The sequence below is a fragment of the Mobula hypostoma genome, chromosome 6 (genome assembly GCF_963921235.1).
Source record: "Mobula hypostoma chromosome 6, sMobHyp1.1, whole genome shotgun sequence".
Classification (NCBI taxonomy): domain Eukaryota; kingdom Metazoa; phylum Chordata; class Chondrichthyes; order Myliobatiformes; family Myliobatidae; genus Mobula; species Mobula hypostoma.
In genome coordinates this window covers 176,510,796-176,632,691 of record NC_086102.1, presented here as the reverse complement: position 1 = coordinate 176,632,691, position 121,896 = coordinate 176,510,796, and the positions used below count along the sequence as shown (strand labels likewise).

The following is a 121,896-nucleotide window of genomic DNA, read 5'->3' as shown; positions in this document are numbered from 1 at the left end:
GCAGTAGACGTGATGTACATCGATTTTCAGAAAGCCTTTGACAAGGTGCCGCACATGAGGCTGCTTAAGATAAAAGCCCATAGAATTACAGGGAAGTTACAAGCGTGGATGGAGCATTGATCAGTCGGCAGAAAACAGCGAGTGGGAATAAAGGGATCCTATTCTGGCTGGCTGGCACTTACCTGTGCATTTCCACAGGGGTCAGTATTGGGACCGTTGCTTTTTACGATGTATGTCAGTGATTTGGACTGTGGGGTTAATGGATTTGTGGCTAAATTTGCCGATAATACAAAGATAGGTGAAGGAGTGGGTAGTGTTGAGGAAACAGAGAGCCTGCAGAGAGACTTAGATAGTTTAGGGGAATGGGCAAAGAAGTGGCAAATGAAATACAATATTGAAAAGTGTATGGTCATGCACTTTGTGGAAGAAATAAACAGGCAGACTATTATTTAGATGGGGAGAGAATTCAAAATGCAGAGATGCAAAGGGACTTGGGAGTCCTTGTGCAAGATATCCTAAAGGTTAACCTCCAGGTTGATTTGGTTGTGAAGAAGGCAAATGCAATGTTGGCATTCATTTCTAGAGGTATAGAATATAAGAGCAGGGATGTGATGTTGAGGCTCTTTCAAGCACTCGTGAGACCACACTTGGAGTATTGTGTGGCGTTCTGGGCTCCATAATTTAGAAAGGATATGCTGACAATGGAGAGGGTTCAGAGAAGATTCACGAGAATGATTCCAGAAATGAGAGGGTTACTGTATGAGGAGTGTCTGGCAGCTCTTGGGCTGTACTCCCTGGAGTTCAGGAGAATGAGGGGGGATCTCATAGACCTGAACAGATTAGATATGGCAAAGTTATTTCCCATGGTAGGGGAGTCTAGGACAAGAGGGCACGACTTCAGGATTGAAGGGTATCCATTTAGAACTGAGATGCGGAGAAATTACTTTGGGCAGAGGGTGGTAAATTTGTGGAATTGGTCAGAGGGTGGTAAATCTGTGGAATTTGTTGCCACGAGTGGCTGTGGAGGCCAAGTCATTGGGTGCATTTAAGGCAGAGATAGATAGGTTCGCGATTAGCCAGGGCACCAAAGGGTATGGGGAGAAGGTGGGGGAATAGGGATGACTGGAAGAATTGGATCAGCCCATGATTGAATGGTGGGGCAGACTCAGTGGGCCTAATGGCTCCTATATCTTATGGTTTTATGGGATTCTCAGAGTAGATAATTTCACACTGCAGTTTGGGGTGCTGGACCTAATAGATGGCTGGGAAATAGTCTTATGGTCTTAGGGGCATGGCTCCTACACCGTGACTGAGCATAAAGAAAGATGCAAGAGAAAAAAATACTTCTTTTAGACTGTATGTGAATAAACTGACTGCTGCCTAATTATTTATTATGCAGAAGCACTGGCTTAATTCATTTGATAATGATTCATTCAATTATGTTATGATAAATTGGCCAAATATATAAAGTTTAGACAGCTGGAACAAACTATATTATCTTTCTTCCTGTTACTACTACAACACAGAATAGAAACATTGAAAAATCTACAACACAGAATGAGGCTATTCAGCCTACTAAGTCTATACTAGTTGTAAAAAGCTACCAAACTGAAGCCCATCTTGCAAAATTACTTCAGTGATCCTGCAGTGTCAAGTACGCACCCAAGCACTACTTGGATGTAAAGAGTGTTTAGGCCTCTACTATGATGAAGACATTTTTTCCTCTCTCCTCCTCCTACCAGTTATTTTAAATCTAAGGTGGTTGATTTTTTCTTTTTGCTAAAAATATGATGCTGTCTGTTCACCTAGGACCCTCATAATTTTAGATTTATCTACAAACGTTGTATTACATCTTTTGCCGGCTTCCAATATTCCAAAAAAAAATTCCTAACTTATTTGTTCAGTTCTGCAGTCATCCAGTCCAGACAACTTTCTTCAGTGTAACCTATCTTTCCTGTCACATGACTGGAAGTGTGTGCAATGCTGAAACTGTAACATAAGTTGTATTTTATACAGTTGTAGCATTATTTGTGGAAAGACAAATCTCAGGGTTGTATACTGCATACATACTTTCATAATAAAAGTACTTCAAATTTTTGCATCTTTAATTTCTCTGCTCTTTTTCTATGTTCCTTGACAAATGAAGAACTACATCCCATATATAGATTAACCACCTGAAAGATCCTTCATTGCATCTTTGAAGACATGGATATAACTGAGACTTCGCACTTCCAGTATTGCTGGAAACCACTGTTTTTTTAAATAATACTTTTTATAAGATTTATATGTTTTAACAAACTGGTGTATTTTTCGCACTCACTGGCAGAAAGCGGTATAGCAGCTAAACTATCGGTTTATCACATTTCGCATTTTTCATTGGCTAAGTATGAGCACATGACTCACTTGAAGTAATTGTTTTAGTTATGTAGCCTATTAATTCGTTCATTATTTTCTATGTAATTTCTTTTATCTTAACTACAAAAGTGATAGATTTTTCAAAAGCTCCATCTTTATTCTTTTGTCTATACATTTCTTAGCATCATTTTGCAGCTCTTTCTTTAGTTTGCTTAATATTTCTATGTTTATACTCTAAAATAAACTGTACCCTTAGATGTAAGACTTCTCGCTATTCTGCACTCCTGGAAGAATCCTAAGGATCATAAATTAAACAGAGATCCAACAGTGTCTTGATGTATTTGCATATATTTTACCCTGCACTTCCAAATAATCAAACCATCCGCATTCTCCTGTAATCTAAAACTGTCTTCCTCGCTGTCAAGCACATGGCTAATTTGGTATCATCTGTAATTGGGTCTAACTCATTGATGGTAAAATCCCAAACCCTTCCGTTACAAGATCAGTCTTTGCTTCCTGCCATTCAGCCCAGTTTTAGATCCATTCACTTTGATCCAGTGGGAGATTATGTGGGGCATACAGTAGAATTCCAATAATTTGGCAGAATTAAGTGTTGCCAGGCTGGCTGGTTTTTCAGTCTGTTGTATATTACTACTATTAATACCCTAATGCATTTTAAATTCTCCTCTTTAGATGACACACAGTCGTTCAATGCATTTTACAGGGACCTTACTTGATTCCAAGAGATTGTGGAACAGAGAGCCCCCACAGTGAGTTTAAGAGGAACATGAGAAACCAGGCCCTAATGAAGTTAAAAGGAACATATAAAATGGGTTTAAAAGAAGCACAGAAAACAAGGCCCAAGTCTGTTTTAAAGGTGTGAGGAAAATATAACCTGGTATGCTTAAAAATGAACAGGAAACGGAGATCTGGTGAGTTTAAAGAGAGAACAGGAATTCGGGTGCCAGTGAGTAGCAAAATTGGTTCTATACATATTTATCCTGATTTGCATATTTTAGAACAAAGGGGAAACTTTCCCATCCTTTCTAGTAGATTTACATTTATTCCATCAGAAAGTCAATGGAATGGCATAGACTGTGGCTAGAACTCACTCAAACAAGGTACCAGTCTTCTCTTGAATTGAGATTATACTGTGGTATCAGTGGTCAGTGAAACTATGGGGAGAGAACACGGATGTGGATTTTTTGCACTGAAAGCTACTACTTCCCCAATCGTCATGGAAGCTGAAGTAAATTATGCTCAGAAGAAACTGATAAGAAAAGTACTACAAGAACATGTTGTTGCACAAGGAAGACTCCCTGACTTGCAAAACTAATGCACTCAGAGCTGAACACAGCTTAAAATATGCATGGCATTGTGATAATTGATCGATCTGACTTATGTTTTGAGTATTTTGGTGAACAATTGACAAAACTATTTTAAATATTCAGACTCATTTGGATTCAATTAAGAGGTGCAATTCTTAAGTCATGATAATAGGTTTGTTGGGGTTTGGGGAGTAGTTTAAAATTAAATAGGGTTCAATGTCAATTTATTTTCAATGTACATACTGTATATGTCACCATATACAACTCCAAGATTAATTTTCTTGCAGGCATACTAAATAAATCCAATATCCATTATAGAATCAATGAAAGACCGCACCAACAGGGAAAACAACCAGTGTGCAAATTCAAAAGAAAGAAATAATAATAATAAACGAGCAATAAGTATCAAGAACATGAGATGAAGAGTCCTTGAGAGCGAGTCCATAGGTTGTGGGAACAGTTCAGTAATTGGGCAAGACACGTTGTCCCCTCTGGTTCAGGAACCTGATGGTATGAGTCTTGGGGCTCCTGTACCTTCTTCCTGATGGCAGCAGCGAAAACAGAACATGACCTGGTTGGTGGGGATCCGTGAGGGCAAAATGTCGAAATTGATGGTAGGAAATGTTCAAGGTGAAGGCTCTGAGGATAGCTTTCTTCCCTCACATATCTGGGAAATGACCTGCCAGAGAGTTCAAGGAAAAAAAAGGAGGGAGATGGAAAATTATACAAATGCTATCTTCAGAGTGCAATGCTTAAAGAAATCCAATTACCTTACTTGGGATAGTGTAGCAATAGTGTTCAAATATCACTGATCCTGATGTGAAATATTGTCATTCTCTATTTTTTTTTTGCATTTTGACCATTTTCTTGCAAGTAGCTGTCAGCTCATGTCACTGAGACATGTTGTTGTTCCTCTGAATGTGCACACAGGGTGAAGATGCTCCTACAGTTGTCATACTCTTTACAACAAAACACACTCACTTTCCATTCTACCTGCAGGAAAGGTCTGCACGCAGCAGCCAGGACAGCCAAACAATGGTAAAATCATCCCTATCTTGTGTCTCTGCACGCATGGATTCAACAACAAAGATGATCAATTTTGTTGGCAGATAGATTGATTCAAAAGCGACTGAATGGAATTAATCATTTAGAAGACAGTTAAGAAAATGTAGCTGAAAGAACAGTCTAGAAAACAGTTTATTTTTTAACAAAGTTCTGTTGCAATGCACAGAGATATATACTGTATGTCAATAGTGTCTCCTTTAAAAAAAAATTCCACATGACCAACAATTATTGAAAGCATGGAGAAGCATGTTCCAGATTGTGTGATGTCCTAGAAGAAGGCATAAGCAAATTGGTATCTCCCATGGAGGAAACGGGCATCTCTTTATCTAGAACAGCTAATTCATCCAAGCATATTTATCTTCTTGACTTATAAAAAAAACAATACAGGACATGGTATTTAATTTAAATTAATCTTGATCCATATATCCTATGCTGTCCTTTCAAAGATCACCTCACATAACTTGCAATAAATACTGTTGAGGTGTTATCTCAAAACCGTTGACTGCTTTCCTTTACTTGACTGGCTCAATACATAAAAGTACATCATAGAGCCTCTCGAACATAGAACATAGAATACAGCAAAGGAACCAGCTATTCGGCCCATGATGTTCTGCACTGAACACAATTCCTGAATAAACTAAATCTCTTCTGCCTGTACATGATCTATATCCCTAGATTCTCCATATATCTGTATGTCTACCTAACAGCCACTTAAATGTCACTATTGTACCTGCTTCTACCTCTACCCCTGGCAGCCTGCTCCAGGCACGTATCACTCTCAGTGTTAACACCTTTGGCCCATACCTCTCTTTCTAACTTTGCATGCCCTCCAGTACTTTACATTACTACCATGGGAAAAGATACAAAGTCCACACCCATGCCCCTCAAAATTTTATGAACCTCGGATGTCCCCTCTGCCTCTGATAGTCCAAAGAAAGTAACCCAAGTTTGTCCATTCGCTCATTATAGCTCATACCCTCAAATCCAGGTAGCAACCCAGTAAACTTCTTCTGCATTCTTTACAAAACCTCCACATCTCTCCTGTGATATGGCAACCAGAATGGCAGACAATACTCCAAATACAGCCTAACCAAAATTTTAAATATCTGCAATGTGACTTCCTTACGCCTTCTTAACCACTCTATTTGTTGTGTGTCTACTTTTAGAAAACTACAGACTTCAGTGCCAAGATACATCTGTACATCAATGCTGTTAAGAATCATTAATTGTATAATTTTCCCCTTTCATTTGAGCTCCCAAAATGTAAACCTTCAATCTGACTGAGCTCTTTGAAGAGGTGACAAATATGATTAATGAGGGTAGGGCAGTGGCTGTTATCAACATGGACTTTAGTAAAACATTTTACAGTGTTCCTCATGGTAGACTGATCCAGATGATTAAGGCACATGTGATCCACAGTGACTTAGTAGATTGGATTCATAATTGGCTTGACCCTGGAAGTCTGTTGGTAGTGGTGGATAGGTGTTATTCTGACTATAGAGCCATAAACAATGGTGGGCACAAGGATCAGTGCTGGCACCTCATATATATATGTAATTAAGGTGAAAATGTGGATGGGCTGATGAGTGAGTTTGCAGATAACACAAGGATTGTCAGAGTGGTGGAAAGTGAGGAAGGTTGTCAAAGGATATAGCAAGACAAAGACCAGTTGGAAATATGGGCAGAGAATGGCAAGCAGATGTGTGTGAGGTGTTACATTGTGAGCAAGAGTCGTAAGTAAGAGGAAAGCATCCAGTAATGACAGGATGTTAAGAGCACCGATGTATGGAGGAAACTTGAGGTGCAAGTCTATGGCTCCCTGAACCACATGATCAGCAGGAGGTTGATGCTCCAGATGCAGCCTCCTCTACATTGCTGAGGCCCAACATTAATTGCTTTGATGAGCACCTCCACTCCATCTGCCACTCTCAGGGTGGAGGAGCAACACCTCATATTCCCTCTAGGTAACCTCTAATCTGATGGCATGAACATTAATTTCTCCTTCTGATATTTTTCATCCCCCTTCCCTCTTCTTCTATTCCCCAATCTGGCTTCTTACCTCTCCCTGGTGCCCCTCCTTCCCTTTCTCCTATGGTCCACTCTCCACTCCTATCAGGTTTCTTGTTCTCTAGCACATTACCTTTCCCAGCCACCTGGTTTCACCTATTACCTTCTAGCCAGCCTGCTTCCCCTCCCCCGACCTTTTTATTTTGCCATCGTCTCCCTTCCTTTCTAATCCTGAAGAAGAGTCTAGGCCCGAAACGTCGACTATTTATTCATTTCGACAGATGCTGCCCGACCTGCTGAGTTCCTCCACCATTTTGTGTGTGTTTCACCAAGATATTCTGTGGATTAGAGAGTTCTAGCAATAAGGAGAGTCTGTAGAAACACGAACACAAGAGACTCTGCAGGTGCTGGAAATCTTAAGCAACACACGTAAAGTGCTGGGGGAACTCAGTACATCAGGAAAATCTATGGAGGGGAAAACAGACCGAGACCCTTCATCATGACTGGAAAGCAAGAGTATAAAATGGCGGGTGATAGGTGAGACCAGGTGAAGGGGCGGGGGTGGAGTAAGAAGCTAGGAGGTGATGGGTAGAAGAGCAAAAGGACTAAAGAAGAAGGAATCTAGTGGGAGAGGACGGTGGACAATGGGAAAAAAGGGGAAGGAGGATGGGAAGGGGAATCAGGTGAGGAAGGAGAAGGGGTGAGAGTCTAACCAGGATGGGGAGTAGAGAGTAATTACTGAAAGTTGGGGAAACCAATGTTCATGTCATCAGGTTGGAGACCACCCAGATGGAGTATCAGGTGTTGCTCCTCCAACCTGAGTGTAACTGAGTGTGACCTCCACAAGTGCTGCTTAACTTGCTGAGTTGCTCCAGCACTTATAGTATGTTGAACAAACTTGGACTGTTTTCTCTGGAGCACTGAAAGCTGAAGGGCTGTCCAGATAGAAGCATTTAAAACTGTGGAAGACACAGAATCAGAGACGTTTACCCAGACCTAAAATGTCAAACACGAAAGAGCACGAGTTTAAAGTGAGAAGGGGTAAGTTTGAAAGAGATTCATCAGGCATTTTATTTACATGGAGAGCGGTAGATTCTGGAACACACTGTCAGGGGAGGTGGTGAAAGCAGATACAATAGCAAAATATCAGAGGCACGTGAACCAGCCAGAACAAAAGGATATATACTCAATCCATGCTCAAGGTTTTTAAAATTTATTTCCAGATTGTTGTTCTAGGTTTCTCCTTTTTGATCTCTATGCCCCTGGGATATTAGAAGTAAGTTAAATGGTGTACTAACCTGTTCAACCAAGCAGCTTTAGGTAGAACATTCCTTTCCAGTTTTGTAAGATTTTTGCTCAACTGCTACCAACTGGCCTATCTGAAACTTAAGAACAAAATTCTCCAAAGTATCAGCAATGTTCCTACTTACCCACATACCAGGCATTCCACATTACTGTACCTTTTCAACTCAAATTGTTAATTTTGGTTCAAGTAACAAACTTTCACAGTAAGCTGGACTACATAACATTTCAGACAACCATACTCTAGCCATTAACATATTGCTATACAGCAACTGAACTGATTTTCTGGCTATTATCAAAAACAGCAATCAAAGTACAATTTCAAAAAGATAAAACATACTTTAACTTTCTTACATTTAGCTTTTATTCACTGCTGTTATTACTTCTCACAAATACCTAGCAACTCTTAAACAATCTCAGTGACTGTAACCAATTAACTGGGTTCAGACCTGAATTATAAGATGTGGACTTTTTCATTGTTGTGTCTTATACATTAATTCTGTTCATGAATTCTACATCCTCAAAACTTTTTGTTGTAAACATTTTACATTTAATCCTGTATCTCTGGTCTATTTGATTTTTAAAATCACTGTTCTTTTCTGATCTGTTCTGTATTTTTAAACACCTTTGTCACCCCGCCACCCACGTTTCAATGGAAAATGAAAAGGTGTTCTAATAGAAAAGGTGAAATGATGTGATGGGAGTGAGAACGAGCCATCCACCATACTGGTCATGAACATGTAGGTACCATCGACACCCAGTTTTCCTGATCTCTTTTTATTACAACTGGCTGCCTTCATTCAGGTGGAGAGGTGTAAGGTGCCAGCCTACAGGTCACCCTTGGGCAAGGTGTATCAGCTGTTTCGCCACTGGATCAGGGTCACGTGAAGCCATGGAAGCAGGTGGTGGATGGTTGTATGAGCTGCTGGTGCACATCACAAGTCCTGGTTATGTGACCACTGATACCAGGCAGACAATCCCTGAGGAATATTGATAATGGTTGGGGTCACCTGTCTTGTAAAGACCCTGCCCAGAAGGCAGCAATGGCAAACCTCTTCTGTATAAAATTTGCCAAGAACAATCTTGGTCATGGGACCATGATCACCTACGTCAATATGATGTGGAACATAATGATGATGATGCCTTCGTTATTTTCTATGAACACATATATCACTGAACATGTATTATATCTGGTTCTCAACATACTGTAGGAAAACAGAACTGTAAAAAGAAGTGAAAAAGGGAACATCTCAGTAGCAATCCACTTACTTTGATCTGTAACAAGACAACTTCCTTTTTCAACATGGAGAACAGCCATAAAACAGATCTAGAGAATATTAATGCAAGAAACCAGGTGCAGCCTGAAATTATACTTTGCTCTCAGTTCTCTTTATTTTGCAGGGGATAGGAATTTTCTTCTGAAAATTTTACTGTCCTGTGGCTCAAAGTGGGCATTCTACAGTTCACTATTTTATGGGTGGCAGTAGAAGTGGTCTATGGTCTAGGTCAAAGAGTCTCAGAAAATAAGCTTATTTCACCACTTCCTAATTTGGTTTCAATCATTCTGTTTTCAATCACCTTTACTGCTTTGATTTTGTCTCTTTACAAAGCAAATGCTACAACATTGTTTAAATTCCAGCCTGGACTATCGATATAACTGAATTTAGATCCCACCGTGCCAACTGGAAAATCATAGTTCAAAGTACTAAGTATAAACATAATTCCAGATTAATAAAATTCTGGATTGTCACAAAACCCATTTGTTTTACCAACATCCTTCAAGGAAGGAAACTGCTATCCTTGTCCTCTCTTAGCTGAATGTAATTCCAGAAACACTACTGGGTTCAGGAGCAATCTGGTTGGACAAAGAATGCTAGTCTTGCCAGCAACCTCCACATCCCTGGAAAAACTTGGGTCTTCGGCAAGGTTTAATCGATGCATTTATGGTTCATGTTATGATGGATTTCTAGTTTCTGGTTGCTCCTTTCTTTGTTGCTATTTTGATCTGGGTAGACTAGCTCTGTGGCCTGCGGTCAATGAACGCAGTGCGAGGTTGAACTGAACTGAGTGCAAGCTAAACATTCCTGGACTGTTTCGATGACTTAGCAGTTTGATGTTTTATATTCTGTGTTTCTCACTCAATTTTTTTGTCGCTTGTGCAATTTGTTCTTTTCTTTGTGTTTTGAGGGTTTGATGATTTTCTTTGAAGGGGTCCCATGGTTTTCTTTGTCTCATGGCTGCCTGTGCGGAAGATGAATGCCTTCCTTCTATGCACACTTTGAAGGGGAGAGCACAGCTACAGCTGTGAAGATCCCTGCTGCACCTGATGACCCTGTGATCTCTGTCTCAGCGGCCAATGTTAGACTGTCTTTAAAGAGAGTGAACCCTCGCAAGGCAGAAGGTCCCGATGGAGTACCTGGTCTGGCTCTGAAAACCTGTGCCAACCAACTAGCAGGAGTACTCAAGGATATTTTCAACCTCTCACAGCTATGGGCAGAAGCTCCCACTTGCTTCAAAAAGGCAACAATTATACCAGTGCCAAGGAAGAATAATATGGGCTGCCTTAACGACTGGTAGCACTCACATCGACAGTGATGAAATGCTTTGAGAGGCTGGTTATGACTAGACTGAACTCCTGCCCCAGCAAGGACCTGGACCCATTGCAAATTGCCTATCGTCATAATAGGTGAATGGCAGACGCAATCTCCATGGCTCTTCGCACAGCTTTAGACCACCTAGAAACACAAACACCTATGTCAGGATGCTGTTCATCAACTATTGCTCAGCATTTAATACCATCATTTCCACAATCCTGATTGAGAAGTTGCAGAATCTGGGCCTCTGTACCTCCCCCTGTAATTGGATCCTCGACTTTCTAACCGGAAGACCACAGTCTGTGCAGATTGGTGATAACATATCCTCCTCGCTGACAATCAACACTGGCGCACCTCAGGGGTGTGCCCTTAGCCCACTGCTCTACTCTCTATATACACATGACTGTGTGGCTAGGCATAGCTTAAATACCATCTACAAATTTGCTGACGATACAACCATTGTTGGTAGAATCTCAGGTGGTGACGAGAGGGCGTATAGGAGTGAGATATGCCAACTATTGGAATGGTGCCACAGCAACAACCTGGCACTCAACGTCAATAAGACCAAAGAGCTGATTGTGGCTTCAGGAAGAGTAAGACGAAGGAACACATACCAATCCTCATAGAGGGATCAGAAGTGGAGAGAGTGAACAGCTTCAAGTTCCTGGGTGTCAAGAACTCTGAGGATTTAACCTGGTCCCAACATATTGATGTAGTCATAAAGAAGGCAAGACAGCATCTATACTTCGTTAGGAGTTTGAAGCGATTTGGCATGTCAACAAATACACTCAAAAACTTCTATAGTTGTAGTGTGGAGAGCATTCTGACAGGCTGCATCACTGTCTGGTATGGAGGGGTTACTGCACAGGACCGAAAGAAGTTGCAGAAGGTTGTAAATCTAGTCAGCTCCATCTTGGGTACTAACCTACAAAGTACCCAGGACATCTTTAGGGAGCGGTGTCTCAAAAAGGCAGTGTCCATTATTTAAGACCTCCAGCACCCAGGGCATGCCCTTTTCTCACTGTTACCATCAGGTAGGAGATACAGAAACCTGAAGGCACACACTCAGCGATTCAGAAACAGCTTTTTCCCCTCTGCCGTCTGATCCCTGAATGGACTTTGAAGCTTTGGACAGTACTTTACTTTTTTTAATATACAGTATTTCGGTTTTTGCACATTTTTAAATAATCTATTCAATATATGTAATTGATTTACTTGTTTACTTATTAAGTTTTATTTGATTTATTATTTTTTTTCTCTCTCTGCTAGATTATGAATTGAACAGCATTGAACTCTGTTGCTAAATTAACAAATTTCACGTCACATACCTAATTCTGATGAATCTCAAGGTTGTATACTGCATGCTTAATTTCATAATAAATGAACTTTGGATCTTTGAATTTAAAAAAATGAATCAGTTGGCATGGAGCATCTTGGCATGGGAAAGGATTGAGAGTGAATGGAATTTGAGGTTGGACTGGATGGGGTAAGAGAGCCAAAATAATGTCTTTATAAGCAGATGATATATGGTTTAAGGCTTCCATTAGTCTTGCGAGACCATGGATCTGCCCCTGGATAGTCTTCACTCTCCAGGGTGCAGGCCTGGGCAAGGTTGTATGGAAGACCAGCAAGTTGCCCATGCTGCAAGTCTCCCCTCTCCACGACACCGATTTTGTCCAAGGGAAGGGCAAGGGCCGATACAGCTTGGCACCAGTGTCGCCGCAGAGCAATGTGTGGCTATGTGCCTTGCTCAACACATTGCCTCAGCTGGGGCTCGAACTCACGACTTTCAGATCACTAGTCCAGTGCCTTAACCACTTGGCCATGTGCCCACGTGGATATATGGTTTAAACTAAAGCTCTCCAAGGAATGGGTACGTTCAGCTGAGAGAGGCAAAACAATATAGAAAGCTGAGTTTGGTGTGTGGAACCTACAATAACCAATATTTAAATTACATTCGACAATATTTTAACTGGTCGCCACAGGAAGGACAAATTAATGAAGATTTAAAAAGTAAAAATTAAGCTTACCTGATATTAAAATAAATGTGACCAATGGTTGCAGAGAGCCTGGGAAATGAATACTGGAGAAGCAACAATGTTTTTGACATTGGAACCCACGGAAGGGAACTATGATCCTATGAAAACAGAAGAAAAATCTTCAGAGGCTGGAAATTTGGATCAGAAAATGCAGGCAAATATTTAGCAGTTTAGACGGAATGGGTGGAAAGAAAAACAGAGTTATCAAGTCAAGTCAAGTCACTTTTTATTGTCATTTCGACCATAACTGCAGGTACAGTACACAGTAAAAACGAGACAATGTTTTTCAGGACCATGGTGCTACGTGAACAATACAAAAACTACACTGAACTACAGACCTACCCAGGACTGCATAAAGTGCACAAAACAGTGCAGGCATTACAATAGATAATAAACAAGACAATATGCACAGTAGAGGGCAGTAGGTCAATACCCAGAGAGGAAGGTTCTGGATTCACTGAAGAAGGATCTTCAATCCAAATCGTTAACAATGCTCCTACAATTCAGAAACAGATTCTTCACTTCTGTCTTCCGATTTCTAAGTATTCATTAAACCCATGCACACTACCCACTACTATTTTTTATTTCTTTCTTTATTTGCATGTTTAATATACATACTGTAATTCAGGATTTTTCTGTATTAATCATGAATTGCATTGTACTGCTGCCGCAAAGCTAACAAATTTCTGACAGTCACGAATAATTTGGATTGGGATGTTGGGGCGAGAACCCCAAAACGTGACAGCACGGGAGATGTCAACCAATCGGGAGGACAGTCTCGGAATACGCTGAGAGAAAACAGGTAGATTAAGGGAAGGAAAATAATCTGACATATTAGAATGCGTTGCGGAATAGAATCCATGGGGTTTTGATTTTTTTGTTTTGCAACTTCATCTTGCTGAAGTTGTTTTCCTACTTGCTGAAAGTGTTTTGCTGGACAAGCCTCCACTCGCTGAGACTCTGAGGAATGCCATCGACCAGGGCTACTTCAGAATCGGGTATGTTTGTTCAGACTTGTAAACTGTAAAGATAGCACGCAAATAACGAGAAGGACGTTTTATCTGCCACAGGCGCTTGTTACGATACGGATAATACTGTTTTTAAAACCATTATTTGGTGTTTGGTTTGCACGTAGCAATCGTTCAACAACTCTCGCAGAAATTCCGGAGCTGCAAGTTGAACCGATCTGAACACAAGTGTGACGGGGAAGTTTGTGAGCTGTCAGGTGTGCAGTACAACTGTATACTGATGTTGCTCAAGTGAATACAAGGTTACTCTGCAAATTGCCGGAAGCGGGTGGCCGCCTCTCCCGTACATTTCTTTGCAGATCTGCCTTTCGCAAAGGTTTTCTGCATACCTGCCTTTACCATAAAAGGAAGAAGGAAGTTGGCGAAGGACAGGGGCGAGGCGTCTACACCATGGCGACTATACCCCTCAGCGTCTCGGAGTGTGAGCCATCTGCTCCACCTCCGCAGGTGGAAGGTAGGCTGCACGCCCCATGCTCGCTGGTTGAGGCTCCTCCCTCACAAAACCTGAGGCCGCAGGTATCGGCAGCTTTTCGGGTAATTTCCTTGCTGCCTGGAACTTATCCCCCTTTTTTAACCTGTTTATTGTGCGTTCAGATCGAAAGATATGACAGTAGACCTGGTAACAATCGTGCTGCTTCTAGGAAGGACGTTAGGCAGTGTTGCAGGTGAGTTCATGGTCAGAGGAGTATTTACTTGCTTTAAGGACTGGCATTTAGGCAGCGTGAAAACGATTCCAATATATTCTGATTCGGTCTTGAGTATTTCTGGTAACGTGCGCTGAAGCTGATTGTGCAGCACGTGATATTGAAATTCCTTTTTATAATATAATGTAGCACAGCATGTGACGGTGCCATTCACATGTTATCAATCTACTATTTTGTAATCAACACACATGAAATGCCGGAGGAACTCCGAAGGCCAGGCAGCATCTATGGAAAAGAGTAAACAGTCGGCGTTTCGGGCTGAGACCCTTCACTGTATGCTTCAGCGATAATTCCGACTACAATGCCTCCGTTGTTTTCTCCGCAGGCTCTTGCTCTTCTGGAAATGCAGACACTTGTGAAGACTGTCTAAAACTCGGACATCAATGCGCTTGGTGTTTTCAAGAGGTAGGAACAACTCTTTAAAAGTACTTTTTATTTAGTACGCTGTTTAATAAGGCTTTGGAGCGATCCTCTGCATCTTCCTTTTCATTCTGGTTGTGGAGGGACCACGAGATTAATAATTAACCTACTAAAACCACGCCTTCTCCTGGAAACTTGGGCGTTGTGGTACAGTAATTGCGATTATATGTACGACAGAAGAAGTAAATGAATAACCCATTTTATGTGATTTTGAAAGACTCAACACGAACTGCTAGTTTTCCTCTTGGCCTCCTCTTCGCCCAAACACTCCCGAAGGCAAGAAATTATGAAAATAAATAATCTGCCCTAAAATAAGGCATTTCAGGGCGGAAATTTATACTGCCTCACTCGCATTCAATCACCGTGATCTAGATTAATTAGATAACTGCAAAAAAAAATCATTGATAAACCCTGGGGAAGAAAACGTTTGCAACACCTTACAGCAAAAAATAAATACAAAATCCAGTTCAAATTGTTTGCAGCAAAACGAATGCTTACATAAATTAAACTTAGGATAAATGGGAAAAATCGTTTGAAGAAATTTTACTGATATTACAAAATGAAGTCTATTGAAGAGCGTTTAAACGAACTTTTGAATAATGTGTTTCTAATCGCGGTAAAGTACAGCTATATTCAGTGAGGTACACCTATAAGAAGACATCGAGAAAGTAAATACAAAGTTTCAGAGTTTCAAACCGTTTCTTTACTCGGGTGACATTCCGTGACCTGTTTTAGTTTGGAAAATTTATCCTTTGCAATGCCGACATGTAATGCAAATTGTTTATTTTAGGACTTCAATGTTGATTTAAATTCCGGTGGAAGGTGCGGCGCTCTCGACGACCTTTTAGGACGAGGGTGTTCTCTGGAGTTTATCGAGTTCCCAGTTAGCCACGTTCATATTATAAGAAATGAGACTTTAAGCTTGAGTCGACAAAAGGGGGACGAGAAAAGGATACAAATGTCTCCCCAAAAACTCATACTTAATCTGCGACCAGGTAAACTCCATGGAGGGGTAGCACCGTGAATATGCCTGAAAGAGGAGCGGGCACAACCAAGGTTTCACTGTAATATTGATCCTTCGCCATTATACTTGCCCTTGTACCTGAAAATACTAGAGCCAGAATAGCTGGCAACAATGCTTTAAATTGCCGTAAAAGACTTCTGATCATTAATTTAAATAGGCAATTCGCTTGATATTGTGAATATTCCATTGACCTCGCATGAGCCGGCACAATCTCTTTTCAAAGTAAATATTATTATCATAGTGTCACCACAAAGAACACTGAAATTGACTTTTCTGCGGGCATACTCAGCAAAAGGAATAGTAACTATAGCAGGATCAATGAAGGACGACAAACTGCGCAATGCATAGATAAATACGTAATGAGAACACGAGATAACACGACAAAGGGTCCTTGGAGTGAGATTGGTTGTTGCTGCACCTCAATCGATGGGCAAGTCAGTGTAGTTATCCCCTCCTGTTCCAGAGCCTGATGATTGTGGGGTAGTAAATGTGGTGGTGCGAGTCCTGAGGTTTTTTTTTATGGTAGCTGTAGGAAAAGACCAAGACCTGGGTGGTGAGGATCTCGGATGATGGATGCTGCTTTCATGGCGATGCGCTCAATGGTTGAGAGCGATGTACTGGGCTGAGTTCACTAACTTTTGTAGAGTTTTCTACTCAAGTTGTACCATGCAGTCAAAAACACTGGGCTTGTGAGGTTTTTGTATCAGAAACTTAGGGGTTCCTTAGCCTAAAAACTTAGCCTAACACATGATGCACAGAATGAAGAAGAAGAGTAATAAAGTTACCAGTGATATGATGCAAGCAGACATCTTACACTTACAAATATTTAATATGTCAACTCTTATGATTATTTCTGGATTTAATCTATAATTTTCTGTCAGGCAATCAGGTGACATTTGGAGTGGATGTGCGCCAGGCTGAAGATTATCCAGTTGACCTCTATTATCTAATGGATCTTTCTGGCTCTATGGTTGATGATCTAGCCAGAATTAAAGAACTGGGATCTTCGTTATCCAAGGAGATGGCCAAATTAACCAGCAACTTTAAACTAGGCTTTGGTGCATTCGTAGAAAAGCCAGTGTCTCCTTATATCAAAACAACTCAGGTTGATTTAATTAATCCCTGCTGGTATGTAGTTCATTTTGTATTAATATCCATGTCGAGTTCTTGTCAGAAGCGTGGGGATTTAGAGCCAGGTGTTGTCAGGCAATATTGTACAACGTGCCTTTGATTAAGATCATCTAGGTTACTGTAGATGAAAATTGTTTTAAAATTCATTATGTGTTCTTTCGTCATTCAGCTCAATATAATCGCAGACAAAAGGACAGCGCACATGTTCAAGACCACAAGAAAACACTTTTAGAACTAGCATAAGTACAATACACAAAGGAAAAACAACTCTCTACAGCAGTAAATAGTAGCAGTACAGAAATCAAAAATAATACATATCATCGTCCGAATGAGCTGACAGACTTTCACACATCTGTCTCTCTCTCCATACTATCTTCCTAGCCATGACCTACCCCAGGAGAAAACTCTCTTTCCCCCTTGCACCAAAGAAGTGCCCTTTTACATCCATCAAAACCATTTACACTGGTACTTCTCCACCCCTTGATGGTAGCAGCTGTACCAGCCCTTTTCACCTTCAGCCCAGACAAACATGTTTTTTCACCACTTTCTACTATGCTGGCTGCAGACGAACTTCCTTGACTCTCTCAAAACATTGCTGTGGACTGTGTACTTTTTCAAAACGGTCACACGACAAGTATTTTGTCTTACAGACTTCCATTTCATTTTAGTATATGCCAAGGAGGAAACATTTTCCTTACAGTTTCTCCTGTTCACAAATGGGGCTGTTTTCCTGGTATCCTAGGACTTTAACATCAAATTAAAACAAAACTTATTGCTCAGCTAATTAAAACAGCAAATTCTGCTGATTGTTAAATAAGTCTTACTTGCTTTTAACCTTAAAATACATTATTTGTTCCCCAGTGCAGTTGTTCTAAACTTTATGGGGGAAGAGGTTTCTACCATTGAAACTAGTTTAGAATCAGCTTGTCAAATGCTTAGATTGTATTTTCGTAGATTTAAATTTATCAACCTGTAGTTTATTCTATTATGCATTCAGGTCATAAGCATTGCACCGTGCAGGATGGAGTTAAGGCTCATTTGGACACAAACAGAATGAATGACCTTTTCAACTGAAAGGATTTTCAATCTGTTTTCTACAGACGGGTTCAGCTTTGATGCAGCATTTGCCCTTTGCATAAAATAAACGTACAGATTTGAAATAGATAAAAGCTTTTGAAAAAGAGCCCATCATGTCATTTGTTCTCTCCCAATATTCTAAACCTCATCAGGCATGGATACGACACAGCAGAATGAAACAAGTCTTGTTAAAAGCCACAATAACACCATTGAGGTGTGGTCTGAAATTAGCACTAGTACAGTGTATAATCAAAGGCATTTTTTGAGGAATATGAAGTCATAACTAACTACATAGAACAATAACGGATCACATTGGTGTATCAAGATATTTAATTGTATTTGCTTTCTGTTGTCTTTAACATTTTTTTGGGCGGGGGGTCTGGTATTTGTTTCTTTAAAGAGAACAAACTCATAACAAATAGCATAGGAAATGGGAGATTGAGGACCTGAGTGAACTGGAAAACTAAAAGGGTTTGTCTTTAGGTAATCAGATAAAGATTGGGGAAATTAAAGCTGATGGTCTTGGAAGGAAGCATAAATTACAGTAAATTGATTAAATATTTTTTTGAAAAATCATGCATGAAGGAAATAAAGATGCTGAGAACTGTCATCCTATGAGTGCCATTTTTCAGCTCCATTTGATTTGAAAATTTGACTAGCCTGGATTAAAATAGATTTGCAAACTTGATTTGACCTCTTTACACCAATGAAAAATCACCCCTCTGGCCTTGAATTTTGAAGACTCTGTAATTTTGAGATCCAAAGAGATTTCAATAACTTAGAATATTGCCTTGTGAGGGTAATTTTCTGATATTAACACCTTTCAGTAGGGAATTTAGTTGTTATCTATTATATAAGTTTAACAGATTGACAAAATGAAAGACCTGTACATGGTGAGACTTTGAAATCTTATGCTAGCAGGGCTTGCAATACAAGATATAATTCAGACAGTAACTTCCCCAGACTGACATCTTACTACCTATCTGTCCCTTATCTGAAGTTACACAAAATTAATAATGAATGACTTTGGCCTCAGTTATTTTGACAGTAGGATCATTTTCAATAATGTTATCCATTCCACTCGTGTTTCTTCATTTATGGATCTACTGTAAATATCATTTCTGCATTCTAAAATAAGTTGTCTAATTAGCTGAGATCTATACAAGTGAATAATATACATTCAACTCAAGTAATGCAAGTGTTATTGCATTAGTCATGAACTGGAGTCATTGAATCATAGAGTTGTAGAGCATAGAAATAGACTTTTCAGCCCATCACATCAATGCTGATCATAAAGCCTACCTACAATGAATTGAATTAATTCCTCCTTCCTCTCTGCCCTATTCATTAAAGGACCTGTCAAGATATCTCTTAAATTTTGTTACAAGTATTTATAATACCGATATTGATACTGGAGTGCATTCATAAAATCTGTCTTAGCATTAACACAAAGGCATTTGCTCCTGACAGTGATATTAATCTTGTAATTATTAATCCTGGGAGCCTTATTTGACTATGAGCAAATAATGTCAGACTTTCTAAGGGGACTATCTCACTCCTAGTGTGCTTGGTCTCAAAACTGGTTTAAAATCAGAATCAGGTCTCTTATCACCTGAATATGCCATGAAATGTGTTGTCCTTGCGGCAACTGTACAATGCAATACCTAACGACGGGAAAAGGCTGTGAATTACATTAGGTGTGTATGTGTATATATAAAATAGTTAAATAAGTAGTGCAAAAATAGAAATAAAAGTAGTGTTCATGGGTTCAATGTCTGTTCACTTGCGTGCTCTGAATTTTGACTCTAAATGATGAAAATGCTGAAACTGTCCAGACTTTGCTATTCATGCCATTATATACAGCTGAGCACAAGAAGTGTAACCAAACCTAAATGCTACGACTTGTCCCACACAGGTTTCACAATATTAATGCAATGTGAAATTAATGTTATTTCACAAACTCATGAAACATCTTGTGCTTGCAAACAGAAATCTATGACGTGTATTTCTTTCAAATTAGGGTTGTGTATGATCAATGCTTGCCTGCATTCGGTTATAAGCACTTGCTCTCGCTGACTGAAGACACCATAAAATTTAATGAAGTTGTTCAAAATCAACAGATTTCTGCAAATGTAGATACACCCGAAGGAGGATTTGATGCCATATTACAAGCCACTGTGTGCAAGGTAAATTAGCTACCGAGCTGGGAGTTTGGTCTTTGTTTTGCAAAGTTGAAGAATGATTTTAAATGCCTTAAGATAACTTGAAGTATTACAAATCTATATTTTAGGAAAAAATCGGTTGGCGAAATGATTCCTTGCACTTATTGGTATTTGTGAGTGATGCTGATACGCACTTTGGAATGGACAGCAAGTTGGCTGGTATTGTTGTTCCTCATGATGGAAAATGCCATTTGGACAGCCAGAACATATACGCCAAGACAAGAACAATGGTAGTAGTAGTTTAATTTTTAATTCAGAAATATTTCTAAGACATCAGTAATGGAAGAAAACAAACTCAACGGCCTAAGTGTGTCTGGACTATGTGTCTGTGTATTGCAGTGTAGTTGTCAGGATGATATTTATTTGTTGTGGTACCCCACACAATAGGCCCTTCCAGCCCTTTGAGTCGTGCTACCCAGCAACCCCTGATTTAACCCTAGCCTAATCACGGGACAATGTACAATTACCAATTAACCTACTAACCAGTAGGTCTTTTGACTGTGGGTGGAAACTGGAGCACCCAAAGGAAACACACACGGTCACAGGGAGAATGTACAGACACTTTACAGGCAGGAACAGGAATTGAACCCAGGTCCCTGTTACTGTAAAGCATTACGCTAACTGCCATGCTGCTGTGCCACCATGTTGTGGCTACAGCTCTCGCCCCTTACTCCATTCCTGCTCTTACCTTTGGCTTCCTTCGCTTTGAGGCTAGATGCCACCTGTATCTGGTCCCTCAGCTTAAACTCCGTTTTCCTGAATGAAGTCACTGACTTAAAGTTCATGGTTAAAATTACCAGTTTAATGTGTGCTGAATAATATGGCCTTCTATATATTGGCGAGACCCGACACAGACTGGGAGACTGTTTCGCTGAACACCTATGCTCTGTCTGCCTGAGAAAGCAGGATCTCCCAGTGGCCACACATTTTAATTCCACGTCCCATTCCCATTCTGACATGTCTATCCACGGCCTCCTCTACTGTAAAGATGAAGCCACACTCAGGTTGCAGGTTATTCCGTCTGGGTAGCCTCCAACCTGACGGCATGAACATTGACTTCTCTAACTCCCGTTAATGTCCCTCCTCCCCTTCTTACCCATCCCTTATTTATTATTATTTTTTTCCCCCTTTCTTTCTCACTCCTTTTCTCCCTCTGTCCCTCTCACTATATCTTCCTCTGGTGCTCCCCTCCCCCTTCCTTTCTCCCTAGGCCTCCCATCCCATGGTCCTCTCCCTCTTCCAGCCTGGTATTCCTTTTGCCAATCAACTTTCCAGTTCTTAGCTCCATCCCTCCCCCTCCTGTCTTCCTCTATCATTTCAGATCTCCCCCTCCCCCTCCCACTTTCAAATCTCTTACTATCTCTTCTTTCAGTTAGTCCTGACGAAGGGTCTCGGCCTGAAATGTCGACTGCATCTCTTCCTATAGATGCTGCCTGGCCTGTTGCGTTCCACCAGCATTTTGTGTGTGATGTTATTTTAATGTTTATGTTTGGGATATTTTCTTAATCAGTTTAATCTTTTCCAACTATCTTTGATCATCAGTAATACTGAGACTGGTGAGAAAGCCTCCAAGCTGCATGTGCTGTCAGGAGGTCATCAGGATGCTCCTGTGGGGGTGGGGGAGCTCATTTCCCCTTCCAGTGGCCTTGGTGCTGTTCATGGCTTGCTCCCCCTGGTGGTAACAATGCTAGCAGCGGACGAGGACCGAGCGCAACCGACATGTCTGGGCTGGTTTGGGTACCATCTGGCCCAGTGGTTTAAAAATGGGAAGTTGTTGACGGTGGGGGAGCAGTCTGTGCGGAGGAGACTTGTGTAAATGTTTGACATGTCGACTTGACTGCAAATACTCCCACCGCTGAAAAATTCGCTGTTTACTCATCCAACAACACTTCAAATTGCATATGAAATATTGATGCATATTTTCAGTAAATGAAGTCTTTGAATGTGATTAGTTTTATTTCAGAATGGTTTGCTTAGACCAGAATCATCCAGTTTATGAAATTCCATAATTGTGTAAAAGGTTAATTACAATGCTACAGAGTTCAATTCCTGGTATTTCTCAGGGGACAGGGGAAGAGCTCATGGTGTAAGAACTGAAGATATATTGGGAGATTAAGCACCCATTCATATCGAAGGAGCATTTAGAGCGAAACTTCAATAATCCGCTCTCCAGTTGTTCAGTAATCTTGATAGTTCGGCAGTCATTACTCAAGGGTGTAAGCTGGGTGTCCTGGGTGAGTCCCAGCTGTGCATTTGAGGTCAGGAATACCCCTGGGAGGGGGAGGGGGAGGGAGTCGTGAACATGAGTAGCATTTGCAACTGGAGGTGATGGCTAAGTATTTTTATTTAAACAATGAACAATAATCATAAACGAGGAAATCTGCACATGCTGGAATTTCAAGCAATGCACATAAAAGTTGCTGGTGAATGCAGCAGGCCAGGCAGCATCTCTAGGAAGAGGTACAGTTGACGTTTCGGGCCGCGGCCCTTCGTCCTGACCAGCAACTTTTATGTGTGTAACTATAATCATAAACCTATATTCCTACACAAGTAGTACATGACTTTACATTGATAGGGTTGTCTGCTCTGTACGTTCTGCGTACAATGTACCATTGCCACCCATGTGGCCTTGTTGAAAAACACACATTTAATTTGAGAGGCCTCAGGGCTCAGCCCCTCATTGGTATATTGAGAACAGGAGTGTGGATACAGTTCTTCCCCAGAAGACCCCTGTGCTGGCTGCACCAAGCCGCAGGGCATCCCTCAGGATGTACTCCTGCAGCCTGAGCTGTGCAAACAGCAACATTTCCTCATGGACATGGTGATCTTTCAAAACAACAACATGTTTCAGGCAGACTGACCTTATGGACATGTGGTTGAGTTGGCAGATCAACACATTTCAGGCAGACTAAAGTGCACCTTTGATCTTCCAGCAACACTTGACGTGTGTCCCTATGCATTTGTGGGAACAGCCTGCAAATCAGAGTGCTAGGGGCGAAACACTGTGCAGGAATAATCTGAAGGGGTGAGCTCCTCTCACTGCCAACCAAGCAAGGTCTTGGTGCTTATCGGTGAGTTCTGATTTTTGACACATTCTGCCAAATGGTTTTAACATTCTGTTCAAGGATCCATCATGCCCGACTCCTGCAGCGATGGGTTGAATTTGTCCTACATTTCTGAACGGGATGTACCTGGGTAATTTTCTGCATTGTTGGTAACCAGTCATAATTGACTTTATTACTTACATCCTTCACACGAGGACTAAAATCTTTACGTTACATCTCTGTTCAATGTGCAATTATAGTACTCAGGTCTCCAATGATCATTCGGGCCTTTTTACATACCTTTCTTTGTAAATGTCCTGAATAGTGGGAAGTTCACATCTACAGATGCGCTGGGCTGTCTGCACCACTCTCTGCAGAGTCCTGCGATTGAGGGAGGTACAGTTTCCATACCACGCAGTAATGCAGCCAGTCAGGATGCTCTCACTCGTGCCCCTATAGAAAGTACTTAGAATTTTGGGGGCCATACCAAACTTCTTCAACCATCTGAGGTGAAAGAGGCGCTGTTGTGCCTTTTTCACCACAGAGCTGGTATGTACTGACCACGTGAGATCCTTGGTGATGTTTATGCTGAGGAATTTAAAGCTGTTCACCTTCTCAACCCCATTTCCATTGATGTCTATAGGGGTTAGCCTATCTCCATTCCTCCTGTAGACCACAACCACCTCCTTCGTTTTTGTGACATTGAGGGAGAGGTTGTTTTCTTGACACCACTGTGTCAGGGTGATGACTTCCTCTCTGTAGGCTGCCTCATTATTATTTGAGATTAGGCCTTGTCAGCAAATTTGATTAGCAGATTGGAGCTATGGATGGTGACACAGTCATGGGTATACTGAGAATAAAGGAGGGGGGCTTAGTACACAACCCTGAGGAGCACCTGTGTTGAGGGTCAGAGGGGTAGAGGTGAGGGAGCCCACTCTTACCACCTGCCGGTGATCTGACAGGAAGAACAGGATCCAGCTCCACAAGGCAAGGTGAAGGCCGAGGTCTCTGAGCTTCTTGTCGAGCCTGGAGGGAAATCTGGCGGGAGCAACAGATGTTGGGGAATGATGAGGGTGGAGCAGTGTGGGAGGGGCATGGGACAGGTAACAGAGTAGGAGTGCCAGGAACCGGGGTTGGCACAGGTGAAGACACACTCAGCCCTGAGAAATGACAGAGCAGACTTGATGTGTCCCATTGTGCCTCTATATCTTGTTGTTGTTGTTGAGTCCCCGTCGACTCATGGCGACCCTGTGGATAGTATAGTTGTCTATTGGGTGCACATTATGGATAGTCTAGTGTCCATAGGGACTGCACGATTGATAGTGTAGTTGTCCGTAGGGTTTTCTTGACAAGATACGGAAGTAGATTGCCAAGCCTTTCTGACCACTCAGAAACTGCTGCTGCCCAGGTTGGGAACTCAGGCCCAACACCCTCTAAGTCCTGTGCTGATGCCACTACACCACTGGCCAACTCCAGATCTTATGGTCTTTAAACTTGTCAGTCATCAACTGATTTTGTTATGAATCTCAAAACAGCAGCACAGTGGAAAAATTGAGGCAGCCCAGTAACGTCATAGCACAATGCTTTACAGTACAGGCAATGCAGGGTTAATTCCCGCCGCTGCCTGGTAAGGAGGTTGTACGTTCTCCCTGTGACCGTGGTGTTTTCCTCCCAGTGCTCGGGTTTCCTCCCACAATCCAAAGATGTACCTACCAGTTGATAGGTTGATTGGTTATTGTAAATTGTTCTGTGATTAGGCTGTGGGGGGTGGGGGAGGAGGTTGCTGGGCTGAAATATGAAGGAAAACATGCAATCCATATATTAATGTATAGGGTTTCCATAACTAGCAGAGACAAGAGGAATGAACAATATGCCGAAGGGCTACAAGATGAATAAGTTTTCGTGCGGTGCTGAATGGTGGCATGGAAGGGCAAGGTCTCCAGAAAAGAGAGGGTGTGAATTTTGAAAGCTACAATTACAGACAGGAGGGAGTACCGTTCCCTGTACAGATCTGGTCACCTCACTGTGGCAGTAAAGGTGAAAGTGTGGAAGAAGTCTGCGAAGAAATTACAAGGCCTGCTGAATTGGAGTATTGAGCTGAGATTCCCAACAATATTATGTAGATCAGGAATTCACTGCCTGGAAGGTGGGTTAGACAGAAACCTCATCACAGTCACAAGATAGCTGGGGACCACCTGATGGGCTGTTACATACAAGGACTGTCAGTTGGGAAGTCAGGGTAGCCTAAACAGCTAACATTTGGCCAGCATTGACACAATGGGCCAAATGGCCTCTTCCTGTGCCATAAATGTCTATGATTTTGTGCTTTTAAAAAAAAATTCAGCAGAATGTCTCGTAGTAATTCACAATTTCTGTTTGACACAAAAGTGTTAGACATCTCTCTTGCTTTTTAAAAATATGTATGGTTTCCTAAGGCAGCTTTCCCAAGCAGCTTTACTTGGTTTTACAGAATTCATGCATTAAAGCTTCCTAAAGCTATTCTGAAAGGTTAACTATTTTTAAGTTTAAGGCTTTTTATAAGTTGAATTTCAACATGAGCAAATATTATTGAAAACTTTGCTGGTTATATTTGATAAACACAAATTCTGTAGATGCTGGAAATCCAAATCAACACTCACAAGACGCTGGAGGAGCTCAGCAGGCCAGGCGGCACCTACGGAAATGAGTAAACTGTTGGTGCTTCGGGCCGAGACCCCTCTTCAGGAAGAGGGAAGGCGCCAAAATAAAAGGTGGAGAGGAGGGAAGGAGGATAGCTAGAAGTTGATAGGTGAAGCCAGGTAGGTACATCTGGCTTCATCTGTATTTCCGGAGCAAACATGCAGATATCTTGAGTGAATGCAGACACTGACTCATTCAGAAATTATGGTGCGTCACCTTGCACTGTTGATCTTGTCTTTTGTGACAGTGTTCCAGTCTATTTGGTTGTGACCCAAAGCATTTCTCTTCTGTCACAGGAAGTGAGAAGAAACATTGTAGAATGGAAAGACACTAAATGGCTTTTGCGTTTGATTTACAATTAGAGAAGTGAGTTATTCTGAGGCACTCTGTTGGTCAGGATCAACCATGGATGCGGCATCCCAGCTGACTACGTGATACGCAAGCCAGTACAGAAGACAGGGCAGTGCGATGTGGAGAGCAAGCTGTTGCCCATGAAGCATGCTGCCCCTCTCCACGCAGCTGATGAATCCAAAGGAACGGCAGAGACCCATACAGTTTGGTACCAGCAGCATCACAGAAGTTGCCAGACAGCATTAAACTCAACAAAGGACTGCGTTAGGGACTTTTCCTTGGGGTTTTCTCTCAAAGCCTTCCCCATCAGCGGGTACAGCCGCAAGGCAGTAGAGATTTGAGATCAGGGTTTTCCTTCTCCTGGATGAGCTGCCAACCATGGCTACACACCCAAAATGCTGTAGGAACTCAGCAGGCCAGGCAGCATCACCAGCCATGGCTGATGAGCCCCAGCTACCCGAAGTGACTGGTTTGAAGATGCCAGTAACCCACCTTTGCCCCTCCTTCTGTCAGTAGAAACGGTTCTGCTGGGTTTAGTAGCTAAGCCACATGTGAAGGCCAGGAGCATTGGTTGTCAGAGGCTATTTGAGATGCATGCCATTGGGAGCATTTAATAGATAGCAGTAGCCTATCCCCATTACCACCCCTGGCTATGACAAACTTAAGGAACCAGAGAGTTAATATTTTCCTAAAAACATTGCTGTCATATAGCTGGGTGGGACTGTACTCACAAACAATGGCTTCTTATTGCCATCAATTTTTCTGGCAAGTGTGTTGTGGATGTTGAGCCAAATAAGGAATCTTGGCACCCTAGCTGACTCATTGATGATCTAATCACACATCTGCACCTTTTCTGACCACATACTTTCACCATCTCAACATTTCCTGCCTCTGCACCTGTTTCAGCAGCTTAGCTGGTGAAAACCTCATCTGTAACTTTTTAACCTCCAGGTTTACCTATCCCATCTCCCTCACCGAAATGAAATGAAGTTATCGACTTCCGAATATCTTGGCTTGCTCATTCTACCATTCTTAACCTTACGATTATCCAGGATCTGATGTGCGTCAGTTCCCAGCTGGGCTTGTTGACTGTACCGTGTCACATCAGTTGTGAGAATGTGACAGGTGCACCTACAGCCGTGTGATCGCGCAGTGAATCGATTGGACCGCCCACGTGTGGAGCGCTCTCTCTTTTCACGTGGGCTTTCAAGTCTCAGCAGGCCAGGTTCATAGCTCCCACATTGTAAAGATGCCCAGCATATACCGTTACTAACATGACTCAGTCAAAATATTTCAGCTCACTGCTGCGTTGTTGTTCTTGCACGGCACGTGCATAACAATAATCCCTGTTCTCATATCATGCTCGATTTCATCTCATAACCTCTGCACTCTTCAGAAGTGGGACTCCCTGGCTCCTCTGTGTCTCCCATTTCTGATTCCTTGAGTGCCTCCGATCTTAAACTTACCACTAAAACATGATTCTCACATTTCCATTTCTTATTTGCATTATATCCGCTCTTACCACTGTAGTGTAATCATCCTTAAAGTGAGGTGGGATGGTAACCTGATGTTATTACAGTGCCGGTGACCCAGGCTCCACCACAATCGGTAAGGGATTTGTTCATTCTCCGTGTGACTGCATGTGTTTCCTCTGGGTGATCCACTTTTCTCCCACACTCCAGAGAAATATGGGTTCATAGGTTATTTGGGCAGCATGGGTTTGATACCCTGCTGTATCTCTAAATAAAAATAAATCTTCCCTGTCCACCTTACAGCTTGCTATAATTAATTCCAAGCCTTGTGGCCGTGACTGAGCAGTAACTAAAGTGACATTTCACCCAAGTTGAAGTGGTATCTGCAGTCCTTTCATATTCTTCCTTGTATGTTGGGCACACTTCTAAACCTGTTTTTTTTTCCATCAATGATTTACTTTTTAACGTTTCTGGATAATTACTTCGAGGGGGTAGGATAGCACAGTGGGGAAGTCCCAGGGCCAGCAGTCAGAATTCTGGAATTCTGATTCTGTGTTGCAAATTCCATTCCCACCAGTGCAGTGAGAGAATTTAAATTCAGGTAATTAAATACATCAGGAACTCAGCCAGTTTCAGTAACCTTGAAAACATCCAAAGCTACCAGAGTGGAAAACAGTTGTATTTGTTCACCTCCATCTGCCATTCTTGCCTGGCCTGTTCTGGACGTGATCCTTAGTTGACTCCGCAGATTATGGTCACTTAGGAATGAACAATAAATCACAGCATAGCCAACGATGGCCACATCTTATGATAAACACAGTACTGTGCAAATATCTTGGGCATCTAAGCTACATATATACAGTATGCGCCTAAGACGTTTGCACAGTGCTGCAGTAATTTTATGTATTGCACTGTACTGCTGCAAAACAAAAACATTCATGACATACGTGAGTGATGATAAACCTAAATCTGATATCGGTCTCTACTGGGGACTGGGAGTGGGAAGGGAATCATGGTTGGGAAAACAGGGAGGGAGAGGGAAGGGAACTAGTAGTACCAGAAAGACGTTCTATAATGATCAATAAACCAATTGTTTGTAATCAAATGACCTTGCCTGGTGTTTTGGGGATAGGTGTGTCTGTACCTGCACCATCCCCAACCCATTCTCTGTCAGCTGTCCCGTACCCCTTCCACAGTGCACCACCCTCGCCAGTCCCGACATCCTTTGCTTCTGCCAGATTTATAAACCTGCTCCCTGCTCCATGTTGACAAATACAGTGCCGTGCAAAAGTCTTAGGCACTATAGCGCTATATATATATACACACCTAAGACTCATGCACAATACTGTAAATATGGAATTAAGGAGTTAATTTTTTCTTTTACCTCTAGCTCAAAAAGCACAATTTCCAACTTCATTCTCTTCTTTTTCATGTATTTTTGGGCTCTTATTTATATCACCTTTTCAGCTCAGAGTTCTGTGATTTCAAGTCTAAGATCCTTTAATCCTTCCAATTTATCTTTCCTGCTTTACTGTTGATCACAGCTGGTTCAGTTTGAGACTAGCCTAATGTATGGTTTATACCTCTCCTAGTACTAGTGTCTGGGTGGCAGACACGTCCCTACTGAAGGAGGTGTAAGGCACTCCTTTCCACCAGCCAGCAGGTCACCCTTGGGCAAGGTGTAGCACTTGCTTAGTCCATTGATCAGGGTCACGTGAAGCCATGGAAGCAGATGGTGGATGGTCGTATGAGCAGCTGGTGCAGATCACAAGTCCTGGTTATGCAACCACTGACGCCAGGCAGACGATCTCTGAAGAATATTGATAATGGCTGGAGTCACCTGTTGTAAAGACACTGTTCAGAAGAAGGCAATGGCAAACCAGTTCTCTGGAAAAATTTGGCAAGAACAATCATGGTGACGGGACCATGATCACCCACATCATACAAGGTTCAGTATTCGTGCCAGAGGCCACTGAAGTGGAACTTCTCCTTCCCATACCAGTCCATCCCCAAATATTTACATCCCTTTTATGTTTACTAAATTAATATAATGTTAAGAGAGCAGACTGAGTAAAATAATTTCAAGGAATTGCTCTTTCATAGAAGAGTTTTTTGTGAAGAAACATATTATCAAACAGGTTTGTGAAGGAAAGATTGCCTCAAAAGAGGAGTTAGCATAGCAGAACTACTTCATGTCTTACTATTTGTCATACACTTTGTCATTTCTCTTTGTTTGGACACAATGAACTCATCTGTGTGGATGTTGGCACTATTCTTGGAAAAAGCATAAGTGTATTTTGTAGTTGTGACAATGCAGAGGGATCATGGTAGAATCATCGGGCCGTTTGGAAGTGCTCTTGTGCATTTAAACGAAGGTCAGAAAATTAGTTCCCAGTTTAAAATTAAAATTGTGTCTGGTGCTCCTGATGTGGCCTCCCCTACATTGGTGAGACCGGTCATAAACTGGGGGGACTGCTTCATCGAGCACTGCTGCACCATCGGCCTCAAGCAGGACTTCCCGGTTGCCAAGTGTTTTAATTCCGAATCTGTTTCCCATTCCTACGTGTCAGTCCATAGCCCCAACTTGTGCCAAGACCAGACCACTCTCAGTTTGGAGGAACAATACCTTATATTCTATCTGGGTAGCCTCTAACCTGATGGCATGAATATCGATTTCTCCTTCCAGTAAACAAATTCCCCCCCAGCCCCCCAGCCTTCTCTATTTCCAACTCTAACCTTTTACCTCTTCTCCCCGCCTATTACTTCCCCTGGGTTGCCACCTCCTTTTCTTTCCCCTATGGTCCACTCTCCTCTCCTATCAGATTCCTTCTTCTCAACCTTTCCCATCCACCTGGCTTCACCTATCATTTTCCAGCTAGCTTCCTTCTCCTCCCCCCACCTTTTTATTCTGGCATCTTCCCCCTTTCCTTCTCAACTCTGAAGAATAGTCTCGGCCTGAAACATTGACTATTGATTCATTTCCATAGATGCTGCCTGACTTGCTGAGTTCCTCTAGCATTTTGTGTGTGTTGCTTAAAATTTATTAGTTATTCTGATAGGACTTTGAAGAGAGTGATGTCAGTGTAGTTTAATAAAGGAAAGGAAAGTAATTAACTCCTTGTGCATTATTTCTACTCTATAAATTATGGAGATCCAGAAGTTACACTTGCATGTTATACGGGGTAGAATTTGGTAGGTTGAAAGTTAACTACTTTCTTGGGAAATACTAGACTTTATTTGGGGAATGCTGATATATTGCTTGAAGAGAGAATTGTAGCTATTTCAGGGACAAAGATAAATGTGCTAGAGAGAAACCTCCATTTATATTTTTCTAATTTTCTGGCATTTTATGAATTTAATTTTCACTTTTTCTCCAATGTTTCAAAGTGTCACTTAAAAGCAAAACAAATGCGTATGCTGGAATTACTCAATCGATTTGACCCCCTGAATCTTCCCAGCATTTTTTTTCAGTGTGGTATGTCTCCATCAACCTGTACAACTATGCAGAACAAGTGAATGGAACAGCATGTCTTCCCACATTGATTACTTGATGTACCAATATATTACTCAAGTGAACCATAAAATAATTTCATTCTGCCTTTCTTATTCTTTGTAGGAATATCCAACACTTGGACAGCTGATAGAAAAGCTCGTCGAAAATGATATCCTGTTAATATTTGCTGTGACGCATGAGCAGTTGAGTATATACAAGGTAATTCTCTTCTCCATTGTATCTGAAACAAATTCAACACCATCAGAATCAGGTTTAATATCACTGGCGTATGTTGTGAAATTTGTTAACTTTGTGGTAGCAGTACTATGCAATACATAATAATAGAGAAAAACACTGAATTACAATATGAATATATATATTAAATAGTTAAATTAAATGAGTAGTGCAAACAAAAGAAATTTTTAAAAAAGTTATGAGTTAGTGTTCATGGGTTCAATATCCATTCAGAAATCAGATGGCGGAGGGGTAGAAGCTGTTTCTGAATCATTGAGTGTGTGCCTTCAGGCTTCTGTACCTCCTTCGCAATGAGAAGAGGGCATGCCCCGGTTGGTGGGATCCGTACTGATGGACGCTGCCTTTTTGACACATCGCTCCTTGAAGAAGACTTGGATACAACAGGGGCTGGTGCCCACGATGGAGTTTACTAAGATTACAATTCTCTACATCTTACTTTGATCCTGTGCAGTAGCCCCCCTTCCCCCAATACCAGACGGCGATGCAGATAGAATGCTCCCCGTGGTATATCTGTTGAAGTTTTCGAGTGTTTTTGGTGATATACCAAATCTCCTCAAACTCCTAATGCAAAAAAGTGGCTGTCTTTTCATCTTTATAGTGGCATCGATGTGTTGGGGTCCAGGTTAGGTCCTCAGAGATATTGACACCCATGAACTTGAAATCGCTCATTCTTTCCTCTTCTGATCCCTCTATGAGGATTGGTATGTGTTCCCTTGTCTAACCCTTTCTGAAGTCTACAATTAGTTCTTTGGTCTTACTGACGTTGAGTGCAAGTTCCGTGATTGCTGCTATATTCAGAAATGGTTCCTTCCTGGTTGGGTCAAGAGCATGCCATTCTTAATCTGTCTGAGTATTTTGTGTCTGTGAATGTAAAGTGCTGAGTTTTCAGCATTATAGACATGAAATAATGAAGCCTATTATTGCAACTTCATCTATTCCCTTGCAGCTATTTGTTGTGGTAGCTCACTAGACTGATTCATCGCACTTTAAGCATGGACATACCATACTGCTCTCTGCCAGTTAGAGAGCATTTACTGAATGAGTCTCTGTGATAGTAAAGGGCTTTATTTAGTTTATCACATAACAAATGTTTTCTTCTTGACAACAAGCCAGAGGTTGCCTTTCAAACACAGGTCAAAGCAGTAGCATTTACAAGCTTTTGACTGAAATTAAAATCTCTGCTGAGCACCTCGAATTTTCCATCTGAAAATGTCTGCCCTTAATGAATGACTTGCAAGTTTCAACTTGTCAAATTCAACACAGCTTGCTTTTCATTTACTTGCTCCTTGGGAGGAAATTGACTAGCTTTTGACTTCTTTTCTCACCATTCACAGCTGCTGGAATGCCTCATGAAAGCTGAGCATTTAGTGTACTTTGTTGTCTGAATTTTACTCTGTCAAAAGGTTCTTTAAGAAACCAGCCTCTTTGTTAGGTGTGGGAAGAGCTGTGCATCTACTCCAAGCCTGTGAATTTTTTATAGGAATCGCTTGTCTGTTGCTGTCCAAGATGGAGCTACTTCCTTTTCCCAATGTCTGCCTAACACTCCTACTCCTGCAAGCACTTTATTCCTCTTCTCTACACATCACAGAAGTATTCTCAGAGCCTACAGTGACATTTCTTATAAAAATTGCATTTCTATGCTTCTCTCTATTGCAGCCCCCTGCCCATTGATGCCAAGGTGTGGATTGTAGTCCCCTTTGAGTTCACCAATACTTTTTATATAATTAGCATAAATTTTATCTTGAGGAAATTGAAAGACTTGTATGTTCCCACATCATTCCATATTACAAAAAAAATATGTGGCTGGGCATTTCATCACGGTTTATGGTGGGGCATTTCAATCTCACTAATTAATTTAGAAAAATAAATTTGTAACATAGACTTTATAAATGTTAAGGTACATTTTCCACAATCTGTACCCAAACAGGCTGAGTTGCTTGGATGCTGTGAAAATTTAATGGATGGAGCATCTTTCTGTAAAGCAACTGATCTATATTTTCAACATCCATTGTGTTTCCTTGTTATGACTTCATGTTCCTAAAGCAATGTTAATAAAATCGTGAACATGACTTCTGCATGTTCCATAAAACAATTTCTTAAGGTCGTCCAGCTATAAGAATATTCTTTGTTTTATGCTCCACTGGAATCAGTTAATCTAGTAGCAACCAGTCCTAAGGAGTGTTTCTGCATTAGACGGTACATTTGACTCATAAGACCAGAAATATTCAAATGTGAAATGTTATTCTTCATTAGGCAGGGGTTGGTTCCTAACCTGAGGTCCACGGACTCCGCCGTTGATGGTAAGGGTCCATGGCATAAAAGGGGCTAGAATCCCTGGTATAAGGTGTTATTGCTCACTAGAGTTATGTATGCCTTTGATTTATTGCACAATATTGGTGAGGCATTTTAATTAGAATCAAATTTAGTTTTTAATTCTTCAAAAACAAATAGCTGTGTTTTTGAGACTAAAAATGTGAAGGTAAAACGAGATGAATTATTTAGATGAAACAAAAGCTGATATAAAAATGTGTTGTTTATTGTTGAAATCTGAGGAACACATCTTTGTGAATGACTCCTTCTCTCTGGGAAAAATCCCTTTTGGACGGAGGATTTGCACACGAGTTCACTCTTTGTTCTCAGAAAGCTGTGACAAATTGTCACCATGATTGCGTATTTCATGTGACCTTCAGACTGCTCAAGCTGTCAGAAAGCTTTTTCAGGGTTTTCACGTGTCTCTGATGGCCAAAGCTATTTGGAGACAGTAAAAATTTAAATCTTTTTAAGTTATTTATTAAAAACATTACAAAACTTGAAACAAACACGAGAAAATCTGCAGATGCCGGAAATCCAAAGTATTACAAAATGCAGAGGAACTCAGCAGGCCAGGCAGCATCCATGGAAAGGAATAAACACTCGAAGTTTCGTGCCGAGACCCTCCATGTGGACACTTCAGTGCTGATGAAGAGTCTCGACCAGAGACATTGACTGTTCACTCTTTTCCGTGGATGCTGTCTGGCGTGCTGAGTTCCTCCCGCATTCTGTGGGCGTTGCATAAAACTTGAAAACACATTTAACAGGCACAAATTTGTTGAATTAATTAAAATAAAATTTGATAAAAGTCACATACTTACCTTCACTTGCTTTTTTTACGGAAGTTTAGTGACCCATTGAAGTGTACAGGACTGCGCTATTTGTTGACATAAAGCTTAGGCTAAATATGAAGTGTACCTGGCTCCTCATGTCACTGTGTTATGCGAATACACTGGGTACTGGTGAGGCCAGAAGCAGAGTGAGAGATCAGATGTGCCTGCATCTGACCTCTGACCTCTGCATTCCAGCATGTAGTCGTGGTAGTCTGGAATGTATGGAAATGTGGCTCGAATCTAATCAATAGTTTTGTACAGACCATCACGACAGTCTGAGCCATTGCTGCAGTTGGTATTTATATCTTTCATATGACACGTCCCATTTCAGTGCTTTATAATGCTTCGCTATTCACATTGCTTATATAAAACTAACCAATCATTTCCCCACAATTGTGCTGTAAACATCAGCCACATAATAATGCACACAGATATGTTAAGAGTTATATTCTCAGAATTGTTCAAATTAGAGTAATTTCTCCATGCTGTAAATCCATCGTTTTCAATGGAGAATCAATATGTAGTTTAACTTTGTAAATGTGTTCCCATTATATACTGTACTGTACAAAAGTCTTGGGAACATATATATATCTAGGGTGCCTAAGACTTTTTGCACAGTACTGTAGTAATTTTATTTATTGCACTGTACTGCTGCCGCAAAAAAAAATTCATGACATATGTGAGTGATGATAAATGTGATTCTGATATGGGTCTCAATTGTGGACTGAGCATGGGAAGGGGGCAGGGAGAGGGGAATCATGGTTGCGAAAAGGAGGGAGTGGGAGCGGGCAGCGCGAGAGAGACGTTCTGTAATGATCAATGAACCAGTGTTTGGAACCGGATAACCTGGCTTGGTGTCTCAGGGATGGGCGTGTCTATACCCATGCCACTCCCCTGCCCCTGGCATTCCTTCAGTGCCACCTGTCCCACACCCCTCCCACAGCACACAACCCTCACCATTCCCAACATCCTTAGCAAACTCTGTCTCTGCGCCACGTTGGTAAATGCAGTACTGTGCAAAATTCTTGGGCACCGTAGCTATATATATGTGCTGAAGACCTGCACAGTACTGTATTTTGTCTCCTTAACAATCAGAGGAAAGATAGGGAGTTTTTAAGCAATGTTTTACTGTAGATTTATTATGCAGTCTTGATAGTTAGCTTTTCACACTTACCAGTTCATTGTGTGCTGATTTAATTTAAGTGTTGTTTGGCTAACATTGCACTGCACCTGACCTTGAATTAATAGTGGAAGGTTAAAATTCAAAGTTTATTTTCAACGACATATATGTCACCATATACAGCCCCAACATTATTTTCTTGTGAGCATACTGCCGCGACACACACCCATCTGCGACAGCTTCCGAGGTTTAGGTGCTCTAACTCCCTGGAGTATGGATAGCTGGCGTGCCCCTTTTAAAGATTCAGGACAGTCCTGCTGATAGGCAATCATGTTTTGGGTGCCAAGGGCTGAGCATTTAAGGAGCACCCGAACTGAGGTTTGGTGCTCAATTGTAACCCTACTCGTGATTTCGTCTAGTGTTTGATTTATGCTCAGTTTCTTGATCCGGTTTGAAGCCATGTCTCAATCCCAGCCTTGGACACTCCAGCATTTGGGTCCAAACCATTTTCGTCAGGGACTGTCGTCACACATACTCAATAAATCTATAGAATAATAACCATAACAGAATCAATAAAGACTGCCTAACTAGGGTGTTCAACCAGAGTGTAGAAGACTCCAAACTGGCAAATACTAAAAGAATGAAATAACAACAAATATAGAGAACGTGAGATGAAGAGTCCTTGAAAGTGAGTCCATAGTTTGTGGGAACATTTCAATGATGGGGCAATTGCAGCTGAGTGAAGTTATCCCTTCTGGTTCAAGACCCTGATGGTTGAGGAGTAATAACTGTCCATGAAGCTGGTGGTGTGAGTCCTGAAGCTCCTATACCTTCTTCCTGATAGCAACACCAAGAAGCAAGCATTAACTGCTTCTTCCTGGTGATTTTCAAAGCAATGATAAGCTACTAACCATTTTAAGGCTGACAGGATTATGCTTCTCCAATTGCATAAATACAGTTTGGGAAATGATGCAACAATACATAAGTTTAATCACAACATTAAATCCTAATTAGTATGAACAGATGGAAAACACCTGCAAGATAGTAACACATTTCAAACCAAAGGAAATATCAAAGAACTCATCAATCTCACAGAGAAAAGAATTATTCTTTCCCCAATGGTGTCTGAAATTTTGTCATAATGATTACTTTTTTTTGAAGGTTTCTAGCTATTTTTGAAAATAAAGTCTTATTATTCAACAATGTATCTTACCAATGCACACTACTATTTAAAAAATAAACACACATTCTCATTATTTCCTCATAGAATTATGCCAAACTTATACCGGGTGCAACAGTGGAGACTCTCGCAAGTGATTCTAGAAATATCCTTCAGTTGATAATTAAAGCATATAAGGTAAGTGCTTGTATTTTCAGCAATTCCCATACAAGCCAAATGTCCATAGTGTTCAGTGAAAGCATTTATTTCTTAATGAAATTCTTCATAGATATTGAGGTTTGATGTTAAATCTGACATCAGCCTTGGAATACAGGTATGACTATTGACTACGTCCTCTGGGAAGTATGCCCAATGTCCATGGCAGCAGATGGATGATGTTTAGATTTTTATAACATGGTGGGAGTGAAGAGCTAATCAACTGGAAGGTGAAAAATTTTGATCAACGGGGAACTACTACAGATCAAGCAGGGAAATGATCCCTATCGTAAAATAATCATCAGAAGCATAGATAAGAGGAGCCTGAGATTGAAATGATTTGCTTATCACAGGGACAAGAGGGAGAGGAGGTGCAAGGTTTTTTTTGTGTATCCATTACTTGCTCACAATTAAATGTTACAATTGTTATCTGAACTTTCCCTTGCTGTTAGCTTTTGTTTGCAGCTCTGGCATTGGTCATCATTGGTTTAATTTTCAAAATCAGGTTTAAAATCATTGGCATATGTCGCAAAATTTGTTAACTTTGTGGCGACAGTACAACGCAATACATTATACGTTCTGGATGATGGGGGTCCTTAATGATGGATGCTGTCTTTTTGAGGCATGGCTCTTTAAGATGTTTCGGATACTATAGAGGATATGATGGAGCTGAGTAAGTTTACAAATCTCTGCAGTTTACTTAGCTCCTATGCAGTAGCCCACCCCCACCACCCCCATATCGGACGGTGATGTAGCCAGTTAGAATGCTCTCCACGGTACATCCCAGTGGCCACACATTTTAATTCCACATCCCATTCCCATTCTGACATGTCTATCCACAGCCTCCTCTACTGTAAAGATGAAGCTCAGGTTCGAGGAACAACACCTTATATTCCGTCTGGGTAGCCTCCAACCTGATGGCGTGAACATTGACTTCTCTAACTTCCGCTAATGCCCCTCCTCCCCCTTGTACCCCATCCGTTATTTATTTTTATACACACATTCTTTCTCTCACTCTCCTTTTTCTCCCTCTGTCCCTCTGACTACACCCCTTCCCCATCCTCTGGGTTCCCCCCCTCCCCTTTTTCTTTCTCCCTGGGCCTCCTGTCCCATGATCCCATGATCCTCTCATATCTCTTTTGCCAATCACCTGTCCAGCTCTTGGCTCCATCCCTCCCCCTCCTGTCTTCTCCTATCATTTTGCATCTCCCCCTCCCCCTCCCACTTTCAAATCTCTTACTAGCTCTTCCGTCAGTTAGTCCTGACGAAGGGTCTCGGCCTGAAACGTCGACTTCACCTCTTCCTAGAGATGCTGCCTGACCTGCTGCGTTCACCAGCAACTTTGATGTGTGTTGTAGAAGTTTGCAAGTGTTTTAGGTGACAGGTCAAATCTCCTCAACTTGCCAATGAAATAGGAAGTCGTGCCTTCTTCATAGTTGCATTGAAATGTTGCGTCCAGATTAGATCCTCAAAGATATTGACACCCAGGATTTGTTGTTGAGATTGCTCATGCTTTCCATTTCTGATCCCTCTTTGAGGATCTCTATGATGTGTGTTCCCTCATCTTACCCTTTCTGAAGTCCACATCGACCTTATTTGGTTATTATTGGACCTTAATATTTATAATTTGAGACACCAAGTCCTCAGGTGGTTACAGGGTGTGTGATTATTTAAAATGGGTGAATAAGCATAGTATTCTCCTGCCATTTTATCTAGCTTAAACACGAGGAATTCTGCATATGCTGGAAATTCAAGCAACACACATCAAATCTGCAGATGCTGGAAATTCAAGCAACAAATTCAAGAAACGTCGACTGTACCTCTTCCTAGAGATGCTGCCTGGCCTGCTGCATTCACCAGCAACTTTGATGTGTGTTGCTTGAATTTCCAGCATCTACAGAATTCCTCGTGTTTACCCCTTGCCCATCCTCTGGGTTTTTCCCCCCCTCCCCCTTTTCCTTCTCCCTGGGCCTCCTGTCCCATGATCCTCTCATATCCCTTTTGCCAATCAACTGTCCAGCTCTTGGCTCCATCCCTCCCCCTCCTGTCTTCTCCTATCATTTTGCATCTCCCCCTCCCCCTCCCACTTTCATATCTCTTACTAGCTCTTCCTTCAGTCAGTCCTGACGAAGGGTCTCGGCCCGAAACGTTGACTGTACCTCTTCCTAGAGATGCTTCCTGGCCTGCTGCGTTCACTAGCAACTTTGATGTGTGTTGCATTTTATCTAGCTGTTTGTTTAGTACCTGCTGGATGTACATGTTTAATATCAGTCCCCCTAGTTTCCATCTATAATAGCAAAACAGTTTGCATTTGCCTTGTCAATTTTTAAAAGAATTTTATACATTTCTATGAGCACACCTCAGTTTGTTCTCTTGGGAATTAATCTGTTAAGCATTGGTTGTACTCCTGTATCACAACTATATCCTTCCTTAGGCTGGTAGACCAAACATGTCCCTTGATGTTCCAGATGCTCTCTTATAAGAGTCCTCAACGGGACATCTTTACTCTTCTACTCAAATGCAAAGGTCAACAATATATTTGCTTTCCTAATTGTTTATCATATCTGTATGTTAACTTTCAGAGATTCATGTATAAGCTCAGGAAGTTTTTTTAAAATTTGTGGATGACACTTTTCTTACTGCCCTTGTCCTTAATGCTAGTGTTCACAAATTTAAGACACAAAATGTAGAATATTACAGCACAGTACAGCCCCTTCAGCCAACAATATGCCAATCTTTGAGATCAATCTAACCCTTCCCTCCCACACAGCCCTCTATTTTTCTGTTTACCATGTTGTAGAAGAAGCTGTAACGTGCTTCAGCAGTGCATTTTGCAGATACATGTTATAGCCCTACTGTGCCAAAAGGGACTGGATTCTAAGGCCATAAGACTATAAGACACAGGAGCAGAATTTGGCCAACCAGCCCATTGTGTCTGCTGGCTGATTCATTTCCTCTGAACCCCATTCTCCTGCCTTCTCCCCATAACCTTTCACACATTGACTGATCAAGAGCCTATCAACCTCCACTGTAAGTATACCCAGTATAAGATCATAAGGCATCGGAGCAGAATTACGCCGTTTAGCCCAAGGTAGGGATGAGAGATGAGGCATAGGTTTGACTTTGACCTGTGATGGCATCAGGTGTCCTCGTAGTGTTGCATCTGCACTTGTCGAGACAAATGGGGAATATTCACACATTCTTTACCTGATGATGTGGCTTTCAACAGCCTGGAGGTCAGTTAGTCACCACAGAATTCCCAGTCTCTGAATACTTCTGTAATATGTCTGACTAGTCTTCATCAGTTTCTGGTCAGTGGGGAGGGACTAGGTTAATTGTCACTGACATATGTCGACAGATTTGTTGCTTTGCAGCAGTAGTATGGTGTGGTACATTTAGCAATTACTATACCTTACAGAAGGAAATATACCGTAATGCAAAAAATTGGGACCAAACATTGAGCAACACACACAGAATGCTGGGGGAACTCAGCAGGCCAGGCAGCATCTATGGAAAAATATTTCAGTTGACGTTTCAGGCCGAAACCCTTCAGAAGGATAATTTTCCATAGATGTTGCCTGACCTCCTTGAGCTCCTCCGGCATTTTGTTTGTGTTGCTCGGATTTCCAGCATCTGCAGGTTTTCTCTTGTTTGCCAAAAAATTGAAGTTGTGTCCATTGGTTCATTTTCTGTTCAGAAATCTGATGGTGGAGGGGAAGAAGCTGTTTCTACAGTGTCAAGTGTATGTCTACAGGCTGGTACCTCCAGCCTGATGATGGTAATGGGGATCTTACATGTTACCATTGCTTTCATTAAACGTAAGCGTCATTTAAGTGCGTGGGGGATGATGTCATATAACAAATGGGGGAAAGGTTCTGCGATTCAATTCGGGAGTATTCTGGAAATTTCAGTGGCTATGCAAAAGCACGGACTGTGAGCTGCCAGCAGGAGAGTGAGCTGGATGGAGTTAGTCAAGGAGTCAACTACAGCAGTGGGCGATCCTAATATTTCTCCGTGTCCAGAGGACTATGAAAATTAACGGCACATAGTGCATATTGGATATGTGACTGTCACTTTGTATGATATATACATGGATTTCTGGAGAATTCTGTACCGACCACTTTTTGTTAATCCAAGAATAGATTTGGGTGTGTTATGTGGCGACCACAACTGTTAAAGAATATTCTGTGACTGTCACCTTGGGATATCTTTACGTGGATTTTGGAACTCAGACTTTACTTTGTTACTCCCGCATAGACTCCAGTTTTTAAGTGACGCCTACTCGACGTCTGGAACCTTCTGTGACTGTTGCCTTGCTTTCCCTGTGTTGTCCCAGTGTGAACGTGATGATCACTTGTCCCTGGAATTTTCCCGCGATCGACCTCTTTGTCAATTTAACATGGATTTTAGAACCCTTCCTCACAGACACCAGTACCTGCTGCCGTAGTTTCCAGAACCTTCTGGGTTGCCAACCTAAGACATGGGAAGAACTGTTTCTAAACCTCCACAATTTGTGAGCTAAGAGGCAGTAAACTGTTTCTGTTTTCTTTGTTTAGGGAAATAATCTGTTTAATCTGTTCAAATGTCTGTATTTCTGGGGTGGTATTGAAAATATATTCGTTTGGACCGGCTGGTGGTTCAATGACATCGGCGCCGGACCCGGGAGCGGAGGTTCCCGGGTTCAAAACCAGCCAGGTCCGCTCCCGAGTACGCTTTCCATCCGTGCCGGTTTGAGTGTCGAGATCGCAACTGGACCTCGTAAAATAAAGGGGAAAAATACTGCAGAAAATGTCTGCGTGAGGAGTGGCGCGCCACACAGTCTCTCTCTCGCTCTGCGCCTTGTAAAAGCCATGAAAAAGACATCATCATGGACGCACACACGGACGCATGCATGCAGATGGACATGCACTGACGCGCAGGCATGCACACACAGATGCACGCACGCAGGCACACACCAAAAAAAAAAGAAAATATATACGTTTAATATTAAAAGCTGAGTCTGTGGTCTATTGCTGCTGGTTCGTAACAGAAAGACGATGTGCTTCATGTGACAGAGCATTGAGCCGATCTTCTGCCCTTGGGATTGTGTGCTGCGCTCTGATGCGTATTATACTTGCTGTTTAACGTGAATGTGGATTTCTGGTTCAGCTTTGCCATGTTAAGAATTCATTTTTAGAAATGCCTAGAACTTACTGTAATGTACAAAAGGGAGTAATATATACTTCAGTTAGTTACTCCTTGGAGATTGAAAAATAAGCGGCAAATTTATCACGAAATTGTCACAAAGTTTGTTGTTGCTTCGAATGGCATAGCCCGGGAAGGGGGGGACATGAGTCTGTCCATTTGGGGACTGGGGTTGGATCAGTCTTCAAGCAGAGACCTTGCAACATGGGCGGCCCTGTGTTGGCATCACCTGATAGAGTCCTTGAAGCACACAAGCCTCCACGTAGTGTCAACGTGTTGATCTTGGTCGTGGAGGATTGTCACAGAATGAAAGGAGACCATTCAGTCTGTTGATTCTATTCTAGATCTGTGCAAGAGAAATTCATCCTCTGGCATTATCCCAAACTACTGTTATGTTTTGTAACTTCAAAACATTAAATTGCTTCAAAGGAAGATAAGGGAATCTGAAAATGCGGGTCCAACTTTGTGTTTACTGTAAACAAGGCACGCTCATACCATGTGGTACTGTGATGACATATGCAATTTCTGTATTTATACATATAACTCGTAATTAAGCATTTCAACAAACAAGAATGATTAATCAACCAATATGTATACAAGATTACTCACATATTACTTAAATATTAAATACTCAACTTGGTCTGAAAATTCTTTCCTTTCATTTACTAATCTAGCTACCTGTAGAATTCCATTATTGCATCTTCCTCGACTGCAGAACACACAAAACATTAAGCACTTACGATATTAAATGTTTTTCTCCATGTCACATTTGTTTCTTCTGTCATTCTTTGTCAACCAGTTTTTGACACCTTTACCAATTGGAACAATTTGTCAGTACTTTTGTATATACTTCCATATTTTTAAATGCCTGTCTCATATCCATGTGTCCAAGTTTGCTGCAAAGGCAGAACAACTGAGAGGTGAAATTCCAGATAGTTTTCCCGAAAGTTCTTTTGACAACAATGTTGCACCTTGCAGCCATTAGCTTCTTGTGGTAGTGGAGCTAATCTACAAATTGAGTGAGAAACAAACCAATTTATGTCATCTCTGTTCCACAGCCAAGGATCCTCCAACCTTAGCCACTGAACTGCAAGACACACTTTCAGAGAGCATCCTCCAAATTGTTAACCTGTTCACTGCAGCATATAGGCGAATGGGCTTTACGTGAAGCATCTACAATATCTTGGTCCTCAAATGCGTAGAATGAAAGTAATACCACCAATACCATTATTGAACATTTGGGATTACCCATCTCAAATATGTTTTTGATGCATCATAGTGTTTGTTAAGATACTGCGGATTTAAGAGTCAACCATAATGCCACATTTTGACCTCCTATACATAGTATTGAAATGTTAATCCAACTGACAATTAAATTAAAAGTTCAAAGTAAATTTTATTATCAAGTTATACATATGTCTTCATATACAACTCTGAGATTCATTTTCCGGTGGGCAAACCAATGAATCTATAGAATAGTAACCATAACAGAATCAATGAACACCCAACTAAAATGTTCAGAGTGCAGAAGATACTAAACTGCAAATACAAAAAGAAATAATAATAATAATAAGAAGAGATAAATACCAAGAACATGAAATGAAGATGACAAGTGTGGTGTTGTAAGTCTTTACATAATTCTTGCAGCTATCCTTTATTGCTTTGTATCATCCAAAGGATCTATGTAAAATTGGGGGAGCATTAAAGCTTTCCAAATTGATTCCTCTGCTTGTGGAATTCCCACCAAGGTAAAGCTGAAACTTTATCTTCTCCTTGTCATCAAAAGCCTGACTGCTTGATTAAGCCATCACTTGTTGAAACATGAATTAAGCAGCAGATTTGCTCTTTATTTTCCAACCCACTGTTGGCAGTATTCTTTTGTGCTCATACATCACGAGCAGTTTTGTAAAGACATCTGCCCTTGGTAAAATAGCTTCCAGGTGCAACTTCATGTTTTAGCACTTCGGCTGGTGGTGCTGCCAAGTAACATATGCTTAAAATCAAACAATTACTCTTCTGTGATGTTCCTTGAGGTGTCTTTCATGATCTGATTCACAGTCTGCAGGTAAGAAAAGCAGCAGGTTTGTACAGGCCTGTTTTTTATTTGGAATTAGCAGGTTTGGAGAATTATTCAATACAAACTTGCTTATAGCAACTACATATCAAAGATGTATTTACCAAAGATCCTGGTGCCAGGATCAGGGATGTCTCCGATCAGATCCATTACATTCTCAAGGGTGAGCAGCCAGTTTTGCTACATGTTGGCACCAAAGGCAGAAGATCCCGATGGAGTACCTGGTAAGGCTCTGAAAATCTGTGCCAACCAACTAGCAGGAGTACTCAAGGACATTATCAACCTCTCACTGCGACGGGCGGAAGTTCCCACTTGCTTCAAAAAGGCTACAATTATACCAGTGCCTAAGAAAAATAACGTGGGCTGAATTAATGACTATCGCCTGGTAGCACTCACATTAACATTGATGAAATGCTTTGAGAGGTTGGTCATGACCAGACTGAACTCCTGCCTCAGCAAGGACCTGGATCCATTGCAATTTGCCTATTGTCACAATAGGTCATCAGCAGACATAATTTCAATGGCTCTCCACAAGGCTTTAGACCACCTGGACAACACGAACACCTACGTCAGGACGCTGTTCATCAACTATTGCTCAGCATTTAATACCATCATTCCCACAATCCTGATTGAGAAGTTGCAGAATCTGAGCCTCTGTACCTCCCTCTGCAATTGGATCCTCGACTTCCCAACCGGAAGACCACAATCTGTGCAGATCGGTGATAACTCGCTGACTGTCAACACCAGCGCACCTCAGGGGTGTGTGCTTAGTCCACTGCTCTATATACACATGACTGTGTGGCTAGACATAGCTCAAATACCATCTATAAATTTGCTGATGATACAACCATTGTTGGTAGAATCTCAGGTGGTGACGGGAGGGCATACAGGGAGTGAGATATGCCAACTAGTGGAGTGGTGCCACAGCAACAACCTGGCACTCAATGTCAGTAAGACGAAAGAACTGATTGTGGACTTCAGGAAGAGTAAGACATAGAAACATGGAAAAACTACAGCACAATACAGGCCCTTCGGCCCACAAAGCTATGCTGAACATGTCCTTAACACGAGGAAATCTGCAGATGCTGGAATTTCAAGCAAGATTCATAAAAATTGTTGGTGAATGCAGCAGGCCAGGCAGCATCTCTAGGAAGAGGTACAGTTGACGTTTCGGGCCGAGACCCTTCGTCAGGACTAACTAAAAGAAGAGATAGTAAGAGATTTGAAAGTGGGAGGGGGAGGGGGAGATCCGAAATGATAGGAGACAGGAGGGGGAGAGATGGAGCTAGGAGCTGGAAAGTTGATTGGCAAAAGGGATATTAGAGGATCATGGGATGGGAGGCCTAGGGAGAAAGAAAAGGGGAGGGGGGGAGCCCAGAGGATGGGCAAAGAGTGTAGTGAGAGGGATAGAGGGAGGAAAAGGAGAGAGAGGAAAATAAATAAATAAATAATGGATGGAGTACAAAGGGGAAGTGGGGCATTAACGGAAGTTAGAGAAGTCAATGTTCATGCCATCAGGTTGGAGGCTACCCAGACGGAATATCAGGCATTGTTTCTCCAACCTGAGTGTGGCTTCATCTTGACCTGTGTTAATGCAGACTACCAAGATACACACTGTAACAGCGTCACTGAATAAATAACACAGAGCTGGGGGAGGCCATTCCACCTATTGAGTTTGTGCTGGTTCTTATAAAGACAATTTCATTTGGAGCATTTCCTTGCTCTCTCTGAAAGTCCCTGCAAGTTAATTTCCTTAAAGTATTTATGAATTTACTTTCAGAGGCTACTATTAACTTTATATTAAACCTGCACTTAAATGCTAGGTTCTCATTGTATAAACAAGATTTTTCTAACCTCAATTTGTCAATCATCTAGCAGCTATGCTTTCTGCTTATTGACCTTGCAGCTAAGAGGTGCTTTATCTGTCTCTGCCTTAAATACAGCCAACGACTTGGCCTCCACAGCCACTCGTGGCAAAAAATTCCACAGATTTACCACTCTCTGACTAAAGTAATTTCTCCGCACCTCTGTTCTAAATGGACATCCTTCAATCCTGAAGCCGTGCCCTCTTGTCCTAGACTCCCCTACCATGGGAAATAACACTGCCATATCTAATCTGTTCAGGCCTTTTAAGAGGAAGAAGTATTCTAAAGGCAAGTTGACACAACCCTTGGTAACAAGAGAAGTCAAAGCCAACATAAAAGCCAAAGAGAGGGCATATACTAGAGCAAAAATTAGTGGGAAGTTAGAGGATTGGGAAGCTTTTAAAAAAACAACAGAAGCATTAAAAAAGTCATTAAGAAGGTAAAGATGCAATATCAAAGTAAGCTAACCAATAATATTAAAGAGGATACCGAAAGATTCTTCGGATACATAAAGTGTAAAAGAGAGGCAAGAGTGGATATTGGACCAGTGGAAAATTATGCTGGAGAAATAGTAATGGGGGACAGGGAAATGATGGATGAACTGACTAAGCATTTTGCATCAGTCTTCACTGTGGAAGACACTAGCAGAATGGTGGAAGTTCCTGGTGTCAGGGGGCATGAAGTGTGTGAAGCTACCTTTGCTAGGGAGAAGTTTCTTGGGAAACTGAAAGGTCCAGAGGTAGATAAGTCACCTGGTCCCAATGGTGTACACCTGAGGGTTCTGAAAGAGGTAGATGAAGAGATTATGAAGGCATTATTAATGATCTTTCAAGAATTACTAGATTCTGGAATGATCCTGGAGGACAGGAAAATTGCAAATGTCACTCCACTGTTTAGTAAGGGAGAGAGGCAATAGAAAGGGAGCTATAGGCCAGCTAGTCTGACCTCAGTGGTTGAGAAGATGTTGGATTCGATTGTTAAGGATGTGGTTTCGGGGTTCTTGGGGGCACATGCTAAAATAGGCCTCGATCAGCATAGTTTCCTCAAGGGAAAACTTGCCTGGCAAATCTTTTGGAATTCTTTGAAGATATAACAAGCAGGATAGACAAAGGAGAATCAGTTGATGTTGTGTACTTAGATATTCAGAAGGCCTTTGAAAAGGTGCCACACATGAGGCTGCTTAACAAGCTGCAACCCCGTGGTATTACAGGAAATAATCTAACATGAATAAAACTGGTTGATTGGCAAGAGGTAAAGAGCCGGAATAAAGGGAGCCTTTTCCGGCAGACTGCTGGTAACTAGTGGAGTTCCACAGGCATCTTTGTTGGGACCGATTCTTTTTACGCTATATGTCAATAATTTGGGTGATAGAATTAATGGCTTTGTTGCAAAGTTTGCAGATGATATGAAGGTAAGTGGAGAGGCAGGTAGGTTTGAGGAAGTAGGGAGGCTACAGAAGGACTTAGATTAGGAGAGTTTATAAAGCACTGGTGAGGCCTCACTTCGAGTATTGTGGGCAATTTTGGGCCCCTTATCTTAGAAATGATGTGCTGAATCTGGAGAGGATTCAAAGAAGATTAACAAAAATGATTCTAGGATTGAATAGCTTGTCATATGAAGAGTGTTTGGTGTCTCTGGGCCTGTATTCACTGGAAATAACAAGAATGTGGAGTGACCTAATTGAAACCTATCGAATGGTGAAAGGCCTTGACAGAGTGGATGTTGAGAAGATGTTTCCTATGGTAGGAGAGTCTAAGACCAGAGGACATGGCCTCAGAATAGAGGGGCATCCTGTGAGAATGGAGATGAGGAGGAATCCTTAGCCAGAGAGTGGTGAATCTGTGGAATTCACTGCTACAGGCAGGTGTGGAGGTCAGGTCCTTATGTCTATTTAAGACAAAGTTTGATAGATTCTTGATTGGTCAGGGCAAGAAGGGAAATGGGGAGGGGGCAAGGCAGGAGATTAGGGCTGAGGGGAAAAATGGATCAGCCGTGATGAAATAGCGGAGCAGACTCAATGGGCCAAATGGCCGAATTCTGCTCCTATACCTTATGTTTTATGACACTGTGGTCTTCCCTGAAGAAATTGTTAATCTGCGAAGAATTGTTGCGTGACCCTGCAAATCCTCAGTTCCAAGTTGAACACAGGTGCACCAAAGTATTTTACAAGTATGATACATACAATTAATATTGTTATTTTCCTGTAAAGAAACTTGAAGAGGGTTAAATTTAATTTGTCCAGAATTTAAGTGGTATCGTTTGATTAAGCACAGTGTCTTGCTTGCATGAAAAATTGGAAACCTGACCAAATAAAGAATCCCATAGAAGGTGGCATTTACAGAAATGGAAAGTACTGATGCAGGTTCCACTTTGTTAATCTTAGTGTGCATGCGCCGGTCGTGCATGCAGCCTGGTATAGCCGTTCCGATCTATTCTTACTTTCTTCTTCTTACTTTTTAATTTACGTTATTTTGTGTATTTTTTTTCTCACGGTAACACGTCGAAGCTGCACCCTCTCTAACATGCTGGTACAGAGAGTTTTATTTGGGTTTTCTTTAGCGCTGGAAATGGTTACATCCCGACACGCGGGACAGAAGCAAGGTCGCATTGTGTATTCCACGGAACAGCAAATACCGGCCGGTTTAGCGAGCACAGCGGCGGACACCCCTGCTGAAATCCGGAGGAAAAGACACAGAGGATGCAGAGGGGGATCACAAAGCCAAGGACAGAGGACCGGGTCGAGACAACAGAGACTTTTTGGAGAAGAGGAATTCGGTGGGTAATAAAATGGACGATTTCATGGCGCTCGCCAGGTGTCAGAGAACATTTCGGGAGTGCAGTGTTATGTGTTTCACTGGAATGGGGCTGCACGAGGACATATCCGATCAATACTTCTCCATGGACGGCTTCCAGACCGTTTGGGCTGACCGGAAGTGCACTGAGAGCGGTAATCGTAAAGGAGTTGGGTGCTTACTGATCTGGTTAACAACGGATGGTGCAATCCGGGGCAAATTACGATCGAGGAACGTGTTTGCAGACCGGATATTGAACTTTTTACTGTTGGACTTCGGCCACATTCCACCATGATACAACACTTGGCGGCACGGGAGGTCGTTCCTGCCTGTGGCCATCGAACCTGCAGCTCCTCCCGTGGAGGGTCAGACACGCTGAGTCAATAGACTGGTCCTGGACTTATTTTCCATCTGGCATAGTTTGCATTTTGTTGTTCGATTGTTGGGGGGTTTTGTATTGCTATATTTACGCTCTATTCTTGGTTGGTGTGGCTGTAACGAATCCAAATTTCCCTCGGGATTAATAAAGTATATCTATCTATCTATCTATCTATTGATGACCTGTTTGTGGATTTTGAAATCTGTTTAACAATAGATTTCTGAGCAAAATTGAAACTGATCAGATTAAAAGGGAAGTTGCTCGGTGTTATGAAATTGGGAGAGGTGGAGAACACAGAGTAGTCATGTAGTGTTGCTTTCTAGACTATAGACCATAGGGATCAGAATCAGTTTTAATATCATGGGCATATAGCGTGAAATTTGTTGTCTTTGTGGCAGCGGTACAATGCAGTACATAATAATAGAAAAGAACAGTGAATTACAGTATGTCTTACAGTATATATGTTAAATAGTTTAATTAAATAAGTAGGGCAATAAAAAGACGTGAGGTTGTGTTACCAACATGAGACGAAGGGGCTCGGCGTGAAATGTCGACTGTTTACCCTCTTCCATGGATGGTACCCGGCCTGCTGATTTCACCAGCATTGTGTGATTGTGTGTGTGTGTGTGTGTGTGTGTGTGTTGCTGAGTGAGCTAGTGTTCATGGGTTCAATGTTCATTCAGAAATCTGATGGCAGAGGGGAAGAAGCCACTCCCGAATTGCTGAATGTGTGCCTTCAGACTCTTGTACCTCCTTCCTGATGGTAGCAGTGAGAAGAGGGCACGCTGTGGGTGATGGGAATTTTTAATGCTGAATGCCACCTTTTTGAGGAAATGTATCGTTTTGTCATTTGAAATCTTTATTAGATCTATTATTAATTTTGACATTTGCAGATGATACAGAACTTGTAAATATGGTAAACTAGATCTCAATAATATGAACCAGCTGGGCATAAATTAGTGAAATAGGCAGACACATAATTATAGATAAAATTCCATAAGACCATAAGACCATCAGATATTGGAGCAGAAGTAGGCCATTCAGCCCATCGAGTTTGCTCTGCCATTCAATCATGGGCTGATCCCATTCAAGGCAGGGAATTTATTAATTTAGCAGAGAATTCAAGGCAGATAAATTACTATTTTGAGAAGGCAACATGAAGCACATATAGATTCCATACCTTGGAAATGATGCTCAAAGAGAACATATAGACGAGACGTGAAAAAAATAAAACACTAGCAATGTCAAATCAAGGAAAGCTACTTTTGTGTGTTCTGGAGCAGGGAAAATTAAACAAGAATTGACATGTTGAAAACCATGAAAAGGTTTCAAAGGGTAGATAAGAAAAGCTGTCTGCAATTGTAGTAGAGTACTCAAATGAGAGTACAGATCAAAGAACTGGTAAAAGAAGCTAGGTGACATGCTGCAAAAAATATTGCTGCCTGATTAGGTGAAAGTGAATTTAATAACCACTTTCAGAAGAGAGCTGGGTGAGTATTTCATTGGGGAAGAATTTTGCAGAGCTTTGGAGTAAGAGCAGATGAAAATAGAACTAATGAAGAGCTCACTCAAAGAATCAATGTGGTTCATTCAGTGTTTAGTTTTACTTATTTTAGTATTTTTAATATATTGGCATTCTGGTGTAATATAATAATTAATTCCATCAGAAGCAGTCTTAAATGTCTTTGTATTTAGAGATAGGTTAATGCTCTTGTAACCTCACAGATTGTTTTATGGGACTGGTGACTGGAACATTCTGCAGCTGGAGCACCAGCAGTGTAGCGGTTACTTTAAAACAAACCTTAACCGCTGAGAGACTGAGTACGGCAGTTGACCACGTATGACGCCCTTCTAAATAACTAGGTTCCAATTCGACAGAAGTTCATTCAATCCCAAAACCAGTAAAGATGAATGATCTTATATAGTGATTAAAAAAAACTAACAAAACTAAATTGGAGATAGAGAAAAAGGAGTGATTAGCATTCAAATTAATGTAATTAAGCGTAACTAAGCAGTCAACAAAAATTATCATTCCCCCAGCTCACTCCCTCTCAATTAAACTAAGACAAAGTGTGAAAAGCTCACCCCACCCCTCGTGACAAATTACTGTAACCCACAATAAAAACGTGCAATACAAAATAAAATACAGACAGAAAATAGATACACAGAATGCTGCAATATACAGATACGAACACAAACCAGTGCGTCAACTAATTTCAAGGTCAGGAGGCCCCAGGACAAATGAGGTTAGGAATTCATACCAAGTAGCAAAGTTATAGGGACAGTGTGGGAGCAAGTCTAGGGCAGAAGGTCAAATCAAGGACTTTTCACACGAGCTACCCAGCAGCGAAGGAAGAAAGAACTTGACATGTGGAACAAAATTGACATGGATGAGACAAATGCATCCCTTATGTTGTAGGATTCTGTGAATTCTTTCCTGTTCTTCCAGGAGCTACGGTCTGAAGTGGAACTGGAAGTTACTGGGAATACAGATGAGGTGCAGTTTGTATTCACGGCTACCTGCCAAAATGGCACTGTCTTTCCTGGAGAAAAGAAATGTTCTCATCTCTACATCGGAGAGAAGGTATAGTTTTTCTATTTAAGTAGCAAATCTGCCATACAGTATATTTGATTGCAAGGGGCACACTGTTTAGTACTGCCACACTCTTGCCAATGTCTCCTATGCTACCTAGTGACAAACATTGCAATAGAAAAGGATTCAGTAGTAAATTGCAATTCCCCCAGGTTCGGGGGTTCAGCTCAGGGGCTAACAACCCTGACTGGTAAAACAAAATTGTTATGGAACCAGCAATGAAGATTCCTTCTACATCTGAGTGCGACAGTATTCCTGAGTCTCCACCCGGGACTTGCACGACTGACAGTAGTGAAAACCGAGAGGAAGCTACTGACCTGATGAAGGAAGCCCTGAACACTGCCAGAGATGGAAAATCTTCATTGCTGCCCTAAACGCCAGCGGCGTAACTGGCAGTAAGTAGGTAAAGTAAATTGCAAATATCTACACGAGTGACTTGGCATATAAATATTACTCAGTGATTTTATTTACTCTAAGTGATATCCTTGCACTTCGGTCAAAATAATGAATATTTACTTTAACTTGGGAAATTAGTACAGTCATGTAGTAAACCCTGTTGAAAGGACAATAGTGAGAGCAAGGGGATGCCCAAATTGCTTCCATCAACAAGTCCACAGTAGTGGAAGAATTTTCTAATTCATGATATGACAATATTTTAAAACATCTGTAAAATACACGAAGAGTCTTGTATAAACGTTCGTAAACAAAGCCAGAAGTGAAAGAGAAAGCACTTGCGCTGGCCCACTGTAAGGTCAAATTGCAGAATGTGCTGGTGTTTGGATACAGGTGCATCTGACCTTTCATTGCAATCTGGACAGTGCTGAGTCCAAGGGAATGTTGTAGTTCACTAAGGCAAAACCTAAATATACGACGTATTATTTGCCACCTTTAACTTTACTAAAGTAACTCCATTTCTTTGATTGGGATTACTGGACAAAGTTTTAAAAATAAATTTAGCTATTTTTATTTTTTTAATGATTAAACAGAAGTTTAATTTGTTTTAAAATTATTTTCTTCCTTTTTAATTATATTGAGTTGAATTATTTTTAAATGTCTGTTTATCAGAAGCAGTCAGAGGCAGTGCTCAATGCCCGGTCACTCTTCACAATGCTGCCTGCTTCACAGGATGGCCAGGGAATTGAGGTCTTGAGATTGTCAGACACTGTTGGCCACAAAGGATTATTTCTATAGTTGGGGCAAGCAAGTTGGTATGACAATGTTTATATACAGTCATTGAGTCATAGAGCACAACAGCACAGAAACAAATCCTTAGGACAATCTAGTCCACGCCAACCTGTTTTTTCTGCCTAGTTCCATCTACCAAAACCCAGACCACAGCCTTCCATACGTCTCTCATCCAGGTATCTATTCAAAGTTTGCCTAAGTGTTGCAGACATCCCACCCTGCAAAAACTGATTTCAGGGAGGTAGCACCATCAATTTGCGGGAGACTTCCGGGAGAGGTGGGCTGTCTGCAATAGAGTAGCTCCTTCGCAACTGACCAGCTAGTTTAAATAACGTTAGCTATGCTAATGAATGAACGACACCTGTTAAACTCACCTCAACATGTCTTTTACAGTCTTAACCCACCATGGGCAATAGAAAAGTCACTGTTGCAAACAGTGCAGTGAGCAACACTGTCATTATTTTTCACCCCTATTAGGCAGGGGTACACTTTAGTGTAGTCTGGGGTGACGTATGTTTTATATTTTTTTTGGAACATTCTGCCATGGCACGCTCTCTTTCTCTCTCTTGTGGTCACTCTCACTTTCTCTCTCGTGCTCTCGCTTGCTTTCTCTCGCTCGCTCTCAAAAAAAGTTGATTTCCATGATATTGTATATAATTTGTAGGCATCAGGGAATCACTATTAATATGCGGGAAACTCCCGGAACTTCCAGGAGAGGTGGGATGTCTGAGTGTTGCAATTGAACCCGCATCTACCATTTCCACTGGCAGCTCGTTCTTTACTCTCACCACCCTCTGGGTGAAGAAGTGCTCACTTGGATTCCCCTTAAATATTTCACCTTTCACCCTAAATCTGTGATATATCATAGTTTTAGGTTGGAAGGTGAAACCTATATCACAATAATATGATGATGCAACATAAGACATAAACATAAAAATATAACCCTGAAATATGAATATAACTCACAAGACATAATTGGTGACTACATGAATGCCACATTTTTATTTCTTTACCTTCTGAAATGAGATGTTAATTGACTGTATTTATTTTATTTAAGTAGGTTTCCTTCAATGTGACTGTTGAGTTGACTGAATGCTTGAAGGAACCTAAGCATATTGTGATAAAACCTCTAGGATTCCGAGATACGCTGGAGATTGAAGTACGGTCTGCCTGCAGGTGTGGCTGTCAAGCAAATGCAGAGCACAATAGTTCACGATGTAATGACAGTGGCTCTCATCAGTGTGGTGTGTGCATTTGCAATGCTGGACGATTTGGTCCTCATTGTGAATGTACGGAGGAAAGTATAAACTTTGGCATCTGCAAGTATAGTGCAGAGAACAGTTCCTGCAACGGTCGTGGTGACTGCTACTGTGGGCAGTGTGCCTGTTATCCATCTGAATATGGGCGGATATATGGTACCTACTGTGAATGCGATAACTTCTCCTGTGTTCGATCTAAAGGGCTTCTGTGTGGAGGTATGTAAAATTTTATTCTGAATTCAGTTATTCTTTACCCACTCCTTCTCTATTCCCCATTTCCTTTTCCCATATCTTATCTCCTTGCTCCTCTCCCTTCTAACCCTGACTCATCATCTTTTTTTCTCCAATCCTGCTGAAGGGTCTCGGGATGAAACATCGTCTGTACTCTTTTCCATTGATGCTGCCTGCCCTGCTGAGTTCCACCAGCATTTTGTGTCTGTTATTCTTTAGGCAGTTTGATATCAATGCAACACACTTTTTTTCCCAAACCGTAGGTAAATAGAAATATTCTCAACATGAATGCTCAGTGTAGAGCTGAAATAAACAAAGGCAGAAATTGTATCACCTGCTGAAACAACTGAGAAGTCTGCAGTGTTGACAACAGGAATTCTGCAGATGCTGGAAATTCAAGCAACACACATAAAAGTTGCTGGTGAACTCAGCAGGCCAGGCAGCATCTCTAGGAAGAGGTGCAATCGATGTTTCAGTATTCTGCACGTCTTCCTAGAGATGCTGCCTGGCCTGCTGCGTTCACCAGCAACTTTTATGTGTGTTGCAGTGTTGACAAGTGATTGCTGAGTTTGCATGAAAAGTTTTGTCTATTCTTATGTTTGGGTCAAATGTTTCAATGAAGCTGAATCATTAAGAGGAAACTATCTTTAGGTTTTTACTTGTTTGGTTACAAACTACTTCTTATCAAATAAATTCTTAAAAATCATGATCAAATTTAATTATTTTATGCAATGCAACACTTTGGCATTTAACATACCAATTAATATGCTCTAGACTTCAATTTGTAGATTACTGATGTCTCCACGTGAATGACCCAATAAAATTCACTACTTTTTTTTCAATTACTATTGACATAGAGGAATATTGTATTCAGCTTCATCAATTTGAAGACACAGATGTTCTCTGCATTATTTATTTATTTCATGTGTTATTCTTGGTCTATACTGGTGTAAACTCTACTTTGGGATCACGGTTAAATATATCTAGTTGACGTGACTGGAAGTCAGACATACTTTAGTCACGTACAGTGCTTAATTTTTCAAAACGAAGTTGATAAATGAAGATTAATTTTGTTTCAATGGTTAGAAAATAATATCTGCTGTCAATCCGGCCATTAACCTTCATTTCTGAAATTTGGTTGTGTATTCCTGTTTTGCAGAGCTCCAAGCCACAGAAATTCTTCTAAATTCTGCAGTATGACCATATTGGGTGCACTAATTTTTCTCTGGATAGGACCCAATGTATTTGTAATCCTAGACTTAGAGTTATATTGCTTTTCATTCCATCATATGTCTGATGAAAATATTCTTTCAGATAAAGTTTCTTGCTAAGCATCTCTAATTTCAATAAGGATTCCATGTAACTACACAATTCTTTTCTTTCTTTTGCAATTCCCACATACAAAAATCGCTCATTTTAAAAATACCTTATTTTGCTAGTGAAAATTTTTGGCTAGTTTAGTTCTTCACCAGTGCAGTTCCTTAAGTTATAAAGAAAGAAACAGCTTGCATTTATACACCATTTCCACAAACATACAGAAAGTAAGTAATCAACCAATAGTTGTGAATGCTAAGATTATATTTCTGAGGTGAAAGTGCAAATAATGAGTCATGAATTTTACCTATCTTCTGTATCTTGATATCTTAAATAGTCTATAAGCAGAAAGGATTTTGTGAAAGGGTAATTTATCATATACTAACAAGTCAAGGTGAATAGTTACAGAACAACTTTAGGCACCGAGTAGGTAATCATTTCCCACATTGAACATCCAAAAAGTCTGATATGAGATTTATTACTTATTTGAAAACCAGGACATGTTAACAGATTGTGTTATGTGCCTCCAAGTACCCTGAAACTTCATCCTTAGTAATGGACTCCAACATCTTTCCAACCACTGAAGTCAGGCTAACTGGCCTATAATTTCCTTTCTTCTACCTCCCTCACTTCTTAAAGATTGGAGTGATATTTGCAATTTTCCAGTCCTCCAGAACCTAGTGATTCTTGAAAGATCATTATTAATGCCTCCACAATCTCTTCATCTACCTCTTTCAGGACCCTGGGGCGTAATCCATCGGGTACAAGTGACTTGCCTACCTTAAGATCCTTCTTCATCTTTCTTCAAGTACCTTCATCTTAGTAATAGCAACGTCTCAACTTTTGCCCTCTGACACTCCTGAGTTTCTGGCATACTGCTAATGTCTTCCACAGTGAAGACTGACCAAAAATACTTATTAAGTTCGTCCACCATTTCTTCGTTCCCCATTACTATCTCTTTAGCATTATTTTCCAGCGGTCCAATATCAACTCTGGCCCTCTTACTCTTGATATATTTGAAACAACTTTTGGTATACCCTTTTATATTATTGGCTAGCTTACCTTGATATTTTATCTTTTCTCTCCTTATAGCTTTTTATTTAGTTGCTTTCTATTGATTTTTAAAAGCTTCCCAATCCTCTGATTTCCCACTAACTTTTGCTATATTATATTCCCTCTCTTTTGCTTTTTTTGCTGTCTATGATTTCCCTTGCCACATCCCACCTTTAGAATACTTACTCATCTTTGGAATGTGCTTATCCTGCACCTTACAAATTTCTCCCACAAACTCCAGCCATTGCTGTTTTGCCATCATCACTGAGAATGTCCCCTTCCAATCAACTTTGGCCAGCTCCTCTCTCATGCCTCTGTAATCCCCTTTACTCCACTGTAATACAGATACATCTGACTTTATCTTCTCCCTCTCAAATTGCACGGTGAATTCTATCATACTATAATCACTGTCTCCTAAGGGTTCCTTTACCTTCAGTTCCCTCAACAAATCTGGTTCATCACACAACATCCAATCCAGAATTGCCTTTTGCCTATTGGGCTCAACCACAAGCTGCTTTAAAAAGCCATCTTGTAGGCATTCTACGAAATCCATCTCTTGGGATCCAGCACCAACTTAATTTTCCCAATCTACCTGCATATTGAAATTCCCCCATTACTATCGTAACATTGCCCTTTTTACATGCATTTTATTATCTCCCATTGTAATTTGTACCCCACGACCTGGCTACTTTTCAGGGGCCTGTATGTAACTCCCTTAAGGGTCTTTTTACCCTTCTAGTTTCTAAATCTGCCCACAAGGATTCCACAGTTTCCAATCCTATGTCACCTCTTTCTAATGATTTGATTTCATTTTTCACCAACAGAGCCAACACCCCCTCTGCCTATCTGCCTGTCCTTTCATTTCAGACTGCCAGATTAAATTTTATATGTGAATTTCTGCAGATCCTGAAAGTATGAAATAAGAACTGAAAATTTAGAAAATACTCAGTGTCTGTTTCTTCAGAGTTATCATATTTGGTTTGGATCATAGGATACAAAATGTCAAATGCAGTTGCAGAGAGTTGAGGATTATTTTAATATAGACTTGATTTATGCTTGTTCCTCTATTCAAACCCATTTTCAGCTTCAGTGTCTGTTGTTTTCACTAATAAAGCCTCTTTTAATGGATTTGTTTTAAATCAGAGAAGAACAATTTGCGTGCGCACGTCCACACATTTTCACACACACCAGCTATTTCAACAAAGACAAATATTGAATTAAAAAATCTCAGGTTCACATGATCATCAGGTTCAACCTGTGTTAACGCAAACTACCAAGATACACACTGTAACAGCGTCACTGAATGAATAACACAGAGCTGGGGGAGGCCATTCCACCTATTGAGTTTGTGCTGGTTCTTATAAAGACAATTTCATTTGGAGCATTTTCTTGCTCTCTCTGAAAATCCCTGCAAGTTAATTTCCTTAAAGTATTTATGAATTTACTTTCAGAGGCTACTATTAACTTTATATTAAATCTGCACTTATGTGCCAGGTTCTCATTGAATAAACAAGATATTTCTAACCTCAATTTGTCAATCATCTTGCAGTTATGCTTTCTGCTTATTGACCTTGCAGCTAAGGGAAGCTTTTTTTTCCCCTAAACTTACTTCATTTTAAATACCTCAGTCAAATTTCCAAAACCCTTCAGCTTTATTAGCTCCTTGAGGGCTGTTAGCATGGATTATAATCAACCAGCTTCCTTCCTTAGATTTATTTTAATGCCTATACATAATTGTTTTACAGGAAATTTAAGGACTCAAGGCTCAGCCAATGTAAAACTGTTACAGCAATTCAATTTTGCCAATTAACATCTGAATTAACTGCCTGTATATATTCAGCTAACAAACTGAAACTTAGAATGCAAATAGTTTTAATAGTATGACCTATAGTATGCATGGTTTGCGATGGAAATTGGATTTAAATGAAGTTTTTATGGTCATTCCTTTTTGTCTAGGGCATGGATCATGTGACTGTGGGGAATGCCATTGTGACCAAGGATGGACGGGTGAATATTGTAACTGCACCACAAGCACAGACTTGTGTATTTCCAAAAATGGAGTCCTATGTAGTGGGCGTGGCGAGTGCATATGTGGAAAATGTGTCTGCTCACATTCCGGAGCCTCTGGAGATAGATGTGAAAAGTGCCCAACTTGTTCTGACCCCTGCTCTTCTAAGCGGTAATTTGCACAGCTTTTGCAAATCGTTATTTCTTAATTCATTCCCTTTGCTTTCCTGAGAACCACATTTGAATTAAAAAATAACAAACTGGTGGAGGAATTCAGCAGTTAAGCAGCATCAATGGCGAAAAGGATCTGTTGACCTCTTGCGTTGAGACCTTGCATCAAAGTTCAAAGTAAATTTTATTATCAAAGTCCATATAAGTCACCATATACAACCCTGAGATTCATTTTCTTGTGGGCATACTCAGCAAATCTATAGAATAGTAACTATAACTGGATCAATGAAAGATCAACCGGAGTTCAGAAGACAACAAACTGTGCAAATGCAAATATAAATAAGTAGCAGTAAACAATGAGAGCATGAGATAATGAGATAAAGAATCCTTAAATTGAGATCATTGTTTGTGGAAACATCTCAGTGGATAGGAAAGTGAGTGTGGTTATTCCCGTTAATTCAAGAGCCTGATGGTTGAGAGGTAGTAACTGTTCTTGAACCTGGTGGTGCAAGTCCTGAGGCTCTTGTACCTTCTGCCTGATGGCAGCAGCGAGAAGAGAGCATGGCCTGTGGGTGTTGGGGATCTCTGATGACAGATACCGCTTTCCTATGCCATCAGGACTGAAAGTGGAGAAGGAAGATAACTGGCATAAAGAAGAGCAGGGTATTCTGTTTTTTTTGCGCCAGATTCCAGCATGTGCTTCTCTTATATCATCAATATTGGACTGCCTTTAAATTGTTTTAGCAGCTTTTTGAATTGCTGCACGTCTGCTGTGTGATTCATGGTAATATTATAGCTATTCAAAAGACTGCTAAAATCATAGATTCATGCAATTTGGAAACCAGTCCTTCAGCCTACCAAATCCAGAATGAACATCACTAATCCTATACCAATTCTGGTTTTATTATCCCCCACATTCCCATGTTCTACCACACCCCTCCACACTAGCAATTCAGGATTGAGTAAGATTGAAAGTTAGATGTATCAGTACTACAGTGAAGTAATGGAAGATAAGGAGGCATGAGAGAGGAGCTGGCTATTGTTGATTAGAAGAGGACACTAGCAGGGATGACAGCAGAACAGCAATGGGTAGAGTTTCTGGGAACAATTTGGAAAACACAGGAAAGATACATCCCAAAGATGAAGAAGGATTTTAAGGGGAGGATGAGGCAATCGTGGCTGACAAGGAGTCAAAGACAACATATAAGGAAAGGAGAGGGCATATTACATAGCAAAAATTTGTGGGAAGTTTGAGCATTGGGAAGCTTTTAAAAACCAGCAGAAGACAACAAAAAACCCACAAGGAGAGAAAAGATTAAATATGAAGGTAAGCTAGCCAATAATATAAAGAGGATACTGAAAGTTTTTTCAGACATACAAAGAATAAAAGAGAAGCAAATGTGAATATTGGACTGCTGGAAAATGATGCTGGGGGATAAAAAATGGTGGATAATCTTAATAAGTATTATGCATCCATCTTCACTGTAGAAAACACTAGCAGTATGACAGAAATTCGGGAGTGTCAGAGGGTAGAAGTGAGTATCATTGCTATTACTTAAAGAAAAGATGCTTCGGAAGCAGAAAAATCTAAAGGTAGATACTATAAATCACCTGGTTCAGATGGACTACACCACAGGGCTCTGAAAGGGGGAGCTGAACAGATTGTGGAGGTATTGCTAATGATCTTTCAAGAATCACTAGGTTCTGGAATGGTTCTGAAAGACTGGAAAATTGCAAATGCCACGCCACTGTAAGAAGTGAGGAAGGTAGAAGAAAGGAAATCATAGGCCCGTTAGCCTGACTTCAGTAGTTGGGAATATGTTGGAGTTCATTATTAAGAATGAGGTTTCGGGATACTTGGTGGTAAGTGATAAAATGGGCCAAAGTCAGCATGGTTTCCTTAAGAGAATATCTTGTCTGACAGATCTATTGGAATTCTTTGAGGAAATAACAGGCAAGACAAAAGAGAGTCAGTGAATATTGGTTACTTGGATTTTCAGAAGGCCTTTGACAAGACGTCACACATGGACTGCTTAACAAGATAGGGGCCCATGGTATTACAGGAAAGATACTAGCATGGATGGAAGATTGGATGACTAGAAGGAGGCAAAGGATAGAATAAAGGCGTCTTTCCTGGTTGGCTGCCGTTGACACAGGAGTTAGTGTTGGAACCACTTTTTTTCACGTTATATGGGGATGATTGATAAGTTCGTGGTCTAAGGCAGAACGAGATGAGTTATACAGCTCTCGTTACATGCACGTACAGCTTAACTCTTTGTGATTATGCAGAAAGTTTGAAGTTAATAACTCATCAGATTAGATTAGATTACATTGCATTACATTAGATTACATCTGGAAAAATATTGTATCATTTCTTAATGCATGCATTACTAAATGACAATAAAAGAGGACTGCGCGTCCTCATAATCTAATCTAATCATCAGGGGTGATTGATAAGTTTGTGGGCTAAGGAAGACGGAGATGAGTTATTAACTTCAAACTTTCTGCATAATCACTCAAAGAGTTGAACTACATGTGCATGCAACGAGAGCTGTATAATTCATCTTCTTCTACCTTAGGTCATGAACTTATCAATCACCGATGCTGTGGACACTTTCTGGAGGTCCAAGACCCGTATGCCCCACAACCGCTGGACTAAGAGCGTAAATGTCAGAGGGGACTATGTTGAAAAATAAATGTGCTAGGTTTTCTAAAATTGACTCCGTCTACTTTAGGCCACGAACTTATCAATCACCCCTGGTATATCAATATTTTGGATGACGGAATTGATGGGTTTGTGGCGACTTTTGCAGACAATACAAAGATGGGTGGAGTGGAAAGTAGTGTTGAGGAATCAGGGTATCTGCCGAAGGACTTAGACAGATTGGGAGAATGGTCAAAGAAGTGGCAGATGGAATATACTGTAGGGAAGTGTATGGTTATGCTCTATGATAGAAGGAATAAAGGGTGTTTTTTAAATGGGGAGAAAATTCAAAAATCTGAGTTGCACAGGGACCTGTGAGTTAATTTGCAGGTAGAGTTGGTGGCGAGGAAGACAAATGCATGTTACCATTCCTTTTGAGAGGACTAGAATATAACAGCAAGGTTATAATACTGAGGCTTTATAAGGCATTGGTCAGACAACACTTGGAGTATTGTGAGCGGTTCTGGGCCCCTTATCTCAGAAATGATGTTCCAGCATTGTAGAGGGTACAGAAGAAGTTCATGAGAATGATTCCAGGAATTAAGTTGTTAATATATATGTAACGTTTGATGGCTCTAGGGCTGTATTTGCTGGGGTTTAGGAGGTGGAATCTCATTGAAACTTATCAAATATTGAAAGGCGTAGATAGAGTGGATATGGAATGGATGTGTCCTATAGTGGGAGAGTCTAAGACCAGATGGCGTAGCCTCAGATTACAGCGATGTCCATTTAGAACAGAAATGAGGAGGATTTCCTTCAGCTAGAAGCTTAGTGAATCTGTGGAACTCGTTGCCACTGGTGGCTGTGGAGGCCAAGTCATTGAGTATATTTAAAGCAGAGGTTGATAGGTTCTGAATTAATCAGGGCTTCAAAGGTTACGGGGAGAAGGCAGGATAGTGAGGTTGAGAGTAATAATGAATCATCCACCAAGAAATGGTGGAGCAGACTCAATGGGCCGAGTGGCCGAATCCTGCTCATATATGTTAAGGTCTTATGAACTCAGGTCACTATATTTGTAAGGAAGCAGATTCACTGTGCAGTCTAAAATCAGCCCTTACCCAAGCAATGAACTGTCAGTTGTCCTTTGTTTTCAGGGAGCCCTTAAACCTGTTTTGTTTCAAAGGTAATAAGTGATCTAATTTCTAATTTCAAAGCAATTTCTGTGTCTAATTCAAAAGTAATTCTTACTTGATGTTGCTTAAAATGCATTTAAAAGCCATGAATATCTAAAGCTATGTTTGCAAAGAAAGCAGGAGGAGTGATTTATCTTTTTTTGAGTAATTTGGCTTCACTAAACTGTCCTTTGAATAATGATTGTTAGGATATCAACTATATTAAATATGAATATCTCAAAAATTCCCCAAATTTCAGAATGTATGTGACAACTCTGGTGGGAGGAGAGAGAGCAGCGCAGCATGCATGCGCAGCCCTCCGGTGAAAAATGATATCGTATCTGTTAAATAGGGGCTGTGGACAATTCTGATTTGATGGAGACGGACGTGAAAGCACAGAGGAACATCTGGAGAAATTTCTGAAACGCTTGTTCGCTGCTGTTGTTACTGCACAATCGGGAATCTTCCGGAGGGAAGGCCTCAAAATCCCCGGCTTTGCCTGCTGTTGGCGACCGAGATTGAGGTCGAATCGTTCGGACAGAGATGGCGCTCAGTACTCGGTGTCGGAGAGCTGAATCGGAGGCTCAAAGTTTTCAGATGACTCAAGAGTCGGACTGTGGTCAGCATGGCAGGGAAGGTTTTTCTTCCTTCTCCCGTCTGCGTGAGATGTGGGACATTTGAGAGACTTTGAACTTTTTACTGTGCTCAAGGACTTCTTCATCAAGTTATGGTATTGTTGCACTGTTGTAACTATATGTTATAATTATGTGGTTTTGTTAGTTTTTTCAGTCTTGGTCTGTCCTGTGTTTTGTGATATCACACCGGAGGAACTATTGTATCATTTCTTAATGCATGCATTACTAAATGACAATAAAAGAGGACTGCATGTCTTCATAATCTAACTGCAGGCTGCCCCCTCATACCCTGGGGTGTGTTGTTTGTTGACACAAACAATGCACTTAACTCTGTTTTGCTGTATACATGGCAAATCAACTTGAATTTTGAATCTTGGAAAGGTATTTTGCCAGGTTAGGATTTGCATTATATTTACATTTGAGCAAAGTGTGTTGGTCATTAAATCTTAAGGAACACAAATATTTCAATTTTTAATGAAAAAGAGCTGCTGTTAATCTTGATGATGATTTTGTTTTTTCAGAAGTTGTGTTGAATGTCACCTTTCTAAGGCGGGTGGATCAACAGATGAATGCGAAGAGAAATGCCTGCTCGTTGGTTCTACTGTCAATCAAACAGCAGGTAGTATATTTGATTTCTTAATTGTTTGCAGTAGGAGGTCTCTTCCTAACCCTAAAGTGAAAATATGTAAAATATCTTATTATTGATTTAAGGTAAGTTTCATGGCATGCATTAATGTCAAAATCATAATAATAATCAGTGTGGTTTGTGGATTGGAGCCTGTAGGTCACATTATGATGTGTCTCTGGTTTCTGGTCATTCCTTTCTTGTTGCTATTTTGACCAGGGTGCACTGGCTCTGCAGCCTGAAGTTAACGAACGACACAGAGCAGACCGAACTGAGCTGAACTGAATATGCCTGAACTGGTTCGATGATTTGTGGTTTCATGTTCCTCGCTCATTTATTTTTTGCCATTTAAGCGATTGGTTCTTTTTTTTTTGCTCCTTGGAGGGGGGGGTTGATGTTTTTCTTTGAACAGGTTCCATGGTTTTCCTTCTTTGTTTTGTGGCTGTTTTTAAGCATACAGCACTGAGGAAGATGGACGACTTTAGCAAATCAGCACTGGGGTCTGCTAGGGTTTCCTGAGAGATTTTGTGGGTGGCACTTGTTCTGCCCCACCCATAATACTTGATTATGCCCATTCAAGTCCTGCCATCCTTTTGGTTCTGGCCTCTCAGCTCCTCTGACCTCAAACAAGAGAAAAATCTGCAATTGCTGGAACTCCGAGTAACACACACAAAATGCTGGAGGATCTCAGCAGGCCAGGCAACATCTATGGAAAAAAATGTACAAGTCAACGTTTCAGCCTGAATCGTCGACTGTACTTTAATCCAAAGATGCTGCCTGGCCTGCTGAGTTCCTCCAGCATTTTGTGTGTTGCCCTCTGACCTCTCATTAACAAGGCATTTTCCCCACAGAACTGCCGCCCACTGGATTTTCTTTTACACTGTTCTCTGGAAACTCTCTAGAGATTGTTGTGCATGGAATTCCCAGGAGATCAGCAGTTCCTGAGATACTCAAACCACCCCACCTGGCACCAAGAATTATTCCATAGTCGAAATCACTTAAGATCAAATTTCTTCCCCATTCTGATGTTTGGTTTGAACAACAACTGAATCTCTTGACCATATCTAAATTCTTCTATGCATTGACATGCTGCCACAAGATTGGCTGATCAGATATTTGCATTAATAAACAGGTGTACAGGGGTACCCAATGAAGTGGTAACTGAGTGTAAACGCTTGCTAATATATAATGGAAAGACACACATTTGCTATTCCTTGTAATGTTGAAAATGGATGCAAAATTCTAATGTCTGCATTAATTGAAGATAAAATAAAGAAACTAATCTGAAATATTACTTAAATGAACATTTTACCAAATACTATAACATTGTAAGCTTTGGCCAAAATTGCTAAACATCTGATATTCTGGCTATTGTGTTAGGAGTACTGAAGGGGTATCCCTGGATAAATTATTCAAGGTTTTAGGGTTACTCTGCTCCCCCTAAAACCCTTTATTGACGAAATGTAGTTCTGACAGTGTAGTCATTGTTATAATGCAGACAATAACTTGTGATCAATAAAACATAATTGCACAGGACTTGTGTGGAAAGGAAGTTATCAATTCAATGCTTGGAAATACATGACATAATATTCCTCAACCTTTAGATGCCCGTGAGACTTGATTGTGTTCTGAGGGGATGACAACTCAAACATCAGGGTACAGGTGTGAATGACTACCTGCCATTAAAGTGTGTTGCAAGTCAAAACTGCAACAGGAGTAGATTCTACATTGATTCCTGTTGACTATGGTCACTTGGTTGTTTGATTCATTTAGTTTTTAAATTATTTAACTTTATGTACAGTACTGTGCAAAAGTCTTAGCTATTATATGTAAAATCTCTCTCTCTCTCGGGCTTCCAGCTGGTTATAGGTATCCATTTTAACCGATGTTTCGATGACAGACTCCTCTGTTTTCATCAGAGATGATGCCTAGGCACATCCAATCCAGTGGTATATAGACCACCGTCATCTGTTCCTCCTGATTGGTTAGTCCTCAACCAATCAGGTTTCTGCTGTCCCACTTCTCGAATTCCAGTTCTTTCTGAGAGCGAGTTCTTCAACTTCGTTAAAATTCCTATTCTCTAGTTTCATTTCAATGGCTTCCTTCAGGCAATCCCAAAAGCCATTGTAGTTTTGTGCCATTGAAGTCAAACCCATGGCCATTTCTAACGCAATATTCTACTACTGCTGATTTCTCCAGGAAACCCAAACAGAGATGCCTCCTGTGCTTTTTGATGCGGGTTTCCACCATGTGCCCTGTCTGACCGATATACACTGCTCTGCATTCACAAAGAATCCTGTAGACACCAACTGTCCCGAGTCCCTGATTATCTTTGACCCGCACAAGCTGGAATTTCAGCTTCCGTATGGGATGGTGGATGCTACTAATCCAGTATTTTTTCAGGATCCTGGCAATCCTTACAGAAACCATAGAAATATAGGGAAGACAGGCGGTAGCGATGGGCTCCTCGTCGTTGTTAGGTTTCCTGGTTTTCCCATCAGTCCTTTTATGGGAACAATTGATTTCTTTCACCTTGTAGCCATTCTGTAGGAACATCACGTCTAGTCATTTTATCTCCTTGTGGAGATTCTCTTGGTCCAGAATAGTTTATGCACGGTTAATCAAAGTGGAAAGAAACGCTGTCCATTGGGAAGCGTGACGGTGGCTGTTATTGTTGAGGTATAAGTCCGTGTGAGTGGGCTTCTGATAGACGCCATGTCTGAGGCTACCATCTGGTTTCTGTTGTATTAGAACGTCCAGGAATGGGAGACAATCATTCTTCTCTATCTCCATCGTAAATTGAATGTAGGGATGTATGCTGTTCAGATGATTGTGGCACTGTTGGAGTACTTCAGGTCCATGAGGCCACACTACGAACAATTGGTTTATTGATCATTACAGAATGTCTCTCTGGTGCTTCCTGTTCTCTCTTTTCTCCCTTCCCCTTTTCCCCAATCATGATTCCCCTCTCCTTGCCTCCGTCCCACTCTCAGTCCACAACAGAGATCGGGCTTTTCGCACTCAAGTATGTCATGGATTTTTTTTATGGCGGCAGCAGGACATTGCAATATGTAAAATCCTTATTACTACATTACTACAGTACCGTGCAAAAGTCTTAGGTACTCTTGCTATATATATAGAATAGAAACAGTGAAAGAAGCATTTACACAACTGTGCAAAAGTCACATATATATGGGCACGCACGCACGCGCACACACACACACACACACACACATATATATATGTGACTTTTGCACAGTTGTGTAAATGCTTCTTTCACTGTTTCTATTTTCTTTTTAGAAACACTCTCTAAAAGGTTTTTATCTCCTCAACCTCTGCACCACAGATTCAGATGCAGTTTCCAGGCAGCAACTAGGCTTCAAGCTGTGTAGAACAGAGGTTCTATCTCTCTGATATTTGGAGACATTAAAAAAAATAAAATAAAGCAGATAATTAAAAACATGGCGTAAAATAATATTTCAAAAGACATGCAAAGAAATATCAAATTACAACATTAAAAGGTATGCCTTCTCCTTTGGCACCTCATCTGAACTACATCATAATTATCATCAAAGGATCTCAGTTTCTTTTCACCAGCCTGACACAGGATCTGAGGTAAATTCTAATACGACAAGGTCCTGTTACTGGACACAATGGGACCGTGGCCAGTTCCCTTGAGAACTGCTGCTCTCAGCCAACAAGAATTGTTTCATGATTTGCTGATGTAAACCCAGGCTTACTCAGCTGTCAGTATTTTTACTGGAATCTGGCTGAACCTCCAACCCGCAAGAGGTGGAGCCAGCTTTTAGACCTCTTTGATTCCTTTAGGAAACAGATGAGTTAAGTCCAACTCATCTTGCACACAGGCTGTGAGGGCAGGCAGTTTATACTGATGCAAATTCTAGACTCATTTTATTGGGGTGGTGAAATTTATTGGTAATAGATATGTGTGGTACTTTTTGCCAGACAGTTAGAGTGTAGCTATAGAGACGTATTGTTGCAATTATACACGTTACTGGTGAGTACTTTTGACAGTTTTGATCTACTCATTTAACAAAGGATACACTGGTAATGGGAAGCAGTCCAAAAGATTCACAGAGTTAAGTCCTGGGATGAGAGAGTTGTCCTATCTTGATAAGCTAGAGGGATATTGCTTGGGCGAAGGTTCGAAACCTGGGGTCCACAGCCCCTTGGTTAATGGCAAGGATCCATGGCATAAAAAAGGTTGGGATTCCCTGGTTTAGAAGAATAAGGGGTGATTATATTGGAAGATATAAGATCCTAAAGGTGACTGTAGACTTTGAGATATTTCCACTAGAGGGAGAATTTGAATCGGGGGGTCAAATAATTAGAATTAGTTACAAATCAGGGAGGAGTCATTTTAAACTGATAGTTGTCAGATTTTTTTTTCTCTCTTAGCGATGTGAATCTCTGTCCATTAAGACTCATCTCCGAAAACGAGCAAAATTGCCTCTGTAGTGTCAAATGGAATTGTGAAATTGTTCAAGTATGGAACTTAAGTTAATTTGAATAATGAATACTTAATTTTCCAAAAAATCATAAATCAGTATAGATACGCTTTATTGGCTCTTTAATGCTTTTAAGCAAAATAATAGTTTTATCTGTTTAAATATTATTGCTGGTCTGGTAATTATTTTGAAAGTTTTAAAATGCTATACTTATTATGCAATAAGCATACACAACAGTTCATTTCTATGTGACAGGAGAACACACATCATTGTACAATAGTCTGTTTTATTATTTCAGATGGTATCATTGCACTTTGGTAAAATATTCAGTTTATTATTATACTGTACTTTATTTCCCACTCAGGATCAATAACATATTATTATTATTATATCTACTTAAAATACTCAGTCCATCTGTAGAATTTCAATATCATTTTGATTATATGATTGGCTATTAAGTGTAACATAATTGAGACATATTTATTGTTAGAACTGACAGTTTTGCAACATGTGAAATATTGGCCATCAAATGCAGCAGAAAGTTTGTGATTAATGCTTAAGGACTCTGCACTCCCAATTTTATTAAAGCTGTGCTGAAGAAAGATTCACTCATGCCTTTGTTGGCTACTGCTGCTGGACCACACATGGTGTTACTAAAGTGAACAAGAGCTGAGAATTGTTTGTAATAATCCATTTGAGTGGAAAATGGGATTCCAAAATGTTATACCAATAGATTATTTAATTAGTCATGCATAGAAAAATTTAGCCGTTTAGGAGAGCTTTCAAATAGTTTCAGTATGAGTTCACTAACTTTTGAAATTATATTTGAATCTGACTGTATACTTTCAAACTATTTTTATAGACTTTGAAGAAAACCAAGCTACCTACTGTACTTTGAAAAGCAGCAATGACTGTAAAATGTCATTTCATTTACTTAAATATGAAAATGGAGAATCACTTCTTTTTGACCTTGAACAATACGGTAAGATTAACAGTAGATAGTTTCATATCCGTGCATAAAAGCCTGGTACATTTCTGTCATGCCACAAGATGGTAGATAAATGTGAGGCAAAAATAACCAATTTTCAACAATGAGTATGAATCTGTTAAATTACATTAAGTACAGTCCAAATGTTACTTGTCACACTTCAGTTTTCAACACCATTTCTAGAGAAAATTTCCAAGTCACATTCAATTAAGTGAAATGTTCTGTTGATGAGACAGGAATAATTAAGAGATGAATGCACAAGCATCATAGCAACCAATACATTGTGAAGATACATTAAAAAAAATCCTGGAAATATCCAGTAAGTCAGGTAGCTTTGTGAAGAGTGAATCACTGGATAATGTTGTAGCCCAGTGACTTTTTATCAGAACCAGGCAGAACCACTAGAGCATCACAATATTACAAATTGGGATGTCATGTTGAAGGCATTGTTGAGGCCTAATTTGGAGTATTGTGTGCAGTTTTAGTCATCTATCTACAGGAAAGATCTAAATAAGATTGGAAGAGTGCAAAGAAAATTTACAAGATGTTGCTGGGACTGGAGGACCTGAGTTATAATGAAAGATCGAATAGGTTCGAACTTTATTCCCGAGAGTGTAGAAGATTGAAAGGTGATTTGATAGTGGTGTACAACATTGAGGAGTATAGAAACAGGAAAAAGCCTGCTTGCACTTACCCTGAGGTTGGTTGAGACTACAATTAGAAGTCATGGATTAAGGGTAAAAGGTGAATTTTTTTAAGGGAACGTGAGAGTGTGGAATGAGCTGCCAGCGCAAGTAGTGCATGTGAGCTCGATTTCAATGTTTAAGAGAAGTTTCGATAGATATGCGATGGGAAGGGTATGGAGGGCTGAGGTCCAGGTGCAGGTCAATGGCATTAGGCAATTTAAATGGTTCAGAATGGACTGGATGGGCAGAAGGGCCTGTTTCTGTGCTGTAGTTTTCTGTGACTCTGCAGCAGATTAAATAACTAATCAGACATTAATCGTCAGAGAGCATTTGATCTCAGAAAGGAATAGGTATGTCGCAGACAAACTACTTCGAATAACTTTAAAAAGCAAAAGCTGCAGATGTTGAATACCTGAACTGTAAAAAGCAAGTGCCGAAAGTGTGTGAGTTTCACTTTGAAGTGGCAAGAGTGAGATCCGTTGAGAGAGCTGAAACCATTGAAAAGTGCAAGTCTCATTGTGTTGGGTTTCACTTCGAAGTAGCGAGAGCAAGGTCCGTGTGAGAGCGGGATCCATTGAAAAGAGCGATCCTTCTTGTATGTGAGTTTCACTTGGGCCAATAAAGGGAAGTGAGGTTTAAGCAGACCGGTCATTGTGGGAGTGGCCATGGTATGAGTCGACAGATTTAGAGTGGGGAACTGAGGCTTTAGCGAGAAGGGGGAGGAGGCCAAGGTCCCAGAGAAAATTTTGGAGCAGCCATTGTGTGAGTGGGCTGGTGTAGGATTCTGAGGTCCGAGGATTTGGCAGGAGGCTCAGGTGAGTAGCAGGTAAAGACAGGTAAGCTTCTGTTATTGTGGTTAACTAAAAAGATACCAAATTACAACCAACTAAATAAAATTGGGATGCAGGATCAGGTGATGTGTTGTAGCTGCATGACACGGAAGCTGGTGACACCCCATTGTGGCTCCCGGTGCTCAGATCTGTAGATTGCTCGAGGAATTGTGGCTCAAAGTTGATCACCAGGAATCTGAGCTTCAAACTTGGTGATGCATTAGGGAGGGGGAAGAGATCCTGCACACTGTGCTTGAAGAACCTATTGGATTAGCTTCAAATTTGGTCTATGGCCAGGGACAAGAGAATGTGGCTGTGAATGAGGCAGGTAGGGGAGTCTTAGAGGCAGTGCTGAACAGGCCTCAGCCCTTGAGCTTGCCCAATGGGTCTGAGATTGTTGCTCTCTTTGAGGATCAGTATGGGGGCTAGAGGAACGATGTGTGTGGCACCATGGTTCAGGAAGCCATTCAAGAGCAAGGAGTGAAGAGAAATGTAGTTGTAATTGGGGATAACATTGTCATGGGAAAAAAACATAGTCCTCTGTTTCGAGAATTGAAACTGAAGGCTTTGTTGTCTGCCCAATGCGTGGGTTTGGGGCATATCATCTGACCTGCAGAGGAATTTGGAGTGGGAGGTGAAAAATCCAGTTGCTGTGGTCTATATCAGTACCAGTTATGCAGGAAAAACAAGGAAATAGGTTACGTTGAAGGAATTTGAGCAGTGAGGGATTAAACTAAAACAAAACACCAACAAGGTAATAATCTCTGGATTGTTACTTGAATGACGTGCAAGTTGATGTAAGGTTGATAAAATTGAGAGCTAAATGCGTGGCTCAAAGTCTGGTGTAGAAGAAGTAGGTTTGAATTTGTGGAACATTGGCACCAGTATTGGGGAAAGAAGGAGTTGTTCTGATGGGACAGGCTCCACCTGAAGCATACTGGGACCAGGGTCCTGGCAAATCAGAAAACTTGGGCTGTGAATAGGTCTTTAAGTGAAATAGTGGGGGGAGCGACCAATAGAGCGACAAAGTATAGGTAAAGTAAAAAGGAAGGAGAGTGCAAGGGATGTCTCCAGAATAGAGAACAAGACAAAAAGTTTAGAAAGGGATATGAATTTAATGGCATACAATATGGAGACAAAATTGAAAGGAAAGGTGGTGAAAACAGGACTGAAGGTGTTATATTTGAATACATACAGCATACAGAATAAGGCAGATGATCTTGTAGCAAAGTTAAAAATTGTCAGGTATGACATTGTAAGATATTCTTTCAATAACGAGAGAAAAGATAAAATGTAAAGTTAAGCTACCCAATAATATAAAAGAGGATCCAAAGGATATATAAATAGTAAAAGAGCCGAGCCTGGACATTGGACCACTGGAAAATGATAATAGAGAGGTAGTAATGGGGAACAAAAAAATAGTGGATGAACGGATTAAGAATTTTGCATCAGTCTTTCACAGTGAAGATTGATGCAAAACTTCAATATTCCCTGCCATTGACTTGCATTTAATGCCTAGACTGTGAAGAAAAATGTGGCATGTTTAAAAGAGAACAAAACGCTTAAGCAACGCATACAAAATGCTGGAGGAACTCAGCACCAGGCAGCATCTATGGAAGTGAATAAACAGAGTAAACAGTAAATTAAATTAAATTAAACTCATGAGCTTTGAAGAAGAATCTTGGCCCAAAACATCGACTGTTTACTCTTTTCCATAGGTGCTGCCCGGCCCACTGAGATCCTCCAACATTTTTATGTGTGTTGCCTTAGATTTCCAGCATCTGAAGATTTTCTCATGTTTGAAATCCTATACTTAGATCAGTTTTTGGTTGGCTAGAGAGAACAGAACCCAGTGGAAATTGAAACAGCACAATATCATTATCATTATCAACAACATGTTGAAACATTTTGTTCCTTTCGCAGAATGTCCCTTGCCACCAAATGTTTCTGTGATAGTTTTGGGAATTTCTTTGGCTATCCTTGTTGTTGGATTGGTTATTCTCTTTATCTGGAAAATGTTTATATCCATTCATGACCGCAAAGAGGTAGCCAAATTTGAAGCGGAACGAGCAAAGGCTAAATGGCAAACGGTATGTATATATTGTATATATGTAATGTAATTCTGAAACATAAAACACTTGAAAATCTATAAGTTAAAGCCATGCATAGTTCTGCCAAATACATAAAGCTATTGTAGATAATGTAGCATTTACTACTAAGAGCCAATTTGATAAGAGTATGTATAAATTTCAAAACTGATTTCTGTTATTAATATTACTGATATGATTGTAATATAACTTGAAATAGTAATGAACTATAGCTTACATAAACCACAGCAATAGAGGTAGTTCAGAATTGCTTCGCTGGCTTAGTATGCAACACCTTATAAATGTTTCTAACACTTCTTACTGAATTTATATATTTTGTATTTTCAGGGCACAAACCCACTTTACAAGGGTTCAATTTCCACATTTAAAAATGTGACCTACAAACATGATTATGAAAAAATGGAATTTACTACATTTAGGAATTAATCATTAATTTATTGGAATATAGTAAGTTCTACAACAAGGACAAATGTATCTTTTTATTTCTTGTGATCTCCAGTACAGCTATATTTACCTGTTAAACCTGTTTTAGTTGCCTGCCTACCATGTGTAGGGATCACAAGAGCATATGTATATTTTGAATATTTTATGTATATTTTGGAGTGCTTGTGATGATCAGGATGTGAAATCTTGGGGAAATATATTCATCTTGTGTGATAATATTGGAACTGATTTATTATTGTCGTATGTACTGAGGTGCAGTGAAAAGCTTGTCTTGCACACTGTTCATACCGATCAAGTCGTTTCACAGTGTACTGAGGTATTACAAGGTAAAACAATGACAGAATGCAGAATAAAGTGTGACAACTGTGGAGAAAGTACAGTGCAGGTAGACAGATGCAAATTTCCAAGTAAATTTATGATCAAAGTACATGTACAAGCCTAAGATTCAATTTCTTCCAGGCATGATCAATACATCCATAACAGAATAATAACCATAATAAAATTAATAAAGGACCACACCAATTTGGGCATCCAACCAGTGTGCAAAAGACATAGTCATAGTCATACTTTATTGATCCCGGGGGAAATTGGTTTTCGTTACAGTAGCACCATAAATAATTAAATAGTAATAAAAACATAAATAATTAAATAGTAATATGTAAATTATGCCAGGAAATCCAACTGTGCAAATATAAACAGAAAGAAATAATAATAATTAAGTAAACAATACATATCCAGAATATGAGATGAAGGATCCTTGAAAATGTCCATTGGTTGTGAGAACATTTCAATGATGGGGTAAGTGAAGTTATCCCCTTTGGCTCAAGAGCCTGATGGTAGAGGGGTAATAACTGTTCCTGAACCTGGTGATGTGAGTCCTGAGGCTCCTGTACCCCTGTCTTGATGGCAACAGTGAGAAGAGAGCATGACCTGGGTGGTGGGGATCTGTGATGATGGATGCTGCTTTCATCCAGGTGCAAGGTAGATTGTGAAGTCAGGAGTCCATCATTAGGGAACCATTCAATAATCTTCTAACAGTGGTTCAGAAGCTGTCCTTAAGCCTGGTGGTACGAGCTTTCAGGCTTTTGTACAGTTTGCCCAATGAGAGAGGGAAGAAGAAAAAATGTCTGAGATGTGGATAATATAGAGAGAGTGCAGAGGAGATTCACAAGGATGTTGCCTGGATTGGAGGGCGTAACTTATGAGAATAGGTTGAGTGTACTTGGCCTTTTCTCCTTGGAGCAACAGAGGATGAGAGGTGACCTGATAGAGGTGTATAAGATGATGAGGAGCATTGATCATGTGGCTAGCCAGAGGCTTTTTCCCAGGGTTGAAATGGCTAACATGAGGGGGCGTAGTTTTAAGGTGCTTAGAAATAGGTACCGAGGGGATGTCAGGAGTTAGGTTTTTCACACAGAGTGGTGGGTGTGTGGAATGCACTGCCGGTGGCAGTTACAATAGGGTCTTTTAAGAGCCTCTTAGATAGGTACATGGAGCTCAGAAAAATAGAGGGCTATGCACTAGGGAAATTCTAGGCAGTCTCTAGAGTAGGTTACATGGTCGGCACAACATTGTGGGCCGAAAGGCCTGTAATGTGCTGTAGATTTCTATGTTGTATGTGTGATGTCGTCAATTATGCTAGCTGCTTTACTGAGGCAGCAAGAATTATAGACAGGTTCCATGGAGGGGATCTGGTTTGTGTGATGCACTGGGCTGTGTCCTTAAGTCACAAGAGTTTCTTGCAGTCATGGGCAGAACAATTGCTACTACCAAGCCAGGATCAATCTAGATAAGATGCTTTCTATGATGAATTTTAAAAAATTGTCAAGGGCTGATGGTGACACCAAATTTCTAGAACCACTGGTGAGTTTTCTTGATAGCGGTATCTACAGGGTTGAACCAGGGCAGGCTGTTGGTGATGTCCACTCCTAGGGAGTCAAGGCTCTCAATCCTCTCGACCTCAGTCCTGTTGATATAAACAGGAACATGTGCAACAGATTGTCCATTTATTGTCTCAGCACTTACATTCACTTAATGCAACGAAGTGATTGAGGCAGATACAATCATCACCATCATTATGTGTCGTGCCGTTTAACCTGGGCGATATCATGGTCCCGTGACCATGACTGCTCTTGGCAAGTTTCTCTAAAGAAGTGGTTTGCCATTGCCTTCTTCTGGACAGTGTGTTTACGAGACAGGTGACTCCAGCCATTATCAATACTCTTCAGAGATTGCCTAGCATCAGTGGCCATATAATCAATACTTGTGATGTGCACCGTCTGCTCATACGACCGTTCACCACCTGCTCCCATGGCTTCACATGGCCCTGATTGGAGGGGCAAAGGGACTACACCTTGCCCAAATGTGATTTACAGTCTATCAGAGGGAAGGAATACCTTACAAAATCTAAAAGACACTTGGACACGTACAGGTAGGAACAGCTCAGGTGGATATGGACCAAAGAGAGGCAAATGTTACCCACTTAAATGGGCATCTCCATTTGCATGGACAGGCTTTAAGTTCAGTTAAATCCTCTAGTGCCTTCTCTTTATTATAATATGTTACATCAAATATTGGTTTCCTGATATTTCTGATTAATTGATAGTTTCCTCAGTACAATTGCTTAACAGTTATTTCCTTATACTTTGTACTTTTATACTTTATTGTCGCCAAACAATTGATACTAGAGTGTACAATCATCACAGCGATATTTGATACTGCTCTTCGTGCTCCCTGGAGTACAAGTCAATAGTAAATATTAAAAACTTAAATTATAAATCATAAATAGAAAAGGGAAAGTAAGGTAGTGCAAAAAAACCAAGAGGCGGGTCCAGATATTTGTCCTCCAATATTAATCCGACTAAAAATGCTTCATATAAACTGCAGGAGCCATGTATCTATTTTCTATTTTGTCTTGCGTGCTTGTTATGGCTCATGGTAATTTGTCACACGGGTTGGGTATGTGGTGGAAGCTAATGAGTATAGTTACGTATTCACACTTTGTCTTAGTTTAGTTTAGTTGAGAGGGAGTGAGCCGGGGGTGATATTTTCTTGTTGACTGCGTAGTTACGCTTAATTATGCTAATTTGAATGCTAATTACTCATTTCATTACATTGCTATTTTAGTTTCGTTAGTTTTTTTTAATCACTATAAGATCATTCATCTTTGCTGGTTTCAAAATAAAGGAATGAATGTATATTTTTGGACTTCAAACTCAGAAGCGCAATTCCCATACTCAGTCTCTCAGCAGTTTTGGTTTGCTTTTCAAGTAACCACTACATAAAGTACATGTAATGCAACCTACAGCTAATTTATTACACAACATCTAAAATGCAAGCTACTCGCCCTTGTGTGGTCCCTTAGATTTGATCCTTTCTTCAGTTTTAGCTCTTCTAGTACTGGTAAATAATACAATAACTGTCAAATTAATGTGGAAGAATATGTTTTATGTAATGTTCCAATGTTCTGGCCAGTATTTGTGCTAATTATCAAGTCATTGTGATATGTCTGTTTGTGGGAGCTAATTTGGGTAATTTGTCTTTCAAGTTTCTTTTTATATATTATGAAAGTAATTTCACTTCTTAAAAAAAAAGTTTAGGATAACCCAAGTTTTATAGACACTCTTTGACTTCATTCTGGAGGGGAATTCATTGATGAAGCCACTGAGAATGACTGAATCAAGAATGTAGCCCTGCCATCCTTTCTTCTACAAGGTATGGCCCTAATCAGCTGGGAGCCAATCTGTTTGCCCCTGCTTCCTAAAGTCTTCTGTATCGCTTGGGTTTCCTGATGCCAAGCTCTCTCCAGAATCAGTTCTCCTATCCTTATTGGACAATAAGGTCATGAACCAAATCCATGGCATTGGTGAGCAGATACTCTGTCTGGTCATAGACAGCAACAAAGTGAAGAGACGATGGATGCGTCCGCTTTTTTGTGGATAGCACCTGCTTTAGTAATTTTCCATCTTAAGAAGCAGACATCTTTTTTTTTGGATGGTTTAGTATTATATAGTTGTATGGTGGGGTGGAGATGTGTCTCTACCAAAGAAGGTATAAGGCACTCCTTCCCTCCTCTAGCCTACGGGTCACGCGTGGGCGAGGTGTAGCACCTGCTTAGCCCCCGATCAGGATCACGTGAAGCCACGGGAGCAGGTGGTGGATGGTCGTATGAGCAGCTGGTGCACATCACAAGACCTGGTTATGCAACCACTGATGCCAGGCGGACAATCTCTGAAGTGTACTGATAATGGCTGGAGTCCCCTGTCTTGTAAAGACACTGCCCAGAAGAAGGCAATGGCAAATCACTTCTGTAGAAAAATTTGCCAAGAATAATCACGATCATGGAAAGACTGTGATCACCTACGTCATATGACATGGCACATAATGAGCAAACGAGTACTATCTATATTGTACTGCTTCCATTGTTTCAGCTAATTAAAATGCATGGAGTCTTTGTTGTGTTTTTCTCCTGATTGGCAGCCTACCTTATGTGCTGCTGGCAGTTGTTTCCTGTTTAGCGGCATGATAGTGACAGAAATAAGACTTTTGGAAGCTGTTTCTTCTACAAATGGAAGCTCTGATGTGAGCCATCGGCAATTTCATGATGTTGGATTACATCTACACCGCTTGAGGTGATCATCTGTGTGACGATGCTGTTGGTTCCATTCAGAGCCCTTTTTTATTTGCAAGATGGCACCAAGCTGTGACCTCAGTCGCAGCTCATATTTGGTTGTTTTTTTTTCATTGCTTTCTAGGTTCATAAGGATGGCCTTGGGGACCGAGAGCAGTGTTGGGGGTCAGGTTAGTGTTTAGGGACATGGATGTGAGTGAATTAGAGACCATTCCGGAGTCTCCACTTTCCAAGGCCAGTGACATAGACGTAGACATCGATGGTTGGATGTCTGGTCGATAGAAAGTGAACGAGGGGCTACCAATTCAGTAAGTTGTCTGGAGTCAGAATTCTACTTGGGAGGAGGAATGTGTTCCAATGATCCGCCAGGTTTGCAAAGCGGCGAGACTGGAGTTTGTAGCCTCATGTTGGAGGACCATCATCGGCGAGTCCAGAGTTCGAAGCTTAGTGTTCAGTGATTGGCGTGTTCTGTGATCGATGCCAAGTATCAAGGCCCAGGGGTCAAATCGGAAATCCAGAAGTCGAGGCCCATTGGCTGGAGCTGAGCTGGCGAAGTCAGAACCCAGTGTCTGCGGGTCAGAGTCCACTGGGGGCTTGTCCTGAGGTTAAAGGACTGTGTATGTGGGTGGGAGGGAGAAATGGGGTTTCTTTTGTTGCTTGTTGTATTGTGTTTTGTGTCTGTGCTGTGGGTGCTGGTTGTTAAGGCAAACAACATATTCCCCTGTAGGTATGTTCTTGTGTACACATATTAAATAAACTTTAGTCTTGAGACTTGAACCTTCTACAAAGAAGTACATCCATGTTTTCTCGGCAATACACCTAACAGTGATTTCAACGCTACTTCCTTTTACAGCATACCAACTCTAGCTTTGGAAAGACTCCGGCCACATTTGAATGTAGATTTTTTTTTAAATTTCCCCATTCAACTTCCATTATATTGTCTGAATATTTACCATGAGAGCTCTTGAATATTCTGCTCAAAATATCACAGTCCAGATGGAGATTTGATAAAGATTTACAAAATTATGAGGGATATAGAGAGGGTAAATGCAAGCAGGCTTTTCCCACTGAGGTTGGGTGCAAAAACAACCAGAGGTCAAGGGTTAAGGGTGAAGGGTGAAAAGTTTAATAGGAACATGAGGGGAAACTTCTTCATTCAGAGGGTCATGAGAGTGTGGAATGAGCTGTCTGCACAAGTGGTGCATGCAAACTGGATTTCACGTTTAAGTGAAGTTTGGATATATACTTGGTTGATGGGAGAAGGCAGCTTAAATGGTTTCAGCGTGGACTAGATGGGCTGAAATGCCTGTTTCTGTGCTGTACTTCTCTCTGACCCTATGACACTATACTTGAAGAACTTCTGTGTGTTTCACCTATAATGCATATAGCCCTCTTGTTAGTGTTAGTTTACCGAATAATGCAGCTATTCGTCCGTTTGATGTCATGGTCTACGTAGACCAATCACTTAACAGGGCAACACACACAAAATGCTGCAGAAACGCAGTAGGCCAGGCAGCATCTATGGAAAAAGGTACAGTTGACTTTTCGAGCCAAAACTCTTTAACAGGATTGGAGGAAAAATGCTGAGGAGTAGATTTAACAGGTGGGGGGAGGGGAGAGAGAAACACCAGGCGATAGGTGAAACTTGGAGGGGGAGGGATGAAGTAAAAAGCTGGGAAGTTGATCGGTGAAAGAGCTAGAAAGCCATGGAAGAAAGAAAAAGGGGGAGAAGCACCAGAGGGAGGCGATGGGCGGGCAAGGAGATAAGGAGCGGATGGGAAATGGTGAAGTAGGGCATTAAAAGAAGTTTGAGAAATCAATGTTCAAAGTCACGTAATAGGGCAGGCAACAACACTTTAACTCAATGGCTGGGCAAAGATTAAATCTGTACCACAAATCTCCACTTTAACTTTCAGGCATTACTTGATTTTAATCCCTCTTCCGTGATACTAAATTTACAATTTTTACAATTTCTTTCAGTTAACAACCTCTTATTTGCTAGGACTATTAATATACATTCAGGTTGTGCCTGCTTCTAGCCTTCAGAAGATCCTATTTCTAAAAAAATGCTAATACTTGTGTTGGCTCATATTAGCCAATACATACCCTCTGTGCACATCACATAAGTAACTGCAGATGCATGAGGAAAATTCTTGAAAAATCTTGGATTTTTTTAATGTTATTTAATTCATGGTGAGTATAGTATAAAGGTGGAACATATACAGTATTTATTTTTGTTGATCATTTCTATAACTGGTTTAGTGTCCCTATCTGTCCTGAAGTTAAACTGCAAAGTGTGCTTCCAGAAAATATTTCAGAATAGGTAAAGGCCTGTGGTGAAAATCTCTACTCTATCAATGAAATATTGCTTCTCTGACCTTCAACCCATGTATTAAGTTACAAGAACATACTCTGAAATGTTTTTCATGAAGACAACCCTGTAATTGGCATTTTCTATATTTTCACAAAGCCACAATATAAAACCTTGTCTTTCGATAAAGGGTCTTTGACCTGAAATACTTAGTTTCCTTTTCCAGTGATGCTGCCTGACCTGCTGAAGGCTTCCAGCATTTTCTGTCTCTTCCCCCCACCCCCTTCACTGCTCCCCTTCTGTAATCTCTGCTACCTTCCAACTCTTCGACCGTGTACTCACCAGGACTCGATCCTCCACCCCTTCACCCATCTTTTTATTCTGGCCTGTTCCTCCTTTCCAGTCGTGAACAAGCATCCTGGCCAGCAACATTAACTGTTTATCCACTTCCACAGATGCTGTCTGACCTGATGAGTTCCTTCAGCATTTTGTGTCTGTTGCTTACCATTTTCTGAATTTATTTCAGATTTCTAGCATCTGCAGTTAAGTGATTTTCACTGATTGTAAATCCCTTGCATTCGTTCCACAATTTGATCAACAGAATTTTCATTACTGTAGGTGTTCTCAAATAATGACTGTTCAGGCTACCGAAACTTACCCTCACAAGATTCACAAATCCCTATCCAAAACCATTAAAGACAGAATAAAATTTCTGATGAAGGATCTCAGCCCGAAACGTCAACTGTTTACTCTCTTCCTGCTGAGTTCCTCCAGCACTTTGTGTATGTTACTTTGGATTGCCAGCATCTGCAAACCTTCTCATGTTTAGAATAAAATTTCGTTCTTGGTGAATTTATGCGGAAACAATATAATCAACATAATCTAAAATTTCTGTTGCAGATTGTGTTTTTTTGATGCATGCACAGATGACAGGGTTTTGTGTTACGGAAAATCATGACATGGCACATTCATGCCTTCCTGTAATTAAGAGGTGGGCTAGTCACCTGTACTTCTAGATAAGTGTCAACTTAACAAGTATGGGAGATTGATAATTATAGATGAATCCAGTTAAATACTATATTTTCCTTATTGTATGGTATTAATATTTTGAAAGATGCAAGAAAACCTATTTGGATTTAGAGTATTAGGGTAACCACAGGAAAGGAACTACATAGGATATGTAATCATTTTGCCACAGAAACTCCACTGTAGTTCTGCTGACCTCTAGTGCTGACAGTGTGCCTTGGATTGCACAGTTTTCTTCTAGGTGCTTGGATTTCTTCCTGCTCCCAAAGGATGTTTAGGTTGGTAGGTTAATTAGCTGCAGTAAATTTGTGTGGAGAAGTGGTAGAACCACAAAGGAATTGATAGGAATGTGTGGAGAATGGGAATCGGTGCCAGATTATGTTAAAAGAGTTCCTAATTGTCAGAAACACGAGAAAATCTGCAGATGCTGGAAATCCGGAGCGACGCGTACAGAATGCTGGAGGAACTCAGCAGGTCAGGCAGCATCTCTGGAAAGGAGTAAACAGTCAGCATTTCAGGGAGCCTCTTCAGCCGGAGTCCTGATGAAAGGTCTCAGCCAGAAACATCAGCTGTTTACTTTTTTCCGTAGATGTTGCCTGGCCTGCTGAGTTCCTCCGGCACTGTCAGTGCCGACTGGGTGGGCCCTGCATCCTTGTTATACTACTCCAAGACCAATCAGTTCTAAGAAAATGTTGGGAATGGGAGCAGATTTTATCTTGCATATCACGTTTTTGGCTAAAGATATGTACTTTGATAAGGGTGAATTCCTGTAGCCTGAACAACCGTAGCACACGGGAAGTAGCAGTCATACAGATTTCTATGAAACCTTACACTGCAGCATTGTTAATATGAGATCAAAATATCTTCTCCAAGCATCCAAGATGGGTTAGGTGGCTACCAATGTACTTAAGATTGAACAATAGTCCACTGAATTGCTCCGAGTTTGAACTAGTAAGTATAAATTAGAACCATAAATCAAAAATTGAATGATAAAGAATAAATAATTGAAATTGGAAAGCAAAACAATGAGGGGAAAGAAAGAATGAATAATTAGTGAAAAATGAAACTAAAACTAATGAAAAATGTATTTTTGATTAACAACATCTAATAGAAACTAAAGAAATGAGATGCTATAATGGTAAATTTTCAGTGCTGGAATGATTGGACAGAACTTTAAAGAAAACTTTAATGTAAATTACAAACTGACATGGACAAGTCACAACTTTCTATATTATGTCAATTGTGAGTTCGATATTCAGTTTTTTTTTTGCACATTTCAAACACCATGTTATGAATTGTGTTTATCGGCAGTCAGTTCATGCATAAATAGTAAATGGTTGGATTCAACATGATTGTCAGAGGAAATATTAGTTTAATATTCTTCAAAATACTATGAAAGTAAGTATAAAGCCGGGAATCTCAAATGCTTGGAACAGTAACATAAAAATTGGCATTTTTGGTAGGTAGTATACAAGTGATTTTTGAAGATATACTAAAAATACACAAAAAAAACTGTGTGTATTTAATATTTTAGTAACATTTGAGTCATTTTGTAAATATATTGTTTGATTCAGCATTCTTTGCTGTTTATGTAATTCATTCTATTTATATGTAAAAATACGTGGATTTCATAGGTCGTGACAGTACCACATGATATGTGCCTGCCTCGCTTAAAGTAAACACGAAGTTAGACTCACATTTCAACTTCCTGTGTCTTCCTTTGAATTGGTTTAATGTTTTGAAGTTACAAAATTTAACTAATATGACTACAAGCTGTTCCTTGCTTCCAAATGCCAGCTTGTTGTCAGATCATCACACACATCAGTGTGTGACCAGAGGGGTGTGTTTGCCATTTGGGAAGTCACTTCACAGCTGTAGCTCTGACTTGCTGTGGCATCTGTCTATACATCAAAGAATGAGAGTTAAAAACAAAATTATGTTGAATTATTTACTTTTTTTTAACCACACAAATACTTTGAGAGGACATTTTATTTCATTACTCAAATTTTTGGATTGTGATTTGTAAATTTTGTAGGGCAAACTTCTATTACCCAAAGAAATGTTATGTTTTCTAGTTTATTACTAATTAATCCTCATGTCCTGCACATCCTAACCATTATTTCTAAGCAGAGGAGGAAGTTAAACCTTTTGATAGGGATTATGTTGCCTTTAATGAAAAGTAAAATAGATTCCATTTATGAGAATTACAAATTCATGCACTACATTCGTATGTAGATATGTTGACAGCAACCAGTTAAACCATTAAGCTCAACCATATAGATAAGCTTGAGTGCCAAGTTCAGATTCCTTCTATTGAGCATATTCCAAGAGAAGTAACATATTTCAACAGCAAGTTCTGAACTTGTTTTCATCATTGCCCAGCAAGTTCTGAACTTGTTTTCATCATTGCCCATTTTACATTTGGAAGTCAGTTGCACCCATGATTAGCTTTTCTATTTCACATCTGTATCATGCCATTCAGTAACAACAACACATTAGTGTCTGCATGTATGATATTAATGCTGACTTCTCCCTCACCACCACATAATCTCTCTGCCTGTGTTGTCAACCTGGATCACATTGAGTGAGCGGTTACACAGCTTTGTCAAAAACATTATGCTCGTCCAAAATATTAAAATGCATGGGACCCACAGTGAATGTCTGTTTGGATTCAGAATTGCCTTACTCAAAGAAGACAGAGGATAGTTGTGTTCTGCTGGGATCCATACTGGGATCTCCACTGTTTGTGATATATATAAATAATCTGGATGAAAACATAAATGGGAGGGTTAGTAAGTTGCAGATGATATAAAGATTGCTGGTGTACCAGATAGCATAGGTGACTCGCAGAGAATAGTGGGGTATGCAACATCTGCAGCTATGGGTGGCTAAATGGCAAGTGGAGTTTAACCCGGCCAAACATTAACTGTTATACTTTAGGTGATGAAATATAAATAGACAGTACACTGTTAATGGCAAGACGCTTAAAAGAGTTAATGACAGAGGGGATGTGGGGTCCAGTCACACAGCTCCCTGAGAGAGGTTACTCAGGTTGATAGGATTCTAAAGAAGGTATTTGGCATGCTTGCCTTTATTTGTTGACCAATTGTTTTCAATATATTATGTTACAGCTTTATAAAAATCTAGTTAGGCAGTGTCTGGATTATTGCATTTATTTCTGGTTGCCAAATTAAAGGAAGGGTGTCTAAAGCTTTGGAGAGAGTGCGGAAGAGGTTTACCAGGATGTCAAAGATTTGGAGAGGGTGCAGAAGAAGTTTACCAGGATGCTGCCTGGATTAAAGGCCATGTACTAAAAGGTGAGATTAGGCAAAGTTGGATTGTTTTCTCTGGAGCGGCAGAGGCTGAGAGGTAATCTGACAGAGGTTAATAAGATTGTGAGAGTATTTTTTTCCCCAGGGCTGAAATATGTAATAACTGATGGCCTGCATTTAAAGTGAGATGAGGCAAGTTCAAAGGGGATTGCACAGAGATTTGGGGGTGACTGGAAAGTGCTACCGGGGTTGATGATGGAGACAAATATGAGAGACTCAAGAAGTTCTTTGATATACATCATGAATGCATAGGAAATGGAAGTAACACACACAAGGTGCTGGAGCAACTCAGCAGCTCAGGCAACATCTATAGAGATGAATAAACAGTCGATATTTCAGGCCAAGATCTTTCATCGGTACTTTGATCCTTCATGAGCCCTGATGAAGGATATTGGCCTGAAACATCAACTGCAAATGGACAGGAATATTAAACCATTCCATGAAGTACAGTGAGTGCAAAATTTGATAAATGGAGCAAAAAAAAACACAAACTACTGGAAGAACTCAGCTCATCATGCAGCATCTGTGGCGGCAAAGAGATATTGATGTTTCAGTGTTAGATCCTGTGTCAGTGTGATGACACCCACCCTGAGTTTTGATGCAGGGCTTCATTCCAAAGTGTCAACTATCCTCATGCAGGATTCCCTAAAGGTTGAGTCAGTAGTATGGAAGCCAAATGCAATGCTAGCCTTCATTTCAAAAGAACTAGAATATAAGAGCAAGGATGTAATGCTGTGGCTTTATAAGGCATTTCTCAGGCTGCATTGGAATATTGTGGGCAGTTTTGGGCCCCTTACGATATATATTGGTGATCTGGAAGAGGGGACTGAGTGTAGTGTATCTAAGTTTGCTGATGACACTAAGTTAAATGGAAAAGCAAATTGTGCATAAATTATGGAGAGTCTGCAGAGAGATATAGATGGGTTAAGTGCGTGGACAAAGTTCTGGCAGCTGGAGTACAATGTTGGTAAATACGAGGTCATCCACTTTGGAAGGAAAAATGAAAGAGCAGATTATTTAAATGGTAAAAAATTGCAGCATGCTGCTGTGCAGAGGGACTTGGGAGTGCTTGTGCGTGAATCACCAAAGGTTGGTTTGCAAGTTCAGCAGGCTATCAAGAAGGCAAATGGGATGTTGGCCTTCATTGCTAGAGGGATTGAATTTAAGAGCACAGAGGTTATGCTGCAACTATACAGGGTCCTGGAGAGGCCGCACCTGGAGTACTGCATGCAGTTCTGGTCTCCTTACTTGAGGAAGGATATACTGGCTTTGGAGACGGTGCAGAGGAGGTTCACCAGGTTGATTCCAAAGATGAGGGTGTTAGACTATGAGGAGAGATTTAGTCACCTGGGACTGAACTTACTGGAATTCAGGAGGATGAGAGGAGAACTTATAGAAACATAAAATTATGAAAGGGATAGATAAGATAGAGGCAGGAAAGATGTTTCCACTGGTAGGTGAGACTAGAACTAAGGGACATAGTCTCAGATTCGGGGAAGTAGATTTAGGATGGAGATGAAGAGGAACTGCTTTTTGCAGAGAGTGGTGAAACTGGAATTCTCTGCCCAATGAATCAGTGGAGGCTACTTCAGGAAATATATTTAAGACAAGGTCGGATAGATTTTTGCATAGCAGGGGAATTAAGGGTTATGGGGAAAAGGCAGGTAGGTGGAGATGAGTCCCTGGCCAGATCAACCACAATCTTAGTGAATGGCGGAGCAGGTTCGATGGGCCAGATGGCCTACTCCTGCTCCTATTTCTTGTGTTCTTATGTTCTTATCTAAGAAATTATATGCTGGCATTGCAGAGGGTCCAGAGTCCTGGCAATGAAAGGATGAACATATGAGGACCATTTGATGGCCCTGGGCCATCTCACTGGAGATTAGAAAAATGGCAGAGGGGAGGAATATCATTGAAATCTATCAAATATTGAAAGACCTAGATAGAGTGGAGATGGAGAGGATGTTTCCCAGAGTGGGTGAGTCTAATACTAGAGGGCACAAGCTCATTATTTTCAGGAGGGACATCCATTTAGAACAGAGATGAGAAGGAATTTATTTAGCCAGAAGGTAAAGAATCTGTGGAATTAATTGCCATGGATGGTTATGGAGGCCAAGACATTGAATATATATAAAGCAGAGGTTGATTAGTCAAGGCATCGAAGGTTACAGGGAAAATGCAGGAAAATGGTGTTGAGAGGGATAATAAATCAGCCGTGAATGAAGGCAGAGCAGCCTCGATGGGGCGAATCTCTTCCTGCATCTTATGGTCTTATTTCTGATTTCCTCGTTCTCTCAAATTAATATTAGCATCTGCAATATGTGGACATCCTCAAAGGTTTCCGTGTTTTAAAGTCATACAATATTCAAATTATAAAGAATATCCAATTTAGACCATGAGACATAGGAGCAGAAGTAGGCCAGTCAGCCCATCAAGTCTGCTCCACCATTTCATCATGGCCAATCCAGTTTCCTCTCAAATAAGACCATAAGTCATCAGACATTATTTTTTGTATTAGCTGTCACTTTAAAATTATCAAACAGAATGCCAAAGATTGGACAATAAAGAATCAGTTGGTATTGCTGTAACTCTTCTTTGATGACAAAGTTCTCTATCATGACAGCACAGAATTTTCTAATAAGGCACACCAAATAGTTGAATCATTGAGGGAATGTTTACAACACTAAGGATGAATTTGTATTATTCTGAACCTACTTAAACAGTGAGTATTGATCTAACAAATTCTCTTGGTCTTGTATATCGTGGCATTAATCCACAGGAATCTAACACAGGCTACAAACTAAATACCTCAATAGAATCACATTTCCACTTCCCAGCATGTTACGGTCATATGAGTATAACACAGAAGCATTGCCTTAGTACTGCCACTGACAGCAAAAAAAAACAGATTTGGGATTCTAGACCTGAATCTGTCCCCTTCATTGATAACAGATGCACTCAACTCATGACATAATCATTATTTTAGTACTCCACATATTTCTGAAATGCTGCGCATTTGATTGCTTTATGTACATTAGTATTTACATTTCAATTTAATTTTTTTTGCATATTTTGTATTAAAAATTTTGCATTTAAATTTTTTGTATATTTTGTATTAGCATTTTCATTTCAATATTTTTGTATATTTTATAACAAGTAATTAGTATAATGCTGATTTATGCAGATTTTGTTTTCAATAAGGGCTATACTTTAATATTGGTCAAACATGTCATTCATGTTTGAAAGCTCTATGTCAATGTATCAAACAAATGTTTTATGTTTATAGATTTTTCTGACCTTTTCCTTTAATGTACTGGAATTTGGATGATGCTGGTAATCCTCACTGCCCACTTAGCTTTAATCCTCATTGCCCACCGGTGCGAGAATCACCCACAAACTGGAAATGGAATTAATGTAGCAGTAGTTCCCTCATCACACTGGATGGCAATCACCATTTCTTTGGCATTTGTTACCCAGCACAGGATGGAAAGCGTGCAAGGAACCAGGCGGATTCGAACCTGTGATCACTTGCCTCGAAGTCCGGTGCAGATGCCACTACACCATCAGCTGGCTACCTTTCCCTAAGGGTATTAATAATCAAATAGTTTATTTCTTTAAGCATTATTAGAATATTCAAGATAAATATTAGAAATGGGCATTGGTTGGAGAATTTTGATTTATGGAATAACTATACATTCTGTATATATGCATATATTGAAAAAGTAAAAGCAAAGTAGATTAACGAAGATGATTAATAAAATTAAAAAGTATGCCATAATACTGAATGAACTATAGTCTAATAAATTGTAATTAGAGCACAATTCATAGCAATGAGGGTTACAGCAGTTGCTGACTTGTTATGCCACTCCTTCTGCTGGGACAAACTGCGGAGCACCCTCCTCAGATCTCACAGCCTGCAGAATTTCATCTCCACCTTTGGTTTCATGGTGGCATGGAAGCCATTATGCTAACCAACAGATAAACCACAGTGAATCTCCAATCTCAGTGAAGACTGCTGTCAAACAGGGCTGCTTCATCGCCCCGATACTCTTCTCAGTCTTTCTCACTGCATTGCTGCACCTCATCTTCAACAAATCTCACATGGAAGTGATCTGTAGTATATAAGGAAAGTGTTCAATCTATAGTCCATAAATAAAGAACCAAGATCATAATTCACCTGCAGTAGGCTTACATTTGTGCACTTTCAAGGACCTTTTTGACTTGTTCACTAAAGCAAATGAGTGGATAGATCTTACAATGGTAAGACAAAAGTCCTTTACTAACTTTCAATAGTTAGGTTTCACAGTGGTACCCTGGAAAACAAAGACTACTTGCCATATTGGATCTCTCTTTATTTTCTCATCCTTGGGATTCTTCTGGGAGTCAAGAATAGCGAGCAGTCTTAATTCTAACAAGTTTATTTTGGAGTAAAAACAAACATGCAAATACTAGGCAAACTAACTAAAGAGCTGAGAACGTAGGGAGGTGAATGCGAAGACAAAAGATAAAAAAGAAGCAACAATAGTGCCTCTGAAAAATCCATCACTTTTATAGATAAGATATTAATTAGAAAAGAATAAGCTAGGTCATTGGCTACATAACTAAAACAATTACATCACGTGGCTGATGTGCTGATACTTAGCAAATGAAAAGTGAGAAAGGTGATCAACCGTTAGTGTAGCTGCTATACCGATTTCTGCCAGTGAGTGGGGATGAGCCACCACATACTGTGAAAAATACATGAGTTTGTTAAGAAGTACAAACCTTATAAAAAGTATTATGCAAAACACAGTGGTTTCCAACAGGAGCCACCCTAAGTGGATCATCCTAGTCTTTGACCAAGTCAAAGTGCACACAAAACTCACGATCTACCAGGCTGCAGTGAATCCCGCCTTCTTATGTGCTTCTATGACCTGGATTACCTGCAGTAGGGTCCTGAAGGCAATGGAAAAATCCACCAACACAGTCTCTGCAAAATCCTCCAAATCCACTAAAGGATAAGTGATGCAATGCTAATGTCCTTTCTTGGTCATCAATCCTTTGGCTGGTGTTTAGACTACAGCAAGCTCTGAAAGAAGATGGAGAGTCATGGATACAGCCTGGGAAAAGACCCTTTGGCCCATCGAGTTTTAACCACCAGAGACCACCCATTTAGATTAACTCTGCATTGTTTCCTTTCTAAAATTTCTTCGTTTATTCTCATCATCTGACTCCAACTTCTACCATTCACCTACACACCATGGATAATTTGCAGCGGTTGATTAATGTGGGTGTAAACTCCACACAGACAACATCCAAGGCTACGATTGAACCTGGGTGAATGGCACTGTGAGTCAGTGACTCTACCAGCTGAGGCAGAGTGCCAACATTCTATTTCGAGCTATGTCATGGGAAGAGGTTACCCGGCAGTTGAGGAAAAGATTCAAAGATGATCTGAAAATCTCCTTTAGAATATGCAATATCCTCAGTGTCTCCTGGAAACCTCTGGCCCATGACCACACCAACAAGGGAAGGAGCATTTGGGATGGCAGTAATACCTTGTGTCAGAGTATTGGGAGCATATAGAAGCCCAGGATAAATGACAGAAGGAGTGCTCACCACACAAACCATCCGATCTGCATAAGAGTCCATCATCTACACTGTGGCATCTCTAGAAAACAGAATGCATGTCCTCCTCAATCCTAAGGGCTTTTTAAGAAGAAGATACCAACCAATGTAACAGTTTTGAAGACACTTCAGAAATAAACAGGAATAAATCGAATGTAAGTATAAAATAATTCTAAAATCATAAGTTATGAAGATAATCTGTAAAGGAATATAAGACATATCTTTTGCCCTGATACCAATGCTTCTGCAAAACGCTTTGTAAGTTCCCAAAGTCCAGCACCAGAGCTGAGTTGAGCTGCTCACAATATCATCTACGCTGTTATTGGTGCTATTCTGCTGCAACAGCACACTCCCAATGAAGACTACTGGGTCAGTGAGAAATTTCACAGCATTCAAGGACAGCCAGCTTTATCCCATGGTTAATATGAGAGGACATAATTTTAAGGTGATTGGAAGACAGTAGAGGAAGGATGTCAGAAGTAGTTTTTTTTTTACACGGAGTGGTAAGTCCTTGGAACACATTGCCGGGAGAAGTGGCAGAGGCAGATACATTAGGGACATTTAAGAGACTCTTAGACACACAGGTGAAAGTAACGTGGGAGAGAAGAGTTGTATTGTGTTGTACTACCGCTGCAAAGACAACCAATTTCATGAGATATGCCGATGATATTAAAGGTGATTCTAATTCTGATTCTGATTGATCTTGGAGTATGTTAAAAAGTCAACATAGCATAGTGGACCAAGGGGCCTGCACTGAGCCATACTGTTCTATGTTCTATGTTCCCAGCTTTTAGACTGGAAAATCTACCTCTGAACCTCCATACAATCTCAGGGTTGTATACTGTATGCATACTTTGATAATAAATGTAGATAGATAGATAGATATACTTTATTAATCCCGAGGGAAATTTGGTTTCGTTACAGCCGCACCAACCAAGAATAGACGTAATTATAGCAATACAAAAAACCCCAACAATCAAACAACAAAATGCAAACTATGCCAGATGGAAAATAAGTCCAGGACCAGTCTATTGGCTCAGGGTGTCCGACCCTCCACGGGAGGAGCTGCACGTTCGATGGCCACAGGCAGGAACGACCTCCTGTGCCGCCAAGTGTTGTATCACGGTGGAATGTGGCCGAAGTCCAACAGTAAAAAGTTCAATATCCAGGCTGCAAACACGTTCCTCAATCGTAATATGCCCCGGACTGCACCATCTGTTGTTAACCAGATCAGTAAGCACCCAACTCCTTTACGCTTACCACTCTCAGTGCACTTCCGGTCAGCCGGAACAGTATTACCCACCGAACTCCTCTTCTCCAAAAGTCTCTGTTGTCTCGACCCGGTCCTCTTTCCTCGACTTTGTGATCCCCCTCTGCATCCTCTGTGTGTTTTCCTCCGGATTTCAGCAGGGGTGTCCGCCGCTCTGCTCGCTAAACCGGCCGTGGAATACACAATGCGACCTTGCTTCTGTCCCGTGAGTCAGGATGTAACCATTTCCAGCACTAAAAAAGACCCAAATAAAACTCTCTCTACCAGCATTTTAGAGAGGGTGCAGCTTCGACGTGTTACCGTGAGAAAAATAATACAAAAAATAACGTAAATTAAAAAGTAAGAAGAAGAAACTAAGAATAGATCGGAACGGCTGTACCAGGCTGCATGCACGACCGGCGTATGCACACTAAATGTACTTTGAATCTTTGAAATCAAACCAAGTGCAAGGACAGCAACTCCACTGAAACAAATAGGAAAGAATGGTGCTAGAACAGTATATAGGCCTTTTGAACTAACGGAAGCAAATCAAATAAAATGTATTTAATTGTCTAAAGTTGTATGGGAGCAATTTTAATGTTTTAATTTTAAAATAAATTTATATAGGAATATTTTCCTTGTTTTTAATACATCTTAGATATTAAAGGTAATCTGTGATTACAGCCTGGGTTCTGGCCAACACAACTGATTGTAGTAAAGGTGCTGGGAGCTGGAGCTGGTGAAGTTTTATGGTCAGACAATTACTCAGACAATTGCCCCGGTGGGATTTGAACTTGTGTCACTGGATCAATGTTCCACACTGTTGTCTGCAAGTCCAGTGATTTAATCATTGTGCTACCATATCAAACCGTTTTAGTAAAAGGCATGTTGATAGGCTATCTTAGACAACCTCTTCTCCTCCATTTTCACCCAGAATACTGGCATCCCTCAAGGCTGTGTGCTGAGCCCTCTTCTGTACTCCCTTTTCACCTATGACTACGTTCCTGTACACAGTTCTAACTCCATAATCAAATTCGCAGTCGCACCACGGTGGTTGGCCTGATCAGAGGGAATGACGAAACAGCCTACAGGGACGAGGTCCATCACCTAACCACGTGGTGTGCCGGTAAAAACCTGGCCCTTAACACCCAGAAGACCAAGGAGATCATTGTGGACTTCAGGCATGCTAGGATCCACACTCAATCCCCATCTACATCAACGGAGCTGTAGTGGAGCATGTATCAAGCTTCAAATTCCTTGGTGTCCACATTTCCGATGATCTCACCTGGTCCCTGAACTCCTCATACTGATCAAAAAAGCACAACAGCGCCTTTAATTCCTGAGGAGCATCAAGAAAGCTCACCCCTGTCCCAGGATACTGACAAACTTTTACTGCTGTACCATTGAGAGCATACTCACCAACTGCAACTCAGTGTGGTATGGCAATTGTCCCGTATTGGACCGCAAAGAATTCCAGTCTGTGGTGAAAACTGCCCAGCGGATTATCGGCACCCAGATGCCCACCACTGAGAACATCTACCGTAAGTGCTGCCTGGGCAGGGCGAAAAGCATTATCAAGGATGTATCTCACCCTAACCATGGACTTTTTACTCTCCTCCCATCCGGTAGGCACTACAGGAGCCTCCGCTCCCGCACCAGCAGGCATGGGAAGAGCTTCTTCCCTGAGGCTGTGACCCTGCTGACTTAATTTTTATTCGCAGTTATTTTATAAATAACTATTCTTTTGCACTTCTGGTCAGATGCCAATTGCGTTTCATTGGTTTTGTATCTGTACTCGGCACAATGACAATAAAGTTGAATCTAATCTAATCTAATCTGCTACCAACAGCAATGTCCATAGCATTATAGATTATCACTCTTTGGCTATACATTCATATTAATTATAAAAAGTGTGTTTTGCCTCTTCCTGTTACTGAATTCTGGATCCCTACCACACTGGAATAGTTTATCCTTAACTCCCTCTATTCCTTGTGCTGGTTAGTTCAATTTTAATGCTCCTTGGTTTCTGAGCCCTGCCCTAAAGGTAATTGGTCCTTTCTATTTAATTTTATATATCTCAATTAGGTCGCCCTCAGCCTCCCCCACTCAACCCCATCCTATTGAACCTCGAGTTGCAATCTTCCTTTCAACATTGCTGTAAATCCCTATAATCTCAAATGAAATAACATTTTTCCTGCAATGTGGTGGTCAAGATTGTACAGAATACTTCAAACATGGCCTAACTAATACTATATACAGTCCTAGAATAACTTCTGAAGTTTGTTACTCTGTTATTGAAGAAAAACAATCCAAATGTCTTTCTTAACCAACTTATTTTCTGTTGTGCTACCTTTAAGAACCTCTGGACATAAACTACAAGATTCACTTTACCCTCTACCATTCAGTGTCCCATCATTCACAACATGGAATCATAGTCTTAGAATACTACAGCACAGAAACAGGCCCTTCAGCCCATCTAGTGCATGCTGAACCATTAATCTGCCTAGTCTCATTGACATGCACCTGGACCATAGCCCTCCATATCTCTCCCACCAATGTACCAATCCAAATTTCTCTGAAGTGTTGAAATCAAACCCAAATCCACCACTTGTGCTGACAGCTCATTCCACACTCCCACCACCCTTTGTGAAGAGTGAAGATGTTCCTCTAAACATTTCACCTTTCACCCTTAACCCATGACCTCTAGTTGTAGTCTCACCCAACCTCTGGGAAAAAGCCTGCTTTCATTTACCCTGTCTATAGCTCTTATAATTTTGTATACCTCCAGCAAATCTCTCAATCTTTTACCTTATAGGGAATTAAGTCCTAACATTTTCAACCTTTCCCTATAACTCAGGTCCTCAAGTCCTGGCAACATCCTTGTAGATCTTCTCTGCACTCTTTCCTGTAGGTAACCAAAACTGCACACAACACTCCAAATTAGGTCCACTCAATGTCTTATACAATTTCAACATAACATCCCATCTCCTGTACTCAGTTTATTGATTTATAAAGGCTAATGTGCCAAAAGCTTTCTTTATGATCCTATCTACCTGTGGTACCACTTTCAAGGAACTATTCCCGGATCCCTCAGTTTTACTGCACTCCTCATTGCCATCCACTGTGTAAGCCCTACCCCGGTTGCTCCTGCCAAAGTGCAGCACTTCACACTTGTCTGCACTAAAATCCATCTGCCATTTTTTATCTAATTTTTCCAGCAGGTCCAGATCCCACTGCGAGCTTTGACAGTTTTCCTCGCTGTCTACTGATCTCCTATCTTGGTTTCAAATTTGCTGATCCAGTTAGCCACATTATCATCCAGATTGTTGATATACTTGACAAATAACAATGGACCCAGCAACAATCCCTGTGGCACACCACTAGTCATAGACCTCCAGTCAGAGAGGCAACCATCTACTACCACTCTCTGGCTTCTCTCACAAAGTCAATATTTAATCCAATTTATCACCTCTTCTTGAATGCCGAGCAATTGAACCTTCTTGACCAACCTCCCATGCGGTACCTTGTCAATGGCTGTGCTAAAGTCCATGTAGACAATACCTACTGCCTTGCCTTAATCAATTTTCGTGGTAACTTCTTCAAAAAACACTATAAGATTGTTTAGACATAGCCGACCACACACAAAGCTACGTTAGCTATCCCTAACCGGTCCTTGTCTATCCAAATACTTAGATATCTGGTCCCTTAGAATACCTTCCCATAACTTTCCCATTACTGATGACAGGCTCACCAGCCTAAAATTGCCTGGGTTATTCATAGAGCCTTTCTTAAACAACAGGACATTCGCTGTCCTCCAATCCTCCAGCACCTCATCTGTGGTGAAGAATGTCTTAAATATCTCTGCTAGGGCCCCAGCAATTTCAGTACTAGCCTCCCACAGGGTCTGAGGGGACATTGTGTCAACCCATGGAGATGCATCCACCCTAATTTGCCTCAAGACAGCAAGCACCTCCTCCTCTGTAGTCTGTATTCTGTCCATGACCTCAGTGCTGGTTTACCTCACTTCAATAGTCTCCCAAGTAAATAGAGATACAAAAAATCCATTTGATCTCCCCTATCTCTATCGGCTCCACATATAGATTATCACTCTTGATCTTCCACAGGACCAATTTAGTTGCTTGCTATCCTTTTGCTCTTAATTACTCTGTAGAAGACCTTAGGATTCTCCTTCATCTTCTCTGCTAGAGCAACCTCATGTCCTCTTTTACCTCTCCCGATTTCCTTCTTCAGTGTTCTCCTTAAGGAGTATAGGAAGTGTTTTCTTATACTCCTCAAAGTTCAAAGTAAATTTATTATCAAAGTACATGTATGTTACCATATAAAACCCTGAGATTCATTTTCTTGCAGGTATACTCAATATATTGAGTACACCATCAGGATAGTTTGATAGAGTCTCTCACAAGCAGAGGTGGAGGAGTATGCCTCATGATCAACTCTTCTTGGTGCACGAATATATCAGTGCTGTCCCAATTCTGCTCACCAGACCTGGAATATCTAGCAGTAAAGCGTCGTCATTTTACTTACCATGGGAATTCTCTGGGGTCATTCTGGTAGCAGTTTATATTCCACCTCAGGCCAATGTCAAGCAGGCTTCAGATGATCTGAGTAATGGGATGAACATGCATGAAACAGCGCACGAACAAGGCCAGTCTGAAAAAAATCACTAAGCAATTACCATCAACAGATCACTTGCAATACCAGAGGAAAAAAACACTGGACCATTGTTATACCACCATCAAGAATGCCTACCGTGCTATTCCACACCCTTACTTCGGGAAGTCTGATCACCTGGCTGTACTTCTACTCCCTGAGTATAGGCAGAGACTGAAGACTGCAGCACCAGTAGTGAGAACCAAGAAGGTCTGGACAAGAGAAACACAGGAGCGCCTACAGGACTGCTTTGAATCAATGGACTGGACTGCTTTCAGGGATTCATCTTTGAATCTGGATGAGTATGCTGCAGTTGTTATCGACTTCATTAAAACCTGTGTGGATGAGTGTTTACCCACAAAGTCTTACTGTACATTCCCAAACCAAAAGCATTGGATGAACCAGGAGGTATGTTGTCTGCTGAAGGCTATATCTGTGGCATTCAAGTCTGGCAACCCAGGCCTGTACCAGAAAACCAGGTATGATTTGCAGAGGGCTACTTCAAGGGCGAAGGGACAATTTCGAACGAGGTTGGAGGTGATATCAGATGCACAGCAACTCTGGCAGGGTTTGTAAGACATTACTTCCTACAAAGCAAAACCCAATAGTATCAATGGCAGCGATGCTTCACTACCAGATGAACTCAATGCCTTCTATGCCCGCTTTGAAAGGGAGAACACAACTACAGCTGTGAGGATCCCTGCTGCACCTGATAACCCTGTGATCTCTGTCTCAGAGGCCGATGTTAGACTGTCTTTAAAGAGATTGAACCCTCGCAAGGCAGAAGGTCCTGATGGAGTACCTGGTAAGGCTCTGAAAACCAGTGCCAACCAACTAGCGGAAGTATTCAAGGACATTTTCAACTTCTCACTGCTATGGACAGAAGTTTCCACTTGCTTCAAAAAGGCAACAATTATACCAGTGCCAAAGAGTAATGTGGGCTGGCTTAACGACTATTGCCCGGTAGCACTCTCATCGACAGTGATGAAATGCTTTGAGAGGTTGGTTATGACTAGACTGAACTCCTGCCTCAGCAAGGACCTGGACCCATTGCAATTTGCCTATCATTACAATAGGTCAACAGCAGATGCAATCTCCATGGCTCTTCACACAGCTTTAGACCGCCTAGAAAACACAAACACCTACATCAGGATGCTGTTCATCGACTATAGCTCAGCATTTAATACCATCATTCCCACAATCCTGATTGAGAAGTTGCAGAACCTGGGCCTCTGTACCTCCCTCTGTAATTGGATCCTCGACTTTCTAACCGGAAGACCACAGTCTTTGCAGATTGGTGATAACATATCCTCCTCGCTGACGATCAACACTGGCACACCTCAGGGGTGTGTGCTTAGCCCACTGCTCTGTTCTCTATATACCCATGACTATGTGGCTAGGCATAGCTCAAGTACCATCTACAAATTTGCTGATGATACAACCATTGTTGGTAGAATCTCAGGTGGTGACGAGAGGGAGTTATAGGAGTGAGATATGCCAACTAGTGGAGTGTTGCCACAGCAACAACCTGGCACTCAACGTCAGTAAAATGAAAGAGCTGATTGTGGACTTCAGGAAGGGTAAGATGAAGGAACACATACCAATCCTCATAGAGGGATCAGAAGTGGAGAGAGTGAGCAGCTTCAAGTTTCTGGATGTCAAGATCTCCGAGGATCTAACCTGATCACAATATATTGATGTAGTCATGAAGAAGGCAAGGTAGCAGCTATACTTTATTAGGAGTCTGAAGTGATTTGGCATGTCAACAAATACACTCAAAAACTTCTATAGTTGTACTGTGGAGAGCATTCTGACAGGCTGCATCACTGTCTGGTATGGAGGGGCTACTGCACAGGACCAAAACAAGCTGCAGGAGGTTGTAAATCTAGTCAGCTCCATCTTGGGCACTAGCCTACAAAGTATTCAGGACATCTTTAGGAAGTGGTGTCTCAAAAAGGCAGCGTCTATTATTAAAGACCTCCAGCACCCAGGGCATGCCCTTTTCTCACTGTTACCATCAGGTAGGAGATACAGAAGCCTGAAGGCACACACTCAGTGATTCAGGAGCAGCTTCTTCCCCTCTGCCATCCGATTCCTAAATGGACTTTGAAGCTTTGACACTACCTCACTTTTTTCAATATACAGTATTTCTGTTTTTGCACATTTTTTAATAATCTATTCAATATATTTCATTGATTTACTTGTTTATTTCTTATTATGTTTTAATATTATTATTTTTTTCTCTCTCTCTGCTAGATTATGTATTGCATTGAACTGCTGCTGCTAAGTTAACAAATTTCATGTCACATGCCGGTGATAATAAACCTGATTCTGATTCTGATTTTACTGTATTCAATAACCATAAAAGAATCAGTGAAAGACCACAGCAACAGGTTGGATAACCAGTGTGCAAAAGACAACAAATGTGCACATATATAAAGAAAGAAATAATAATAATAAACAAATAAGCAATAAATATCAAAAATAAGTACCTCGCTTGTTCCTATCTATACCTGACGTGCACCTCTTTTTTTCTTAACCAAGAAGGGACAGGCAGATATAATGCTGTAGGTATGCTACTGATTTATTAATGTGACTCTGTTATGCAGAAGTTTGACCTGACATTAGGAAGGATGATGGAAAAATATCAACGCTGAAAGAAAATGATTCTCTCCAAGTTTTCAAACATGATCTTGAGCTGCTTAATATTTTCTTTCATCAGCTTGCATACGAATGTACAAAACAACATTACTTTTAATAGCTTTGGAAAATATCTAGAGCAAAAGCCAAAGTAAATACCTTTTGTCAGACAAGTCAGTCTTAATAACACCAAAGAATGAATGAATTCATTGGTGGAAGTGTTTTACAAGCATGTGAGAGACAAAGGCATGAATAGTTAAATCACAAGCCAAATTACACTGGCCTGGTGCACCTCTGTCCGTGCCTGAAATTACCATCCATGTCCATTATTTACCTGGCCGGATGTGGAAAGCTATTTTGGCTGCAGCCCTACCACACCACATCCTTGGTGATGCTCAACGGCAGGTAAAGGTAAGGACAGGTTTTGCTAGTGTTACGAGAATACACATAAAATTAAGATGTTTGCTGGCCTGGGCTAGCATCAGTGGCATCAGCAGTTGGTCTGCCACCTGCCCTCAGGGGAAGGAGAGATAAGGAACAATGGAGCAGCGTCTGGAGATGTGTAATGAAGGGATGTGGGAGGGAGAGCTGTCTGGAGCGGCTCCCCCCTTTGAACCCTGAACTGTTTGAAGTGATGGACAGGCGATACCCCAGCAGGGGGATAAAAAGGGACAGGTTCGCTAAGACAGACACACGCCACCCGAGGTAACGAGACCCTGGAAGCGGTGCGCCTCTCACGAGTGGATGAGAAGTGCCAGACAACGACAAGGGTGGAAAGGTACGATCAGCGGGAACCCGGTGTGTGTCCGCCCTTGCCTGGGTGCCGGGTTCACTGCAGAGGATCGACCGCATCTGGAGGAGGGGTCACAGTCAGTGACCTCAGGTGACATCACCAAGGACCCGCCCAAAAGCTGTTTGTGAGTCATCTCGCTCGTCTGTGAGCCATCTCGCTGGTCTGTGAGTGAAGCAGTGTTCTGAATGATCAGTTGTTCCTATTCTATCTCTCTCTTCCCCCACGTTGTCCACCGCCATGGCAACGATTACTGCGAACTGAACTACTAACTGGACTGAAATTTGAGTCATTTTGAAATTGGTCATTTACCCCTAGACAACGATAGAGCTTGATTGATGCTGTTATCTTAATTCTGTGCACATGTGCGTTTATCATCGCTGAACTATTGCATTTATTATCCTTTCGATTAATGTGTTGCTTGTTTCTTTAATAAAACTTTCTTAGTTCTAGTACTCCAGACTCCAACTGAGTGATCCATTTCTGCTGGTTTGGCAACCCAGTTACGGGGTACGTAACACTAGTTGTAAAAGTTGACAGATAAAACTAAGTTGAAGCACAGTACAGTGCAAGTCTTAGGCACACATACAGCTAGGGTACCTGAGACTTTGGCACAGTACTGTATTTGTCAACATGGAGCAGACAGTGAGTTTGTAAATCCGCGGGAGCAAATGATGTTGGGAATGGCTAAGGTGGAGTGCCACAGCAGGGGTGTGGGACAGGTGGCAGAGGAGGAGTACTGGGGTGGAGAGTGGCACAGGTGCAGATACACCCAGCCCTGAAACACCAGGCAAGGTCACTTGATTCCAAACAATTGGTTTATTGATCACTGATGCTCCCTTCCCCTTCTCCCCACCCCTCCCACTCTCAGTCCACAGTAGAGACCCATATCGGAATCAGGTTTATCATAACTCACATATGTCATGAAATTTCTGAGTTTTCTTTGCAGCAGCAGTACAATGCTATAAAAAGCCTTAGGCATCCTGGCTATATACTGTTCATGTGCTGAAGCCTTTTGCACAGTACTGTAAGTAAACAGTATTAACTAAAATAGATATAAATAAATCAAATCATTGAGTGAAGCAGAATGATTTCATTAAATATTGTACTTTCCCCTTTCCCTCCGCTCCTTTTGTCATAATTTACCTTTTGAAATTGACTGGTCTTTGTTTCCGCCAAAGACCAACCCAATGCAGGATCACATAGATGATCCTGAATGTAATGCTGGAGAATTCTAGCAAAACTGTATCCTGGCCCTGGACTAATGTATTTGTATCTTACATACTTTTTACATAGCTGAATTGTCACCATATTTAAGATATTCACAAACATTTCATTGAAAACAAAATACAAATTTGCAATTCAGTAATGAATTGTCTGTTATCTAATGAAGTAACAAATTTAAACTATGGGCCAGATCATCTTGATTATTGCTGGCACTTCCAAACTGAACGGCTGATATTGAGGTACTAAAAGCTGGAGTTGGTCCCAAAATGCCAAGTCAACATTGGTCTCCCCTCTCACTGTGGCAGGAGAAATACCTTTCTCTCCCTTGTTGGTGAGAGAGAGAGCCTATGGCATGTCGCAGTGCTGGGTTACGGACTCTGGTTTTCAATGGACTCTTTAGGGGTTTTGCTATTGCCTGCACGGTGGGTGGTAGAGGGATGATGCTTCCTGCTGGAACACGTGGGGGGGGGGGTTGATGCTTTGCTGCTGCTTGTGCGTGGGAGGGAGAGGGGAGTGGGGGGCGGGTTTGGGCTTGTAGCATTTTTCTGTCATTCATTCCTTGGAGTTTTCTTCTGTTTCGTGGATGTCTGCAAAGAGTAAGAATGTCAAATGTTTACAGTATACATTCTCTGATATTAAATGGAACCATTGAATGTTGTCTGCAACAGTTGACAAACTGACAAACCTGGCTTTCTGAATCTACAACATGTTCTAGACTTGAGCACTTATAGAGCATAATAGATTCACGTTCTGCCCATCTGCCAGCATAGGCCCTCTTGATGTCTTTTACCACAGAGTTGGATGTTATTGAGTCTCAGCCTAATTCATCCATGCCCACTATGATGTCATTCTAAATTAGTGCCCATTACCTGCGTTCAGCCCATATCCCTCTAAACCCTTCCTATCCATGTACTTGTCCAAGTATATTTTAAACAACGTAATTGTACTCTCTCTACAGCTCTCTCTGGCAACTCAGATCCCATCAAAAGTTCAAAGTAAGTTTATTATCAAAGTACATATATGTCACATTATACAATCCTGATTCAATTTCTTGCAGGCATTTAACATTAAATACAAAGAAACAGAATAGAATCAGTGAAAGACCTCACAAAAAGATGGACAAACAACCAGTGTGTAAAAGACAACAAACTGTGCCAATACAATAAGAGAAAGATAAATAAATGAATAAGCATTTGTAGCCCCCCGCCGGCCAGCCTCAGGGTCGCTCAGCTCGCTGTCATCTAGGGAAACAGCCCTCAGCCCCGGCAAACTGGGTAATAGTTTGTGTGGATGCTGTGTGAGGCACCCCACCCCACCCAAATAACAGACAATACACTACATACAATTAAATGATTTACAGTTTATAGATATTATTGGAACTATATAATTAATAGTGAATAAAATATAAAAGGAAAATAAAAGGCGCCACACTTATCAAAGTTCAATCTCTTCGTGCACAAACAGTTGGATCTCAGGACCCTTCTTCTTCACCATGCGACCCCTCGGACCACCTCGACCAGCCGCCTGGGGCCAACAACGGTGGTCGACCAGACGCTCCACACAAGTCTGTCTCCGTCTCCTCTCCTCGCCGAACGCCCCACTCGGGTCCGACCCCATTAGCGAACTCACAGCACCTGTCCATCCTCTGTCTCTCTCTCCCGCCTTCTGCCCCAAAACCCCGTGCATACAATATCTTACAGACACACCAAAAGCATAACAACTATCCCAACTGGTTTGTAACGTCTTCTTATCAGTAACGTGATCCAAACAAAATGCTAGCGGGAGGACTTTCTCAGCAGTTAACATAAGAAAGAAGCCCCTTCAATTATAACATAACAAAGAAGCTATTTTAATTAGACTACGCAGTGACATAAAAAAAAGGAACCCCCTTACACATTAAGTATTGAGAACTTAAGATGAAGAGTCCTTGAAATGAGTCAATCGGTTGTGCTCAATTCAGTATTGAGTTGTGTGGAGTTATCCCCTCTGGTTCAAGAGCCTCATGGTTGAGGGGTAATGACTGTTTCTGAACTTGGTATGTAGGTTCTGAGGCTCCTGTACCTCCTTCCTGATGGTAGCAGTGAGACAAGATCATGGCCTGGATGTTGGGGACCCTTGATTATGGATGTTGCTTTCCTGCAATAGCGCTCCATGTGGACGTGCTCATTGGTGGGCAGAGCTTTGTCCATTAAGGACTGGGCCAGATCCACTAATTTGTGTAGACTCTTCCATTTGAGCATATTGGTGTTTCCATACCAGGCCATGATGCAACCAGTCAATATACTCTCCACCACACATCTATAGAAGTTTCTCAAAGTTTTAGATGTCATGTTGAATCCGCACAGTTTCTAAGAAAATAGGGGCACGGCTGTGCTTTCTTTATAATAGCACTGATGCACCGGACCCAAGGTGGATCCTCTGAAATGATAACATGGAACAATTGAAAGTTGCTGACCCTCTCCACCTGTTATCCCCTGATGAGGAATGGCTCATGGACCTCTGGTTCCCTCCTCCTGTAGTCAACAATCGGCTCCTTGGTCTTGCAGATAATGTGAGAGGCTGTTGTTGTGGTACCACCCGGCCAGATTTTCGATCTCCCTCATATATGTTGATTTATTATTACCTTTGATTTGGCCAGTGACAATGGTGTCATCAGCACATTTAAATATGGCACTGGAGTTGTGCTTAGCAGGGGAGTAAGCATATAGCCTACTGGTGCACCCATGTTGATCAATGTGGAGGATAGGGAGATCAGTGCCATATGTATTGATATGCAGGTAAAGGAGGAGGTAGTTTTGAGTCTTTCAAAGAGCATTAAGGTGGATAGGTCCCCAGGGCCTGAGGGGATATACCCCCAGGTAACTGAGAGAGGCATCAGAAGAGATTGCTGGGGCCTTGACCAATATCTCTGTGTCCTCTCTAACCAGAGTCAAAATTCCACAGCACTGGTGAGTAGCTAATGTTGTTTTATTATTCAAGAAGGGAATCGAGGATAATCCTGGAAACTATAAACTGGCGCATCTCACATCAGTGGCTGGGAAGTTACTGGGGAGAATTCTTAGGGATAGGATTTGTGAGCGTTTGGAAAACCGTGGCCAAGTAGGATAGAATTAGCATGGCTTTGGTGGGGCAAGTTGTGTCTTTTTAGCTTACTTGAGCTTTTCAATGAGGTGATAAGGGTGAATGATGAAGGTAGAGCTGTGGATATTGTCTATTTGGATTTTAGTAAGACACTCGACAAGGTCCCTCATTCAGAAGACTAAGAATCATTGGATAAATGATGAACTACCCATTTGGATTCAGAACTGGTGTACCCGTAGAAGACAGAGGGTAGTGGTTGAAGGGACTTATTTGAGCTGGAGGTCTGTGATTAGTGGTGTTCTGCAGGGATCTGTACTGGGACCTCTGCTGTTTGTAATGCATATAAATGGCCTGAATGAAAATATAGATGGGTGGGTTAGGAAGTTTGCAGAAAATACAAAAAAAGATTGATGGTGTTGTGGATAGCATAAAAGACTGGCAAAGAATACAGCAGGGTATACAGTAGATCATTTGCAGATATGGGCAGAGAAATAGCAGGTGGAGTTTAACCTGGCCAAATGTGAAGTGTTACTCCTTGTAAAGAGACAGTACCCCGTTAAGGGCAAGACCTTTAACGATGTTAATGAGGGATCTTGGGGTTCAAGTTCATTGCTCCCTGAAAGTGACTACACAGATTGACAGGATGGTTAAGAAGGTGATACAAGAATTACCCCTTGTAATAATGATCAGTGAGGCACAGAGAGCGAATCTGTCTTTACCAACAAGTACCTTTATTGTTTAAACTAACACTTACGTGAATTCATACACTAAATAGCTTGTGTGCACACCCGCCAAGTTTCCGTGACTCTCCTGAATAGTCTAAGAATCACAAAGGTGTTGTTTCATTGCTTCATTATTCATTGGTTTAATCAGTTTGGCACAACATTGTGGGCTGAATGGCCTCGTCCTGAGCTGTACTGTTCTATGTTCGATGTAATCTTCTGTGTTTGTAAAAAAAAAGTTATAAACTGTTATAAATGCTCGAAGTTTACTAATTCTCTTCCTATCTATTCATTGCTTGTTATTGTAATTGTACTGCATCTGATCAGTGAGGTAGCACAGTGCCATCGGAATTGGCATGCTTTACAGCACCAGCATTTGGAAGCTTATGGTTCGATTCCTGCCACACTCTGTAAGGAGTTTGTACATTCTCCCTGTGACCCTTTGGGTGCTCCAACTTCCTCCCAAATTCCAAAGAAATATGAGTTTGCATTAGTAAATTGTGTCACTGTGAAGATTTGTATTTATCATAATAAGTTCAGACTGCGTAGAAGGTCATGTTGGTTTAGGAGGGTGGCGAATTGGTAATTCTCTTCCTTTTGTTCTGCAACTTACTTGCTACTCCTCTCTCCATCCCATTCCCCAGTCATGTTGTACCCTCACACTCCCGATCCCCTGTCATTTTATCAAATCATACGCAGGAATAACTGTTTTCCTTAGCAAAACGGTCAACAAGTAGAGCACTTTGAAAGGGGAAATATAACAACACTGTGGAGATACCTGCTGCAGCCGGTAACCTGTGATCTCTGTCTTGAGGCCGATCTCAGGCTGTCTTTCAGGAGGGTGAATCCTTACAACGGAGTACCTGGTAAGACTCTGCAAACTTGTGTCAACCAACTGCGATGGTTGGAAGTTCTCACCTGCTTCAAAAGGGTAACAATTATACCAGTACCCAAGAAGAGCAGTGTGAGCTGCATTCATGACTATGGTCCAGTAGCACTCACATCTAAAGTGATGAAGTGCTTTGAGAGCTTGGTCATAGCTAGAATCAGTTCTGCCCCAGTAAGGGCCTGCACCCACTGCGATTTGCCTACTGCCACAATAGGTCAACGGCAGATGCAGTCTCAGTAGCTCTTCACACAGCCTTGGATTACCTGGAGAGTACAAACACCTGTCAGGGTGCTCTTTATTGACTACAGCTCAGCGTTTAACACTATCATTCCCACAGTCCTGATCGGTTGCACAGCGGGGTGATTGATAAGTTCGTGGCCTAATGTAGACGGCGATGAGTTATTAACTTCAAACTTCATGCATAATCACTCAAAGAGTTGAAATGCACGTGCACGTAACGAGAGCTGTATAACTCATCTCCGCAAACAACAGGAATTCTGCAGATGCTGGAAATTCAAGCAACACACATAAAAGTTGCTGGTGAACGCAGCAGGCCAGGCAGCATCTCTAGGAAGAGGTGCAGTCGACGTTTCAGGCCGAGACTCTTCATCAGGACTCGGCCTGAAACGTCAACTGCACCTCTTCCTAGAGATGCTGCCTGGCCTGCTGCGTTCACCAGCAACTTTTATGTGTGTAACTCATCTCCGTCTACCTTAGGCAACGAACTTATCAATCACCCCTGCTGTGGACCACTTGTTGGAAGTCCAAGACGCCGACTTCTACAAAGAAGGGATCCATATGCTCCACGACCGCTGGACTGTGTGTGTAAATGTAGGAGGGGACTATGTTGAAAAATAAATGTGCTAGGTTTTCTAAAATTGACTCCTTCTACCTTGGGCCACGAACTTATCAATCACCCCTCGTGTATAAAGGAAGCATGGAGGACTGGAAGTTACTTTTATAATGGAGGGACGATTGTGAATCGGCAAAGGGGCAGCGAACACGCTGTTACTGAGGGCTTTTTGATTGAACTATGCCGGGAGAGTGTGTTGTCCGGAGAGCCCTGAGATGGTTGGGTCGCATTGGGAGCTGTGACGTATCGAGCCGAGCCCAGAAAAAGCTGCGCACTTCTGGAGCCTCCATTGGATTTTGTCTGGCTGTTGGAGACACTTCCATATATGTCATCGAAGGAAACACTCTCAACTCTGTAGCCGAATGGCGCTGTTCACGCAGTGGATGTTGCTGTCGTCCCACCAACACTGAAACCATCTTCGGGGGAAGTGTAGGCCTCAAGCCTGGATAGAAGCGAGTTATTCAATGTGCTGGGTAGGTGAAGCTGGATGGGCTGCAGAGAGAGTGAAAACATCGCGTGTTCAGGCGGCGTGGAAACGGAGATGGGCGGAGGAAACAAATGCAGAAGAGAAAGAGGAAGAAAGGCACAGCTCACGGACCATTCTGGATCTTACAAGTGATCTTCAGTGAATGAACCGCAGTTAGCGAGAGGGCTGCATTAAGTTATCGGAGGGTGAATGAATGATCGAAGGCTTTCCCGTTTCTCAGCAAACAAACATGAAATGTGTGACTGTGAATAGTGCATTAAATTGCAGATACTGTATAAATTAATTTAAGCATATTCTTCTTTTACATATAGCAGCGCGAAGTTTGATTCCTGGACGAATACATGTAAGTCTCCATTTGAATATCTAAATATTCCTGTGAACAACTTCAAGCAATCAATTCTGAGGCAAATGTTTCAATGGATTTAGGTGATTATTTCACTTAATTGCTTTATAAATTTTCTGAGATCGTCTAATTTTTGTCTCAAGCTTTGAGGGTAAGTCAGTGAGGCAGCTCACTACATGAGTCAAGACTTAAAATGTAGATAGGATTTGTGAGATTTGCTGTTAAATAATAAAGTTGAGTGAAAATCAAGATCCTGTATTTTTGTGAAATAAATGGATATTAAAAGTGTCCAAGAGTCCAGCAATCTTCAAAGAGAAGACTTTGTTATTTTACATGGAAGACCAGAAAATTCTTCAAACAGTGTCAGGTCAGGCAACATCTACAGAGAGAATCAGAAATTAGAAAGACTAAAGTTAATAAATGTCCCGATGAAGGGTCTTGGGCCGAAACATCGACTGTTTATTCTTTTCTATGGATGCTGCCCGGCCTGCTGAGTTCCTCCAGCATTTTGTGTGTGTTGCTTGAAAAGAAGATCTGTGGTAAGTCCCATCAGAGACTTACAGAAGATTACTGTATACTAACTGCAAATCCACGTTGCATTCACACTGACTGGTAACTCCTGCGACGCTGCTGGCGCCAAACTGTATCGACCTCCGCCGTTCCTTTTGGATTCATCAGCTGCATGGAGGGGGCACCCTGCTATGTGGGCAGCAGCTTGCTCTCCAAGATGTTCTGCCCTGGCTTGCCTATCACGTGATCAGCTAGGACACAGCATCCATGTTCGACCCCATCCAACAGAACTTTAGGGCTGTCATATACAGTATATTCGTGTTATGTGGGGCATTCGTTAGGATATTATTTCTTTAAATAATGAAGTGTGACTTAAATTATTATTCAAATATTTGTTTGTTGCCACACATGAAGGTGAATGGTTCCCAAATAAATGCAAATGAAGATGATTGATTACCCAACACACACAAAAGATGCTGGTGAACGCAGCAGGCCAGGCAGCATCTATAGGAAGAGGTACAGTCGACGTTTCAGGCCGAGACCCTTCATCAGGACTAACTGATTTCGGCCCGAAACGTCGACTGTACCTCTTCCTATAGATGCTGCCTGGTCTGCTGTGTTCACCAGCATTTTTTGTGTGTGTTGCTTGAATTTTCATCTTAGAACATGGAATAGTACAGCACAGTACAGGCCCTTCGGCCCACAATGTTGTGTTGACCTTCAAACCCTGCCTCCCATATAAGCCCCCACCTTAAATTCCTCCATATACCTGTCTAGTAGTCTCTTAAACTTCACTAGTGTATCTGCCTCCACCACTGATTCAGGCAGTGCATTCCACGCACCAACCACTCTCTGAGTAAAAAACCTTCCTCTAATATCCCCCTTGAACTTCCCACCTCTTACCTTAAAGCCATGTCCTCTTGTATTGAGCAGTGGTGCCCTGGGGAAGAGGCGCTGGCTATCCACTCTATCTATTCCTCTTATTATCTTGTATACCTCTATCATGTCTCCTGTCATCCTCCTTCTCTCCAAAGAGTAAAGCCCTAGCTCATCTGCAGATTTCCTCGTGTTTGCATGATTGATTATCCGTTGGAATGTGCCAAACATCAATCACACTTCTTTTATTGCAGGTACTACAGGTTAACTTGCACTTGTTAAGAAAATATGCTTTTGAAGGTTTTCCTCCACCTTTCCACTTCTGTATAAATATACATGTTCAAGTAACACCCATCTGCCAAAAATCTTTTTTCCATTTGGAGAGATCTTGGCACAGTCATTGCAGATTTTGGAAGCTGATATGACTAGTTGGTAGTTCAGAGTATTTTTTTTATGAAGCTTACTTAAACTCTTGCCAAACTTTACATTTTTGATTTTGGTTCCTATCCATTAGATTTGAGAAACATGGTAATCTGGTTCTTGAATATGTCTGACAAGAAATAAAAACTGCCATAGTTATTCAATAATAAGTCCTGTTAGAGTCATAGAAAAGTACAGTACAAAAACAGGTCTTTTGGCCCATCTAGTCCATGCCGACCCATTGAAACTGCCTATTCCCATCTACCTGCATCGGGACTTTAGCCCTCCATAGTCCTCTCATCCGAGTGCCAATCCAAACTTCTCTTAAGCATTGAAATCAAGCTGACATGCACCGTTTACGCTAGCAGCTCATTATACACTCTCATGGCCTTCTGAGTGAAAAATTTCCCCTCATGTACCCCTTAAACATTTCACCTTTCACCCTTAACCCATGACCTCTGTGGAAAAAGCCTGCTTGAATTTACCCTATCAACACCCCTCATAATCTTGTATACCTCTATCAAATGTCTGAATCTTCTATGTTCCGAGGAATAAAGTCTAAACCTCTTCACCTTTTTCACTAAAGTTACTTTGCCTTTTTTTTTTGCAAATCGTGATAAAGTATTAGTAGTTGCCTGTAATCCCTGTTTTGCTACAAGTTTTCTAATATTAATGTCCACTGGCATATGTATTTTTTTTTACGCACCTGACTGGTTTTTGTGGCATTCTGCTTTTCAGCTTAATATTCTTTTACTGATTTAGAACATGGGCACCCAATACTTAGCTAAAGAGTACTAATCATGAACTCTATCCTGATAAAACCAGTTTGACCATCTGGTGAATGGAAAAAATAAAAACTTGGTGTTCAAGCAATCATATGATTTGCAATTGTAACTGAATTGCAAGATTTCTGCCCCCCAGATAGAAAAGGTTTTAGAAACAAATGTCTTGACTGATTTTATCACATTTTTATTAAAATCCTGACTTGTGTTTAGACACAGCTCAAATTAAATGAAGGGAATGTAGGGTTAGCTTTTCTCAATTAATCTATTTGGAATATTTTTCTATTAAGCCATCCTCTTAGACAGTGCACACATTGGTCTTAATGTTCCAAAAAATCTAGTTCACACAATTCATTGAACAAATTGCTTTTTTTTTCTATTTCATTACATAAAAAGGTATTTATTTTGCAGACTGAGCCACCTTGACACAAGTATAAAGGTGGAAGACCAGGAGCTTACACTTGAAGAGCATCACAGCAGTATGCCATGGACTCTGTCAGCGGTGCCGCGTACCCAATGTCAGCTAGACCAAGGAGATGATTATTGACCTCAGGGGGAAGAAACCAGAGGTCTGCGATCCAGTCCTCATCAGGGGATCAGACGTGGAGAGGGTCAGCAACTTTAAGTTCATCTGTGTTAGCATTTCAGGGGACCTGTCCTGGGCCCAGCACGTAAATGCAATTATAAAGAAAGCATGGCGGAACATCTACTTCTTTAGATGTTTGCAAAGATTCCGCATGACATCTAATATTTTGAAAAACTCCTATATATGTGTGGTGGAATATATGTTGACTGGCTGCATCACAGCCTGGTATGGATACGACAATGCCCTTGAATGGTAAATCCTACGAAATGTAATGGATACAGCCCAGTCCATCACAGGTAAAGCCCTCTCCACTACTGAGCACATCAACGCAGAGGAGCAACGGAGCATCCATCATCAGGGACCCTACCACCCAGGTCATGCTCTCTTCTCCTGCTGCCATTAGGGAAAAGTGTCAGAAGCTGAGGAGCATTTGATAGCTCTAAGCCTGTATTTGGTGGTATTTAGTAGAATGAGGGGATATTTCATTGAAAGGCCTAGATAGTGGATCTGGAGAGGATGTTTTCTACAGTGGGTGAGTCTCGGACCAGAGGGCACAACCTCAGAAAAGAGGGACGCTCATTTAGAACAGAGATGAGGAGGAATTTCTTTAAACAGAAATTGGTGAATCAGTGGAATTCATTGCCACAAATGGCTGAAGAGGCCAAGACATTGATTTTGATTGGCACTTGATTGGTCAGGATATCAAAGGTTACAGGGAGGAAAGCAAGAGAACGAGGTTGAGGGGGATAATAAATCAGCTACGATGGAATGGCGGAGCAGACTTGATAGGCCGAATGGCCTAATTCTGCTGCTATGTCTTATGGTCTTATAATAATGGACAATATTATTTAACGAACATCACATCAGAACTTTAAAATTCCCTTGATAAATCTATCTCTATGAGGCTTATTTTAAACCTTTTTTGGGTTTATATGTCTGTCTGTGGTTTGTTATTTAGTTTGATGACCCTTCCATAGAAATTAATCATTTTGAAACTGTTTTAGAAATGCAGGTTATTATAGTTGCTTATCTGTAGGTTGCCTGTGTGTTTACCATATCTTTAAGCAACAGCTGTAATCACAAAGTGTGACTCATGATATGTTGTATTTGGAAGCATTATTTATATTGAGTGAGTGACTTACATAATGGATAGTTTGCTGAATTTGTAGTTAATGTTCCTATACCAGCAGCAACACTGAGAAAACAAGCTGACTGTTACTGCTTGACAGTTTACAGAGGTTTCCAACCTGGGGCCCACGGGCCCCTCGGTTAGTCATAGGGGTCCATGGCATAAAGAAGGTTGGGAACCCCTGGATGAGCAGGACATTGATGAAGAGTGAGGAAAACAGAGAGCAGGGTTCTCTTAAGGAAAGTGGTGATGTGTCAGTTATGTGGACACATCAGAGATAATGGGAGCTTGAAGTATCACTTGCCTGAGACATTTGCCTCATAAGGAACAAGTGGAATTGTTTCTTCAGTTGAACAAACCACCAATATTTGGTGTATCCAAGCTACATTCTAGTAGCAACTTTTCAGAAATCTGTCCTGCCTAAACATACACAGGCATGCCTGGACAAGGTAGAAAACTTTTCAGCTTACATTGTGAGCAACATTTTAATTGACTTGAATTATGAATTAAAATAACAAATGTAGGCAAGTTCAAACAAATAGTGCGTGATAGGGAAATGTCATGGTGATTTTCATGATCAGCAGCCCAAAATCCACAAGATACAACCAGAAGTATTCAGGAAGCAAAAAAGTCTTTGTTGGCCGGTGTTAATGAGTTGTATTGGGATCTAAATGGCTTACTGTCGTATTTCTCATATTGATGCAGCTACAAAGAAGGCACGTCAGCAGCTATGTATTTCATCAAGAATCTGAGGAAATTTGGTATGTCACCTAAAATACTTGAGAATTTCTGCAGATATACCTTGGAGAGCTTTCTATCTGGCTGTATCACCAGATGGATATGGGGGGGTGGGGGTGGGTGGAGAGGTTACTGCACAGGGTCAGCTCCATCATGGGCACTAGCCTCCGTATTATCCAGGATATCTTCAAGGAGCGATGTCTCAAAAAGGCGACATCCATCATTAAGAACCGTTTCACTCAGGACATGCCCTCGTCTCTTTGCTACCATCAGGGAGGAAGGATAGGAGCCTGAGGGCACACACTCAGTGATTCAGGAACAGCTTCTTCCCCTCTGCTATCCGATTTCTGAATGGACTTTGAACCCATGAACACTACCTCACGAATTTTTAAAATTTCTATTTTTGCACTATTTATTAATTTAGCTATTTAATATATACGCTTGCTGTAATCCACATTTTTCTTTTCTGTTATTATGTTTGCATTGTCCTGCTGCCGCATCTAACATATTTCAAGACATATGCCAAAGATATCAAACCTGATTCTGACTCATGTTTGCCACCAAGCTACCCACAAACACTTTTGATCTTAGTCCCAGAGCAGTGAGCAGAGGCATGAGCTTCTGTGTGAGTACACTTAATCTACCATTTAAAATTACTTGTTTGAGGTGGTGAAATATTACAGTGCGAAACAGTTAGCAAGGGCTGGAAATCGAACCTGTTGCGCCAGAGCCACCTAGTGTACAGACTCCAGAAATACGGTGATTTAAATACTCCAGTCACGGTAACAAGTCTCATTGCAGCAAGAGAACAATCCTCTCGATGATGTGTGGCTGCACAACAATCTTCCAACACACCTTTGGTACAGGATCAGCAACTTCTTTTATGCAGTTACACTTTACAAGAAACTTCATAACACTTGCCATTAAGTTCTAGAGCATGGTCCGGTTTCCCAGGTACTTCAACATTTGACAGTGAACCACTTCTGAAAATAGTAGGGAAAAAAACCTTGATTAAAGTTTAAGGGGCAATTCAAATGGGGAGAGCAGGGTGAAAAGGTTGAGCATGTGAAGTAAGTCACTTGCTTCCTCGTCACCAAATGATAAAAAGGCCGGAATGAAAGAACTGCAGAGGACTGGGGTGTTATGGTCGAGAAAAGGATGCAGAGGTTAGGAAGGGAGCAAGGCCACGGGGCGATTAGAAGCAGAATTTTAAAATTGAGTCATTGTATTTCAATAAGTTCAGGGTAATTGTTGAATAGAATAACAGAATGAAGACATGATCGTGTTGGTAGGTGGTCACTCCTGGTCTGTACTAAATATATGTTTTTAAAGTTAAATTTAAGTAGTGCAAAAAGAGAGGAATAAAAAGTAGTGAGGTAGTGTTCATGTGCTTAATATCCATCCGGAAATCGGATGGCGGAGGGGAAGAGGCTGTTCTTGAATCGTCGTGTATGTGCTTTGAGGCTTCTGTACCTCCTCCCGCTGATGATAAGCAATGGGAATGTGCTGACAGTCATTTAGTGTCAGAAGTGAACAAAACTTACTATACAGTAGTGAAATGACGGTCCATGTGAGAAATTTGTTACTTTTACCCATGGCTATTGTGATTATTGGTAAGCACATAATAAATTCTGGTCTTGCTTGTGTATCTTACGTATCTCCCTTTTATAATGAGTGCTATGAATTCTTCCAGGAAGCTGGCTGTCATCACTTCCTTTGAATGCAAAGCTCACAGGCACTATTTTGAATTTTAAATATCCAAAAGAAGTATTATAATTTTCTTTCATAGAACAGTACAGCACAGTACAGGCCCTTCGGCCCACAATGTTGTGCCGACCCTCAAACCCTGCATCCTATATAAGCCCCCACCTTAGATTCCTCCATATACCTGTCTAGTAGTCTCTTAAACTTCACTAGTGTATCTGCCTCCACCACTGACTCAGGCAGTGCATTCCACGCACCAACCACTCTCTGAGTAAAAAACCTTCCTCTAATATCCCCCTTGAACTTCCCACCCCTTACCTTAAAGCCATGTCCTCTTGTATTGAGCAGTGGTGCCCTGGGGAAGAGGTGCTGGCTATCCACTCTATCTATTCCTCTTATTATCTTGTACACCTCTATCATGTCTCCTCTCATCCTCCTTCTCTCCAAAGAGTAAAGCCCTAGCTCCCTTAATCTCTGCTCATAATGCATACTTTCTAAACCAGGCAGCATCCTGGTAAATCTCCTCTGTACCCTTTCCAATGCTTCCACATCCTTCCTATAGTGAGGTGACCAGAACTGGACACACTACTCCAAGTGTGGCCTAACCAGAGTTTTATCGAGCTGCATCATTACCTCGCGACTCTTAAACTCCATCCCTCGACTTATGAAAGCTAACACCCCATAAGCTTTCTTAACTACCCTATCTACCTGTGAGGTAACTTTCAGGGATCTGTGAGCATGTACCCCGAGATCCCTCTGCTCCTCCACACTACCAAGTATCCTGCCATTTACTTTGTACTCTGCCTTGGAGTTTTTCCTTCCAAAGTTTACCACCTCACACTTCTCCTGGTTGAACTCCATCTGCCACTTCTCAGCCCACTTCTGCATCCTATCAATGTCTCTCTGCAATCTTTGACAATCCTCTACACTATCTACACTGTCTTCAGTCCCAGAATGTTTTTTCAGCAACAAGTCCAAGCACTGCTATATTTCATTTTTCTGTTAGCTGATCTATAACAGTTTTACTTTCAAGATTTAAAGATTCAAAAAACTTTATTGTCATTCTAACCATACATCAGCTCTGCAGGGCAGAATAAGAGAGCGTTTCTCAGGAGCAGTGCAATCATAACATAACAAACGCAACACTAAATAATAAACATAACAATAAATAGTAAAACACAACAGCCACATGTCAGTTAAAATCAAGCTATAAGTGTCCAGTCCAAGTTAAAAGTGTCCAAAGCAGAGTCAGGTGGAGCAGCTATGTTTATATCCTCATGTTGGCTTGGTCGTTGAAATTACCCTCAAAGAAAATCCAACTGTATTGAAATTCAGTGATGCTTTGTTCTCTTTAAAACTCACAATCCATCTGCTCACCAATTCTCTTTCTTTCTCCCCAACCACGTTGTCAAGTTTGCCAATGACACAACAGTGGTGGGTTCATCACCAACAATATTGAAAAGGCTTACAGAGTGGAGATGGAAGAGCTCGAGGACAAATAACCTCTTCCTCAAAGACAAACGAGAATGGTTAACGGCTTCAGGGAAAACCTGCACCTCTCCCACTCCACTTCACATCGACAGCACAACGGTAGAAACTGTGAGCAGTTTCAAAATCCTAGGAGTATCCATCTCGCACAACCCCTCATGGTCCCAGAAGACATAGAAAACCTACAGCACAATACAGGCCCTTTGGCCCACAATGCTGTGCTGAACATGTACTTAGTTTAGAAATTACCTGGTGTTACCCACAGCCCTCTATCTTTTTTTAAGCTCCATGTACCTATCCAGGAGTCTTGCTTATTGCTTTTTCTTGTGTTTTCCACACTGCACTGGATCCTGAATAACAATTTCCTTTTCCTTTACACCCATCTACTAAAGAATGACAATGAGTAATCTTGAATCTTGAACTTTCTTTCTTATTGACACCAAAAGAAACCATTCAGCCCAATGGTTCCATGATGGCTCCAATTTCCATGCTTCTTCCCCTCTGTGGCCTTGCAACTTATTTTACATGCCCTTGGTCTTTTGCCACTAAGTAGCAATTTCCCTCCACATCAATTGGAAGAGCGAAAAGATGGTTACACCTCGTGTGTAACTAGTCAAAGACATTCTGCAGTTAAAGGCTATGAAATTCAAGGAGTTTTCATGGCATCTGAAACTTACTTACTTCCTACATTCAGATCCAGGTAATTAATTACTGTAAATAACGAACCGCATGAGATACTGTTTTAATATCTTTGGTATATCAGTAGTGGCAGGCCTCCTTTCACAAAAGCAGCCCTTCACCAACACCCTCTACTTCTTATTACCAAGCCAATTTTGGATTCAAGTTGCCCTGCATACTATAAGCTTTTATTTATTGGACCAGTCTCCCACATGGGATCTTGCCAAATTCATTACTGAAGTCCATGTATTCTACAGAAAATATATTATCATCATCGACACTTTTAGCCATCTTCTTAACACTCACCATTACTGTTTAATCTGTCTCCTCCCGTCCATCTGATATTAGTCTCTTTTTTTCAATAGTTTCCCCATCAGCTGGAACTACCTGTCTGCCTTTCTTGACTAAAGATATTATATCCTCTGTTCTCTCGTCGTACTACCTCTTTTGCAGTCAGAATCGGTTTGAAAAATTTCTGTCAGAGCCCCAGAAATCACTTTGCTTGCCTCTCATAGCAAATTTCCTGGGACCCTGGGAACTTATCCAACTTGAATACCATCTCTTCTTCAATGGTAACTCGTTCTAGAATTCCGCTGTCCCTCTCCCTGAATTTGCCAATTGCACTGACTTCCTCCATTGTGAATACAGATGAGAAGCATCCATTGAAAACCTCACCTGAGTCCTGCAGGCCTCTGTGGCGACACGTAGAATGTTGGGCTTCTAGGTTTCTCAAGCACCTGTATTTATCAATTGTTGTCTTAATCAGAATCATTAGACCCAACTGTTTTCTCTTTAATCTTGATAAGTTTATTGTGACTGGCATGGGTTTTCCCCGTTTTGTGATCATTCATAGCGGACACCCGACCACCGCTCGTCACGGGGTCCTATGTGATGAGAATGATCCATCTGCGAGTGTCGCTTGGTCGTGCCACCGATGTTCTGTTGGTATTCCTATGAATAAACACTTGTTTCTGTCTCTATGTGGGAGTCTGACATTCCTTCACACCTGGATTCAGTCGTTACCAACACGCCCCAGGACACCTACATCCTCCGGCTCTGGTGACAGATTGCAAGTTTGGTCTCCGGTGAATCCCATTCTCTCCATGATTATTCTGTTTCCTGTTATATACTTAGAAAATGTTTACTCTGTCAAATTGCAGAAAGAGAGGCCACTAAGCATGGCACTGCCAGAAGCCAAATCTCTGGAGGGGAGAGTGATTACTCTGTTTTGCACATTATTGAGAACGGCGTGTTGTCACGATGCTCCACTTACAGGGTTGCTGAGGGCGCTTTGCATTGGTCATTGAAACAACCAAAGCAGAGGCAATGAGATAAAAAAAATCAGAGCAGAGTGCAACAATCAGACAGGCTACCAAGGCAACAAGGTTTCTCGCCCAACATGAGCGGTAGCAGACTGCAGAGGAAAAGAAAGGAGAAGGAAACACAGAACAAAACAGCAAGTGTCTAACATGTCCTGACGAAGAGTCTCGGCCGGAAACGTCAACTGTACCTCTTTCTATAGATGCTGCCCGGCCTGCTGCGTTCCACCGGCATTTTGTGTGTGTTGTTATAAAACAGCAAGAATGGGTATAATACTTAGCTCCCAGAAATACCAAGCACGCTAGTCCAGAGGTCACAAAGCGGGTTGAAAGTGGTCAGCACTTCAAAGATGACCAATGGCCAAATTCCTCGGAGTTGCCACCGAGTAGCAGTGACAGCTCCTGTAAAGAGCAGCAGAAGATAAAGCACGAGGAAAAGAAGTGAAAAAGTGAAAAAAAAAGTTGCAGCAGGAGGCAGCAGTTTTCCATCACCCCACCTTGCAGACCAAGGGCAGATCACGAAACCTGGACAGCCAGTGTCACCACAGCCCTCCTGCACCAGAGCTCCAAGAATCTGAGGGCAGCAATGAACCCCAACTCCAATGATCAGTCATCAGCAATTTGTATCTTTAAACTAACAACTAGGAAGCAACATCAAATAGCAATCAAAGGAGACCTCCACCACTGACTCTGCCAGCTTCCCCACAACAGAAATTAGGAATGTTGTGTATTTAATATTTAGATTAGATTAGATTATGAGGACACTCAGTCCTCGTTTATTGTTATTTAGAAATGCATGCATTAAGAAATGATACAATGTTCCTCCAGAGTGATATCACAAAAAAAACAGGACAAACCAAAGACTAACACTGACAAGACCACATAATTATAACATATAGTTACAGCAGTGCAAAACAATACCATAATTTGATAAAGAGCAGACCATAGGCACGGTAAAAAAAAGTCTCAAAGTTCTGATCGACTCCCGATAGTCCCGATAGCAGGCGGCAAAAGGGAGAAACTCTCCCTGCCATAAACCTCCAGGTGCTGACAACTTGCCGATGCATTGGAAGCACCCGACCACAGCCGACTCTGAGTCCGTCTGAAAACTTGGAGCCTCCGACCAGCCCCTCCGATGCAGACTCCCGAGCACCATCCTCTGCCGAGCGCTTCGACCTTGACCCAGCCGCCGAGCAACAAGCAAAGCCAAGGACTCAGGGCTTCTCCGGAGATTCTGGACCACACAGTAGCAGCAGCAGCAAAACAGGCATTTCAGAAGTTTCTCCAGATGTTCCTCTGTGCTCTCACGTCTATCTCCATCAAATCAGGATTGTGCATGGCACCCTACTTGACAGATAACAGACATCACCACCGGAGTGGCCGCTGTGCGCTGCGTCAGGCCGCCATCTTCTCCTCCTATGAATATTTCAGTAATATTTGAGTAGTGTGTGTATGTATGTGTGTGTGTGTGTATATATATATCGATTAAGCATTCTTTTTCCTTTAAATAATTCATTATGGGTTGTATGTATAAATACGTGAATTGTAAATATGTGCTACCAGGTGATCTGTGTCTACCTCACTTAATGTCACTCAAAGTTTGATTCATATTTCGGACTCCCATGTCTTCCTTTCCATTAATTTAATGTTTTGAAATTACAAAACATAACAAGGAACTACAGCAGATCAAGACACCATCCTTAGTCTTGGACAAAAGCAGCACTGCTAATGTTACAGGGAAAGAAAACTAATTACCATTGCCTTTAGGTGGAATCTTTTATCAAAAAGAAGATAGAAGATTATATCGCTAATCTGTGTAGTATCAAAGGTACTGTGTGATGTTTTGTTGCATGCAGTTACTTTGTTGTTTTTATAGGGGTGCTATTCACGGCATTGGCAATGGTCACGAATGTGGCCCTCAGGGCAGCAGCAATCACTTTATATATTCCAACAGATCTTTCAGGCAAGATTTTCTTTTAAGGAAACCATGCTGACTATGGCCTATTTTATCATACACCTCCAAGTACCCTGAGAACTCATCCTTAATAATTTACTCCAACCTTCCCAACTACTGAAGTCAGCTTAACTGGCCTATAATTTCCTTTCTTCTGCCTCTCTCCCTTCTTGAAGAATGGAGTGACATTTACAATTTTCCGGTCTTCAGGAAACATTCCAGAATCTAGGGATGACTGAAAGACCATTACTAAGGTCTCCACAATCTCTTCAGCCACCTCTTTCAGAACCCTGGGGTGTGCACCATCTGGTCCAGGTGACTTATCTACCTTCAGACCTTTCAGTTTCCCAAGTACCTTCTCCCTAGTAATGGGAACCTCACATACTTCTGACCCCTGACACTCTCAAACTTCTAGCATTCTGCTAGTGTCTTCCACAGTGAAGACTGATGCTAAATACTTATCCAGTTCATCTGCCATTTCCTTGTCCCTGATTACTGCCTCCCCAGCATTGATTTCTAGCTGTCTGATATCAACTCTTGCCTCTCTTTTACGCTTTATGTATCTGAAGAAACTTTTGGTATCCTCTTTAATATTATTGGCTAGCTTCCATCTTTTCCTTCCTAATGACTTGGGTTTTTTTAAAATACTTTATTTTCAAAATTTTCAAAAAAAAAAACAGTGAAATCAACAAAAACATACCAGTTCAGACATGTATAAAAAAGAAATAAGCAAAAAAAAGACATAACATTAGAGGGATGCCTATTGTACAAAGTACTCAAAAATACTAAACATTAAATCTCAAATGAGGGCCGTGAGAAATCAGCTGGGGGGAAATTGCTCACCTGCCCCCGGCCTCATCCAGGTAGGCAAGAAATGGATCCCAGATAGCCGAAAATTTTTTAATTGAATTGGTTCTCAAGAACCTAAGTTTCTCCATCTGTATGACTGAGATCATATCAGCCCTCCATCTCCAAAAGGAAGGGGGAGAAGGTGATTTCCAATCCCTCAAGTTAAGTATTTTGGCAACAATCATCCCCAGCATCAGAGACTGTTGTATGGCTGCAGGGAAACAAATAGTAGATTGCGAGCACCCAAATATAGTGAGACCATCTTCCAAGGGGAAGGATCTTTTATAGGCCTTTGAGTACCAGTCAAGGGAGCCCCAGGGGCTAGGTTATTTGGAGCCCCCTGTTGCCAAAACATTAAAGCCCTAGCATTGACAGCCCAATAATAGTGTCTAAATACAGGTAATCCCAGCCCTTCTTCAGACTTGGGCTTTTGTAAATGACTTGGTTTTTAAAAGCTTCCCAGTCCTCTAACTTCCCACTAAATTTTGCTCTATTATATGGCCTCTCTTTGGATTTTATGTTGGCTTTGACTTCTCTTGTTAGCCATGGTTGTATCTTCTTGCCTTTAGAGTACTCTTCCTCTTTGAAATGTATATATCCTATGCCTTCTGAATTGCTTCCAGAAATTCCAACCATTGTTACCCTGCCATCGTCCCTGCCAGTGTTCTCCAAATGTGGTGTTTCTGCAAACAAAAAATGGGAAATGTGGAGGAGGAGGGAAAAGATAAAGGTTATCCTGAGTTGGGACATTTATTTTTCAGAATGTTGGATAATTTTAAGTAATTAATTTCTTTTGTGTTTTGTTATTGCTGTTATGAGGAAAGTATGTACTTTTTCAGGATTATAAAATAAAATAATTTGAGAGGAATACGTTGTTCAACAGTACCTTTGACATCTGGTTACAGTTGCAACATAGCGACACTAAAGTTCATCTTTACATGGTACCAATGTGATGATGGCCATTGTAGTGTCGATCAAGGGATAACTATTCCAGGACTTTGAGGAAATTCTCCAGCTTTTTAAAACTGTGTCATGGGCCCATTATAGTGCAACACCCCTCAGCTTCACA

At 41.1% G+C, this 121,896-nt stretch overlaps 1 protein-coding gene and 1 long non-coding RNA gene across 3 annotated transcripts; one reads left to right on the top strand and one right to left on the bottom strand.

Moving 5' to 3' along the window:
• Positions 1 to 4,034: 4,034 nt before the first annotated feature.
• Positions 4,035 to 14,145, bottom strand: LOC134348630 (uncharacterized). Its single transcript, XR_010018462.1, has 4 exons — positions 14,048 to 14,145; positions 12,682 to 12,788; positions 10,642 to 10,792; positions 4,035 to 4,362 (listed from the first exon to the last, which is right to left on the bottom strand). It is a non-coding gene; the product is annotated as an uncharacterized LOC134348630 (long non-coding RNA).
• itgb6 (integrin, beta 6) lies at positions 13,053 to 80,149 on the top strand. 2 transcript variants are annotated; one of them, XM_063052316.1, is made up of 15 exons: positions 13,053 to 13,688; positions 14,748 to 14,827; positions 15,633 to 15,837; positions 16,748 to 16,994; positions 20,095 to 20,260; positions 20,365 to 20,526; positions 31,459 to 31,554; positions 37,121 to 37,210; positions 51,972 to 52,106; positions 54,361 to 54,775; positions 59,114 to 59,336; positions 64,308 to 64,405; positions 69,743 to 69,862; positions 73,308 to 73,474; positions 73,820 to 80,149. In XM_063052316.1, exons 1-15 carry the CDS (start codon positions 13,658 to 13,660, stop codon positions 73,916 to 73,918), a joined length of 2,334 nt encoding a protein of 777 aa, XP_062908386.1. In that variant the 5' UTR covers positions 13,053 to 13,657; the 3' UTR covers positions 73,919 to 80,149. The 2 variants fall into 2 exon arrangements, with proteins under 2 accessions (XP_062908386.1, XP_062908385.1); XM_063052315.1 differs by lacking the exon at positions 13,053 to 13,688 and adding an exon at positions 14,181 to 14,383.
• The last annotated feature ends 41,747 nt before the right edge of the window (positions 80,150 to 121,896 follow it).

Excerpts from the sequence above, each read along its gene's own strand:
- itgb6 (XM_063052315.1), top strand. The coding sequence starts at position 14,323 with ATGACAGTAGACCTGGTAACAATCGTGCTGCTTCTAGGAAGGACGTTA. Across the intron at positions 16,995-20,094 it reads GATTTAATTAATCCCTGCTG|GGTTGTGTATGATCAATGCT; the intron begins GTATGTAGTTCA and ends CTTTCAAATTAG. Across the intron at positions 54,776-59,113 it reads TAAAGGGCTTCTGTGTGGAG|GGCATGGATCATGTGACTGT; the intron begins GTATGTAAAATT and ends CTTTTTGTCTAG.